This window comes from Syngnathoides biaculeatus, chromosome 7 (genome assembly GCF_019802595.1).
Source record: "Syngnathoides biaculeatus isolate LvHL_M chromosome 7, ASM1980259v1, whole genome shotgun sequence".
Taxonomy (NCBI): Eukaryota; Metazoa; Chordata; class Actinopteri; order Syngnathiformes; family Syngnathidae; genus Syngnathoides; species Syngnathoides biaculeatus.
The window spans coordinates 26,555,540-26,680,300 of NC_084646.1; the positions used below are offsets into that span (position 1 = coordinate 26,555,540).

The 124,761-nt window shown below is 41.2% G+C and overlaps 1 protein-coding gene across 4 annotated transcripts; it reads left to right on the forward strand.

Moving 5' to 3' along the window:
• The first annotated feature begins 2,355 nt into the window (after positions 1–2,355).
• Positions 2,356–107,253, forward strand: LOC133503035 (contactin-associated protein-like 4). 4 transcript variants are annotated; one of them, XM_061824142.1, is made up of 25 exons: positions 2,370–2,485; positions 2,730–2,778; positions 5,351–5,461; positions 16,979–17,172; positions 27,640–27,787; positions 28,517–28,711; positions 44,165–44,340; positions 44,559–44,702; positions 45,901–46,168; positions 49,332–49,475; positions 54,424–54,595; positions 70,902–71,008; positions 75,657–75,776; positions 76,008–76,205; positions 78,852–79,014; positions 79,857–79,981; positions 80,351–80,413; positions 87,656–87,871; positions 89,328–89,567; positions 91,474–91,698; positions 92,521–92,654; positions 92,905–92,992; positions 102,792–103,007; positions 103,778–103,849; positions 106,675–107,253. In XM_061824142.1, exons 1-25 carry the CDS (start codon positions 2,444–2,446, stop codon positions 106,824–106,826), a joined length of 3,762 nt encoding a protein of 1,253 aa, XP_061680126.1. In that variant the 5' UTR covers positions 2,370–2,443; the 3' UTR covers positions 106,827–107,253. The 4 variants fall into 4 exon arrangements, 3 of the variants coding, with proteins under 3 accessions (XP_061680127.1, XP_061680126.1, XP_061680125.1); XM_061824141.1 differs by having other exon boundaries at positions 2,371–2,485; positions 80,243–80,413; XM_061824143.1 differs by lacking the exon at positions 2,730–2,778 and having other exon boundaries at positions 2,356–2,485; positions 80,243–80,413.
• The last annotated feature ends 17,508 nt before the right edge of the window (positions 107,254–124,761 follow it).

The window sequence follows — 124,761 nt, forward strand, 5'->3', positions numbered from 1 at the left end:
AAAGATCGATCCTAAAGCACAGATCTTAATCCTACTGGGGAGAGACCTCATACAAGTTCACAAGGTGAGAGATCAAATCAATGGACCCCACAACGCTCCCTTTGCCCAGCGTTTGGATTTAGGATGGGATAGTAGGGGAGGTTTGCATCGATAGTACATACAAGTCCACTGTATCAGTCCTTAAAACCCATGTCCTACGGAATGGACGCCCATCTTTTCTGATGCCCTGCCAGAATCACATCAGTGTGAGAGAGAGAGTAGGCTACGGCGGGGAGCACAGACAGTCTACCTCCGCACAGCTGACAACATATCCTGCGTCTGGCGTTACTGCAAAAGATAAACCCGGACGAGATGTGTTCGTGAGAATGGAAGATGATAACAAACCTGCCTTGTCCTTCGAAGATGAGAACTTTCTGGAGATCATGCAAGCAGAGTTCAAGAGAGATGAGCAAAACAGTTGGATCGCTCCTCTACCATTCAGAACACACAGACCACGCCTTCCAAACAACCGTGCTCAAGCTCTCTCCCATCTTCATTCATTGCAACGCACATTGAACAAAAATCCTACAAATCAGAATCCAGCCGATTTAGCCACCAGATCTGTACCTGCGTCACGGCTCACAGACACTATGTGGTTTACAGAGCCAGAATTCCTTCACAAACCACACCAACCAGAAACACCCGGATCCTTTGAGCTGGTGGATCCTGAGGAAGACGTGGATGTGAGGCCTCAGCTGACCACTCTTGCTACTTCGCTCAGAGAACGTGAACTTCTCGACCTGGGAGTCCTTGCTGAGAGCAGTTTCCTTCTTGATCCATCAGATTCGCTCACACAGGACAAACTCAACAGTTACATGTAAAGGATGGCATCAGTGTAACCAACCTCGCACTCCAGAAGAGTTAGAAGCGGCAAAGATTGTCATAATCAAAGCTGCACAGAGAGATGCTTATCCAGAAGAGTGTGTCGCACTACTAGAGAACAGGGCCATACCAAAATCCAGCACGATTCGAAATCTCGACCCTTTCGTGTGTGATGGTCTCCTGCGAATAGGAGGACGTCTGAGACATGCTTCAGTCAATCCTGAGGTCAAAAACCCAAGAATTCTCCTGAAACAAAGTCACGTCACAAGATTGCTTGTGAGTCATCACCATGCGAAGGTGAAACACCAAGGACGGCAGTTCACAGAGGGAGCAATCAGGGCTGCTGGTCTGTGGATTGTTGCTGGCAAAAGATTAATAGGCTCAGTTCTTCATCGCTGTGTCACATGCTGCAAGCTCAGAGGAAAACTTGAGACACAAAAGATGGCTGACCTCCCTTCAGAACGTCTGAGCTCATCTCCACCATTCACGTATGTAGGGTTAGATGTTTTTGGACCCTGGAATGTGATCAGTCGACGCACAATAGGCGGAATGGCTCAAAGTAAGCGATGGGCTATACTTTTTACATGTATGAGCACCAGGGCTGTACATGTGGAAGTTATAGAGTCCATGGATACAACCAGTTGTATCAATGCCCTGCGAAGGTTCTTCGCCTTAAGAGGGCCAGCTAAGCAGCTGAGATCGGACAGAGGCACGAACTTTGTGGGAGCCAGCTCTGAGCTGTGTATGGAAAAAGCTGATCCAGGTCAAGCCTCCACTCTTAAGTTCCTCCACGAGAATGGTTGTACCTGGGAATTCAATCCCTTTGCTTTGCTTTGCTTTGCACACTCTTGGCAGAGGTATCTGCTATCATCAACGCAAGGCCTTTGATCCCTGTCTCTTCTGATCCCACTTCTCCAATGATGTTGACCCCTGCTATGCTCTTGACCCAAAAACCGGGGATACCTGCTCCACGTGGAGGCTTCAATGAAAAGGATCTCTTCAAGTGTCAGTGGAAACAAGTGCAAGCATTGACAAACGAATTCTGGTCTCGATCGAGGGATGAATATCTCCACAGCCTTCAGCCAAGACGCAAATGGCACACACCACGTCGTAACCTGCAGGTTGGAGACCTAGTGCTGCTGAAGCAGAGCCAGACACATCGCAACGAGTGGCCGATGAGGCTTGTCGTCTCCACCTTCCCAAGCAGTGATGGACAGGTCCGCAAAATTGAAGTCAGGACGTCGCAAGACAAAATAAAGACTTTCTTGAGGCCTATCTCTGATCTTGTCTTGCTCCTGGCAAAAGAAAATCAAAGTTAAAGTACAGATGCTTTAGTGGCATTCGTGCCAGACGGGGAGTGTTCTGCCCCAAGTGTTTAATATGTTAAGAAGATCGATTTTATTAGAAAAGATCTGTTTGTGTTGTTAATTTTGAGAGTCCATTGCTGAGCTTTTATTTTGAAACTATAGAATACAGGAAGTAGGAAGCGCTGAACAAAACGGTAAAAAAAAGCATGTCAACAGTTGAAAGATGTAGCACGTTGAAATCATCTTATTCCTGTGCATGAATCCGTCAGAAAGCAATGGCTTTTCACTCCATTTTCATTGTCATCCGACTTGACCTGGTAAGAAGTCATTAAAGGAGCAAGCACGCTCACTTCCTGGCTCTTGAAAAGGAGTTTGGCTGGCTGTTTATTCATGTTAACACTTTGGAAGTAAAACACATGAAGAGAACAGTACATGGATCATAAGCCCAATGGTAGCAGTGCGGTAACTGGTTAGAGCTTCTGCTTCACAGTTCTGAAGATTGAAATTCAAATCCAAGCACTGGTTACATAGAGTTTCCCTTTTCTCTCCATGCCTGCGTAGGTTTTCTCCAGCCCCTCTGGTTTCCTCATACATCCCAAAAACATGCATGGTAGGTTAATTGAAAACTCCAAATTTCCTGTGGATGTGAGTGCAAATGGTTGTTTCTATGTGCCCTGCAATTGGCTGGCAACCAGTTCAGGGTTTATCCCGGCTCCTGTTGGAAGATAGCTGGGATAGGCTACAGCACTCCCGCGACCCTCATGAGGATAAGTGGCCCAGAAAATGGATGAACGAATAGAAGCCCAAAAGTCACTTTGATGACCTTGTAAATACAGCCTTCTTTTTCATCCATCTGATCTGTTATTATTTTGGTCTTGTTGAAATGCTAATGATATTTTAGTTTCAGTTTTAACTATTTGTTACATAAAACACATTGATTGGAAAATCAATGTGATGTTGGAATTACCACAGTTGTGGTTCATGTATTCTGTTTTCTACAGCATGTCTACATCTCTAATATTACCATGAGTATCACCTTATTGTCATAATGAGTGCTTTCCTTTTGAGTGTGTAGTTGTGTGTTTCATCATTTGGCTGAAAAAATAAGATGTGGGTTCTTATTATTAAAATAGCTGAAGTTGAAGGGGGCTATTTAAATCAGCAGACAATTTCACTCAATTGCCAGTTCCAAATACGCTGCATGCGGGTTTGATTTAAGCTTGGGTTTCTCATGCAAAAAAACAAATGTGTCCCATCAGAATTTATAACATTTCAAAGTGTTTTACGGCTCCACAGGACCATAAACTTTTGAATAAAATCAATTTGCTGTGAATGTGCTAGATATTTGACAAGTCCCTGCCCCATCCTTTACGCTTTAATGAGATCTGGCATAAGTAATGGATAAATCGCCTTCCCCTACTTGGTGTCATTCTGACAATGTGTTTTGTACAAGTGGAGTAAAAAAAGCTTGTGATTAAGTCAAGGTTATGTAGAAGTACCAGCAGGTGGTGGTGCAAGTCTGTGGCTGCCTGTTGTGAATCTTGATTTATGAATCCATAGCAACTAGTAAAGCAATAACACAACAACAAACCAATAAAAGTGACAATGATCTGCACTGTGCGGTCAACCCATCTGCACTTTGCGACATGTGGGATTTTATATTTGACCGGCGCTCCTCATGCTGGCTGCTCATTGGTCATTCGCCAAAGATTCGGCAGTGAGTGACACAACCCCAAGGCGGTTCTGTTTCTGGTCCCAGCTGATCTGCTCGTCTCACGGCGGTGGCCATGATTAAAGAATTTCATTAACTAATTCAGTTCAGTCCATTCCCTCAAAAGATTTGTTCTTTTGAACAAATTTTCACCAATGATACCACACTCAAGAAAACAACTGTTCGATCAATCCGAGTTTTGTAGCGATTTTGCAAATGTGATTAAATTAATTACAATAGCAAGTGTCATTTAATTACATAAAGTACTTTCTCCCAGGAATATAAAGATTACAATGACTTACAGTTGGTAATTAAATTATGTCATCTGGTTACATTTAATTTGTTACTGTCCAACACTGTTTATAATATATTTCCACCATAAAGTCTGATTCCGTCTGACTTTTCCACTGGAAATGCTAAATGCGTTGCTATTAGAATATTCAGAGTGGTGTCTTTAGTTGAAAAGTTGCATGAATACTTTGTAGTCTTTTGAAAAGGTGGGGCCAGTCTTATCCAGAGAGTTTAATGGATTTCTTCAGGGATAAGATTTTAATCATGGACGATCAGTCATAAATCAGAAAGTGTAAAATTTCATATAATTTTATATTAACCCACTACAGGGATAGCTGGTATATTGACCTCAATCTCTTCATCCAAGAGCCATTTTGGGCTTGTTAAAGGCTTCCCATTTAAAATTGAAAAAGCAAATGGAAACATTAAAAGTCTACTCGGGGGGCACTTTGTATAAGGCGGCACACAATTACTGTGGAATAATGTAGAGGTAACTAATGCATTGTTTGAGTTCATAAAACGCTGTGGCAATACAATGGATGAAATTATTCTTATTACAAACTAGTTTGCCTTGAATAGAATGTTCAAGCTGTAATTTTAATGTCGAATTATTGCAAGTTGTTGTTTTGGGCAAATGTGATTTTGCCTTACAATAGGGATTGTAACCCAAAAATCAAATAAACTGCTACAAAGTGGGTTCTTCAAGTACTTTTATACATTCTGACAAAATTATTTCAGTCCATTGCTTGGATGAGTTGGTGTGACAGGAGTTTGAAACCTTGACCTAAACCCAATCTTTGGGATGCACTTTAGGAGGGTCTGTCACATCATGTCTGTTTTGGTAATTATTTTTTCTTGTTTCTTTTGATACTTTGAATATTTAGTTGTGGTCTTTGTTAATTTTGTATTTTTTTAACCTATCAAATACCTTCTTTTTTTTTGCATTTTTGTAAATAGACTTTTTTTTTGTTTTTTATTTAAAGACTACTTTTGTTGTCCTGTCCGTCATTTGGTTCCATGTTTGCATCCACATCACCACGAAAACCCAAATTTTTTTAACCCCCCCATCCCCCAAATCAATATTTCCTCCCCTCTTGGGTTTGTGACAATCCCAACTTTTGAATGATTGTTGCATTCCCCTCAACCCACCTGCCAATTTTTTTTTTTTATTTGTCAACAGATGTTTGTGACAGCCCACTGGTGTCTAATCTGCCCCATTCATCATTCCAAAGCTCCTCACAGATGTCTGGTAGCCATGGGCCGGTCTACGCAAAGGTCAACAGGAGAGAAGGTGAGACTACCGATCAGCTAATGCAACGATCCACGGAGAACAGTCAGGGTGAACAAACACAATAAATATGAGGTTTCTTTTCGGTATACAGCAAGCAATTTGATGCTTCAACCTATAAAACTGGAAGTGATTACATCGACCCATTATTAATGAATGTATTTAAAACATCCTGGCAGTGCTATTGACTCTGTTAGAAGAATGGTTTGATAATCTTGGTGATTTATTTATTTTTTTCTAAACCTTGATGTCATTACCCAGAATTGCAATTTTCTAAAATCAGCAGTAAAGTGTGCTAACAGGATTCTGAGTGAGAGGAGAGCGGTAAAGGTGATGAAACTAATTAATAGTTGAGTCCAACTTTCCTGAGTAAGAGGCGCTTTGTCACTTTAGTTTGAAAAGAACCTATTTACAATGATCCATTGTTAAATTTGTCATTCCGTGGGAAGAATGTATTTGGCTGACTGCACACAACAATGACATTTCATAAGGGTGAACTGATTTAAGATATTGGTTCCACAGTGATGGAGCTCATTATTGTTTTTCTTTCACCACACTGAGCGAATCATATTTTAAATGATTTAATGTTGTACAATACAAGTCTCAGTGGCAGCAGATGCAGGATACACCCTGAACTGGTCGCCTGCCAATTGCAGGGCACAACCGCTCACACGTACGGGCAATTTTGAGTTTTCAATGAACCAACCATGCATGCATTCGGGATGTGGGAGAAAAACAGAATACTTTGAGAAACCCCATGCAGCCACAGAGAGAGCATTTTCCACCGCTTATCCGAGGTCGGGTCGTGGGGGCAGTAGCTTTAGAAGGGAAGCCCAGACTTCCTTCTCCCCAGCTACTTCATCTAGCTATTCCAGGGGTACCCCAAGGCATTCCCAGGCCAGCCATCTTTTGAACCCGGGGATTATATTCTCAAGGTCACTGCCTTTGGCCACTGCACAGCTTGCACTGCTCCTGACCCCTATGGCTCTTCCCACAGCAGTGAACCCATCAGAAGGGGGACCCACGTTACCCTTTCGGGCTGTGCCTGGCTGACCCCCATGGGTGCATGCCCAGCCAATACGCTCTCGGCATTGAGCCCCACCTTCAGGCCTGGCTCCAGAGGTGGGGCCCGGTGACCCGCATCCGGGCAAGTGAAATTTTGTCAGAGGAGTTTATGGAGCCGTGCTTTGTCTGGTCCCTAACCCAGGACCTTTTTGCCATGGGTGACCCTTCCAGGGTCGTGAAGCCCCAGATAACTTAGCTCCTAGGATCATTCGGACACACAAACCCCTCCACCACGATAAGGTGACTGCTCAAGGAGGGGATAATAGTCCTACAGATGTAGAAATGCAAGTTGACCTCTGTTAACATCTATCCACTGATTTTTCTACTGCTTGAATTGTAAAAACGATGACAACACAGTCTGAAATTCAACACAAAGCAAATGTCCATTGATATTACCTAACTTCTGGTGTACTTAGCTCAATTTTTCTCATGTTCCTCTTTACTTTACACCGATTGTTGATACTTCTTGTGAAAAACAAAATTTGAGAGAGAAAAATTCAAAAGAAAAAAGAGAAGACAACATAAGTAACTATATAATCATATATTTCTAGTTTTGTGACTCTAAAGGTGTTCAGAATTCAAAATGTTCTAAACTCAGGGTCATTCAACATGAATGATTATAACCCAGTACCTGCCTTTCATGGACAATCTAATTGTGATAACCACCATTTTTGTGTTTAAATATACTGTCTTATCCAAGTATAGGAGTAATTTTGCTCAGAGGCATAGTTAGCAAAACACCGCTTCGTGACGACATCTACACGGACAAATGAATGAGGTTACTCTCATATTTCTGTCTCTCCACTTTTTCACACATCTCTGAATAGTTACTCTTCACCCATATTATTTTATTTGTTACAGAAAGCTGGTGCCTGACAAATATTAAATAGTGGTTCATTTGGCACATAGAGACCGACAACCATTTATTCTCACATTCACACCATCACTGATTTGAAACTAAACCTACACTGTTATGAAGTTGCATTGAAAGAATTGTTCACTTAACATTTCCTTTATTTCCAAGAAAAGCACATTTTTTTTCAGTCGAGATAAATTAATCAGAAATACAGTTTCAACATAGTTAATAATGTAAAAAATAACAACAGTGATAATCTAATTTTAAACTGAACTTTTCTAAGAGATCGGCAAACTTTTTCATGTTTGTGTATGTTTCTTTTTTCAATGCATTTCGCTGTGAATTTTCAGTAGAGAAGTTGCTGGAGAAGGGTCGGATGTGGTCACTACTTCCGCCATCCAACTTTGTCTTCCTCTCATGATAATCAAATATTGTCACAGTCACCCAAAGGGTCTGGAGCTGTATTGAACCAATTGCAACAGATGTGCAAAAGGTCTTTGCTGGAGTTCAATTCCGTTCTGTGGTTAACCCTACTCTCGGCTCTGTACAGGGAAACAGCAAATTGTTTTGATCAAGAACATCAATAAGTTTTGCCCCTTGTCATTTTAAGCTTCTTGCACTTGATACAGACTGAAAATTGAGCTGTTGAAAAGGCAATGTCCCCTGCCTGTCTTGTTCTCCCTGACTGTTTTGTTCTGTGATGTGGATTGTGGAAGGGCAAGAATTTCTGTCTCTCCAGGATACAGAGAACAACACTTCAAAGGCAAGTGTGCTGGATTCACACCGTCTGAGGGCGCTTTTTGGTCACGTGGAGTCAGAAAAATTGCATTTGTATGCGTGTAGACAAGATGAATAGATGTACGGAGGGGTGGACAGATGACTGTTGATTTGTTTTGGAGGAAACGCTGCAGTTTTGACATACAGTATACTACTCTGTGAATAACTGGTACAAAAGCATTTCCTCTTCTTTTTTTTAAATACACTTTTGTAGGATTTGAAAATGACACGCCTTTGGAGTGACAGCTGAATAGAAAAGAATTGTGGTGTATCGTGAATAAGCATTTAGGAGAGTGTATGCTGAAGAATGAGTCTAGTTTAGTTTGTCACAAAAGCAAGAACTGACTGCAAGTTTTTATTCAGGTACAATGGCGGTGCTTGAAAAGATTAACACAAGTCTTTCTATTGCAGCAATTCTATCCAAACTGAACATTTTACCTTCAATTGGTGGTGTTGTGGCCACTGCGAGTGACTGGCAAGCTGTGAGAGATTCCACAGGATTCCAATTTCCTCATCCTGGTGCTTTACACTGGTCAGAAGTGACCTCAATCCTGTTCCGCTCTCGTTTACTAACAGCTTCACAGAAGGAACTAGAGGGAGAGTTGCTCTCTGGACCTCCTGGAAGCCAAATGCCATTGTGAAACGACCTGGCTCTTCTTGTATATTTTAATGATAAAATCCATTCGGGTGCCACAGTGGAATAGCTGTAAGAGTGTTGGGCTCAGAGTTCTGATGACCAGGGTCCAAATCCTGGCCCTACCTGTGTGGAGTTTGCGTGTTCTCTCTGTGCTTGTGTGAGTTTTCTCCGGGCACTCCTGTTTCGCTAAATTGCCCCAAAGTGTGATTGTGAGTGCGACTGTTGTCTGTGTACCCTGCGATTGGCTGGCAACCAGTTCTGAGTGTACCCTGCCTCTTGTCTGATGACAGCTGGGATTGGCTCCAGCGTTCCTGCAACCCTCTTGAGGATAAGGTTGGATTTCATCCATCCATCCATTTTCTGAGCCGTTATACTCACGAGGGTCGGAGGCTGTGCTGGAGCCTATCCCAGCTGTCATCAGGCAGGAGGCAGGGTACACCCTGAACTGGTTGCCAGCCCATCACAGGGCACATAAAAAAAACATTTGTAGTCACATTCACAAAATTTAGAGTATTCATTTAACCTACCAGACATATTTTTGGAATGCGGGAGGAAACCAGATTGCCCAGAGAAAACCCACCGAGGTGCAGAGAGAACATGCAAACTCCACACAGGTGGGGCCAGAAGTTGAACCCCGGTCTCCAGAACTGTGGGGCATACCCTCTAATCATTTGTCCCACCGTGCCACCAAATTGTAAAAGGTTTATTATTTCATTATATTTATGTATTTCTCCATGTATAGTAATTTGTATGAACAGTACATTGTTACTAGTCCAGTTTTGTTTTGAAAGTCCGTTATGAATAAAGGTGAGTTGAATTCAGAATCCAATGAAAAACATAATTTACAGTATGTAAACATTTTCATCCGAGGTGTGTCCAAAAATTTCAGGATTTCTGTCAAGAAAAATATATTTCAAGATGAAACATAAATTGGAGTCCCTGTACAGTACAATCTCACCCAAAATGTAAACAGAAATGAGAGCACTCCTTTTTATTCTTACTTTGAAAAAGTATTTTGGATTTTTTTCATGTATTTAAGTAAAGATTACAAGATTTTGAAAATTAAAGTGGAGAAAACTGAAATGCTGTCTCTTGCACGTACAGTATTCCTATATCAACCAAGCTGAGTCAAATCTTTGTCCAGAGACTCAAGCATTTCCCATGTGAGGAGGTCATTTAGCTTATGCTAATTACTATGATAACACAGTCACCCCAGATATAATTGCTGCATTAATGCTCCAGTGGAACAGATCGAAATTACTTTTGACTTCCCTCTGTGACGATCATTTGTAAAGGTCAGGAAATGTTTTTGTGGTACAGGGAACCACTGATGTTGTATTTTTTTTTTTTTAAACAATACCTGATTGAGTGACATATTTTGGGCATTTCATATACTGTCAGTCACTATCTGTGTCGCAGATCATTTCAACAATAAAAAAAAATGCACAGAGAAAAGCTACATGGCGACTGTGGCTTGAGAATTAATGGAATGCTAGTTTTTCAGTCTCATTGTTTTCAGATTTTTAAAATGCAATTTTCAATCTGCCTATCTTATCCCTTTTGATTTTGGGTTTTAGCGGCAAACCTTGAGCTTTTTGCCAGTCAATTGCATGAAAATTAATAGAGAAAATAAAACATTCATGTCAGCCTCACAGTTCTGAGGAGCCAGGTTCAAATCTGGCCTCTCCCATGTGGAGTTTGCATGTTCTCCCTGTGCATGTGTGGGTTTTCTCCAAGTAGAGACAGACAACATTCGCACTCACAATCACACCTAGGGACAATTTAGTGTGTCCAATTAATGTTGAATGTTTTTGGCATGCGGGACACAACCAGAGTGCCCATAGAAAACCCACACAGGCACGGGGAGACCATGCAAACTACACATAGGCGGGGCCGCGGTTTGAACCGCGATCCTCAGAACTGTGAGGACAACAATATAACCAGATGCTCCACTGTGCCACCCGCCTTTTTTTTTTTTTTTTTTTGCTGGTTAGGTCTTTGAGGCTGTAATTAAATAAAACAGTTGCACTCAAACACAGAAATGTGGTGGCCAGCCGATTAGAATTTAGCCAAAAAGAAGCGGTGAGTTAACATTATAGAATTTAACTCATTTGGAGCGATACAGATTATTCGGGATAAAAGGGTTGGCTGTTTTTTCAACAAAGCAAATATTGTCATTTCACTGATTCAGAAATGAATCACAAATTTAGTCGATTTAATTAGAATTTTGTTTGTGTCCAGCCACCATATTTTAATCCATCGATCCATTTTCTTTGCTGCTTATCCTCATGAGGGTCGCAGGGAGTGCTGGAGCCTATCGCAGCTGTACACCCTGAACTGGTTGGCAGCCAATCGCAGTGCACATTGAGACAAACAGCCACACTCACAATCACACCGAGTGGCAATTTAGAGTCTCCAATTAATGTTGCATCTTTTTGGAATGTGGGAGGAATCCGGAGCGCCTGGAGGAAACCCATGCAGGAACGGGGAGAAGATGCATGTCATAACCAGAACTCTAGTGTGGTCCCGAATGCACAACTTGGTAAGCAGGGAGGCAGTTAAAGAAAGGTCTATTCGTTCCAAGGTTGTAAGCCAGGAGGTCAGTCAGAGAGAGCAGCAGTATCAAGGACGTTAATCTGACGGGGTTGGTCGGAGGACAGGCAGAGGTCCATACACCGGGATTCAGAATCAGCAACAAGGAAGTGCTGGAACGAGGCATGGATGGCAATGATCTGGCAAAGCCAGAACATCCCCTGGGTCGTATGTATACTAGGGTTCATTATAGCAGATGAGGCGCAGGTGTGCGCCACCTAATCATCTTAGGTGTTTAGGGGACCTGCACCACCAGGGCTGGGACCGGCCAGACCATGACAGCACTCCCCCCGCCCCCGCCTTTAACAGCCTGCCCAGGAGTCCCAGGGTGGGATGCATGGAAGTCTCGAAGACTGGAATCCACAATAAAACCGTACGAGATCCAGGAACGTTCTTTTGGGCCATAACCCTCCCAGTCCACCAGGCATTGGATCCCTTTCCCTCTACAGCTGGAATATAGAACCCGACGTACCGAGTACACCAGACCTCCATCGACCATGTGGGGGGGTGGGGGGGTGGAGGGGAAACCTATCATTAATAAACTTCTGAAAAACCGCTGGCGCATTAGTCAGGCCAAACGGTATCACCAGGTACTCATAGTGGCCCGTTTGTGTATTAAAGGCCGTCTTCCACATGTCCCCCTCTCTGATGCGTACCAGATAGTATGCATTCCGTTGATCCAGCTTGATGAAGATCCAGGCCCCTTGTAGCAACTCGAATGCTGTGGCGATTAGGGGAACATGGTACCTGTTCTTGATGGTGATGTTAAGTCCCCGATGATCAATACAGGGCTCTAACGAGGTGTCCTTCTTCTTGACAAAGAAAATCACGCTCCAGCAGGTGATGATGATGGTCGGATGAGACCCGCCGTCAGTGACTCCTCCTCGTACTCCTTCATGGCTTAGTGCTCCGGTCCTGTCAATGAAAAGAGGCTCCCTCGAGGGGGTAAGGTACCGGGCAACAACTCGATAGCACAATTGTAGGGGCGATGTGACGGAAGGGACTTGGCCTTTGCCTCCGAAAATACTTCCTTAAGATTCCAATGACAAGACGGCACGAACTTCGACTCCTGTTAGTCTACCGGGGCGATCTGCAATTTCCTCTCTTGTAAAGCCCTGGGACACGTCTTACTGCAATCAGCGCCCCATGCCCTGATTTGACCGGTGATCCAGTCAATGTGCGGGTTATGTTTGTTTCTTAAGGCCAGGCGGATTCCCTGGATCTGCAGAGAGCGGTGGATGGCTGATGAGTCGGCTGAGTCCATGTCGTGGCCGGATCATTCTGCATAACCAGAACTCTCGTGTGGACCCAAATGCACGACTCGGTAAGCAGGGAGGCAGTTAAAGGAAGGTCTTTATTCATTCCAAGGTCGTAAGCCAGGAGGTCAGTCAGAGAGAGCAGCAGTATCAAGGACGTTAAGCTTACGGGGTTGATCGGAGGACAGACAGAGGTTGAAACACCGGGATTCAGGAACAGGAACAAGGAAGTGGTGGAACGAGGCATGGATGGCAACGATCTGGCAAAGCCGAGGCCAACGCTTTACCAGCTGATCCACCATGCCGCCCTATATATTATTCCACAGTAATTGTGTGCAGCCTTACACAAGGTCCCGCCCCCCACCCCACCCACCACCATCCCACCGTCCACCCCCCCCCCAACCTCCACCCCCCCACAGTAGACTACTGTTGATGAAGTGGACAAGCATTCAGTACTTTGTTACTTTCAGGTCATAAAGCTCTCTCATAACAATGCACATGTAACTTTCACTAGTTATCGCTCACTGGAGCATTACAAACGCCTATGTTGACACTGTCCCCCCCCATATTTTAATATAATGTGAATATCTTTTTCTGTCACTTGGGCCAGTAAATTACCTGTTGTGGAACAATGCCTGGCATAGTGGTGAGTGGTTAGGACAGTGGTTTTCCAAACATTTTTGGCCCAAAATCTATTTTTCAAGCAGCCAACCTCCTGCGATCTACCTTTTTTGGAGGGGGTGGGGGTCGTGATCATGTCTTGAGTTTGAGAGCGAAAACAACTATCAGTGAGCTGAAATTCTGGGCTGGTGACACAGCTCAGCACCAATTATGTTTACGTACATGTACACATCACCCCATGAGCCAATCTTGCACAACACAATATAATTGCAATGTTGTACGTTACCTATACAATATACATTTCATCCAACATACTTTTTTTTTGTTTGTAGATCACACCAGCACAATCTTTTTTTTTTTTTTTTAAATCATAGAATTTGGGAAATTTTTGGTACAGCAAAATCTTTTGGTACGTATCTTGGAAGAGCAAGCACTGACTCAGCACCATTTTTTGCTCTGAATCTGCAAATATATCAAACAATGAAAATGGTAGTGAGATACAGTAAAACACATTCAGTTATGTTCATTGCAATATTCTGCCTCGTGCAGTCTTAATTTTGGTGTCTTTGTAAGTTGCTGTCTTTGTCTAATGTTGCTATTGTGCCTCTTTAACTCAGCTGTAACAAGCAAAGGTCAAGAGTGTCTGCTCTCTGTTGTTGTGCTGTCAGTGCGTTTGTCATTTATTAAGCCACTTATTAGCTGTGGCCTTAAGCTGCTCCCCTAATGAGCAGGAAAAGCATGACTGACTTTTCTTCTGATAAAATTCAACAAGAGACAAAATTCCGCCTACTTTCATATGAATCTCAATTTAGTTTGCAACAGAAAGAAAATGCAATGGAATATTTTTAAAGGTTTTAAACCTTGCACGGGCACATGCAGCGCAAATGCAACTACAGAACTATTTGAGTCTGTGACATTATGTAAGAACTGATACAATTTAAAACAAAATTACATCCAACCATCCATTCATTTTCCAAGCCACTTATCCTCACAAGGGTCAGGGGAGTGGTGGAGCCTATCCCAGCTGTCATTGGGCCGGAGGCAGGGTACACTCTAAACTGGTTGCCGGCCAATCGCAGGGCACTTGAAGACGGACAAGGGTCACACTCACAATCACACCTCGGGGCAATTTAGTCTCCAATTAATGCATGTTTTTGGGATGTGGGAGGACCTCGGTGGGTGCCAGGAGAAAACCCACAGAGGCACAGGGAGAACATGCAAACTCCAGACAGCCGGGGCTGGGATTTGAACCCCAGTACTCAGAACTGTGAGGCCGAGGCTTTACAGATGCGCCACCCATAATTATATATATTTATTGCGGCATGGTGGCTCAGCTGGTGAAGCATTGGCCTCACAGTTCCGAGGTCCTGGATTCAATCCTGGACATGTCTGTGTGGAGTTTGCATGTTCTCACCGTTCCTATGTGGGTTTTCTCCGGGAACTCCAGTTTACTCCCACATCCCAAAAACGTGCAACATTAATTGCACATTCTAAATTGCCCCTGGGTGTGATTGTGAATGTGGTTGTTTGTCTCGATGTGCCCTGCGATTGGCTGGCAACCAGTTCAGGGTGTACCTTGCCTCCTGTCCGTTTACACCTGGGATAGGGTCCAGCACTCTCTGTGACCCTCGTGAGGATAAGCGGCAAAGTAAATGGATGGATGTGTGTGTGTGTATATATATATATATATATATTGTTGGACTGCTACAATATTAGCATCACTAACTGAAGATGGGAGAACATAAAGTATATGAGAATAATAAGAATAAGAAAATAACCATGTCTCAGTGAACATTTGAGTCCAAATGAAAAATACATTAAAAATATGTAAACAATCCTTATTATGTACATAATCAAATGTTTCTGAATAAAAAGGTACACAAAATGATGAGACAGAATCAACAAGTTTAAATTTGCAATTGGTTCGTATGCACTAGTGTCCAATTAGATTGAGTTATATTACGGCTGTGTTAAAACAATGCTGCTTAATCCATCAAAAATTTATTCATCCAATGTGTTTGAATAAAATAAATTATATATATAAATAATAAAACCTCAAACACGTAATAGTGTTGTTTCAGGATTAATGCCCTACTTAGTCTGTGTCTGTTAGCTGACTCAATCTTTTTTCAACTGACTAGCGTTCCAACTGAGTCCAGTTTAATAATTTAAGAAAAATTCTGCCGGCCGAAAAAATACATTTGTGAAATAACTAGGATAATGATTCAACAGACATTTGTGAAATTTCACCACACATGGAACATATTGATAGAGTCCCCTGTTGACTATCTTCCAGGGGAACGTACCCGACTGGCGTCACCTAGGGCATATCGAGTTGGACACTTTTTTTCCAGAGGCAAATTTCTTCCAGTTCCCTACTCCCCCGTCATGCTGACAATCAGCCAAGGCGGCACAATTGATGAATTGATGGCCGTTGCACTGTCGGGCTCACTGGCTTTGGTATAAACATCATTGATATTGAGCCAATTGCTGTCTTCCAAAATGTCCTTGTGCATGTTAATTTGTTCCGAATGTGGTCATTTGCTTCAATGTAGACAACGTAGGTCTGTGAAAACAGAGTTTATCTCGATTACTGTATGATGACATATCATCTTTGTAATTTATACAACTCTTTGTGTTAAAAGCACACCAGACAATAAGAAAGAGCACAATAGTTTGCTTGTAGTTTGTTTTCACCTAAAGCCCGAGATATGATAAAATAATACTTTATCAATTTCACAATATCACACTAACAGTAAAAAAAAGTTTAGTAAGAAAAAGCCATTGTATGCATATGGAATTAGTGCAACCAAACCAGTTAATGCTTGCCAGTTTACTTAATGAAATACAGTGGCATACAATCAGGTCAGGGTGACACAGATGATATATAAAACGATACTTACCAACTGGGAGCTGTATTGAATCAATGCTAAATTGTGATAGCAGCTGGTAGGAATAAGTGTGTGGACTTTTCCCTTAGACTTTGTTGATGCAGCACCCTGTTGCCAAAGGACTGTGCTGCATCGGTTGGAATGTGTTGGTGCATCGGGTATGTTATTATGGATTTTCTACTTTAAAAAGCACTCAACATGCTTAACAAGAGATCGCACACTGATAGAAAATCTCGCTTGAGGACCCTTTGGCACAGCCTAACGAGGAACTCGGGATTGAACCGGGGAGTCTGATTACCCACTCTAGTGGTTAAGATGTACTCAACAGACAAGCCATAAGCCACAGTACCAAAAAAAAAAAAAAAAAAAAAAAAATAAAAAAAAAATAAAAGCATGCATTACACAACAGAGAATTCTGCCACAGAGGAATTTTGCATGTGGGATATATCAGCACATTCTTGCTAAAATTTTATGGTTACACTGGAGCAACCCCCACCCACCCTATTTTAGTCTAAAATGCTCCAGTGTACAAGGTACTATTAGTCTGTAAAAAGTGCACATTTCAAGTGTCCTTGCTCTTTGCTCCTAACCTGTATAATTAAAAACTATCGAATGGCAGCCTGACATGAGTGGCAATGCCTTGTCAGTTTCACCTAGTGAACCTCCTGAAGCAGTTTCTTTCTATTGTGTACTGCATTTTTGGTTTAAGATATGCAGTGTACAGAATTAATTCCGAACGGAATTTGACAATGTTGCCAGTTGATCTGTCACAGGGACTTCCTCAGACACTCACTACTGTATGAAATAATATTTTTCTCATTGCAGGAGCTGGTGGTTGGTCTCCTCTCATCTCAGACATTTACCAGTGGCTGGAGGTGGACCTGGGGAGGAGGACACGAATCATGGCTGTTGCCACTCAGGGACGCTACGGCAGTTCTGACTGGTTGACGGCCTACCTTTTGATGTTTAGCGACACAGGTCACAATTGGAGACAACATCGTCAAGAGGAAAGTTTTGGGGTAATCAAATCTCCATCATATACATTTTCAATGTTTAATTTATTTCATCAAGATACAGTCTGGATTGATAACTTCTGATCAGCTTTCATTCGCTATGTTTTGTAAATATTGTGACATCGTGCGAGCAGGACAGCAATTAATTCAACAAAGATGAACAGGACAGTGTAAAGTGTGGTATTATGTCACTATCTGTACACAAGAAGCATGGTTTTAAATCCCATTGTAATCTTCAATAATTTTGTGATGGGCTTTATTTTCTGCTATTCAATTAATTCCAAACAAAATGTAAAACATAAGATGCGCGAACATTTTACCCATCCATCTAAATTAATGATAGCAGCGTATCACCAGTAGCTTCACCCTGTGGAGGTGTACTGAATTGTACCACTGCAGCGAGTTCAAACTACCACATTTATATTAGCATTGTTTCAGATGGTGAAGAATGGAAGAAAATTAATGCATACCGTTCTGAACTGAACAAAACCAGCACTTAAAACCACATTCGCATTGAGCAGTAGAAGAGATCCTTTCTGTGGTGTTTAGGTTGCCAAGGTGAATTAAAAACTCCTTGGTGTCATGGCTTCAACGGTGCATCAAATCTTCCCAGAATTCTAGAATACTCTGGATATTGTCAGGATCTCTTGGTTGGCATATTTCTGCAACATTGTGCGGCCATTGATGACAATGCCTCAGGAGTGGTAGACTGGAGGGGTTTTCCCCCTTTAAGAAAACGGACCAGAGAGTGTGGTCCAACCAATGGTGATGGTGGTGGTTTTGCACAGTATCATCCATTGGGAAGTCAACTTTTGTTTCAAAAAGAGCAATGTGTTTTTTATCCTGGTTGTGTACTCTTTGCCTCAGGGTCCTTGAGGGTGGGCAGGAGTTCCCCCAATCCAGTCTAGATGTGCTTTGTGGACTTGGCCAATGTGATTGTGTCCCTTGTGGATGCAGACTTTACATTCGTCTGTTGTGGTGGAGAGGAAGCTGAACCAAAAGGCAAAGCTCTCAATTTATTGGTCAATCCATGTTCCCACCCTGACTCACAGTCATGACCTATGGGTTGTGACTGAAAGAAGAACTTCACAAACACAAGATTTGCAGGGGAAGAAGCATGGTTAGCCGGTAAGAACTCCGGGTAGAGCCGTTGCACCTCCACACTGAGAGGAGCCAAATGAGGTGGCTCAGGCATCTAGTTAGGATGCCTCCTCAACAATTCCCTGAGGTGGTGTTCACATGTCTCGGGCCGGGATATTTGGAAAACACTTTATATCATGTCTGTCCTGGAAATACGCAGGATTTCCCCTGGAAATGCTGAATGATATAGTCGTGGAGAGGGAAGTCTTAACTGCCCTGCTTTTGCTGCAGAACTGACGACCAGATACTGGACCAGAAGAAGATGGATGGGTCTGCATGGAGCCTTTAAAAACTGAGACAACATGTTGCTATTGGGCAGTCTACAAAAATATCTGTTGACAATTGCACAAGTCTCATTGTGTGCTATTTTTTTTAGTATAAAGGTTGTGCAAGAAAATGTAAGGTCAAAAGAATCATTATTTTTGTCAAGTCAAGTTAATTAGTTTATGTCAAGATAATTATGATGGACAAAAAAAAAAAAAAAAAAACATTGCCTGATTTACCATTCCCAGTGGGGCAAACAGTGAAAGGGTAAATGGCTGAGTATGACTGCATAGAGACATTGTCAATCAGTTTAACCTATCTTGACAAAAGCTATGTGCCTTTATTAGAGTCATTTACTGGTTCATCACTGGGTGTCAGCCTTGATGAGCCGGCCCTAATATCAGACTTCCAAATGTCTCTGTACCAATTAAATGTTATCTTTGCAGACTGACATAAAACAGTATCTTCTCGAGCAATAGGAAGAGTTTCATTATAGTGTAGTGCAGGCAAAAAGGCAGATGGACCCAAGTGCAAGGAAGTATACAAAGCTTAGGGAATGCAGCAGCCCAGGGGTAATGTGTCAAAGGTATTTAAGGGTAGCCCAGTCCAAGATCGAAAAACCATTATGGAAAGTCCAAAACAACTGATTAAAAAAAGTTAACAAATAAACATGAAGGTACATCTCACCTCTAAAGACGACGGGTTACATGACATGACAAAGGTCCACGGACCAAGACAAAAACAAACAGAGGAAGGAGATGAGGTACATTTGGAGAGGATACGAGTGGCTGGAGGGAGCAAATAGGTTGATAAAGGAGAAGCAGAATGGTGAAGACCAGATGGAGACACAGACATACTGACAAATAGCAGATGGGCACAAAGAGGAGACACAGGAGGACAAACAAAACCCGTGCCACATCACAATCCCTGACAAAAGATCAATTAGCTCTTTCAGAGACAAAACTTTAAATTTTGAAAAACCTACAAAAATATAGCACATGATAAATACTGCATTTAAGTATTGTTTTCTCTGTTAGCATTTCATACCGAGCAAAATACAGTGAGAAAGTTTCTTGGCCTCATGGTTAAATAATTTTTTGTCTTCTTCTGGATGAACTGTATGGTTCTTGTGCCTCTTTGTAAAAAAAAAAAAAAAAGTACTGTAAACATTGAATGATTTGCAGCCCATATGTCCTAAAAAGTGTTTTTAAAGGATATGCAATATTTTTGCGATTTGTTGAGGTAAAGTGAGTACATCATGTACATTTGCGGGGTTGCGGGGATGTCTAGAGTTATTTCCTTTTTTGATTTCATGGGTTCATATTAACTTACATTTGAAAATTCTGTTTTATATTATTTCACTTAAAAATATAATATTCAGTTGCCTTAAAGCTACCTCTATAAATGATCATACCCAGATGACAGAGAATCCACACACAAATTACAGAAGATATATAAATTAGAGAGGAAAATGTTTTAATTACACACATATTAAATTGCCTTGTGATTGGCTAGCAACCAGTTCAGGGTATACCCCGCCTCCTGCCAGTTGACAGATTAGATTGGCTCCCGAGATTGTGATTGTTCTAATTTAAATTAGACATCCTAAAAAATTAAGTGTGAAAATGGATGGATGGATTTCAAACAGACACTTTATTATGTCTGTTATTACTATTCATTTTTCACAGTTCGTGGCTATATTTTCTCGATTTGACAGTTTCATTGAGAGGGTAAGCCTTATAGATGCTTAATATACAACCCTCTGGTTGCCGAGCCAACATTGACGTGTCTGCAATTTATCTGAAGTGATCATACAAAGTGGTTTAGTAAAACAAATTTCTAGTCCTGTGAGATTTCTCAGTGAGTGCCCACCAAACAGAAATATTTTCCATTCCAAACCAGATCTCACTTATTCTGCAAGTGGCCCACAACATATCTGTGGTCACTCTGGTTATGACTCTAGTGTTAAACTGTCACATAATTTTCTTAGATTAACGAGAGGTGCCCAAATTGAATGTTTGCAAGGCTACACTGCACAACATGAAACCATTGTAAAGCATGCTGTGAAAGAACATTGTAAGAAACAAGTATATTTTTTGTCTGATTAAAAACAACATTTTTGTAGACATCTTTGGAATACACGTGTCAATTATACCTTTTCATTGTTAAATTTAACAAATCATCACTCAATCCACTTCACATGTTTGTGTCGTAACTCTATAGCTGAGTTTATAATAATTTACTCATTCCCTATTTCAGTGTTTCCCAATTCGGGTGCTGTGTCAAAGCGAGATACAGTATTAAAGCATTGCAGAGGGAAATCACCCAATCTAACTTAATTTCTCTGGAAATTCCATCATCCGTCCATCCATTTTTCAAGTGAATTTCTCATTAATAATAAATACAGCATATATTTGTTCATTTATTCATGCTATCCATCCATTTTCTGAGCCACTTATCCTCATGAGGGACACGGAATACTGGAGCCAACCCCAGCTGTCATCAGGCAGGAGGCAGGGTACACTCTGAAATGGTTGCCAGCCAATCGCAGGACACATCAAATCAAACAGCCACACTCACAATCAAACCAAGAGGTAATTTATACTCTCCAATTAATGCATGTGTTTGGAATGCGGGAGGAAGCCAGAGTGCCAGAAGAAAACCTACACAGGCACGGGGAGAACGGTGGACTAAAGGCTAAGCTATGGGCTTTTAAATACATGTGCAATTCTTTTTGCTTTGTTCATCTGATAGTAAATTTCAACTGAAAGCGGCAATCATCTCGACAGCACTATTTTCGAAGAATATTGACATACTGCTGCTTGTTGTGAAGTGAATGGAGTATCTCAAGTTTGGAAGAAAAAATCAACAGCTTGTATTTAGAAAAAGTCACAAATTGGGTCACTCGTACCTCAAACCATAACTGGACTGCTTTTATCGTGACCGCTGGTTGTTGACTGCTGTTCAAGAGGCAGTTGACAATGTTGCCATTGACCAACACCTGCATTGTGGTATGCATACATTTATAGGACATGTAACCTACACTACAGTCTAACAGCATTACAAAATGGCAACCTCACAATATAAGGCACTTCAAAGTGGATATGAAGTAATTCTGAACAGAGGCTATTACCAGAAGTTAACCTCCCAAATCTTTATAAAAGTAGCATAACAAATCTTTTTACAAGGCATAGCGTCCTGTGAATATATCAGCTTTCATTTAATTAGGCAGACCCAGATTTTACATCGAGTAACTCAAAGTTTGAATAAATTACGATGAAGTCATCAGTAGGTTAGTGTTAATCTATTTTGTGATATTTTTGTTTGATGTCCAATGTGGTTTTTCTAATGATAAACGGGTGAGTTAGATCAATACAAACACTGCCTGACTGCATACGGCTCTCATGTTAGGATTGATTGTCATACTCTTTGTTCTTCTCTTTGTTTTAGTGTTTTATTAGCATTACTTGGTGTCTTAGCCTCTTTCTCTTTCAGCAATTACTGGTGGTGATTTGTAAACTTTTTTTTTTTTTTTTTTTTTTTACACACAGTGTGTGCACAGCCTGCATAAATAAGCATTACCACATGAAACAAAGACTTGGGCAGTTACAGGCAAGGAAGTAATCATTTGGTCTATTCATCAAAGTGTAAATATTCCTCAGAGTGCAGACTCTATACAGACTGATTAACACTCACCTAAAAGGACACAGGTTAGAAAAAGCATCATACTCAGCAGAAAACTTGACAAACTGCAATTTAGTAGTTTGTTCACTGTATAGAAGTTACTTTTAATTCCGTGTGAAATGAGTCAGCCACAAATTCCAGCGGAACAATCATGCTATATTCGGACTGTATAAAAATCCCGACACAGTATCGTGATTTGTGAATAGACAATGAGTGTTTATTGGAGAATCAGTGTTTTTAAGTTTTAAAAATTCTTGTGAGAATTCTATTAACGTTTCACAGCATATTTGGATATCTGGTAGTATGACCTGACTACATCATCTTTTACCCGTTTCTTCCACGTTTGTCTTCCTGCTCCTGCTCACCCTCGACTGTCTCACTGAAGGCTTGTCAGACTGTACTCATCTTTCCCAAAATGCCGAGAAAAACTAAATGAGATGCGACTCAAAGTTATTTGGTGAAGTTAATGCCTCGCTGCCCAGACAGATAAGCCTGTCAGAATGCTGAAGACGGCACTGAGATGACAATTACACACTACTAGATAAGCCAATTTCAGTCACAGAGCAGCACATCAATTGTACTTCAACAGACATCCACACGCACATTATCAAACACTCAGCTTCTCGAGAGAAAAAGACGGCAGAAACAAAGGTCATGCACTTGAATAATTGTATGGCACATAATTCTTACCCCCTTTTTTCATCTTTTTTAATGTCAACCAGAGAGCCTAATTTCACAGTTGCGATGGATCCAGTATTTGTGATTTTACAAGTCATTATCACAGTAACCAAAGGATAGCGTTAAAGTTGAGTTATTAATCTCACAAGAGAGCGACACATCAGTGTCATTGCATCTAGACTGGATTTACACTCTAAGGGCCTGATTTGACATGAGGGACTCGAGATGGACTCGAGTTGCCAATTTGAGGTCTTGTGTCTTGCTTGACTAAATTTTAAGCAAGACTTGACTTTGCCTTGGTATTCATGAGACTCCATTTGACTTTGACAGATGAAAATCTGAATTTTCAATACAGTGTGTCTTTTCAGGCATCACGGTGACTGGCAATGTTCCCTCTAAGCTGCACGCCTGCGCAATTGCGCACTTGTAGTGCACATTCAGCGGACATGAAAACTGATCTAGCACAATGAACCACAGCCCGATTTATTTATTTATTTATTTTTTTTTAAACATGGCAGCACGCAGTCTCTAACAAGCTGCTGCGCAGCCACACCATGCAACACACTCTAATTCCTTGTTTACCTGACACCACCCACCTCATGCTTTTATAGGGGTACACTCGGAATTACAAACACTGCCCACCACCGACGCTTTAGTTAGACATAGAGCAAAGACGACATAGATATGCTGCTTATGTTTACTCTAGATAAGAATGACAAAAGTAAAAAAAAAAAAAAAAACAGAAATGCTGTTGCTTTAATGAATGTTGGAGTATGTGAATAAAAATAATAGTAATAATAATGAATAAAAAGTGGTGAAACTGGATGAGATTTTCTCTTTTTTGGAGCAGGATGAGATGGTGTATGTTAAAATTCCACTTTGGCGCAGCCTGATCGAGGATGAACGCACAGACAATACAGTGCACAAAAAGCTAATTCTGTATTTTAAAAATAGGAGACCTCATAACATTAACCTTAAAACTGTATGATACCATCATTCAGCTTTCAACCTGTATTGCTCAAGATATTCTGCAAGCACTAGTTCAGTTTTACACCAAGAAGAACAGACCTGGATATCATTGTGGGTAAAAAAAAAATGAAACAAAGTTGGATGCGACATTTCAAATTTACAGTTCATAGTTGGCTTGGTCTGGTTAGCAATGTACTTTTTTGTTTGTTGACATTTTCATTGTAAGTTTGCAAAAATGCAAAATTGTTCTTAAAAATGTTCTGATGGCAATGTAAATGCTGTAAATTTTAATCTTTGAGTGAGCCATGTAACTTCAATGGATGACACTCATCTAACCACAGTGCATATGTCTGATGTTGTTCACGGTGGTCAAAGGGGGCGCTCACGGCCTTAGTGTTTGCTCAGACACGTAAAAAATTAGAGGAACGTTGGTGACCAGTTAGGAAAGGGCTTCAATTTCCTCCCAAATCCCCAAAACAAAGACAATAGATTGGTTGAAGACTCTGAATTGTCCATAGGTATCAATGTCAGTGAGAATTGATGGTTGTTTATATGTGCTCTGCGATTGCCTAGCAACCAGTTCAAGGTGTACGACGTATCGTGCCTGCAGTTGACGGTGATGGGCTCCACCAAACTAGCTACCCTTGTGAGGATAAGCGGTGTAGAAAATGGATGGATGGATGTGGCTTTCGTGTTTGAAAGATAGGTTATTTTTCTGTTCCCTGTTGATGCGTAAGTCTGTTTTTTGCCCTCCTGAGCTTGCCCACATTTAATCTGCTCAAATTCTCATGTCCAGATTTCTGAAGCCCCCCCAACATAACCTGAGAATTAGTGTGAAAACACCAAAGACCTAATGAGTCATTAAATTCTGAGAACAGCTGTTAATGCCTGACTTATGAATGTTATTTAAATAAGAAATGGGAAACAGAAATATATACTCTGGCATACTTTACGTATGCAAATACACTGAACAAAACTATACACACAACACGTTATTTTTGCTCCTTTTTTTCCTGAGCTGGACCCAAAGATCTAAAACTTTTTCTATATACACAAAAGTCCAGTTCCCTCATTTATTTATTGACAAATCTGTCTAAATCTGTGATAGTGAGCCTTCCTCCTTTGACGAGATAATCCATTCCACCTCACAGGTGTGGCATATGAAGATTAGACACATTATTATTGTGATTATTGCACACGTGTGCCTTCGGCTAACCACAATATTACACAACAATATTTGTGGGAAATGAACTTTTATTTATGTAGAAAAAGATTTTGATATATGCAACAAGAAAATAATATAATGCAGATATTCTTTGCCAGTAAATATCACGACTGAAACCAGGTAATAGCTGATTTACAGTGACTCTTTGCGTTTTTTGTTTTTTTTTTTTTTGCTCAGTCTCTCCAACTACATTTGATAGCTTTCTGGAAGTGTTTTACAACATGTGGGCAGACAGTGAAAAACTTGACGTACAAAATGATGTATCATCTTTCCAAGTGTTAGGTTTACTACAGCCTCCGCACTGCACAAAATGAAATTCTAATAAATTGATGAGCAGATGAACAGATTTGAACGCGAACACCTGCATTTTAAGGAGAGCCCCCCCCCACCCATCTCGACTGCCCGTTTGGCAAGAAGATGTGTAAATAACAGTCATAAGTGGATGGGGGGAATCCCTGCAGCCTAAAAGCTGCGTAGCTGTGGAGCTTCTTAACCTGTTGGGTATTGGAGAAGATGAATCGAAGAGAGAATATCACAGAGGGAGTGCCGGAGATGATTGCATTCAGATTCATTCGCATCAACACTGCGCTGATCTTCATATCACATCATCACACTGCTTGTGTGAGATGACATAATCACTTCACATATAGAATGTTAATAGGAAATTTAGTATCATAATGTACAGAGTCATATCAATGCTTATCGGAGGGTTCCTGGCCTCTGCCCCCCCCCACAAAAAAGAGAAAAACATCTAATTGGTAGTGAACGTGGTGGAACGGTGACTCAGCTGGTAAAGCGTTGGCCTCACAGTTCTGAGGTCCCGGGTTCAATCCCGGACCCGCCTGTGTGGAGTTTGCATGTTCTCCTCGTTCCTGCGTGGGTTTTCTCTGGTTTCCTCCCACATCCCAAAAACATGCAACATTAATTGGACACTCTAAATTGCCCCTTGGTGTGATTGTGAGTGCGGCTGTTTGTCTCTATGTACCCTGCAATTGGCTGACAACCAGTTCAGGATGTACCCCGCCTACAGCCCGTTCACAGCTTGGATAGGCTCCAGCACTCCACGCGACCCTTGTGATGATAAGCGGCTAAGAAAATGGATGGATGGTAGTGAACGTTTTGGTTAGGTATATTCATTGCATCATCACTCATTGATGTTAAATATTGTCAAGCTCATTTTCGAGCTGAGATGTGTCTTTATCCTTCAGTCACATTAGCATAAGTGGCTCAGAAAATGGATGGATGCCTTTATTATTCACAGTTTAAAAAAGCCCGATTACTGTCTGAGGCTATCTGATGCCATTTATTTTTTGCTTATCTTGCCACATCCCATAACCAAATAGTGCCTATTGAGAGTAAAAAAAAAAAAAACACGAAAAATGTATGGGTGCCCTTGACCCATGTAATGTAAATCCAGCATCCGTGGGACTGTTTGGATTTGGCGTAGGCCCCACACTGAAAAAAATATATTTTTGGTAGTACCTCTTCTGTAATCATTCAACGAGATGATGTTACCTAAAAAGTGTAAAAGGAAGGGACTTTCTAATGTCATATACAATACACACACTCAGTGATGTTAAACACTGTGAAGTGCCTTTGAGGCCCATGTGAAATTGTCTCAAACCTACATTCGGCACAAAATGTAACAAATGATTAAAACAATGACAAATTAAAAAATAGAAATGTTGCGAGGAAAAATATCATGTTTTTAGATGGAAGTGTGAATTATCTTTGCTCCTGAAGTATCCTCAGCCATGTGGGTGAGGGGCGGGGTACTCCCTGAACTGGTCGCCAGCCAGTCGTAGCCATGGTCACGTATCTTGGACCTTTAACATGGAGTAGTTGTGATAAAGAAGCACAACATCGAAGAAGATTTGCTAAACTTATAGCTGCTCACATGACAACCAGAAGGCCGCATTTAATCCAAGTGTGGTCTTGCTTGAGCTGCTGAAGTGTTGCTTTAAATACAGGAGCTCCCAACATAATTAACAAAGGCTACATCATATTTCGTTTTGCGGATTTATAAAGGCAATTCTGATGTGTGTTCGTGTGATTCAATAACCGTCCATCCATCCATCCATCCATGTTCTTTGCCGCCTATCCTCACAAGGGTCGCGGGGGTGCTGGAGCCTATCGTAGCTGTCAACGGGCAGGAGGCAGGGCAGAACCTGAACTGGTTGCCAGCCAATCGCAGGGCACATAGAGACAAACAGCTGCACTCACAATCACACCTAGGAGCAATTTAGAGTGTCCAATTAATGTTGCATGTTTTTGGGAGGAAACGGGACTACCCGAAGAAAACCCATGCAGGTACGGGGAGAACATGCGAACTCCACACAGGGAGGGCCGGTTTTGAACCTGGGTCCCCAGAACTGTGAGGCCAACTCTTTCCAGCTGCACCCACCATGCCGCCCAATTGAGCAACTGATTTATTTGAAATGGTTATCGCTCTCATAACGCAGTCATTAACTGTTGAAGATTTAGTTAACAGAAAGATGCTTTTTTTTCCCCAGGCTCTTCCTGGCAACAGCAATGCTGATACTGTGGTCCATTACAAACTTGAACAGACTGTTGTAGCTCGTTTTCTCCGCCTCATCCCCCTGGCCTGGAACCCCAATGGGAGGATTGGACTTCGACTAGAAATATATGGCTGTCACTATGGTAATTGACCTGTCTGACCAAAATTTGGGTTACGCATGGACTATTTCCATAAAAAGAGAATATGGATAGTTATATTTCATTGATTCACTGTTTTAAACCCGTAATAGGATACGCCAGGTACAGTGTATGGTGTTAGAGATGCCGTTTGAACGGGAGTTCTTAAAAATTTTCTAGAATTGGGAATAAGAAGCATTAGACGAAGTTTTAAATTGTTTAAGATAATAGCAAGCGTTAAACTGAACAGCGTAAACATTAAAAGGCAGTTTAAAGTGAAAGAATTGGCGAGAATGACATTTATCTGGTGTGTAAGTATATCAGTTTTGAATTGTCTCCACTCTTCACTAATACAAAATTTAAAATATTCATTCACTTGCGCAATGTTCTCTCGTGTGATCTGTGAACTCAGAACTCCCGAAAATGTTTCCGTGTCTCTTTAATGGGAACGTCTGAGCTTTTTGGATTATTCATCCATGTGAATTGATACATGATTAAAACAATTTTTTTTAAATTAAGATCTTATGATTCATTTATTTATGATGAAACAGAATATTGTATTTTTGTTGCCCCTTCAATAAAATGCTTCAAGGCCAATGTTTTTTGTAAACATTTTATAAGAGGATCTAAAATATTTTTTTATGATCAACTTGTGTTGTTCCATTATGTTTTCCTGTGCCATAAGGCAAAAATATATTATTTATGTTGTTCTTTGTTTGAACTCTGTTCCTGTAGCTTCTGACGTAGCAAACTTTGATGGCGGCAGCAGCGTGCTGTACCGGCCGAGTGTTGGCTCGAGCCCAATGTCCATTTCTCTGAATCTCAAAACCCCAATGAATTTTGGAATCCTGCTCCATGCTGGGGGAAAAGGAGAACACAGCCTCACTCTGGCTTTGGAAAAAGGGAAACTGCTGCTCTTTCACCAACACGGTACATTCGTCTTTCGATCCACAAGTTAAGGGGATTGTAGTTTTGGCTTTTATTCAAGGGTTACATAAAATTCACAAGAATTACATTTCTAATATAATTAGGTAGTATTTACTGCGTACTATTTCACACATTCTGTAGGGATCAGTATTAAAACATTTTAATCATTAAGTATTGTAGTCTCAGGGTTGTAGAGGATAAATTGATGTGGTCGAAAAATTAGTGTTTGTTCTTCTGTAAAATTTTTTATGCTATTTTTGCTTAATGATTATTCATTTGGTGGTGATTAGTGAACAGGTCTTGAGAACAAACTTCCAATTTGATGAAGCAGAGCACGTAAGTTGAGTAAATGTGGTTATTTTCACAAAATTCAGATATCAGAAATTTCTCATTGTGTAATGATTCGTTTATTTTTTATTCAATATCTTTATTTGTAGGTGTGAAGTTGTCTTTATGTGCATATAAGAAATATCATGTTAGCTTGACTCAGCTTTTTACTCTCGTTCATGTAAGAGAAAATTGTAAGAGAAAAAACTTTTCAGCGCATTCAATATCGGCTTGCTTGTTGTTCTGAGTAGATGCTTGAGGAGTGTTTGGTATTTGCACTGTTTGATAATAAATTGGACAAACACAAGGTAAATGTTGGAGATAAGTATGGCATCCTTGTGAAACGTGAACTCTTTTTGCTTATTCCTTGACTCTTCCTTCAGTGTTTATTGTGACACTTTCTTTTGTGCTTCTGTGTCTGCTTGACATCTCCCCTTACATGCTTTGTCTTTTAATGTTTGATGCATGTTCGAATCCTTTTGAGCATTGTGTAGCATTTTTTGTCCCGAGGTCTCTTTCAGTTTAGAGGAGTATACAAAAGAAACTTTGGAGAGGGTGTTTTATTGATGTGTTTATTCAATTCTCTCTTTGCAACACATAGGGTTAGGTACTATACTGCCTTACTCTATGCTGGTTAGACTTTGTTATGGCCACAGAAATGTGATCTGGTCATGCATGTAAAGTCAATGTTTTTCAACGTTCTTTGAGCCAAGGCACTCTACCATCAGAAAATGTAAAAATGAATGTGTCACCTATATGAACAAATACAGTTGTTCTCACCAAAGCATGGTGAATAAAAATCAAACACACAAGCCAAATACATTTAATAATCACATTTTGCTCATTCAATGTGACACTTGAGCCTGCTTGGATGAACATAGAGCTGATATTCTGGTCGAAGTTGAAATGAAACAAACACAAAGCTCTTCCTCAACAGGGCTCAATGTCTCTCTGTTTTTACTTTTTATAGTAGTCAGGTTTGAAAAGCTCAGTTGACACAGATATTGTGGAAAATGGGAGTAATGTCAAAATAAACTTTGTTTGGCACAATGGGGTACTCCTTGCCAGTAGCCAACCAAAAACTGTCCAAAGGTATATCAGCGAAGCTTAGCTTTTAACTATGATCTTGTCTCAGTTCAGTTAGTTCGTCCTGTTCCTGTAAAGTCATGTCTTTTCCACCAACTAATCATGAACTTCATGGGTCCCTCACCCAGTCAAGGGATTGAATTGAGGCTGAAAAAAAAAAATTCCATCCATCTTCTACTGCTTTTCCAGTTCGGGTCACGGAGCAGAAGCTTTAACAAGGATACTCAGACTTCCCATTCCACAGCTACTTCATCCAGCTCTTCTGGAGGGATCCCTAGTTGTTCCCAGGCCAGCCAAGAGACACAGTCTCTCCATTGTGTCCTGGGTCATCCCTGTTGTCTCTTTCTGGTGTGATGTGCCCGGAACACCTTACCAGGGATCCGGATAAGATGTATCAGCCACCTCATCTGGCTCCTCTCAATGTGGAGGAGCAGCGGCTGGACACTGAGCCCCTCCCGGATGACTGAGCTTCTAACCCCATTTTTATTTTAATTGGCCACTTGTATCCGGGATCTTGTTCTTTCGGTCATAACCCACACCTCATGACCATAGGTGAGGGTAGGAACATGGATCAACTCGTAAATTAAGAGCTTCGCCTTTCAACTAAGCTCCTTCTTTACCACAATGCGTCACTACAAAGTCCGCATCACTACAGACGCTGTACCGATCCTCTTGTCGATCTCCCGCTCCATTCTTCCCTCACTCTTGAAGAAGACACCAAGATACTCGAACTCCTCCACTCTGGTCAGGATCTTTTCCCTGACCCAAAGAGGCCACGCCACCCTTTTCCAACTGAGGACCAGAGTCTCAGATTTGGAGGTGCTGAGTTTCATCCTAGCCGCTTCACACTCTGCTGCGAACCGCTCCAGTGAGAGTTGGAGATCACGGCCAACAGAACCACACCATCTGCAAAGAGCAGAGATGCAATGCTGAGCCCACCAAACTGGACAACCTCTATGCCTTGGCTGTGTCTAGAAATTCTGTCCATGAAAGTTATGATCAAAATTTGTGATAAAGTGCAGCCTTGGCGGAGTCCAACTCTCACTGGAAATGAGTCTGACTTATCGCCAGCTATGCGGACCAAACTCTGATCCTGTTCTTACATGGACCGAACGGCACGTATCATGGGGTTCGGTACCCCATACTCTCGAATAACCCCCACAGGACTACCCAAGTGGACATGGTCGGACGCCTTTTCCAAGTCCACAAAACATGTAGACTGGTTGGACGAACTCCCATGCACCCTTGCCGAGGGTGGAGAGCTGCTCCACTGTTCCAAGGACAAAATGAAAACCACATTGCTCCTCCTGACTCTGAGATTCAACTTCCCAATGGACCCACGTCTCCAGTACTGTTGAATAGACCTTACCTGGGAGGGTGAGGTGTGTGATCCCCCTGTAGTTGGAACATACCCTCCGGACCCTCTTCTTAAAAAGGGAGACCACAATATCCAGAGGCTTTAGGAGCTCCGGGCGTATCTCATCCACCCCTGGGGCCTTGCCACCGAAGAGCTTTTTAATCACCTCAGTGACCTCAACCCCAGAGATAGAAGAACCCGCGTCAGAGAAGTCAGATTCTGCTTCCTTATCAGAAGGCATGTCTGTGGAATTGAGGTCTTTGAAGTATTCTCCTCACTGACTCACAACGTGCCCCACCCTCACAATACAAAGTGTTGACGGAGCACTGCTTCCCCATCCTGAGGCGCCAGACGATGGACCAGAATTTCCTCAAAGCTGTCTTGAAGTCGTTCTCCATGGCCTCACTGAACTCCTCCCATGCTTGGGTTTTTGATCCGGAACATGAGCATAGTTCTTTCGGAGGTGGGAGTTGAAATTCCTTCTGACAGGGAAATATGCCAGCCGTTCACAGCATACCTTTACATCTGTACGTATACACGTGGGTATCCCAAGTCGGATCAGCTGGTGATCATTTGACATCTCTGCCCCCCTCTCTTCATCCGAGTGTCCAAGACATGCGGCCACAAGTCTGATGATACGACCACGACATCGAACTGCAACCCAGGTGCCAAGTTCACATGTTAACATCCTTATGCCTGAGCATGGTGTTCGTTATGGATAATCCGTGGTGAGCACAGAAGTCCAGTAACAGAACACCACAAGGGTTGTGATCAAGGGGGCTGTTCTTCCCAATCACTCCTTTCCAGGTCTCACTTGTCTTTGTCCACGTGGGTATTGAAGTCCACCAGCCGAATGATGGAGTCACCAGAGGGCGCACTTTCCAGCGCTCCCCTTAGGACCCCCCCCAAAATGGTGGGTGTTCTGAACTGTTGCTTGGTGCATAGGCACAAACAACAGTCATGACTTGTCCCTCCACACTCTCATCCACTGGGGTGAACCCAAATATACAGGTGCCGAGCCGGGGGACAATAAGTAAACCCACACCTGCCTGGTGCCTCTCACCGTGAGCAACTCCAGAGTGTAACCCCTCTCAAGAGCCTAAGCGACGAGTCCGACTATATCTAGTCAGAACTTCTCGACCTCACGCACCAGCATGGGTTCCTTCCCTGCCAGAAAGTTGATATTCCATGTCCCAAGAACTAGTTTCTGTAGCTGATTTTGCAAATTTCACATGAACACACCATCATCCAACACAGGAACGAGGTCTGCTGGTAAGGTCTTGGCTACGAGGGCCTCACAGTGTAAAAACCAGTGCATATCGGGTTGTATTTCTTTCACTCTGCTTACAAAGCTTTTGAAGCGTACGACCATGGCTGTCGCTCCATCTGTGTAGACACCGGTGCAGTTTTTCTACTTAAGGCCACTTTGTTCAAGATATTCAGACGGGACCCGAAAAATTCCCTCTCCTGTTGTTTTGTTGCAATGGCTTTAAAAAAAGTATTCTCTTATTGCATATCTATTCACAAACCGCAAATTGGGCCAGGAGTTGGGCATGTCCACTAATATCAGTGGACTCGTCAATTTGCACTGCAAACTTACTACAGATACGAGATATCCTATAACAGATATATATCCTATCCAGTTATATATCCTATAACAGATACAGATATCCTTTTCCAAAACTAAACTTTTGATATCTGCAGACATGTCACGAATACATCTGGCAATGGTGTTAAATGAAAGAGGGACTTTGGTTATTTCTTTAGCAGTTTTAGTTCCAAGCATCTCACTTACAATGGCTTTGCAGGCGTAAAGTATTAATGTCTCTGCCACGGTGTGAGGCTTTTTACATTTGGTTACAAGTTCAGCAACGTAATAGCTTGCTTTAAGGGCTTGCTCATTTATCTTTGTGTTTTTTCTCATCAACATTGCCTGTTCCTCCGTGTGTGCACCAAGGCGAACAAAATCCTTTGCATTCTTATTCTGAAGTGAAGGGTGTTTCTTTTGGAGATGCTGTTTAAGCTTACTTGGACTTACCTGGACTGTTGAATAGCTTTTCACCACATACCATGCACAACAGAGTTATAATTGTTAGATCCCAGGTGAGCGTAAATCCAAATGAGAGCTTTCGCTATATTGCCTCACCCCAAAGACTTTCCGCGACCAAACCGTCTTTGGTTTCTTTTGACCTCCACTCATACTTGGGTGTTCATCTCAGTCAGAATTTTGTCTGGAATCCAATTCTGAGTTTGCATCTTTCCTTTTCAAAAACCTCTCCATAACTGTCACTGTAAAGCCTTGCTACCAACAATGCCACTGTTACAAACCAACGGGGTGTGGGGCTGGACCCAAATACAGGACTCAGAGACGAGGGCATGATGTTAGGCGTAGTTTTATTCTTAGCTAAGGTCATACACGGTGTAAGCAGTCCCAGAAGGCAGAGGCACAACAACGCTAGGCTATAAGCAAAATCCAAAAACATGATGTGAGGTCTGACGACTCGGAGGCAAACTTGGAAACGTGAACTAAGACGGGACTAATCTATGGTGGCAGAGAATTGCCGCAATGAGGATAGCTCACACTACACTTTCTCTGTGTGATGGAGATTCCTGCTGGCAGTGAGCGCAACTCACTAACTCAAGATAACGAATTGGCAAATGGCAGTGACAAAACTCCAACTTAAACACTTGGTCTAATCATGTGCGAAACAGCTGTGACCTTTGACAGGTGTCAGAGATGAGACCGCCCAAAGCGGTGGCCAGGCCACGCCCCTCATTGCCTTGGTCCATTCTTGCTCATAACAGCCACTGTCACCACCACATGACACACCACTAATCAAGTAATTAGCTACCTGTTGCCACCTACTGATATAGAAGCATATTACATAATTACGCTGCCCATCATTGGACAGCATAGACAGTCGGCGACTGCACATTATTTGCGGAATCGTTTTCGTCAATTAGTTGAAATTGGATGATTTCCCACAGCACACCGGACACGACACCACAGCACAGTAGTGTGCAACGGCACAGTGGTTCAAAAACACTGTTATGTAATGAACCAAACAGTAAGAGTATTTATCCAAAAGTTGTCACATCCCCCCTTTCTGTAGCAGGAGCTTATATCCACACCGGTCAAAGATGATGGAAAACTGTAGATTCCCTTGTCGTTCTAAAGTTGGGAACCAGATTTTGCTGGTGCTGGATGACTGCATTTGCCATCCAAGCCTCTCAAGCAGATGCGAAAGTTCCACATCTCCCTGAAACCATGGGCTATTTTAATCCAATCTTCAGGCTTTGGGGCAGGTAGGAACTCCTTCATCAAGTTGTTCAAAATCACCAGGCAGACCTCTGCGATGAATACGGATACTGCCGAGATCCCCATGTGGTAATTTGGGGCAGTGGTAGTGCTGAAGCCTTCAGTTGCCATGAATTTGAAAATAATTTGAAGTATCCTAAGTCTGAAGACACTTCTGTTGTAACTGTGCCTGGTTCTCGGTTTGGTATGCATCTTGCAAAAATATACAACAGAGTTTATATTAAACTTTCACCCGTTAGATCATAATGTGTCTAAGAAATTTAAAATACAGTGGTACCTCGGTTTTCGAACGTCTTGGTTTTCGTCCAAATCGGTTTTTGAACAAAAATTTTGAGATTTCTTTTGCTTTGTTTTTTCAATGAAAATCGGTATTCAAACACCCCGACCAGCTAATCCACAACGATTTGTTGTTGTGCTTTCGAATGCACCCCTGAAAAAAACGGAAAAGACGTAACGCGCACGGCGGAACTAGTTGACTCACACACGTGTGCTGCTCATGGACGTTTCCCAGTACTGTAGTGACTTATTTTCTTCAAATTGAGCAACATTAACCCCCGATCATGGCTTCAAAGAAGGCAAGTGGAACTGCTGGTGCTGAAAATAGGATAGTGGTGTGTAAAACTGTGGACTTCAAGAAGGATTTGCTAGCCAAGCATGAATCTGGTGTGCGTGTTTCTGAGCTATCGAAGAAGTATGGCATGCCGAAATCGAGGATCAGCACCATCCTGAAACACAAGGATGCCCTCAAAGCAAGTGATGTTGCTAGAGGAGCAACCATGTTGACCAAGCAGAGGCCACAGATCTTGGAGGAAGTCGAAAAGTTGCTTCTTATTTTCGTGATCGAGCAGCAGTTAGCTGGGGACAGTGTTCGCGAGGAAGGGAGGAGATGTCATCTGATGAAGCTGAAGGCAGAAAGGATGTCTCAAGTGCAGACAAAGCTATCTGCGCTAAATGGAACGACATGCATAATTTTGTAGAACTTCATCACCTTAATAAAGCTGAATATTGCAGAGCACTGCAAAATTTTAATGATGTTGTTATGAGCCACCTCAGAAAAGTGCTTAAAAGAAGGCAGAAACAAACATTGGATTTTTTCTCTGTGAAAAAGGGGCGAGTCACTCCCACCGAAGACATCTTAAACTGTTGTTTTGCATTGCTTTTTTCTTTTGTTCCACTAACCCTTCCTCTAGCTCCAAGTTATTTTTTTTGTAAGTTGCGTACTTTCTGTGCAAATAAAAAATTTGTCCCCCCCCCCATTATTGCTTGTTTAAAATTATTCTGCACTTTTGTTAATAAAAAAAAGGTTTACAAGGCTGGGGGCCAAGTCACTACAGATACGGCAATGCACTCCCAGCCTAGCATACTCTACTAGGCTAAAGCATACATTTTAAGCAAAAAATAAATATATGTCTTAAATTATTTCATTATATAAAGTATTTAAACTATACATGTATCTCTTCTATGCAGTTTATTGTTAGGAAAAACAAAAAAAAAAATCACTTAAAATATTTTTTAGGCTTGGAACGCATTATTTCATTTTCCATTCATTGTAATGGTAAAATGTGCTTTGGTTTTCAAACGTTTTGGTTTTCAACCAGTCTTCTGGAATGGACTGTGTTTGAGAACCAAGGCACAAATATACATGAATTAAAAAATAGGTGGAACGGGGGACAACTGGTTAGAGCAGGGGTGCCCAGTCTTTTTTACCCCAAGATCTACTCTTCAAGCTGGCAGCCTCTCGCGAGCTACCATTGACAGGGGAGGGGGAATGATGATGATGATGATGATGCTCCCAAACCATTTTAAAGATTATGTTGCCTCCTATATTTAAAATAAACAATTAGGTTTTTTGTGCACTGTATTGTCTGTGCTTTCATCCTGGATAAGGCTGTGCCAAGGTGGAATTTTAAAATTACACACCATTTCTTCCTGCACTTTCTATTTTGGCTTCAGACCAGACCTTTCCTACTCGGAAAAGAGAAAATCTCGTCCAGTTTAACCACTTTTTCTTCCATTATTCACATATTCCGACAGTCATTGCATCTCAAAACAACAGCATTTGTCACGACCCATCGAGACGGAGATAGGACCCAAATGCAGGAGTCGGGAGATGCAGGCGTAATTCAGGAAAAACGTTTATTATTCCAAGGTCGGGGATCGGACAGGCACTCAGGTGCAGTAGCGGTAGTCAGGGCATCGGGCGTGGAGAGCAGGTCCGCGGGCAGGCAGGAGTCGGTACACGGTAGATCGATCAAAGCAGGCAGGAATATCAAAGGAGTCAGGCTTACGGGGTCAGTCAGAGAACAGGTGGAGGTCGGTACACACGGGAAAAGGATCAGAGATACGGGAGTGCTGGAACGGGGTATGAACCGCAACGATCTGGCGTCGGACCAGTCATCCCCATGGTCCTATATACACCGGGGTCAATCAGCCAGCATGAGGCACAGGTGTGCGCCTCCCAATCAGCGCGGCAACCCACACAGCCAGGGCTGGACCGGCAGGACCATGACAGCATTTCTTTTTTAACTTTCTCCATTAATATCGAAAGTAAAGATAAGCAGCATGTATCGCTTGTCTTTGCTCTACGTTGCCCAGTCTCTGTTGCTCACTAAAGGAGTAGTGGTGGGCGCTGTCATTATAAAACGCATTAATAGGCTGCGTTAGTACTGTAACATTTGTAATTATGAGTGTATGTCTTTAAGAGCGAGGGGGGGGGGTGTAAGGTAAACTAGGAAAAAGAGAGTGTGGTGGAGCAGCGGTCGTTGTTAGAGAAAGTTCCGTGTGCTGCCGAAAAGAAAGCAGTGGCTTCTTTTAAATTTTTTACAGTATGTATGTGAATTGTGCCATTTGATGCAACAACCGGTCATCCCTCACTCATTGAATCACATTGCAAAATGCCACAAACTGAATAGCTGTGTTATACTTTCATTTGGCAATGTATTTTATTTATTTTTTTGCACGGAACACAGAATATCTGTGAAGAGACTGCATTAGTGGTGCACAATTGCCCACGCGCCCTGTTTAGAAGGAACATTGGCTTTTTTTTTTTTTTTTTTTTTTTGGCACGCCGTCCTGCGATCGACCAACACTGCCTTATGATCAACTCAACGCATTGAGCACCCCTGGGTTAGAGCATCTGTCTCACAATTTTAAGCACTGGAATTCAAAACATAGCCCCGGCAATGTGGTGGTTGCATGTTCTCCCTGCGCCTGCATGGGTTTTCTCATTCCCATACCAAAAACATGCATGGTAGGTTGATTGAAGACTCTAAATTTCCCATAGGTGTGAATGTGACTGCGAATGGGTGTGGCAGCCAGTTCAGGGTGTACCCTGCCTCCTGCCAGAAGATAGATGGAATTGGCTCTAGCATTCCGGTGATCCTTGTGACAATAAGCAGAAAATGGATGGATTGGTGGAAATACAAAATGTTAAATTTACAAGAATTACAAAATATAAACACACTTCCTATATGCTCACCACCTGTGGGAAGGGCTGGAGGGTTCAGGTGCGCAGAGAGCTGTGCGGCAGCTGAAGAGGTGGGGGGATATTTGGTGGTTTGATCCCTGGCTACAGAAGCTGACCCTTGGAATGTGAACTATTACCTCTCTAGCAGGGTAGTATCCTGAGCTGGTTTGTTAGTTTGAGAACTTCTGACTAGATGGAGTCGGGCTCATCTCAACACACAATTTGGTTCTGGTACGAATCTTAATCTATTGCACTCTTGAGTTGCCCATGGTGAGAGGTGCGGAGCAGGTGTACGCCTCAGTGCCTGTATGCTGGGGTTCACCCTGGTGAATAAGACGGTAGCTTCCCTCCACCTTCAGGTGTGTGTGTGGGGGGCACTTGACACTTCCAACAACTCAGAATACCCACCCTTATTATAATCCTTGGAGGGTTGCTGGAGACCACTCCCACTTGGAACTCCCTCGTTCTCCTGGGGTACTTTAATGCTTATGTGACTATTGATAGTGAGACCTGGCAGGGTGTGATTGGGAAGAGCCGTAATAAACACAATGTGCAGACATAAGGGTGTCCAAATGTGCACTTGGGACAAGGACACACTAGGTTGTAGTTGGATGATCGACTTTGTGGTTGGATCATTGGACTTGATGCTGCATGACTTAGAAACTCGGGGGAAGGAAAGGGGAGAGCTGTCAAACCAATCATCATCTGGTGGTTAGTAGGCTCCTATGATGGGGAAGATGCTGGCCGTCCTGGAGGATGCGTTGCTCATAAAACTTGCCCACTCAAAAACGAAGTGCAACAAGTCAGGCAGTGAATGCACAGGGATTGGAACATGATCACAAAGTGTGAAGGCAAGTGACAGAGTGACATCAGATTTTCTTTATTGTCACCCAGGTCTCCTTTTCCTCCTCCTCTCTCACTCCTCTGTAAATATGTAAAGCCAGGCCTTTCTTTTGCAACAATGACAAATCCATATTGCCGAGGTGTCGTCTGCCTCCCTGTTACTTCCTAATGACTGCTTTGTTGGCACTTCCAAATGTGGGCAGCTTGCCACAGTATACTCTCGTCCTTTCATGTTCCCCCTTGTCGGGGGGTATAAAAAGGATTTAATTATTTTTATGTCTATTTTGACAGTAAACCTCAACTGGGAGTCTCATTAAACAGCTAAAACCTTCATTTTTTTTTTTTTTTTTGGCGGAATTGTTGACAATTTCATAAATTGCTGCTCATTCTAAAGTCTGGTGAGTTGAGTTTACTGCCACCGTACACCGTGTGTATTTCAAGTCTACCCTTATGTGTCCCAAAAGAAAATCTGAACTGTTTGTGAAGTATTAGCATGGTAGTGTAGTACTTAGTACGTCTGCTTGACAGGCAAGTCTATTTTCCCTATGTGTGTACTTTTTTTTTTTTACACTTGCTTCCTTCCACATTCCCAAAACATGTTAACAAAAGACTCAAAACTATCCATAGTTGTGAACGTGATTGCAAATGGATATTTTTGTTTATTTACTTGGCCTCATCAAACTCAAAGCATTAACTCATCAACTTTATTAAAGCATTAACTAATGTTTAGTCATGAAAAAAAAGCATTAATCCGGTATTAGCAAAGATTCATCAAACTATTTATTTTGACTACACACACTCCTTTACCCTGAACTCAGATCCGTATTCAAATTGCAGTGCAGGTTTTCTACAAGGTCAGTGATTACGGTAAAGCTTACGATGGTGCAAAGATGAGTGAAGACACATCTACTGGTGTGCTCGGTGGCAAATTTTGCTTCAAAATTCACATCCATGGGACTCCTTACACTTATTACTGGATTTATTCCATTATTTTTGAACCCTCTATAGTCTAAATACATTTTATAAAGTGTTTGTGAATTTTTGCCAATTCAGTCACTTCCAAAATGAGCCCATCCATGTAGTGCACGTCACACTAAACATCTTACCATTGCTTCTTTTAAGTGACTTTCTGCAAACAGCAAAAATAACCTGACACCAAAATGAAGAGACTATTTCTGAATTCTCTCATTGTGGGAGGAGTTTTAATTCCCTGGTGGCATTGGCATTGGCGACTGTCACTCTCCTGCACTGAAATTTAATCTGTTCTCAGTGTGTGATGCCCGTCACATCTCCCTCCACGACAAAAACTTTTTGTCAGTTCTCCTAACCTGTCTGTAAGGCTGGCAATTTGTTTTTTTTTTTTTTAAATAACGTCACAGAGCTGGAGAATATATTAATGACAATCCATTCATGCATTGCAAAATAAAAGGGAAGGGGGGGGGAGTCACATCATCCAATCTTCATCTTTCTAATCTTTTGATGTTTTCCTAGTTTCCTCACAGCCCTCATTCAATGTTTTTTTTCAGTTTTCTCAACTTTCTTTTCTTGGTTACCAACCTTTCTCCTACATTGCACAGTAGTTCTGTTTCTGTTCCATGTTAGGTAGATTACTGGCCAGTTTTAGGAGCATGTTTTTTGTGTGCAACCCTTCTCTCTTGCATTGCACATCTGTCTTGCTAGTGTCCCATGGGTTTAAAGTGGGCAGATAGGGTAATTTGACTCAATGGCTTCATGCAGCCACGCAGAGAGACTGTCTGCTGTTGGCTCAGTAGTTAAAGGATTTAAAAAAAACAAACTGCAACTGCTCCGGACTAGAACATCCCACGCCGTGGTTGCGTGACGACCAGGGTTTGTTTCGTCACCGAGGCTTTGTCAGGAGGGAGCCGTGGATTGGTCACCAACGAGGCCAGGCCATGAAGCGGCTGGGAGCCATCAGGAGCGAAGAGGATGATGGAGAGAAGGGCCAGAGCCATGACCGCCACCATCACCATCAGAACCATTCCGAAGTCTCTCCAGCTCCGGGGTGGCTCAACAGAACTCCCCAGCTCCTGTCGCCGTCGTGACAGGGGGGTGGGACGGCTGCAGAACGGTCGCTGCTGGTACTCCTGGACAGGAACGTGAGGCGGCTGGGGAACCGTCGCCACCTCCTGGACAGGAACGTGAGAAGGCGGTGGCAGCGCCAGCATCGGCACCTCCTCCTGGACAGCAACGTGAGAAGGCGGCGGCACCATCGCCACCTCCTGGACGGGAACGTGAGAAGGCAGTGGCGCCATCACCACCTCCTGGACGGGAACGTGAGGCGGCGGCGACATCACCACCTCCTCCTGGATGGGAACGTGAGAGGGCAGCGGCGCCATCGCCGCCTCCCGGACGGCAACGTGAGGCGGCGGCGACATCATCCTCACCACCTCCTCCTGGACGGGAACGTGAGAAGACAGCACCAGCGCAACCATCGCCACCTCCTCCTGGACAGCAACATGAGACGTCGGCGGCACCATCGCCACCTCCTGGACGGGAACGTATGGGCGTGCCCGTCGCCGTCGGAGCAGGAACGGGGGGCGACCGCGGACCGGTTGCCGATGAAGCAGGAGCGAGGAGCGGCCGTGGGCCGGTCGCCACCGGTACTCCTGGTCTCACGGACGCCACCGCCTGGACAGCAACGTGAGGCGGCGGCGGATCGGTCTCTACTGCCACTTGAGCTCTGCTCGGAACAGCCAAAACTTCGACGTGGGAATGGCGAGGAGGCAGATCCGTTTCCACAGCTACGTGGGAATGGCGAGGAGACGGATACTTTTCCACGGCGACGTGAACGAAAGTAAGCAGAGAGTCAGTCGAAACTGACACGTGGGCATGTCTCGGGAGCGGGTCAGTTCCAACTGCCGCATGAGCATGAGTCCGTAACGAGTCTGTCGAAACTGTAACGTGGGCGTGGCATGGTGGCAGATCCGTTTCCACGGCAACGTGAACGAGAGTAGGCAGAGAGTCAGTCGAAACTGACATGTGGGCGTGTCTCGGGAGCGGGTCAGTTCCAACTGCCGCGTGAGCACAAGTCCGTTGAAACCGCAACGTGTGCGTGTCGAGGTGGCGGATCAGTTCCCACTGCAGCGTGCGCTTGGTTTGGTAGTGGATCAGTTGCCACTGTTGCAAAAAGTCCGTAACGAGTGTTGAAACTGCAACGTGCTCTTGGCGAAGTGGCGAATCCGTTCCCACCGCAGTGTGAATCTGCATCAGCAGCGAGTCAGTAGTAGTCACGACGTCAGCGTAGCTCGGCTTGTTCTTCAATCCTTGCTGAACCTGGGCCGTGAGAGCCGCCAATTCAGCACTCTGCCGCTCTATTTCCGTCCGCATTTCGCGGCAGAACACCTCGTGATTTGGCGGCTCCTCCTCACTCTGGGCTGGAAGCTTCGCCACCAGCTGCAGGTCTGCTGGTTTCACCGTTGCCGGCGAGGAGTGGGAGGACGGTGTCTTAGTTGCCACGCAGCGGGCGGCACAAGGGAGCGCCCAGCCGGGGCGTCTCCTCTGGCCGCCACGCGGAGGTCCCGGGTAGACGGCCAAGCGGGTTCCCACAAACTGGTTGGTGTACTCGGACCTACCAGGTGCAGTCGCTCGGGTGCTGGAAACACGGGGAGGTGAAACAAACTGGCCGGGATTGAAGATCGGGCGAAGAGATTCGTAATCGTAATAATCGGAGTAGTACTCAGGCAGCCGGTCATACAAATCAAGGTCCTCCTCATAGTCCGAAAAGTCAGAGTCCAGAAGAATATGCGGTGCCGGACGGGTTGTGGTCGGGACGTATTCGTAGCTTGCCGGCGGAGCATATGACACGGAAGCGGAGGACGTCATGGAGCCTACCCGGATCAGACAGTCTTGGTCCTCCGGCAGTCGGTCAACCTTGCGTCGGTGCAGGATTCGTCAGATGCAAGGTAGTTCTGGGAAAAACATTTATTATTAAATGGTCAGGTATCGGGCAGGCAGTCAGGTGCAGCAGCGGTAGTTGGGACGTCGGCCGAAGAGAGAAGGTGAGCGGGCAGGCAGGAGTCGGTACACGGGAGAACGATCAAAGCAGGCAGACGTGTCAAAGGAGTCAGGCTTACGGGGTCGGTCGGAGAACAGGCGGAGGTCGGCACACACGGGTTGACGATCAGGGATACGGAAGTACTCGAACGGGGCATGAAGCTCGATCTGGCCGAGCACCAGTCGTCATCAGGTCCTATATATACACGGGATAATCAGCCTGCATGAGGCGCAGGTGTGTGCCTCCCAATTAGCGTGAGCGCGCGGGCACCCGCACAGCCTGGGCTGGAGCGGCAGGATCATGACAGGTATGAACTTCAAATATTGTTCTTTTCCTTTCTTTTTTTGTTATATACTAAGGCTAATTACTGTATATGCAGTGGAAGGCTGTTTTCTTGAGGCATCCACAGACTGTGTATTTTCATGTATGGATTATTTGTTCACAGCTAGAAGACAGCAGGTGGGAGATTGTAACAATGGTGACAACAGCATTCTTTAGTCATGGTCCACAATGGATGTAATGGATCTAATTTTACATTTTATTTATCACCCTCAAAATACATAACCCCTTGATTCCCCCAGTGTGGTATTTTATTGATCAAAATCACCAAATAAAAAGAATTATAATAATTCAATTAAATCAATGATGATGGAGTTGTATACTTGCCTGACTTCTGTGTTTGGTGCATGACTTCCATTCCCACTCACTCACTGTGAATATGAGTGTGAATATTTGTCTGTCACTACAGTACTTGTCTTGTGAGTGATTGATGACCAGTCAGGTTTAGTCTGTATTTTGCCAGAAGTCTGAAGCTGGGAAAAGCTCCACTTCCCCCTGACCTTGATAAGCAGCATAGAAAATGGATGGATGGATAAGGATCTTTTTTTTTTTCCAAAAATGATCTTGCAATGTCCTCCAATTATTAGGGTTAGGTCAGCTTTTCTGCATTTTAGAGGCATACTTCTAGTTATATTTGTCTGAAAAGTATGTGCACTGCTTAAAATATCTTTGACAAATATTGCCCAATGTCTTCCATACTACAGGTATGACTTCATCGTCTGGTGGTCATGTCCTTTCAACAATGGGTAGTCTACTTGATGATCAACACTGGCACCATGTAAAGCTTGAGCGAATTGACACGCACCTCAACCTCACTGTGGATAAGAATACACAGCACGTTGTTATACCAGCTGACCTCAGTTACTGGGACATTCAGTGGGTGAGGAAAAACGACACAACACAGCATACATTTTGGCATGTTAAACATATGACCCTAAGGACAATACACAGGACAACTTGAATAGATGAATGGATTTTTAAAAAAATCCTGTTTACTTTCAATCACCAAGCAAAGGTCCTAGATGGAACCGAACCAAATTATTTGCTTGAGTGTAGATCGTGCTATTTGAATTTACCCGGGGTGCCTTTTCTTTGTAGTTAAGTCTAGGAGCTGTCCACAGTCCTGAACGTAAGTCAAAACCCCACAAGAAGAATTTCAATGGCTGTGTGGAAAACCTGCATTACAATGATCTCAACTTGATAGACATGGCAAAAAAAAATAACCCTCAGGTCACTGTGGTGGTAAGTTAGCATTTCCTCACTTTTAATGGGCTACAGCTGCTGAACTTTGGTGCCATCAAATAGTTATAAACTCCTTTAGCATGTATAAAGCTTGGTGTTATTTACATAGGTCATTTTTTCCAGCTTTTTCTACCAAGAATGTTTGAGGAAATTTATTAGTCAAAAGTATATTGCTTCAGTGGCAAAAAACACTGGAACAATTTGAGCATAATCATTCTCGTAACTTAAGTTATCAAATCTGAGCATTTTTAGTCTTCATTACATTATGTAAATGTATTTGTTCACATTTCAATTTGCTGCCATTATAAAACTTTCATTAATTGCATGGCGTACCAAACCATCTGGTAAGTACGGTATGAAGTGAAGCTAACATCTGTACCGTATATTTGCGTTTGGATAAAATGTCATTTAAGGAATACATTTATCAAAGCTAGTGTTCACTTTCGGGGTAATTCGATTTACATTTTAGTGTCATAAACTCTCTTTGTCTTAAAAAGGGCACCGTGTCGCTTTTTATACATGTAAAATTTTGGAAAAAGAGATCCAAAACTGATATTTTGAAGGTCGCTATTAAGATATACATATATATAACTGAAAACACACAAAACACATCACAGAGTGGAATTTTATACAATATTTAACAAAATCAAAGAGGGAGCTATAGGGAAACACACAAAGGCATCTGACTACTAAAAGAATATAATACTAAGGGTCAACCGATGAAAGAAAAATAGGTGTATGCAAAAGGGAAATGAGATAACATCCGTTGAAGGGTAAAAATCCGAGTATTTAATGCCTTGAGTCTGAGTGAGAGAGAACAAAGTTGGGATTTAGAGTGACAACCAGGCCGTGGTAACTGCACGACTGTATAATAGAACTAAATATGTTCAAATTAAAACTTTTTTGCGATCCACTGTTTAACATTTTATTCAACCCAACATGTTTTTTTTTTTTAATCAACAAAATGTGGCATTTTTTGGCTGGTGCATCACAGAAGTTCATCTTGATGCAAGTTTGAATTGTATACAATGCTTAACACAATTGACTGTTATACTCTTGTGAGGACCTGTTGCATGACAGCAAAGGTATTTTTCAGAGCGCTCCTAATGAGATGTGTCACCAAAAGGTCAGATTTGTTTTGTGTTGTTTTTTTCCCCCCACATTGTATTCTTTCTGTCTGCCTTTGTCTTGTTCTTAGGGCAATGTGACTTTTTCTTGTGCTGAGTCAATTTCAGTGGCTGTAACGTTCACTGACTCCCAGAGCTTCCTCAAGTTGCCTGGACACACAACGAAGGCATCGGGGCTCGTCGTTATAGCTTTACAATTCCGGACATGGAACGAGAAAGGACTGCTGCTCACCTTTAACTTCCTGCAGCAGCAGAGAACTCTTTGGCTGTACCTGAGTGATGCTAGACTCCAACTACAGATCAATGACACTACCAGGGTGCTGCTTAAGCTTAATAAAGGTTGGTTGTTTCGTATTTGCATAACACAATTTGCCCATTTATCAAATTCTCATTTTTGCGCATAGTTTCCCCCCTTTTGATTATTAAGATTGTAAAACAAATGTAAATATCAAACAAAAATAATTGAAGTTAACAGCATCCAATGTTTAAATGGTGATTTTATTTAAGTGGGGGAAAAAAAAACTTGAAAGCTGCATTGACCAGTGTCAAAAAGTAATGGCCCCCGAAACCTCAAAACATGACATAGGAGCAACTGAAATCAAGCATTTTGAGATTTTCTATAATGGCAGTGAGTCTGTTGATTTTTTTTTTTTTTTTTTTTTTTTTCCCTTGGCCCACTCTTCCTTGCAGATTTTTTTCAACTCAACAAAATTGCAGGGGTATTGAGGATGACCGGCCCCTTAAAGGTCAATTGGATTGGCCTCTCCAGAACCTTATAAATTAATTAATTCATTCATTTATCAAGCCATCCAGATATTTGACTTGCTGGTGTCTTTTGGACCGTTGTCCTGCTGCAGAACCCAAGGGCGCTTTAGCTTGGAATCACAAACTGATGACTGAACATTCTCCATCAGGATTTTCTAGTAAAGAGCCAATTTCATGGTTCCAGCAATCACAGTAAGCCATCCAGTTCCTGAAGGAGCAAAGCAAAAGCAGACCATCAGAATCAGATTCAGCTAGCAAGTATGTAACAACACACAAGGAATTTGTCTCCGACAGTCGGTGCTGCCCTGGTACAACATTCAGAACAAAGAACTAACTGACTACCAAGAATAGAGAACAAGAGACATTCAGTGAATAGGAATTATTCCTTATAAGAGTCACAGATGTGCAAGATGTAGATTCTGGGGGTTGAATTGTCACAAACAGGTTTTTGAGGAGACTGGAGGCAAGGCAAAACATGGCGGACCAAAGTGCAGGGAGGCAAGCCAGAAGTGCAGCAATAATAAAAAAAAAAAGTTTTATTTTCCAAAAACACGCATCAATGAGGTTACACTAACTAAACAAAAGTCCAGACGTAAATAAAACCTAAACACTAGGAACAAAGAAAACAAGACATGACTTAGGATAACTGATGACTTCAACATGTGACATTGACATTTGCAATGAAAATAAACTGACCAGAACAAAGAAACCAGCAAACTACATTCAAATTGATGAGACAATGAGGTACGCTGGATGTGCCTTCCTTGGCTGGGCAGTTCAGGAGACCAGCCCAGACAGCAAACACAAGGGTTTCCAGTGTCATACAGGGGAGCGGCCATGATGCTGGACCCAATGCCAATGCTGGTTCGAGGCAAGAGGGTCGAGTGGCGGCCCCTGGACAAGTGCCGCTGGAGCCTGTCGCACCTGCGAAGGAGCAGGGACAGGGTCGGCAGTCGCTTCCCCTGCCTGCTGCTATTGAGGTTCAGGAACGCAGGAAACAAGAAGAGCAAGGTGCAAATGATCTCGGGAAGTTGAACTCGGAAAAACAGGTGATAGGAGACAAGGTAACAAACTGGTGAGAAATGAAATGACTTGGAAACGGGCTGAAAAATGGGAGGTCAAAATATAACCTTTACTTGGGCAACTCCGATGGCCATCATGTGGCAGTCCCGAATAGATAGCTCGGACTCACGGGGCTTTTAAAACATAACAAAAACTGACTAGGATGGAAAAACTAGAGAAGGAAGAAAAACAATTTTAATCAATAATGGAGTATCAGAAAGGAGGTTAGCCAACTCATAGATATCTCCAAAATCTGAAAAATCAAAATGTAAAAAAAACATTTGGAGGTAAAATGGTCGGGCATGGGTAATAGCGAGGACAAGTTGGGGGCACTTCTGAAGAGGCCATAGTAGGAGGAACATTAGGATTTAGTGGAGGAGCGTGGTTATGGCCAGCAGGGCTGACAGTGCTAGGAGTCTCCCTGGTGGTGTTCAGGGTGACACCACATACTTCCTGCTGGGTCCTTGTTTGGTTGTGTCATGCTCTCACAAATGGAGGTTTTTGAGGCCACTGGAGGCAAGGGGAAAAGTGGAGGCAAAATATGTAGGGCCCAATTGCAAGGAAGCATGAAGGCAAGGGTGGAGTGCAGTATTATCAAAAAAATGTTTGACTTTCCCAAAAAAGGCAAACAAAGATCAATGGGGTTATGCGAAAAATCAACAAAAGTCCAAGCATCTAAAGAAAAAGTCATAAATGGAAGGGACCCCCCCAAAAGAAGCAACCAAGAAATGGGACTAGTGATATAACAAATGACTTTCACATGACAGTGACAATGAAAGAAAACCAGGGAACTAAATATACACAAATTGACGAGACAATGATGAACACCTGGGAAATATATGAATGACTGGAGGGAGCTGATTGGTTAACACAAGATAGAAGGTTATTTATGTAAATGATTTTAAAGCCCCCTTAGCCCTAGTTGGAGGTGAAAGGAGAGAGCAACTGAAACAATTGTATCCCATGGAGCTCCAAAGATGGGGTAATAAGGGGCAGTCAATTATATAAAAAAAAAAAAAAACAATAATGATAACAATAATAAGATGGAAATAATCAATCACCATTTAAGCCAATTTAAAGAGTGGCCAGGTAGTCACAAAATGGCCGATGTCTCAGTCTCTGTTGTCCACATGGCGTTTGTTTCCTGGAAAAATTTCAAAACCTCTGAAACTGTCCTTTATTAAACAAGTCTATGGTTCATTCGCTTTTCTTATGTTTTATAGTTTGTTTTAGGTTTTATATAATGCTCTTTTTCTTCATCAAATACACAATTTTGAGTGGTGTTTTTTTTTTTTGTGTGTGTGTGCACACCGGTAAATTCAGATACTAGCGGTCGCGGAACAAATAGAGCTGGTAAGTCAAGATACTGTATATCTCCAGAAGCAATATGATAATAAGATTGAAGTAGTCTTTCCAACATTAATCCAAGTTTTATATTTTTAGTCTCCGTGGCAAGCCTTGACCTGAATTCGGGTTTATTCTGTCAGACATGACATTAAACTTGGCTGTACCGAAGCCTTCTCATAATGAGTGAACTTTGTATATAATTGTTTTTAATTCTGAAAGGAAGATCAATCTACTATTGATCATATTCCAGAAATGCCATGTTAAATGTTTTATAAACAATGTTTCACATCGGGCAACTTGATTTTAAGAGGACATTTTTGTGTGTCAGGTTCAGGTCTGAATGATGGTCAGTGGCATTCAGTGGAGCTTAGCTGTGGACAAGATCAGCTGAGTATGGCAGTTGACAAAGAGAAAGGTACTACGACTCACTCTGCAGGCATCCCGCAACCTGATGGTCAACTATTCTTTGGTGGTAAGAAAACCTGATAAAAGTAATATCATAGAACATTTAATATACCAGTGCAAAATCTCAGCACTATGATAACCCGCAGTTTAATAATAAAAGCCTAAAATGTGATGTAATCAGGCTGGATAAAAATGATGGTTTCATAGGTATACTATTTTCTTTAACAATATATTTTCATTGGTGTATAAATGTCTGACTCAAAATACAGTTCATAAATGAATGTCAGTATTTTTCTCAACATTAAACTGGTTTGTCAAAGCATGATGATTGACTGGTTAGCACAGTTGCCTCACAGTCCTGAAGACCTGGGTTCAAATCCAGTTTGTCTGTGTTGGATTTCTCTAGGTAATTCGATTTCCTCCCATATTCCAAAAATATGGTTAATTGACGTCTCTGTCTGTTACATTTAAATGTTAGTGCGAATGGTTGTTTGTCTATACTTTTGAGTATATGTGCCCTGTGATTGTTTGACGACCAGTTCATGGTGTACATCGTCTCTAACCCAAAGATAGCTGGGATAGATTTCAACATGCCTGTGACCATAGTGAGGATCAGCGGTATGGAAAATTGATGTATATTAAACCACAATTTCCTATAGCATTGCATTTCTATTTTCCCATTGGATTCCTCTTTTGTCAGCTTTTTTTGTTTTCTTGAAAGTCTCTTCACTTTTCTTATACTACATGACCACAGGCCAAAAGTTCTCTGTGTAGGTCTTTTTCTTTAGTCAGGCAAAGTATGACAGTCTCAAGTGTGTGTTTCGCTGAAAAAAAATAACTGACAACATCTTTGTTATATTTCATGTGGACTTTTTCAGTCAAAACATTATTAGTAAGAAAATTGCATGCATGTTTAATGATTGTTGTCCATCTCATTTGCATGGAATGTAAGAAAAAAAATATGCACCACAGATGCAAAGAAGCCTCTGCTGTCACTCTGTCAGATTGACTTAAATGTAAAGAGATAATAAACAATTAATTTCTCTCACTCTGCTCTTTTCTGCTGGGAGCCGTCAAAGTACACCGAATACTCCGACTATAATTGTAATGCTGAGACTGTAACGTGAACAGCAGGGAATGATGTGTCTCATAACTATCATCAGCCTCAAGAAAAAATATCTGATAGATTACACAGAGGGCGTTTACTGCGGACTGGTAGAGAAAATACTTTTATATTAACACGGTACAGTAACAATGATCTGAAACACTTTCCAATTAAAACAAGCAGAGTAAAGACAAATCCGTGCATGTCAATGGAATAAAAGTAGCCCAGGACAATGTGTCCTTCCAGACATTTCCACTTGTTTCTCATGCATTTTAATGGATAAATTAATGAAAGCACAGTTAGTTTGATCGCTTTACCTATCGGAGCTTATTTATTAACTCATACAAATTCGTTTTTAAAATATCCATACAAACAACTGCAGTATATATTCATGTTACATTGGTGGGGTACCATATTAAATAATTTCATTTGACAGATTTAATTCAGGACAAATTTCCTGATCAGGAGAGTTCTAACTAAAATTATCTCATTTACCAACTTTACCACCAGCCAACTATCTTTGATCATGACTTGTATATGCTTGCCCTTTACTACTAAAGTTATCACTGTAACCCTTTTTGAATTTATAATTATTATTATTATTATAATAATAATAATTATTTAATAATTTAGTTCAAATAAATTAACAACAACAGGAATATCATTTCTTTCTGATCTGCATTTTCCTTTGGTTAGTTTCCACAGGGACTTTGATTGAATTTGGTTGTTATAATTAATTGATTTTCTTTATTTTTGCCAAGTAATGATGAGATAGGCTGGAATGAAGCACGACCTGTATAGACTAACAACCCCTCACGATCACGTTCAAAGCTACGGTCAAACCGCTTCATGCAGAACATTATGTGACCAAAGATGGAAAACAGGTTAGACGATTTCCTGTGTATGTTAAGATAACGAAAGTAAGTCGGGGCTCATGACATTATGGTTTGAACGCAAACTTACGAAAATGTTTTTTTATGGCTGGCATCTTTGGACAAAAGATAAATACAGTACATGTATACCATTTATTTACATTTACAGTATTTTATGTATGGAAACAATGGAAAAAAGCCTAAACAATCATTTTTGAGTATGGGAGCTCTTGAAGACGTGTTGTGTAAAAGAATGACGTTGACGTCCAAATACTTCTTTCTTTGGTGCGGTGCCATCAGGCTTGTCAGTCACCTGAATCATAATGAAGTGTTTCTACCGTTTTACTGAATGTGGAATTTCAAAGAAATCCCATATATGCATGGCAAGAACAAAAACTCCACACAGATGTTCCATGGCAAGAACAAAAAATGCACACAGATGTTACAACAGAGATTCAAGCTACATTCACACTGTAGGTCAGGTCCATTTTTTTTCCAATGTGACATGTCGTAGATTTTTTCATGCCAGTGAGAGCACAATTCAGATTTTTCATATCCGACTCAGGTCTCTTTCATACGTGGATCTAATTTGGAGACGTATTCAATGCGTGAGCGATATTGAAACTCACGGCATACTCATTCAAACTACCGGTATGAAGACAAAAGTCAACAAAGCGTCACAAGTGTTTGACAAAACAGACGCGTTAAAGGTAAACGGTTGACAAAAGAGCAGAAAACACTCAGTGGTGAAAAGAAAATGCTTACCATTACCCACTCTGCTGCTTTTGATCATAATACAGTTTTCCCTCGCAATAATGCGGTTCATTTTACGCGACCTCACTATGACGGACATTTTTTTTTTTTTTTAACGTCTGAATATGCATTGTGTTCTACAGCAGCAATACTCTTCCGTACGTTCTGTATCCTGATTCGCGACAGGAAATTCCGCATTGTTTTCCGCGATCGGCTAAGTCTAGGACTGCAGACCATTGTCAATTACCCTAAGTACCTGACCTCACACGTGGGGGTGGCCAGCAGGAGCTGTGTTCAAGACACGTTGCATCGTGGTACTTGGGGGGGATGATCGTGGCAAAATTAAAAAAAAAAAAAAAGAGTGCGTACAGGTGACCTGTCATTGGAAACAAAACAAAACAAAAAAAAAAAAAGCCTTCTGCAATGTGAAAACACGTGAAAATCAATCATAGTCACTCAGTCAGAGATTGTGCAGACCAGGACCTTTCGTCTGATTATCCGTGTGCATGTGTGTGCAAAACCATACGGGCTTTTGAAATACGGGCACTCACGTTCAGGAAGCTGAGTTTTCTAACGGTGAGCCGGTAGCTGCACAGTCACAGAAAATTTAATGGATGATGATGGAATGATGGAATTAATTCCAAAGCCTCTTCCCACCATGCTGATGTGGAACATTTTGGATTGAAGCCTGATGAATGCAGCCATCCTGATCAAATGAATAAGATGAGAATTCAAATTTGTATGAAGTTGGAACAAAGAGGTGTTGTCTTAGAACTTAAAAGCTCAATGTAACAACATCCATTTTAAACAGTCAACCAATTTCTTCAGTAGGGAACAAAAAACATGGTGGGACATTTTTCATGTCAACTTGCAATGATGGAACCATTTGCCCAACAATGCAAATGTGATATGATGCACATGTGCTCATATTACGTAAAGTATAGTGTTCATTCTATTGTGATAGATGTAGCCATAGAATATGTACACAAAGGATGCAGACTTTTGAAAAGTAGTACAAATCTTGAATCAAAACAGTTTGCTTTGAAGTACTTACTGTAGCTCCCGGGGTAGCACGATCGCCTGCCCTAAGTACCGTGGGCAGCCGGCGGGCCCTGCGGCGTTTCGGCGCACAATGCACACCGCTTTGCAGCTTCAGTTCTCAAACATATTCGAAGGTAGCATGTCTGTTTATATAAATATTCTTACCCAGAAGAAAAAAAGAGGGCCAACAACGACCTATCACGCTAACTGGCAAAGGAACTGTAAAATATGACTGAATTAATATTATTGTGTGTGTCCAACCTCATAGATCATTAAAATTATATTTATTATTTGTCAAAATTAAAACTTCAAAAGAAGAAGAAAATAAAAAAATATTTATGTATTTATTTCTCAAAGAAATGTTTTGCCTCAGACAGGTTTTGATCTTTGGTTTCATTCTAGACCGTGTTTTTATTTTTTTTTTTAAATCTACAAATGTTTCAACTCTGAGAGAGTTTAAGAACATGTCTGAGAAAATGTATAAAGTGTGTGGTTAGGAGTTTAACAGCCTTAAAACGTATAAGAAACGGGGGAAAAATGTACATGAGAAAAACACTCTAAATGAAAATCTGTAAACAAAAAACATACTGTAAATGAAAAAAAGCCTAAACAAAACACGCACTGTAAGTGGAAAAAAAAACATCCTGTAATTTACAAAATATATCCCATAAACAAAAATATATATATAATGAAAAAAAATACCAGAATATAAAAGATGAAAAAACAACTCGTACTACATGGATTTTACTTAACTGGTATTTTTTAGACTGCATGTATAAGCCCCACATTAAGTGAGGGAACAATGTAATTACATATTTGAATGCCTCTCTTCAGTCAAGTGTCCAATCAGACTTGCCATACTAATTTTTTCCCCTAAATTGTAAGTTAAGTTGTAACACTGTCTTAACAACATGCAGAAATACTGTACATAAAGTATTTAAGCACAATAAAAGCTTTGCATTACCATTCATGAAGATGGTTGAATTTTTAAATTTAAGTCTCTGCAACTTTCTCTTGCTTGCATTCAAATTGTTATGCCCCAGGGTATGTGTAACTGAAAACCCAAGTTATTTAATCACCGTAAGTATGTTTCAGTGTTGAGTGATGCCATTTACACTTTCATAATTGATATAATTGCATTTAATTTTGTGGTTAATTACGCACCAGCATCAGAGTAGACACGCAAAAACAATAGTAACAACCACTATATTCCATTAACATTTGTTATGTATGTTGTTCCTCAGGCTGTCCTCCACTGAGTGATAATCACAAATGTAAGAACCCCGTTACAACCTTCCAGGGGTGTATGCGCCTTGTGACTGTGAATAAACATCCAGTGGACTTCATCAAGATTCATCATAGGCTGCTGGGAAATTACAGCCACTTGCACATTGATATGTGTGGCATCACCGACAGGTAAAGCTACAATATGCAATGACCTTGCAAAACACACTGGTCATTCCTCATTAATATATATATATATATATATATATATATATTATATATATATATATATACATTTGTCCATTTTCTGAGTCGCTAATCCTCACAAAGGTCGCGGGAGTGCTAGAGCCAATCCCAGCTATCAACGGCCAGAAAGCTGGGTACACCCTGAATTGGTTGTCAGACAATCGCAGGGCACATAGAGACAAACAACAGTCATAATCCAACCTAGGGGCAATTTAGAGTGTCCAATTATTGTTGCATGTTTTTGGGATGTGGGAGGAAACCGTAGTGCCTGGTTGTCCATAGGACAACAAACAGTCGTACACTGCACAAATCTGGCCTTTATGGAAGTGGCAAGAAGAAAGCCATTTCTAAAAGATATCGATAAAAAGTATTGTTTAAAGTTTGCCACAAGCCACCTGGGAGACACACCAAACATGTGGAAGAAGGTGCTCTGGTCAGATGAAACCAAAATTGAACTTTTTGGCCACAATGCAAAATGATATGTTTAGTGTAAAAGCAACACAGCTCATCACCCTGAACAAACCATCCCCACTGTCAAACATGGTGGTGGCAGCCTCATGGTTTGGAGTCTGTTGGAGTCTGCAAAAGATCTGAGACTGGAACGGAGATTTATCTTCCAAGAGGACAATGATCCAAAACATAAAGCCAAATCTACAATTGAATGGTTCACAAATAGACAAAACCAGGTTTTAGAATGGCCAAGTCAAAGTCCAGATCTGAATCCAATCGAGAATCTGTGGGCAGAGCTTAAAACTGCTGTTCACAAACGCTCTCCATCCAACCTCACTGAGCTCCACAAGCGACTTGCAGCTTTAATTGCAGCAAAAGGTACCACTACAAAGTATTAATGCAAAGGGGCACAATAATATTGCACGCCTCACTTTTCAGGTTTTATTTGTTAAAAAAAAAGAGAGAGAGAGAGAGAGAGAGTTCAGTGAACCCAGTAAAGTTCTTTGGTTTTCAAGTTAATCCAATAAAAAATCTTTAGCCTAATATCTTGATTGCCCAAGTCATTTAACATTTATGTTAAATGAGAAAAAATGCTTCGACACAAGTCCAGTTGCATTAAGGCTATCTCTATAGATGATCATACCCAGATGACAGAGAATCCACACATAAATCACTCGAGATACATAAATTACAGAGAAAAAAAATGTTGAAATTACACAAATATTAAAATGCTCTGCGATTGGCTGGCAACAAGTTCAGGGTGTTTTAAGCTCAAGCACTCTCCGCGACCCTCATGACGATAAGTGGCTCAGAAAATGGATGGATGAATGGACAAATATTGAAATATAGTAGCGTGTGGCATCTAAATTTATTTTTTCTTCCACAACACAACAACAACAGTGTGCTCGTAAGAATAAAAGAAAGCCCATTTCTGTGAGAACGCAATAAAAGTAATTTAAAAAAACAGTGCAGTAAATGTGGATAGCAATTACATATAAAAAGAGGTTAACATAACCATAGGGGAAGGAAGGTACAGGTCAGCACAAAACCGAATCGACCTACATCTGATAAACTGATTAACAATAATAATTAAGATATAAATCACTGAAGTATTCAACCCCAGAAATAAACCATTCTAAAGTGCTTGTGGAAGCACTGAGGCGGAGTCCAGCTGCTAAGTAGTGAGATCAAACAAGAACAATGGCAATAACCTGAGTGCAATACCTCCACCACCTTCCTTCAAGGCAGTTTTGGAAAGGTTATGGTTAGCATGATGGTGGGTTAGGGTTAAAGCTGGCGGGCAATAAGCGCCATTGCCGAACATGACTGAGCTATGGTGCAGTGTACGTATTTTGGCAACTGTTTCCATGAGGGGCCAAATGGTTTTCGCTGTTGTTTTATTTAGTTTTATTGTCCACTTCGCCTTAACGTCCTAGCTTCCATTGAATCAAAATTCACAAAAGCATTTCCTCATGGTGAAAGTAACATTCCGGGATTGCGAGCTGTGCTGCCTCGTATCAACCTTTATAAATAGTATGTAAAGCATCAAATATTGTTTTACATAAATACTAACCAGCTCCCTTTCAAAAAAAAAAACAGCCTCTAAACATTTAAAACAAAGAGGGGAAAAAAACAAGTACGATTTTAAAAGAGCGTACAGTGAAAGAAGTATAATTTAAAAGTAAAAATGCTTTAAAAATCATGAGAAGAAAAGAAGAGTTTTTAACCTGGACTTCAAAACATTAACACTAAAGTCACTTTTGTTGTCAACTTATTCCATTTGTGTGCAGCAGATTAGCTAAATGCTGCTTCGCCATTTTTGCTTTGGACTCTGTGCACATCCAGTTCCAGTGATGCCTCGGTTCTCAACCACAATCTGTTCCAGAGAATGGTTCGAGAAGTGATTTGTTTGAAAACCGATTTGATGTTTCCCCATTACAAAGAATGGAAAGACAAATAATGGGTTCCAAGCCTAAAAAAATTGCTTTTTAAAGATTTTTTTTTCTTTTTAGTTTTTCCTGATAATAACCTCCATAGTAGAAATACATGCATAGTTTAAATACTTTATTTAATACAATAATTTAAGAAATATATTTATTTTTTGCTTAAAATGTATGCTTTAGTAGTTGAGTACACTAGGCTGGGAGTGCATTGCTCTCTCTGTAGCGACTCGGCCCCCAGCTTTGTAAACTTTTTTTTTATTAACAAAAGTGCAGAATAACTTTAAACAAGCAACTTGCCTTCTTTGGAGCCATGATTGGGGGTTAATACTATAGTCCTCGAGAAGAAGCAAAACAAGAGTCACTACCTGGACATGTCTGTGTAGAGAAGCTGCGTTATACAGAATAACAATAGTGCGTTTAATGTCATTTCGTGTTTTTTTTTCGGGGGACGTTCGATTTGACAATAACAAAACGCATCCTGGGTGGGTCAGCTGCTTGCGCCGTGCACATTATGTTATTTCTGGGATTTTTCAGTGGCGTGGGAATTCACAACAAAGCACTTGTGGGTCAGCTGGTTTGCCCGCACACAATATTTTTTTTGCGGGTTTTTTCAGGGGCGTTTGAGTACCGATTTTCAGTTGAAAACAGAAGCAAAAAAATCTCTAAATAGTCATTCAAAAACCGATTTGTTCCTAAACGGGGACATTCGAGAACCGAGGCTTTACTCTATTCATTTAGATGAGGACTTTCACTCTGCACCAAGACAAACTGATCAGAAATACAGTCAGCTTTCAAAGGGAAATCAGGTGTCCTGTAGTTGATGATCAAATGCTGCAATTTGTCTTGAAACTTGTTAATCCAGCTCATTCCCCAGAGCAAGGCGAACATTTATGAAAATAATTTACCTGGCTGTGGCTTCAGGACTGCTATTTTTCCCACAACACAAAAAAGACTACTTGATGCTGAGATAATGACTATAGTTGAAAAGTTAGGAAACAATTTACTATTGAGGCCACAACAGAAGTGAAAGCAAAATTGGATTGTATAACTGCTTTTCTTCAAATGGAACAAATAAAGACAGCGCTGGTTCTTGTCATTAGCATCTGACTGGAAGATTTGCATCTTAGTAGGAACTTTCATCATTTATCATTTCAAAATAAATTATGCACACAATAATTTACTGACATATTTTCCCCTTGTCTCTTTTGAACATTTTTCTCAAACCATAGTCCAACAGTCAGTTTTTCCATTTAGTTTTCAGGTATACTTGGAATTCCAGTCACTGTCATCACCCCACTCTGATTCTGTTAATGTATTTTTGCTTTCACCTCAATCGGCACTGGACCTCATCACCTTTCACAGGTTCTCCCTGCGAATTCCTCATTCACCAAAAGTTATTTTTTCCCCTGTTTGCTGTTACATCTTTATCCTGATATTCTGTATAGTGCTCACATCCTCAAACTTGGTCTGAGATTCATTGAGACTATGCAGTCCTGTTCAAAATGCCAGGACCTATTTCTCATGAGTGACCCTGCCAGCGGCATAAAGCTCCAGACAACTTAGCTCTGGGAATCACTGGGACACACAAACCTCTCCACCATGATAAGATGATGGCTCAGCGAGTTAAGAGAGGTGGAAATGGGTCTTTTATGAGGGATGAGAAAAAGTTTGACTAAAAGAGATAAAATGACAAATAAAATACATTTGATATAGGTGGCCCTTGCTCATATATGGGTCACTGGGGTGCCACTCTGGAGCCAGGCATTGAGGTGGTTCTCGAAAACAAGCGCCTGGTGGCCCAGCCTGGATTCATAGGGCCCTATTGGTCATGACCCTAATGGGTTCTGTGTATCCCTTCTCATGGGCTCACCACCTGTGGAAGGGGCAATAGGAATCAGGTGTAGTGTGAGCTGGGCATTGGCAGGGAAGGCAGGGACCTTGGTGGTCCAATCCCGAGCTGCAGAAGCTGGCTCTAGGGATGTGGAACATCATGTCAGGTAATGAGCCTGAGCTGGTGGTGAGGTTGAAAAGTCGTTGGTCTCGTCTACCCAAACAACTGGGGCTGTGATCACAGTCCTCTCAAGAGGGGTTGGACTCGCTTCCACTCTGGTGGCCCATGGTGAGAGGCATTGAGCAGGGGTGGGTATACTTACTGCTTCCAGCTTTCTTCCTGTACATTGGGGTTCACACCACTGCACGGGGGGTTAGTCTCCTTCCACTTTCAGGTTGACGGATGGGTCCTGACTGTTGTTTGTGCCTTCGCACTGAACAACAGTTTAGCGAACCCACCCTTTTTGGAGTCGTTCCAGGGGGTGCTGTACATTGCTCCTGCAAGGCACTCAATCGTTTTGCTGGGGGACTTCAATAGTCACATGGACAATGACAGTGAGACCTGGAAGGGCATGATTGGGAGGGAGGCACTCTTCCGAGCAGAACTCGAGCGGTGTTATTGGATTTGCTATTGGAGTTCTATTTTCATCACGTATTCTCCATAATGAACACCGTGTTCAAACATAAGTGTGTCCACATGTGCACTTGGACCAGGACAACCTTGTCTGCAGTTAAATAGTCAACTTTGTAGTCTTGTGTTTGGACTTGTGGCAGAAAGTCTTGGACACTCGGGTGAAGACAGGGTTGGAGCTGTCAACTGATCACCACCTAGTGGTGAGTTTACTCCGTTGGTGGGGGAAGATGCCAGTCTGACATGGCAGGCCCAAATGTATTGTGAGTGTCTGCTGGGAAAATTTGGCAGAAGCCCCTGTCAGAGGGAGTTCCAACTTTCACCTCTGACAGAAATTTGCTCATGTTCCGGCGGTCTCTGAGCTGGGCTCTCCTATCTCTGTCGTTGAGTTGGATGAATGAATGAATGAATGAATGAATGAATGAATGAATGAATGAATGAATGAATGAATGCCATGTATTGTCATCATACCCACATATACAATGAAATTGGAGAGCCTCTCCTGGGTCAGTGCATACATAAAAGCAATATAAAAATAAATGCAAATATAAAAAGTATTCCACAATATATCGAAATCACCGTCCCTTTGTATTGATAGCATGGCTAGGGGAAAGATGAGAGGTCAGGTTGTGAATGGGTTTGAGAAAAAATAATTAGTCTGTTGGGCTTTTCTTTTGTGTATATGTACCGCCTTGCAGATGGCAGGAACTCAGTTGACAACTGGGCTGTCTAGTAATGTTCTGAGTTATGCTGAGCCACCGAGAGGAATACATGTCTGCCATGGAGGGGAGAGGGCAGCCAATGATCTTCGTGCTGCTTTTATTGTCCTGTGAAGCCTTGCTCTGTCTGCTTCAGTGTAGCTCCCATACCAAATGGAGACACAGTATGTCAGCAGGCTCTCGACAGATGGGCGACAGAAGGCCAGCCACAACTATGTGTCCAGATTATTTTTCCTTAGGATTCTCTGGAAGTGGAGACACTGCTAAATCTTCTTAATGATCTCTTTGATGTTATCGGTTCATGAGAGGTCCTCAAAAATCAGGACTCCCAGAAACCTAACTGAGCAGACTCTGTCCACACGCTCACTGTTGATAAAGAGCTGGGCCGGTTCAGTTCTGTACCTCCTGAAGTCCACAATGATGTCCTTTTTTTATAGTGTTCTGTGCCAGATTGTTGTCTCTGCACCAGGTTATGAGCTTCTGGACCTCATCTCTGTAGGATGCCTCATCTTCATCAGACAGGCCAATGTTGTGTCGTCAGCAAATTTGACAATAATGTTATTTTTACGGACTGGGCTGCCGTTGAAGGTGTAGAGACTGTACAAACTCAGAATGCAGCCCTGTGCTGAGCCGGTGCTCAGTATATGGGTGGAGGAAAGCTGGGAGCCAATTCTCACAGTCTGGGGTCTGTCGGTCAAGAAATCCTTGATTCAGGTGCACTTCAGAGGAGGGAGGTCCAAGGTGTCCAGTTTAGTCATTAAAATGTCTGAAATAACTGTATTAAAGGTCAATCTGTAATCCACACAGAGCATCCGAGCGTAGCTCTGCGGTTGTTCCAGGTTATTCAACACAGCATGCAAAGCTATGCCGATGGTGCCCTGTTGACCTCTTCGCCTGTTATGAAAACTAATGAGAGTCAAAGTTGGGAAGGAGGCAGTCTTTGATCTCTTTCAGAACTGGAGATTCACCTGGAGTTCCTAAAGCATCTGGATGTTTTGGGACTGTCATGGTTGACACATATCTGCAACATCCTGTGGACATTGGGGAGAGTGTCTCTTGATTGACACACTGAAGTGGTGGACCCATTTCTAAGAAAGGGGACCGAAGAGTGTGCTCCAACTACAGGGGTATCACACTCATCAGCCACCCTGGTAGAGTCTACCCAGGGTGCTGGAGTGGAAGGGACTTTGGGAAGTCAATTTTCAGAATCAAGAGCAGGAGTTTGCTTTTTGTTCTGGCCGTGGGACAGTGGACCAATTCTACTCCCTTGGCAATGTCCTCAAAGGTACATGGGAATTCGCAACCAAACTTCTTGAACACAAAATGTGTTTCATTTGAATTCTGTGAACCACTGTACGGTTCACAGTGTCCCACCCTGATTGGTCAGACTTGTATTGGTTCGGTCACTCATTGTGTGATCGATTCGATACTTTTCAATTTCACTCTGGCTACATACTGTGTAATATTCATTTTCTACTTTCTTTTCCCAGATTAGAATTAGCGAAAAATGTTACCAGCTGGTAGTGCAAAACATTATAACAAATTGTGAGACACTTTTTACATTAAAAAAAACATGCAAAAAAATGCATTTTAGAAAACAAATTAACAAAGCCAAAACTTTTTTACATTTAAAAAAAACGAATTAACAAAACACAAAACAGCAGCATTTATAATAATGCTATTACCCATAAATACTGTCGCACTATGTGCAAGGTGTTTGAATGGACCCTAACTTAAAAATCAGAGTTGCCAACAGACCCCTGCAGATTGACCGATTGGTGTTTCAAAATTTTAATCTCCATTACACGGTGTATTAACGTCACATATTACATTCAGTTAAAATAACAGAAACTTTCCCTCACGGTGAACATAGATTTCTGGGTTTGTCAGCCATGCTGCCACAGTGCCTCTGCTCAAGACATAAATAGTATATAAAGCATCAGATATTGTTTTACATCAGTACTAAACTAATTCCATGATATATAATGTACATGTACGCGAAAAAGCAAAGTTTCTGAACAGAATGGACATCCAAATGAATGGAGCCAGCCAGCTGCCTTACGAATATCCACACTTTATCTTTATTTCTCACCACCATCCCCACTCTTTAGAGTAATTTTGTTACCTCTGTGCCTTTTGATAAAATATTAATACTGAAATACTTAATGTTTCTTATAGGAACAGGGTAATCTGGGATTTGATCTGCAGGAGTCCACCAATGTACTGTTACAGTATTGAGAATATTGTAGATTTTGTCCAGTTAATAGAGAAGTCTATTTGTGAAAGTGTTTTAATGAGACTGAAGACTGCCCGAAGAGAATACTTGGGTTCCTGTAAGTAAAGAAGAATATAATGAGCATATAGATGGATTTTGTGTTCTGTCACTAGTGAGCAGATACCTTTAACAGCATTCTGACGAATAGCGAGAGCAAGAGGTTCGATGAATATTGCAAATAGCATTGGTGACAGTGGACATCCTTCTGTGGTTCCTCTTTGTAATGTAAAACTGTGAAGTAATCCTAATTGTGCTAACTGTCCCTTTCGCAGTTTGAATTGTACAATCTTTCTATTCAATGTAAAAATGAATCTCCGAAACCAAATTTGTGAAGTACTGCAAATAAGAAAGCTCAGTTAATTTCATCAAAATCTTTCTCTGCGTCAAGTGACATAATGATTGCATTTAGGATTTGGTCAAATTAACCACTTCTGTCTATGCGCAAGATAACGATAGTTTAGTTTGATTTTATTCACCGACCGATTAGCAATAGCGAACATCATTAGCTTCTGATGAGCAAACTTTGGCCGACTTGACTGCTAAGTTAAGAAAACACGCTAGTGGGGTGGGCTGCGACACATGCTGTACACATAAAATAAAATTTTGTGAGTCATCATTTTTAGTACACTGCAATCTGCTTTTGCAAGTAGAAGAAAGCAGCTGGTCACAGCGCACAGTGGTTGCCCAGTGACTCACAAGAGACAGCCAAATATTGGCTGGAAGGATCACACCTACCCGCTGAAATCCAGCCCATTGGTCATCATTTAACGAAAGTCGGCCTTTCGATTGGCCCAGCAGTATAGAGAACTGCGTGATGGCTGCCACAACAGGAGCATCAAACATACAACACAACCCCCCTATGTATGAAAATCTCTTATGGTCCAATGAAAGCAATATTGAACTTTTTGGCTGTAATTCAAGAAGGTATGTTTGGCACGACACTGCTACCACATTGAATCATGGTTATGGCATCATCATCTGGAACTGGGGCCTAGACAAGCTGAAAGAAATTATGAACTCGTTGAAAAAGCATTCAGTCTTAGCACAATACATTCAGGGTTCTGCTAAAGCACCCCCCCCCCCCACACACACACACACAAATCAGGAAAGGTTGACATGAGCTTCTAAAATTTATGTGGGGCGAAGAACAGTTGGCATGGTGGAGCGACTGGTTAGAACATCTACCTCACAGTTCTGCGAACCGGGGTTTAAATCCTGGCCCCGCCTGTGTGGCGTTTTCATGTTCTTCCCGTGCCTGTGTGGGTTTTCTCTTGGCACTCTAATGAATGGATGGATTAATGGATGAAGAGATTTTTTAAATAGTGGCGGGTGAGTTCTAATTCTGATTTAAAAAGAGTTAGTTAAGGGTGAGACCGCAACACTTTTCTGAAATCATCAGCAAGAACCACAACAATACTCACACACTTTGCTGTGGCTGACAGGCTCACAACCCCTCTGAATCAGATAGCGCCAGAACTCGTAACAGCCAATAAATGGAATAAGTTTGCCTGTTATTTTAGTGACAAAATACAATCCATCAAGTCAAATGTCAGCACAAATCAGCTTCTTCTTTTCCTTTTGGCTTGTCCCATCAGGGGTTGCCACAGTGCGTCATCTTTTTCTGTGTTAGCCCATCTCATGCATCTTCCTCTCTAACACCTACTGTCCTCATGTCTTCCCTCACAACATCCATCAACCTTCTCTTTGATCTTCCTTTCACTCTTTTGCCTGGCAGCTCCATCCTCATCACCCTTATGGTCACTCTGTCTTCTCTGGACGTGTCCAAACCATTGAAGTCTGCTCTCTCTAACCTTGTCTCCAAAACACCCAACTTTGGCTGTCCCTCTAATGATCTAATTTTTAATCCTATCCAACAAGCTCACTCCAAGAGAGAACCTCAACATCTTCATTTCTGCCATCTCCAGTTCTGCCATCTCCAGTTCTGCTTCCTGTTGTTTTTTTCAGTGCCAGCGTCTCTCATCCTACATCATGGCTGGCCTCACCACTGTTTTATAAACTTTCTCCTTCATCCTGGCAGAGACTCTTCTGTCACATAACACACCAGACACCTTCCACCAGCTGTCTCTTTACTATCTTACCACACTCACCAGTGCTCTGGATTGTTAACTCCAAGTATTGGAAGTCGTCCACCCTCATGATGTCTTCACCCTGGAGCCTCACTCTTCCCCACCCACCCCTTTCATTCACACACAAATATTCTGTTTTCAGAACAAATCAACAAAATGATAAAATAATTCTCTAGCTGAAGCCACCCAGGGAAAACACTATTACCTTGTCAGAATTTGATAGTTGACCAAAAAACAGAAAAAATGCTTCGGCAACTGAAACCATCAATGAGCTGTCTTGACTCGATGCCATCTGATTTTTTCAAAACAATTGTGAAGTCAGTGCTAGCTGATTTGCAGCAAATTATCAATTTCTCACTTCAGTCTGTCAGTCAGTCCATGTTAGCTAATTATAGTCCAATCTCAAATCTCCCTTTCATAGACAAGATTGTTGAAAAAGTTGTTTTTTAATCAACTCAGCAATTTCTTGAATTTCAATGGACTTTTTGACTAATTTCATTCTGGTTTCTGAACTCATCACAGAACAGAATCTGCGCTCGTCACATTGCTAAATGATGTACGTTTATTTCAGCTTGTCTAGTTAGGGGTCGCCACAGCATGTCATCTCAGATGAACGCACATATTTGTTTGGCACAATTTTTACGCCGGATGCCCTTCCTGCCGCAACCCTTCTCAGGGAGTGGAGGCTCCAGTAGGATATGAACCCACAACCCCTGGTTGACCAAACCAATGCTCTAACCACTGAGCTACGGGGACTGCGAAATGATATAACATTGAATACTGACTCAGGAATTGTATCCATTCAGGTCTTACTAGATATCAGTGCGGCTTTTGATATGGTAGATTGTAATATACTGCTAATCAGCTTGAAAACATGGGTAGGACTAAATAGAAACTACCCCTAATGGTTCCGGTCCTACCTGAAGGATTTATTTTGTAACCAATTGAAGTGTTCACTCCAAAATAATAGCAATGACCTATGGGGTTCCTTAAAGTGTGACTGTCATGAAATGGATGATTTTTGGTATATTACTAATGAAAAACCCACAACCGACATGATCCCATGCGTTTTTTCACCACACAACATGATTTTGATGTATACAGCTTTTTGTGACTCCCGCCATGAAAATACTCTCGAGGGATTTATTTTCGAGAAGAAGCAGGAAGTGACGTACAGGAGAGAGGCACCCCCTAGTGGACTCGTTTGTTTCCATTAGTTTTACCTCCGGGAAGGTAACTCGTTGTTCCTTCGTGTTAGCCAAAATGCCGGCTCATTGCATTGCTGGACATTGCTTGAACACTCGTGAGAATGGATTTAGCCTTCATAAGTTTGCAAGAGACCCGGTTCCTTGTGAAAAATGGATTCCATGGGTGCAGAGGATGAGAGCTTCGTGGGTTCCAAATAACAGGTAGGCAGTAATGCTCGACGGTGTTCAACAAATACTGCGGCGGCTTTGAACATAGCCCTAAAAGCAGCATGGCTCGGCTCCATTATATGCCACCACGATGCAGAAAATCAGCCACACCGGCTGAGGCGCCACGTTCAGCGGTCATTGCTTCTGCAAAGGCTGCGCATAGGGCTTTGGGGACAGGGCGGCTCTGAAGAACTCAGTCGCGTCAGCGCATAATACGCCCTCGACTGTGTTGCTCAGTAGTGCGGCGTCTGTGAACACCCCCCCAAAGCAGGCCGGCTTGGCTCCGTCATAAGTCACACCGGCTGACTGCGATGGTCAGCCGCAATGGCTCATCTCCGCCGCGGAAGTGGATCGGACAGGGATGAGGTTTGGCTGTGATCGCATATCATCTGAATATGGCTCGAAACAATAGTGTAATATTGCCCCGAAGGCTTGAAACAATAGTGTAATATTGCCCCGGTAACTTCACTCGGTTGTGTGGTGTTCTCCTTTTCGATAAGACCTTCCGTGTCAGACGGGACGCGTTTGTCTCCCATAGTTAGGGTGCACCACGTGTTTTCATTTGTGGATGTCTGGGTGACGTCACGGACGGAGGACGCAGCCAATATGGAGACCACTTGGATATCGTAGAATGACACTTATGCAATTTTGTGCATGGATTACGTGCTCTCCGCTCACATTATTTTTTTTTTTGTATAGACATTGAAGTGAATAATATTATATGTATTTTTCATTACAATATCTATTTTAGAATGTTTATAGGGATGACACCCAGGCTTTAAGGGTCTGTTCTTAGAGCCTTCTTGTTCATTATGTATCTGCTACCTTTGGTCTAACTTTAATTTTGAATTTTCATAGCTATGCATATGACATAGTTACATCTAGAAATGTCTCCAGATGACTACAATTCAATTGAGATGTTGTGTCACTGTCTAAAACATCCATCCATCTATTTTCTGAGCCGCCTGTCCTCACGAGTGTCGCAAGGTTGCCAGGCAATTGCAGGGCACATAGAGACAGAACACAGTCACACACACAATGACACCTTGGGAAAATTTAGAGTCTCCAATTAATGGATGCTTTTGGGATGTGGGATTGCCTGGAGAAAACCCATGCAGGCACAGAGAGAACTTGCAAAATTCATACAGGCAGGGGCGGGATTTGAACCCCAGCCCTCAGAACTATGAAATCAATGCTCTAATCAGTTGTGCCACCCTGCCACCAGTCTAATAGAAATACAGTAACTTCAATAAAATAATTTTCTTTAATCAAAACACTACTTCTTCTTTTCCTTTCGGCTTGTCCCATTATGGGTTGCCACAGCCTGTCATATTTTTCCATGTGCACCTTTCTTCTGCATTTTCATTTCTTAACACCAGGTGCCGTCATGTCTTCCCCCAAAATATCCATCAACCTTCTCTTTGGTTGTCCTCTCCCTCTTTTGCCTGGCAGCTCCATCCTCAGCGTCCTTCTACCAATATACTCACTCTCTCCCCTCTGGACATTTACAATGTTTGAGAGCGCAGAGAACAACCAGTGAGCTAAAATTCTGGGCTGGCGACACAGATCACCACCAATGTATGTTGATTTACCTCGGGTCACTACATGAGCCAATCTTGCACAACATACCATGATTAACAATGCAAGTGCGTATGAAAAATAACTGCTGTCTGGACAACGGGGATCTAAGTTTCCTCATATTTTTCTTTCTCAACTTGCTTTTTGCCAGTAAGTCAGTTTTTTATTTTCCGTGTACACTCCTAAAATGCCAATCCAGATTCGCATTCTTTGGTAATGCTATGGCAGACTGGCAGATAGGCATACGCATTTCAAAAATGTCATCGTGAAATAATCTTCCTCCTGCCATTCCGTATGAAAGTGGTAACTTTTTGTTTTCTTACTTGATTCAGCCCCCTCTCTGAGAGATAAAAATTATTGGTAAATCACTGACTAGTTTGTTAGTTTTGACCTACTAAGTGCCGTTGTTTGCGCATGTGCCTGACGTAAGTTTCACAAAAATTCAGATGTCATCAATTATTATATGTGTATCAATCAAGCGACGGGATGGATGATTGGTTGAAGTCTTTTTTTAAGTCATTTCATGCCATCTACCAATAATACCTTTGTGATGGACTGGTTGATCGTGATTGCACTGAGCACTCCTCATTTAGGGTCTTCATTTGACCTTCCCTGCATGGCTTTAGGAGGAAACCAGAATACCTGAAGAAAACATGCAAACTTTACACAGGTAAAGCCAGGATTTGAACCGTGGTCTTAAGAACTAGGACCCAGATTTGCAAAACAGTTGCCCAACATGTCGCCTCCAACCTACATGTTCATCCATCCATCCATCCATCCATCCACGAGGGTCGCAGGGAGTGCTGGAGCCTATCCCAGCGTTCAACGGGCAGGAGGGAGGGTACACGCTGAACAGCTTGCCAGTCAATCGCAGGGCACATGGAGACAAACAGCTGCACTCACAATCACATCTAGGGGCAATTTAGAGTGTCCAATCAATGTTGCATATTTTTGGGATCTGGGAGGAAACCAGAGTGCCCAGAGAAAACCCACACAGGCATAGGGAGAACATGCAAACTCCAAACAGGCGGGTCCGGGATTGAACCTGGGACCTCAGAACTGTGAGGCCAATGCTTTACCAGCTGATCCACCGTGCCACCATCTACATGTTCAAATTTCTGTAAATTCAAAGAACTCTTTTTGTCAGTCTGCACGGGTGGAGCAGCAGCTGGTTGTTGAAGCATAATTGCGTCTGAGACCCTGGAGATTCCAGAGAAGACGTCAGGAATGATGGACGAATCCTCCGCATCTGTTTCACCAGGGATGGTGAACGAATCCTCCAGGTCTCTGACACCAGAGCCATTTTGGATTAATCCCCGAATATGTAGTACGTGGCTCCAACCGAACTGAGGTCCTTTGAATTTATTTAATTTGAACTTGTACATCAGTGACACGTGATTAAAATGTGTTAAAAGGACGTCTTTACCACTTTCCCCCCCAAAAAATGTCATTTCGTGTAACCTTTGTACATGTTCATATCAAAGGACTCGTTTCTGCAGTGTGGTTTCCTCATGAGTGTATTAAAATAATAGATTCAGGAATCAAACAGGACTCAAACTTTTTGATATCCTATTTGATATGCTGACATGCTTCTATTAATCAAAAGATTTGTAACAAATACCATACAGCCAAAATTTACACATGAACCTTAATCTTATAGGACTGAGTTTAGGTTACTGGACGAACATATTTGTCTTGAGTTCTAAAACTATATACGTTGTGGGGTAATGAGAGGCACCCACCTGCTCCCAAAACACCAAGAGGACAGTGCCACCCATAAATGCAGCTACTGTGTCCTAAAAGGGGGTGGGGTGTTCTGTCCCGGTTTCTCCACCTGTTTTGGGCACACACAGACAGTGGGCGGCTGTCCTCAGCTTCACATCAACTTTTATGTCTAACCGCCTTTTTTAACTTCAGCGTGTGAGTGCTGTTATGACCTCATAGCACTGACAGCCACACATATGTGGCCTCATTCTCTCAGGACAGCATAGTAAAGAGGATTTTTTTTTTTTTTTTTTTGCACATCATGTTATTGAGCAGCATCTCAACTTCATATTATTTTTTTTCTTCATTACCTTTCTTTCTTTTTTGCTGATTATGCAGAGATTGGGATTGCAGGTGCAGGATTAATTTAAATATGACATGCATTTTTAAATGTGGGCATGCACAGGAAGGAGTCGGCGCTTCCAAAACTGGCACTCATTTACACATTAACAAGGATGTACAAAGGAAATATGGTTGGATTCATGTGTATGCAGATTCATACATCTGGATATTTTTTTGCTTACTACGTTTTCTGGATTTGAGTGTACACCATCTCTCAATCGGAAATCCATGCAAGTCTTTGTACACGAGGGCCCAGGAGAAGGTCAACCATGCTTATATCTCAAGTAGACTTGACGATTGCAATCATTTTCTGACTGGAGTCCCCAAAAAGAGCATTGAACTACTGAAGCTCATTATAAGATTACTGCATTTTAGGTTCTGAGCCGAACATAGAGGTCAGAGCATATTACTCCAATTCTTAAGTTTTTGCACTGGCTCCCAGTCAGGTTTAGAATAGATTAAGTTATTCTACTGGTCAATCAATCATTAAAGCATTTAGGTCCTGAATACATGGAATACAAACCCAGACAGTGGCGCACAAAGTCCAAATCAAACATCGTGAAGCAGCATTTAGTTTTTATGCTGCATGCAAATGAAATAAGTTGCAAACAGAAGCAACATCAGCCCCCAGTGTCAATGTTTTTAAATTCAACTTAAAAACTCTTTTTCTTGCCTCATGCTTTTTATAGCATTTGCACTTTTAAATGGTATTTCTTGCACTGTGTGCAGTTTTAAATGTACTTTTTTTCTCGTTGGTTTAAATCTTTATCAGCTGTCTTTTTCTGTTTTCAAATGCATTTTAGCATGTAACCTTGTATATGAAATGTGCTCTTATAAATAAATTTAGTTTGCTTTGTTCTGTTTTGCTTCGTGTTCTTAAAAAATGAAAATCCATTTGTCTTTATTATCTTGTGCAGGACAGGCTTGTCAGGAGTTTAAGAGTTTAGGATATTAGTGATGCAGTGACAGTTACAACAGACACAAAGCCTACTTTTTGTACAACTTAAAGGAAATGCACCTGCACTGAACCAAAAAAAAAAAAAAAAAGAAAGAACAGACTCAGGTTTTGAAGGTGCTTTTGTTCAGGTTCTTTCTTTGCAATCCTGTAAAAAATTCATAACAGCGTATCTTGCTTTCAAAAGTTCTTGAGAAACTTTTGAACGATTATGTGACAGATTTATATCCATCTCTTAATTTGTTCACGTGTGTGCCTCTCAGGTGCTCCCCAAGTTACTGTGAACATGGAGGAACATGTACACAGTCTTGGCACACTTTCCATTGTAACTGCTCCAACAGTGGCTACAGAGGTGCGACCTGCCACAGCTGTAAGTAAAATACAGCTTCCATTTGCGAATTCCAGGTTTTTATGCCATAGAATTACAGGTTGTTATAACTGAGTGGGTACAGAAATTATTCAGACTCCCTTGAAATTTTCACTCATTGTTATATTTCAACCATTTGCTAAAATCATTTAAATTCATTTCCCCCTCATTGATGTACACACAGCACCCAATATTGACAGAAAAAAACTGAATTGTTGAGATTTCTGCAGATTGATTTCGGAAAAAAAAGGCGAAATATACACAGCCTGAAGTATTCAGACCCTTTCCTGTGACTGTCATATATTTAACGCGGGTGCTGTCCATGTCTTCTGATCATCCAACTATTTGTAATGATACTGATTGGACTTGATGATTAAAGCCACACAGCAGTTTATATAAGATTTTACAGCTCACAGTGGATGGCAGAACAAATGAGAATCATGAGGTCAAAGGAATTGCCTGAACAGCTCAGAGATAGAATTGTGGGAAGGGACAGATCTGCAATGGTTTAAAAAAAAAAATCTTTTGCACTTAAAATTCCTACGAGTACAGTGGCTTTCATAATCCTTAAATGGAAGAGATTTGGGATGAACAGAACCCTTCCTAGAGAGCTGTTCGTCCGGCTGAAGTGAGCAATCGGGGGAGAAGAGCCTTGGTGAGAGAAACAAAGAAGAACCTAATGATCATGGTGGCTGAGCTCCAGAGATGCAGTCGGGAGATGGGTGAAGGTCCATAAAACCCATCCATCACTGCAGCCCTCCACCAGTTATGGCTTTGTTGCAGAATGGCCCGACGGAAGCCTCACACGAAAAGCCTGCATGGAGTTTGCTAAAGAAAAAACAAAAAGACCTGAAGGACACCAAGATGGTGAGAAATGAGATTCTCTGGTCCGATGAAACCAAGATAAAACTTTTTGTCAGTAATTCTAAGCGGTATGTGTGGGGGAAACCAGGCACTGCTCAATAACTGTCCAATAGAGTCCCAGCAGTGAAGCATGTTGGCGCAGCATCATGCTGTGCGGTGCTTTTCAGCTGCAGGGACAGGACGACTGGTTGGCATCAAAAGGAAAGATGAATGCAGTCAAATACAGGGATATCCTGTGCTCAAGACCTCAGACTAAGATGAAGGTTCATTTTCCAACAAGACAATCACTCTAAGCACACAGCTAAAAGAATTGAGGTGTGGCTTGACATCAACTCTTACTATTCTTGAAACACCTAATTGAGCATCTCTGGAGAGACCTGAAAATGGGTGATCTCAAACCTTCCCATACAACCTGGCAGAACGATAGAGAATTTTCAAGGAGGAATAGGAGAGAATCCCCAAATCCAGGTGTGGAAAATGTTCAATCATCATTCCCAAAAAGACAAATTAGTTCAAAGGGTGCTTCTAATAAATGCTGAGGAAAGTGTGAATACTTATGGGTGTGTGATATTTAATTTTTTCTTTTTGAATAAATCTACAAAACTTGAAACAATTCATTTTTTTTCTGTGAATAAGGGGTGTTATGTGTACATTCTTCTTCTTTTGCTTTTGGCTTATCCTGATTTGGGCTCACCACAGCATGTCATCTTTATCCATCTTAGCTTAACTCGTGCATCTTCCTCTCTAACATCCAGAGTCTTCATGTCCTCCCTCACAACATCCATGAACCTTTTCTTTGGTCTTCCTCTCGCTCTTTTACCTGGCAGCTCCATCCTCAGAACCATTCTACCAATATACTAACTCACTCGCCTCTGAACATGTCCAAACCATCAAAGTCTGCTCTCTCTAACTTTGTCTCCAAAACATCCAACTTTGGCTGTCCCTCTCCTGAGCTCATTTCTAATCCTATCCAACCTGCTCACTCCGAGCGAGAACCTCAGCATTTTCATTTCTGCTACCTCAAGTTCTGCTTCCTGTTGTTCCTTCACTGCCACCGTTTCTAATTCGTACATCGTGGCCAGCCTCACCACTGTTTTATTGATTTTGCCCTTCGTCCTTGCGGAGACACCTTCCACCAACTGTTCCACCTCGCTTAGACCTGTTTCTTCACTTCCTTACCACACTCTCCATTGCTCTGTATTGTTGACCTTGCTATCTCTTCTCCCTGGAGCTTCACTCTTCCCCCACCACCCCCCTCATTCATGCACATATACTCTGTTTTACTTCAGCTAATCTTCATTCCTCTCCTTTCCAGTGCCTCCATCTTTCTAATTGTTCCTCCACCTGCTCCCTGCTTTCACTGCAGATCACAATATCATCTGTGAACATCACGGTCCAAGGGGAATTCAGTCTAACCTCATCAGTCAGCCCATCCATTGCTACCACAAACAGGAAGGGGCTCAGAATGGATCCCTGATGCAGTCACACCTCCACCTTAAATTATTGGGAGCCACCTACGGCACATCTCACCGCTATTCTGCTGTCCTTATACATGTCTCGTACTATTCTAACATATTCTCCTCCACACCAGACTTGCGCGTGCAGTACCATAGTTCCTCTTTTGGTACTCTGTCATAGGCTTTCTCTAGGTCTACAAAGACACAATGTAGCCTCTTTTGACCTTCTCTGTACTTTTCCACCAGCATCCTCAAGGCAAATTATGCATCTGTGGTACTCTTTCTAGGCATGAAACCATACTGTTGCTTGCATATACTTACTTCTGTCTTGCCTCCACTACTCTTTCCCATAACTTCATTGTGTGGCTCATCATCTTTATTCCTCTGTGGTTTCCACAGTTCTGAACATCGCCCTTGTTCCTAAAAATGGGAACTAGAACACTTTCCCTCCATTCTTCTGGCATCTTCTCTCCTGCTAGTATTCTATTGATTAAGTGTTGTGTGTACATTAATGAGGAAAAAATAAATTCCTCAGAAAATGGATGGATGCATTTTAGCAAATGGCTTAAATACAACAAAGAATGAAAAATTTAAGAGGGGCTAAATACTTTTCGTACTGATACGATATAAAAACAATACCAACATAAATTTTTAAATCTTTTGACCTAATACAGTGGTACCTCTACTTACGAATGTCTCTCGTAACGAAAATTCAGGTTACGAAACTCCTCTGAAAATTAATGTCTTTAGTTACAAAGGAAATCGAAGATATGGAAAAAAATGGGTGCTGGATTCCCCAAATTCCACCGAATGTAAACATCCTGTATCTTGGTTTGTGTAGCACGATAGAGCTGTTCTTCCATTGGTTATTGCCATAGCATCTTCCTGGCATCCCATTGACTAGTAGGGACGTCAATCTTTATGCATGATGCTTTTTGATTCTCTTGGACACTCGACTGTCACTGAATCACGCTAGCACTGTGACATGTTGTCACAAGCTAATGCATATTGGAAAAGTACAACTTTTTCATTTGTGTTTTTCGCAAGTTTATTCATCTTTCTTCACCATGGGCCACAAGAAACCTCAGTGGAATAAGTGTGCTTGCAACTGATCGTTCTGGGGACTTGGAATGAATTACACTATTTACATGTAGAAAGTGCTTTTACCGACTAAAATTCACGTTACGAAACAACCTCTGTAGTGGATTAATTTTGTAAGTATACTGTGGGTACCACTGTACCTGTCCACCTGCAAGCACAATGCAAATAAATTAAATAGAGTAAGGGGTCATGCAGAATGTTGGAGGACTGCTTACTGTATATTATTCATGTGTATATACATGTGTACAGTGTATCGCTCTATGCACTTTATATGTATTTAATGCACATACATTACCCCTTAATGTGAATCCCCCCTAGAGACACTGACAGATCATTTAAATTTGATAATTTCAGAAAAGATGCATTATTTTTCTTTCTGCTAACTCAGAGGCTGTGACCACTTAAGATTCAGTTCACATGCAGCACCATTAGCATTGTGCAGGGTAATATGTATTGTATATTACATGTAAATACATATTTTACATCTCAACATTAAAACATAATCTAAAAGGTCTTTATGCAAAAATAACATTAGCACAGCAGTGTAAGCAGGGACGGTATAGGACTGCATAAAGCACATCTGGTGTTTATTTTAGCAGACTACGCTCATATTTCCGGATTACTTGAAAATCCTTTTCCTTTATTAACACTCTATAAAACAAATGAACGTCAGTTCATAAAAATCTCACATGATGTGAGTATAACATTTAAGAGGAAACAATGAGGAAGCTTTTAACTATTATTAAATGCTCTATGTATAAATGGGCTTTGATGTATAAAGATGGCACAGTAGAAATGTGATAGCTTATCCAAGTTCTAGTCAACACTTGAGCAGCCGTTAAAATAACTGACATTTACCTCGCTCGGAGGTGACCAAAGAACGTTCTAGTTTTTCAGCAACAGACAGGGAGAGGAATTTCCAAAACATTGCTAATTTTTCCTGATTTAAATAAATAAATAAATAGGCGACCAGTACTTGGGTGTACACCACCACTTTATCGAACATTGCTGAGTTAGGCTCCAGCAAGCCCACCCATGACCCAGGTGAGGATAAGCGGTACAGAAAATTGATGGGTGGATGGATGGATGTATGATGCATGGAAATAAATAAATGTTGTTACTGACAGTTATTCATTTGGGAGCTATTTTAAAGACAACTTAAAAAAGGTTGACTATTTAAATTAGACACTTTGTGGATATTTTGAGAAGGTTTCTATTTTTCTGCACAGCAAGGTATGAACAGTCATGTGAGGCATACAAACACAAAGGAAAACCATCAGGACACTATTATGTGGACGTGGATGGCAGTGGACCAATCAAACCTCACCTCATGTACTGTCACATGACAGGTAACACACACACAGACGCATGCACACGGCATTATTTATTCACACAATTCTAATTTAACACTTACCAAATCTTTTCTTTGCTAATTAAAGGAAATTTCATTTGTCCATATTGATTTTATTTCACTATTAAATTGATTTTTCATCTGCTCTCTCTAAGTTTCTGCTTCTGAAGTGCTCCATTAACTCCCTTGCAATTTGCAAATTATCACGTCTCCTGTGTGACCACTTAAGACAGGGCATGGATGGTGATCAAGCACAATAATAGCGAACTGACCCCACTGCATTCAAGCACTGAAAGAAAGCAACATACAGTCCATTTCCATTATGCTTCAGAAGAGGAGCACTTAGCACTCGTCCTCATCCAATCAGAGCATTGTGAGCAGGAACTATCTTACTTTTGCAGGAATTCCCGTCTCCTCAACAAAGCAGGTGAAAGTTCATAGTTAATGCTCGATGACTTATATTGTTGGGAATATTTGTAATGTGCACATCATTCGGTAAGCCTGCTTAATTTATTAGGGGACATACATACCAATAATCAGGACTAATTTCTGAACCCCCCCCCCTTTTTTTTTCCTGATCAAAGTTATCAAAAGACCCATTATCAAATGTCTCTAGAAGAATATTTTAAGGGATTATCCTGTTGTGTGTGACCCATTAATACTGATTTTGTGCCCCTCCCGCAAAAAAACAATCGTGTGTTGTCAACAATGACAACAGCCGAGACACAGACTTGCTCAAAATGAAAAGCAAATTAGAAAACGATATGAAGCTGTTGCCAGACCCAAAAGAAGAGCAGGATGACAAAAAGTTTACCACTGCTGTGTCATTACAAGATAACAGTTATCCTAGCTTCTTTTATTTCTTAGACATTCTTTTTTGTGTGTATGATGTAAGTTTGGCTTCTCTTTGTTTTAATGGTGCCTCTCACCCATCAACGGAGGTGCGTGGGTTAGTACCATGCTACATTTACTCTGTTACATTTTGAAGTAATGTTTTTGATGGTTATTTTTCAGAGTAGGTTCAATGCACTATAGTTTTCAGTGGTGAGGCCATGATGTACAGATTAGAGACTGTGCCACTGAAGAAACAACAGGAAGCAGAACAGGTTGGATAGGATTAGAAATGACCTCATTAGAGGGACAGCCAAAGTTGATTGTTTTGGAGACAAGGTTAGAGAGAGCAGACTTAGATGGTTTGGACATGTTCAGAGACGAGAGAGTGAGTATATTGGTAGAAGGGCTACTGGGCAAAAGAGTGAGAGGAAGAGCAAAGAAAAGGTTGATGGATGTTATGAGGGAAGACATGAAGGCAGTTGGTGTTGGAGAGGAAGATGTGGGAGATAGGGTTAGATGGAAAATGTTGACACGCTGTGGCGACCCCTAACGGACAAGCTGAAAGGAAAAAAAGAAGAAGAAGACAATGATCAAGATGCCGCTCACTAGTTTGACTCCAATTGACCAATCAGACACCACAGGGAAATCACATGACCGCACACAGAGCCTTCAGGGTGACATGTTAAAAAAAAAACGAACAAAAAAGGAACAAACAAACCCAAAAAAAAAATAACCGTGCCAGTGTTTGCTTTACAGACCCAAAAATAACACCTTTATAATGCAGATTATTATTATTACGATGTAGACTTGCGTCCGCCCAAACATGCATATTTCATGCTTCAAAACTGAGAAGACACCTTGCGTAAGGTGCCGTGACCGAAAAAACAACATCCTGGATACAAGCGGCTGAAATGAATTTCCTCCTCAGGGTGTCCAGACTCTCCCTTAGAGATAGGGTGAGTAGCTTAGTCATCCGGGTGGGGCTCAGTGTCGAGCCGTTGCTCCTCCGCATTGAGAGTAGCCAGATGAGGTGGCTAGGGCATCAAATCCAGATGCCTCCCGGACGCCACCCTGGTAAGATGTTCTGGCCATATTCCACTGGAAAGAAAGTCCGGGGATGAGCCAGGACATGCTGGAGAGACTATATCTCTCGGCTGCCCTGGTAACCCCTCAGGATCCCTGCGGAAGAGCTGGAAGAAGTGACTGGGGAAAGGGAAATCTGGGTATCCCTGCTGAAGCTATTTCCCCCGTGACCCAACCCAGAGAAGCGATGGATGGATGGATGGATGGATGGATGGATGGATGGATGGATGGATGGACAGACCTTGCAGTAAGTTGCAAATGTTTCTATTGTTGTTTTGGCAGTGCATACGGCAACGTTTGGCATATTTTATGGTCATAAGTAACTTTAGAACTTGCATCTTTTGGGGTAGTGCCATGCTGTAATATTTTTCTCTGTTTTTCGTGCAGGCACTCACACATCTCTTTAGCAAACAGCTTTTTCATCATCATCATTCATTTAAGTAAAGGTAGCAATGTTTGTGTAGCAGCCTATGCATGTGTTGTTGTGTTTTTGGGAGTTAAAAATGGAAATGTGTCAGAAATAGTATGTACTCCCCTGTATACTATTAATTTTAATACGTTTCTTTCGGCTTGTCCCTTTCGAGGCCGCCACAGCGTGTCATCTCAGATGAACGCATGTATGTTTGGCACAATTTTTACGCCGGATGCCCTTCCTGACGCAACCCTTCTCAGGGAGTGCTCTAACCACTGAGCTACGGGGCCTTTTTAATAATAATAATTTTAATATACTGTATATATTCACCGTTCATACAGATTTAAAATATGCATCAATAATCTCAAAGATATCTGGTCACTCCTACTTGGAGTTCACCTATTGCATGAATTTTCCAAACCCTAATGCCTGTAATAAACTAAGCTAACTAACTGGATACAAAAACAACATGAAGGAACACAACATTTTACTGCTGTGAAAGAGCAGTAAGGACATGCATGACATTTTTTTCATCCTTATCATGGTCTTTCATATTACAAAAAAATATGATTTTAAAAATCAGTATGTATGCACCCAGCTGAGAGAGCTTCATTAAAAATAAAATCTACATTTGTAAAAATCATAGTCATTGCATTGTGCAGGTTTACCCAATTTTGTGACCATGAGTGCAATTAATGTGTGTCTGTGTAAAGCACAGAGTGGTAAATGTTGTCTATGTTTCAGACAGTACGTCACTAAGCTGGTGGTTTGGAGGTCGGGCTCCTGGACAGATCCAAACACACTGGGGTGGAGCTTTGCCAGGCAGTCAACAGTGTGCTTGCGGCCTACAGAACAACTGTTTGAATTCAAGTGTCCAGTGCAACTGTGATGCTGACAGTGAATTATGGTGTTATAATTTATAATATTCCTATGTACAGTGTCTACCCGTCCACCCATTTTCCATACTGGTACGTTCACTAGGGCTGGGTTGTGCTGGCGCCTATCTCAGCTACCTCTGGCCGAGACACGGGGTCTACCCTGTAGTGGTCGCAGGCCAATTGCAGGACACATATAGATAATTCACACCTTAATAATAATTCACCTACGGGTAATTTAGAGTCCTCAGTTAACCTACCATGAATGTCTATGGAGGGCTGCACGCTGGGCAACAGGTTAGCACATCTGCCTCTCAGTTCAGAGGACTCGGGTTCAAATTGGGCCTCACCTGTATGGGGTTGCATGTTATCACCCTGCCTCCTACCACATCCCGAAAACATGCATTAAAATAATTGGACTCTAAAGTCATTTTTGAGTGTGAATGGTTGTTTATTATAAATGCACTCTGCAATTGGCTAGTGACCAGTACAGGCTGTATCCCACTTCTCACCAGTAGATAGCTGAGTTAGGCTCCAGCACACCCACAACCCTAGCAAGGTTGTCAGGTATGGGAAATGGATGCATGGGTGTTTTTGGAATGTGGGAGGAAATCGGAGTACCTGGAGAAAACACACGCAAGAATGGGGAGACCATGAAAACTCCACACAGGGAAGGCCGGTTTTGAACCCGGGTCCTCGGAACTGTGAGGCAGATGTACTAACGACTGTTCCTGTTTAAAGCATTGACATTCATATTTGCATTTTTTCAGAGATTTGCATGTTTATCAAAATCATGCAATTCTTCTTTTGTCCTTCTCCTTGTTCTTCATTATGTTTCTATCCTTTTGCTTTTCCTCCTGTTGACCTCCCCCAGGACTAATGACTCAGGTCTCCTCACCCATAAGGAGACACTCCCAGTCCAATCTCTGGTACTAGGGGGCATACAGCCAGGCTCAGAAGCTTCATACAAGGTGGGACCTCTACGTTGTCATGGAGACAGTAGGTTCCTTCCATTTATGTTGTTTAAAAAAATGATTTTAAACAGTGACCTTTTTAAGAATTATAACAATTAACCCAAGTAATAAAATCTATTTTGATCCTCCAGTTATATTGTATTTTAATAACTACACTCAGATTCTGCCATAGCAACTTGTCTTAAATTTCCACTCAGTTGTAAGCATGAGTGCAAATATGAAATTGAGCTTTGATAAACATGTTCAAAAGTGGACTTTGCATACAGGTGCGATTTTTGTGTTCCAGAAAGTTTTTGGAATTCTGCACTGTTTGATAAGGAGACATCCTACCTTCACTTCCCTACTTTCCATGGAGAACTAAATGCAGACATTTCCTTTTTATTCAAAACAACAGCCTCCTGTGGGGTCTTCCTGGAAAATCTGGGCATCAAAGATTTTATCCGAATTGAACTCAGATGTAAGTCGGAACTCAGCTCCTTCTCTTCACGACAATATTTTAATGTATTTGGTTTCAATTTTACCTTACAAAGCGTGGCCTTCTGTATTTCTCTGTTTTCCTCTCTCACTCAAAAACACCGTAAAGCATGTCTCCAATTTGGCTGCTGTTGTTAAAGCAACAAGTGGTTAGATAGCTCTATATTAATATTAGTGGGTTTGGCATAATTTAGCCAGGGGTTCCCGTCCATTTTTGTCTGTTTCGGAAATTATTATTATTATTAGTTATTTTGTAACCAGTGGAAGTGTTTAATCTCATTGAATGGCAATGACCTATGGGGTCCTTAAAGGGTCAGTTCTTGGCCCCCTCCTGTTCAGCATACATATGCTACCCTTGGGTCAAATTCTTCAGAACTATAATTTGACTATCATAGCTACAGTGTTTCCAGATAACTACAGTTCAGTTGAGGTGTTGTGTGACTGTCTAAAACAGATAACTCGATGGGCCAAAATTTTCTTCGGTTAAACCACAAACCGAGATCATTGTTTGGGGGAAAAAAAGAAGAGGATTGCTGTTTGTAACTACCTGGAGTCACAATCTTTAAAAACCAAAGACCAAGTCCGAAATCTTAGTTTAGTGATAGAATCCGACCTGACTTTCTACAGTCACATCAAATCAACTACTAAAACTGCCTTCTACCATCTGAAGAACATATCTAGAGTGAAGGCATGCATGTGCCAACTAGATCAGGAGAAGCTCATCCATGCTTATCACAAGTAGACTTGATTATTATAATGGTCTTCTGACTGGACCATTTATTTTTTAAATTTGGTCATGTAATTCTTAGTCATTGTTTTGTTTCTAACTTAAATTAAATTTGAAACCAAGTAATCCTAATAATTTCAATTAAGAAAGAAATCAAAATGATGAACCTGCCTTTGTTTTATAAAACCTTTATAAAATTTACACTGTTATATGAACCACCACGTTAATCCACGACGTGTATTTCAGCCATTTTTTCCATATTTGCCTGTACCCGTCTGTTTTGATTTGGGCAAGTCTGTGCCACAGCCTATTGTCTTCCCAGGTAAACTAGTTGTAGCGCATATAAACTATCTTGTTGCATGAAATATATGTATATATATATATATATATATATATATCTATATATATATATATATAGAGAGAGAGAGAGAGAGAGGAGAGAGAGAGAGAGAGAGAGAGAGGAGAGAGAGAGAGAGAGAGAGAGGGAGAGAGAGGGAGAGAGAATGCAAGATTCATCCCGTGAGGGATAATAGATTTACAGTAGTGTTGAAAATAATAGCCATATTAATCCACATTGTCAGTATATCTTTTTTATTGCTACAAGTCAGTAGTAGTTTGCAAACAAAGTACACTGTTCTTTTGACAATGTGTTGAATGACCCATTTTCCCCAGGCTTTCAAGGAAAAATGCATGTTCAACAAACGTTGGCTTTGTCCTTGAAGGACTACCGACTCGTAAAGCATGATTTTTAGTATGTTTTTCATTTAAAAAAAAAAAAAGGCAGCTGGAATGGACCCATCTGTTTTTCATCACACGTCATGATGTTCTTGAATATGAATTTTTGCATCTCCTGCCATGAAAATCCTCTCGAGGCATTTGTATTGGAGAAGAACAAGGATGTGATGTTTTTTACAGTAGCGGGGTCGACTGTTTATATTGGTTTACACCTATTCTATCGTCGAAACATTTCTTGTTTTTTTTCATCGTGTTAGCCAAAATGCCAGCTCGTCATATTGCTGGATTTTACTTGAACACTCAGGAGGATGGATTCACTCTTTACACTTTTCCAAAACACACGGTTCGTCGTGAAAAATGGATGGCACAGGTGCAAAGGACGAGAGCTTTGTGGGTTCCAAATGATTGGTAGGTGTGTATAGAGCTATTAAAAAAATTGTTGTGGGGGACTAATTTGTCTCACAGTTTATAGCATATGTTACGTGTGAATTTAGAATAAATCCCCTTGGTCAAACTGTGATAAAGAAGTTATTACTATGTTAGTTATCATGATAAAAGTATATCATTACTACTATAGTTGCTGTTAGGATTGTTTTATCATGCGTTTGTTTCTGTTAGTCTTAGTCTGAAATGCTCTCTTTGTGAGCTGCGTGCGTGTCTTGAAGTGTGACCCAGTGACACCTGGGAGGCGATGCCCCCCTGCCGACCTCAAGCTGATGCCCCTGAACACTGGGAAGCGATATCTCCATCCTGGCCTCAGCATGTTTCCTTTCTGATCTTAAGGAGACACTCCTCAACACTGGGAGGAGATAACGCCCTTGTACCGCAGGAGGATACCCCCAAATGCCATAAACATGTCTTTAAACATTGCCATGCTTTTTTTCTTGTGGGTTTATCAGGACTCTCTTGCGGCCTTGAAGAAACATGTACCTTAGTGTTTGTGTGCTGTTGGTGTAGCCATCTGTGCCAGCATTTTCACTGTGTAACCATGGAACCCTTTGACCCGAGAATGCAATAAAAAAGAGCAAACAGGGACTACCACTTTGGCAGTCTGAGGTAGCGCACTCTCACAGTGTGTCCTCCGTCTGTCCCGTGCACGAAAAGACAATCTTGGTTGGTTTGAGTTCACTCTCTACAGTCCTCAGGCTTGTCTTAGCTGTTTTTCTAGGAACATCTCTGACAAACTGGCAACATATTATGACAAAGCACTTGTGTTGCGTTTAAGATCATTTAATCACACACACAATACAATAAAACAGAAACAATAAAATGGAACTACAAAGACAGTTTAGTTGCGTGTAACACGAGTTAACTAGACGTATACTCACCAAACTCAAACAACTTCTCCAAAAGCAGCAATCATAAAAAGCTCCGTCCGTGTCCAATGTCATAATCCTTCATCTCAGAACGCAGCAAAAGATCCGCGTCATAATAACGTCATAAAATACACCGGCGTCGTTGTCGTCCACCGGCCCGGCGACGTCGTCGTCCGCCGGCGGATAGCCCGGCATTGGCCTCAATGCGGAGGTGGATTGGGTGGGGAAGTGGTTTTTGACCGCATTGGGGGAGGAGAAAGGAGCTCTCCCCTACACCGCCCCCCGGTTTCTGGGCACTAGTTACTTCGCGTGGCAAGGGTCCTCCAGAGTACACTACATACACAAGTCATTTTGAATATTTGATCGAGTTCCTCGTCCGTCTGTCGGGGAGTCTGTTGTCAGTTAGAAGTGATCCGCATATCGTCTAATATGGGTCAAAACGATAAGGTAATATAGCCCTGGTCACTTCACTTGCTTCTGAGATGTTTTCTTCTTCAAAAAAGAGCTTCGGTCTCAGAAGGGGCATCAGAAAAATCCAGAAACCTCTCTTGTTCATCTGCCATAGCAAGTGGCTCAGCGTGTTTCTATGGCAACTGTCCCAGTATGACATTTGCAAATGACTTTGCAGGCAATAAGGCTACCACTGGGATGTCAAGTGAGACTTCCGCAACTTTGCGCATAAATGAGATGCTCTTCACTCATTTTTTTTTTTTTGTATGGACATTGAAGTGAATAATATTATATATAGTTTTCATAACAATATCTATTTTGTATGTATATAGGGGTGTGAGTTGAGCTTTAAATAGGGGTCACCTGATTCACACCTGTTTTTCACAAAATTGATGACCTCACGGATTGAATGCCACACTGCTTTTTTTGTTTACCACACCCTTGTTCACAAATTGCCTAATTGCACAGCCTTAAGAGTGTGTATATCATGAATGCTGGGTCTTGTTGCTTTTCTGAGAATCTACTGCACCTACTGGTAAATTGTTTGAAATCAACACATTAAATTTTGAGACACACACTCTGATGATGGGCCATTCTGCTCCTACAATGTCTGTGTGGTTTTCATCTCAGAATATCGTATTTACAGTGACAGTCTTACGTCAAGAAATAGTTTCAGTTGTTAACTTAAAGAAGTGATAAAACTGTAACAATAAAAATATGATTATAGCTGAGACTAGACCTTTGTTAGTAGTCTGCCAGTTAAAATATAAATATATTTCTTTTCATGGAAACCTTTGTGAATTCCAACAATAGTTGTATTGCTACTTTAAACATCTAAAAAGTCAACAAGAGCGTATGTGATTAAAGTAAATACATTAAATAAGCGTTCCATTTTATTCTGTAGGTTTTACAAATGTGAATTTCCTTTTTGTAAAAATGAGTCAAGGCTGAGCAACTTGTTTGATGATGGCTGTATTTACTGTACCTCCCACCTAGGTCTGTACAGCTGCACAGACCAAAGTAATTGACATGACCGATGTCCCAAAAGTATAAGATGGAGACTTCATTTTTTTACTTCAATGGCACAGCAGCGTGCCTGAAACATCGGGCTCTATGAATAATCTTATAGCTGGCCCAGCTGGTCCAACTGCTGTCCAGTTGTGTCAACAAGTGGACAGGAGAAGAAGCTACTTCGCACCCAAAAAACATTGGAAGTTTTGCTTTTCACTTTGGTACACTTTGGTTTATTTTGGAGAATACGCTTCCAGTCCTCAATGTTAGCATGAGTATAAGAATTCAACAGCTGTCGATGGCAGTGAATTAGTTACGTCCATTGAAATAATTGACTATTTCTGTACAGTGAACCCACCAACATTAGTGTAATAGAGTGAAATAGACTTCATCATGCATTCAGGGTGGATCCCTGGTTTCTTTTTTTTTTTGGGGGGGGGGGGTAGTGGGGGTAGCTGTGCTACTTGAATGTAACAATAGTACTAATTATATTCCATTTGCTATCTAAGCAATTATGCTGTCCTGCTCTCTACAGTATGTCATGGTGTGGTGATTATATGCTTTACATTTTCCATTTGTATTGCAATCACTTTAAACCAGCCAACAGTTTTTTCCATCGAGTTGATTTTTTTCCCTTTTTGGGACATTGAATATCGGGCCAACTGATTTTTGTGAATAAAAACCCACTATGATTGCTATTAAGAATGAAGCACTCCACCTCGGCCCAAATTTGCCTGTCCATTTTCCAAGCTGCTCACCCTTGCAAGGCTTACGGGAGTGCCAGGGCCTACTTCAGCTAACATTGGTCAAAAGGCGGATTACACTGGTCGCCAGTCACTCACATTGCACATATCGACACCATCACTGAGCATGAATTGATCCCACCTGCCTGCACCAAAATCAGGCGTGTCTTCTACTACACTATCAATGTCAAATGTTTCTGCTTGACTTTAAATCTTAGTGGTGGATTCAAATTTTGATAATATGCATGTACAGTGGAACTTCGATAGCACAGAGTAACTGGGACATAGCGTCCTCTGACATAGGTGCTATACAGTACAAAATTAGTTATTCTTCATGGCCTAAAATGCCCAGTGGAGTCCAAAATTATTGAGAATATATATATATTTTTTAAAACCTTCCAGATTTAAACCGTCACTTTTTATCCATGCATTCGATTCCAGAACACAATGCATATACAGTTCTCACCATAGGCGAGTTGCTTTCATGAACCATGAGGAGTGTAATTCCTAGTTCTAAAACTCTTGCCAAAGGCAAAATAATGTTACTATTCCAAAAAAATGGCATATTCCAGACTCCAGACACTTGCAGTTTGTATTTCTCAGAGATCACACTGCTGCCATGCCTTTTTCTGTCTGTCTGTCTCTCTCTCTCTCTCACTCTCTCTCTCTCTCTCTCTCTCTTCTCTCTCTCTCTCTCTCTCTCTCTCTCTCTCTCTCTCTCTCTCTCTCTTTCCCCAGTAAGCAAGAGGAGCCAATTAAGGAGCTAACAGACTTTTTCAGTTTAAGTGAAGATTTGTTTTTGTAGTCAATATTCATTATCGGTCGGTATAACGGTCCATTTAATCCAATATCCATTATATTGGATCTTTTTTATTGAGATTCCACTATAAAGTGTCCAGAAAAACTATTGCTCCATTTCTCAAGTTCTTATATTTTGCATAGTTTCACTTTGTTTATGATCATAAAAAAATGTAGATATCAGAAAAATATAACCCCAGGGAATTTAAAATAATATTCAGTTATTCAGTTCAGCCCTGTGTGAAACAGTAATTACACCCCTTTGTTAAATAATTAATTAATTGTGGCTAATCACAATTTTTGGTTAATTTTCACTGATCACTCCCAAGCCTGATTACCTCCAGACCTCTTCAGTCAACGTAAACACTTAAACACAATCCATACCAAAAACATCAAGATGCTTCAACAAAATGATACGATCCAAAGAAGTTCCAGAACAGTTGAGAAATAAAATAATTAACATCTACAGTACCACTCTGGAAAAGGTTACAAAAGCCATCAAAGATATGAATGGCTCCCAATACTTTTGGGAAAATATTATATAGACTGACAAGATTAAAATGTGAGTTTTTGTGAATGTGAGTGTCTCATCAGTACGCACAATGGAATTTAGACAACTCTAGAAGATTTGCAGACTACTTTTGCCCTTTTAAGTAGTGCGTCTGAAAGTAAGGTCCAGACCAAGAACAAACCAACTTTTGGGGCTTGGCTAAACAATTGTAAAAAGGCAACAAATGTGGTTTGTTCGGCAATGCAATTTTGGAGCTTCTGAATGATCTAAAGGCTGACTTTAAAGACAGCCACACTGGATGGAGAAATACTGTACCTGGGCATGCATTTGCCATGGACTCAGGGCGAGTTTAGGCAAAGAAAGCATGAATTTTATGGCGCTGATCTGTTCCCCAAAATTATCAAACCCATCTATCCAGTAATATCTTTAATTTCTTCTTCCACTAGTACTTCAATTTCCATCCTGTCAAACTCCATCTTGCACCTATGAGTTGCTCAGAAAAATTTCATGGCGACAAAACCCACTTTTAGACACATGATATGAGTTGTATGTAAAACAATTACAATGTTGACAATAGCCTGTAATTCCTAAGTAAAGTGGCTTTAAGGATCAAAGCAGCATGGCCATCATAGGAGACTATTTGTGTGAAATGCTATATTTACTTGAACTCACTACAATATAAGATTGGGGGAAACTGAGACTGTTGTGCTGATGTAGTTTAGAGAGAGGATTTCAGAAAGAAAATGCAACAGTTGCCACTCAAAGAGGTGACCCAAGTGATTCCACTGCAAGTTCAGTGATGGGACACAATCTTAAATGTCGGGAATGATTTGTTGATCTGTTCATTGGAATTCAGACTACAGTCTAATAGAATTTGTGTGTTAGTCTTATCGTCATCTTTATCATGCTTCCTCAACTCACTCCATACCTGCAGCCCCCTTTGAGGTGATCTTCTCTTTTGATGTGGGGAACGGACCACTGGAGGTCAGAGTGGAAACAAATTTCTCCATGAATGACAACCGCTGGCATAGCGTCCGAGCCGAGCGAAATGTGAAGGAGGCAACGCTTCATGTTGATGATGTCCAAGCCAAGCAGGAGGCTCCTTCTGATGGCCAAATTCATCTGCAGCTAAACAGTCAACTGTTTATAGGTGAGGAGTATTTCTATTGTTACCTCCGTCTAGGCCCAATAAATGTGGTAGAAGTTAAAGTCACTTTGTAAAATGAAAGATGTCAGAAAAATACGTATCATAGTCAAGTAATGATACGTTAAAATTTGATTAAAGAATGGTGACAAAAATTGTATACTTTGCTGTATTTACGAGGATTTTCAGAAGTTTTAGACATGGGGTGAATTGGTGTTTGTGTTTGTCAGTGTGTTTACTTCAACATGCACAAAAATGTCATTCAGTATCATGGTCATGAAGTGCCACCAAGTCACTTTTCACGGGGCATGGCTACATGGTTCTGATGACTTTGTAGTGAGCAGCAAAGAACCCTTGCTTAATAAAAATGCTGTAGCGCCACCCGCCTTGTCATGGTAACATGAAAAAAATATGTCAAGCAGTGTGTGACATCAATCAATCCATTTTCCATACAATTTATCCTTACCAGGCTTACGGGCGTGCCGGAGCCTATCTCAGCCGACTGTGAGTGTCAGGCAGAGTACACCCTGAACTAGTCGCCAGCCATTCACAAGGGACAAACAAACAGTCATTCACATTTGCATTTATACCTACAGGCAATTTAATGTCTTTATTTAACCTACCATGCATGTTTTGGGGAACATCGATGCAACCACAAGGCGAACATGCAAACTCCATGCAGGTGAGGTTGGGTTTGGAACCCAAGCACCCTGCCACCCCATTGTGGAACAAGTGGATATAATTGGTTATCCTTTGCGTGTTTTGGCAGAAGAATATCAGACATTTTTTATTTAGACGCCCCGGAATGATTTTAAAAAGATGCATTTTTTTTTAAACTAATGGGTAAAGATATGTTGACCAACCTACCAGTAGGTTATTATGCGTTTGTGTTGTGCCAGTGGCCTGTGCCAATGCAAGGGGAAGAAACTGGTACCAATTCAATTTTGTTGAAGGTTCCACTCTAATGAGTCCAATTGGCTTTATTGTTTGTTTGTTTTTTTAAGCACCTATGGATCTTTTTTTCTTTATTTGCATTGTGTATTTATTCTGAAAGGTACCTGCTCATTGTGTGAAACATTTGTTATTCTATCAATCATCTTTTCCAGCGATGGCTGTCTTATCAGCACACTTTTACTGCACTGAATGCGATGCAAAACAAGAATATTTTTGACAGCATAACAATTAGGATTTATTCTCCGTTGTTGCATTGTCATAACAGTAGGGTTTTAAAGATCTTAAAATGTGAAGTTGTACAATCTTTATTGTTGAGGGAAATGGCTCATTTAGCGAAAAGAGTAAATTATCTGTATTGCTGCAAGTTGGCACATCTTTCAGCCTAATTCTTGGCTTTGTACCACAGACAACCCTGAACTTCTGATATATCTTGCCTCAGCAGAAAAATAATTAAAGGAAGAGTTACTTGAGTTTCCTATTTTTTCTTATAATGTATTTCTATTTTCAGGAGGTACAGCTTCCAGACAAAAGGGCTTTCTGGGTTGTATCCGCTTTCTGCAGTTAAACGGTATCACTCTTGATCTGGACAAGAGGGCAAGGATCACCCCTGGGGTTCAACCTGGTTGTCCAGGCCATTGCAACAGCTATAGGTTTCTGTGCCAAAACCAGGGTCTTTGTGTTGAAGGACACAATGGTTTCTATTGTGACTGTAGTCAGTCAGCCTACACTGGAACCTTCTGCCATAAAGGTAAGGATGTTCAAAAAAGACTTCCTGATAACCCATAATGTTTCGTTTGTTAACTGACGGACAAAAATGCTATTTTTCTAACAACCCAAAAACAGATAAATTCCCAATTGATACATGACATCACATTGTATTCGATTAAACTGTCCTTATTTGGACCTTGATTTCCCATGTCCAGACTTGGATCACAAGTTTCCCCTTCTGCACTTAGGGCTGGATGTTGCACTGGGTAATGAGCTCCTAGTAGCTGGGCCTGCATTCTTGGGGCCCAGCCAGGCGCAGCTAAAAGCAGCAACATGGCCCCCCCTTCCCATTGGCTCACTGCCTGTGGGAGTGGCGATTGGGGACGGGTGCTTTGAGAATGTAGGGACCTTTGTGGTCCGCTCCCCAGCTGGTGAAGTTGGCACTCGGGACATTGAATGTCACCTCTCTGACAAGGAAGGAGCCTGAGCTGGTGTGCGAGATTGAGAGGTTCCAACAATATATAGTTGTGCTCACACATCTTGGGCACTGGTACCAGTCCTCTTGAACAGGGTGTGACTCACTTTCACGCTGCAATTGCCACCTGTGAGAGGGGTGTGGGCATCCTTATTGGCCCCTAGCTCTGTGCCTTGATTGAGTTTTCCCTGGTGGATGAGAGGATAGCCTCCTTCTACCTTCAGGTGAGAGGATAGGTCCTGAGTGTTAATTGTGCCATTCACCAAACAACAGCTCAGAGTGCTTCTGCTAGGAACCCTGCAACATTGCTTGGACATTTAAGAAGAGGTACCAAAGGATGTGGTCCAACTACAGGGGGAACACACTCCTCAGCATCCACAGTAAGATCTCGGGGGTCGTAGAGATGAGGATCCATGAAGTCAAATCTCAGATTCAGGATGAACAATGTAGTTTTCATCATGCCCATGGGACAGCTTTACATCCTCTGGAGGAGAGTTCTGGAGGGTGCATGGGATTTCAGTGACCAAAAGGTCACCGATTCAAAGCCTGGCCCCGACTGTCACTATTTTAAAGTCTCCTAGGGCAAGACACTGAATCTTAATTTGCTCACTGTGGAAAGAATAATTTTGCTTTCTGATTACTTCACACCCAGTTATACAAGCAGGCAGTACAAATATAACTCGGGGGAAGATTTTTCATTACACATTGTGACAAACATCAATGTTTATTTGATATAAGGCTGACAAAGGGATTCATGTTAAAGTACCCTAAAACACAATTATCTTATCTTGATCTGATGCAGTCATGAAAGGAAACTTGATTTGTCTGAAGATCAGGAAATAATAGACCCTGAACCTTCGTCCTGTCCACTCTGACACCGTGCTTTTTCCAGAGAGCCTTGGAAAAAAAACATATTGAACATGCTGTCTGAAAGGTTACACAAAAAACTTTACATCAAAGGATGCCTCCATTTCATTATGTCATTTTACACGAGATGCAAGACATCACTGGCCATCAATATACAGTAGGAAAAGTCTAAATTAAGATGAAATGCAGGGCAGTAGAGGTGAACTGAGCCCTATGATTGACAAAGAAGTAATTTCTGTTCATTTACAGAACAATATTAGCAGAAGTATGACGTTTAACTATAAGATGCATGTCAAAATTCATAACTGTATTTTACTCTCATTAACTTATGAGTAGTACTATTATAGTTTCTATCCTGGTAGCCAAACCTGTTAAGTATAACCAAAATTTGAGTTTCTTTCTTTTGAGATGCTTATAGTCCATTGCTTCAGGGAAGGAAAATCCTTCTGTGTAACAGATGAGGTATCATGTTCAGCAAATTTCTTGAAGCAAATGAAAGTAATTCCTCTGGTGGATAATTTAATTCAACATAGTCCTAACTACAAATGCCTAGCAGCATAATTCACGAGAGACCGAGTTTACTGGGAATTCTAATCTGTTTTAGTGATTTCTGCCTACTTCAAGTCGACAACATCCATAAAATATACCCTTAAGGAGCCCTATGAGCTGAACCAAAACCATAGTGCCTTGCCTTCATCCATCTTCTCCAAAATGACACTGAGAGGAGAAAATATCTCCCTGAACTTCAGGACCAGACAGACTCCTGCTCTGCTGCTCTTTGTCAACTCATTCCACAGGGAATACATCGCCCTGCTCATCAACAGACACGGTAAGGGCACTTGTAGCTTGTTAAAGTAGAGTGCGGCAATTCTATCCGTCGGGGATTGGGACCAAACCTGACTGTGAATTTCCACAAATACAGTATTTTACGCACTATATTGCGCACCTCCAATTAATGGCATATTTTAAAACGTTTTCCATATATAAGGCACACAGCATTATGAGGCGCATAGAATAGACATTACAGTAGAGGCTGGGGTTACGTTATGCATACATTAAATGGAGCTGCACTAAAGGCTCAGTATTGATCCATATATAAGGCACAACAGATTATAAGGCGCACCGTCAGCTTTTGAGAAAATTAAAGGCTTTTAGGTGCACCTTATAATGCGGAAATTAAGCCATTTAAAATGCATACAAACATCTTCAAACATTGATTTCCTTACCCTTAACAATGCCGTAAAATGCAGTACTTGTACAAGCATGTCAATGATGATGATGATGAAAAACTTTAGTGTTGGATTGTTGTTCATCATAAAACAATGATCATCTGGCTGCACAGCAAAGCGTAGGTGTTACAATAGATCAATGGTGCCAACGTATCTGGGCGGCGATGGTGGCAAAATCTATTGCGTCTTTGGCTAATGTTGCATCTGATGGCTAGCGTGACGATTTGATATGTTGTATTCTTCTTCTTAGTAGTAGTAGTAGAAGTAGTAGTAGAAGTAGTTAATCTTGCATAAAGGTTTGTACAATATTTTAAGTCTTCAAAAGTATAAAAAACAATGAAAAGACTTCTATCATTTTGAATATTACAAATGTTTGGCTTTTTCATGTGAGTTATGTTTTTTTTCAATATTTTTTTTGTCAGGTGGACTGGAAGTATGGTACAAGTTGCACAACAGCAGAGATGTGGAGGTGTTTAAAAGCAGTACCAGTAATCTGGCAGATGGACGCCTGCATGTGGTGGCCATTACAAGGAGAGGAGACTCCATCTCCATTCAGGTCAAGTTACTTAGATTCCCATAAATTAACTGAACAAATAGCTCGAAACTCTATCTCCTGTTCCTTGCACATCCTTGTTGTTTCTGCTATTGTGCACAATGAAACATTGGAAAATGTCTTTTTTGCCCATTTTTTTTAAACAGTTTAGATTGTAATGGGTTTTTTTTTCAACCAGTCATTTAGGTTTCTTGAGAAAAAAGTTATTTTATCGTTATATGTAATTTTTCTTTAATGAGGCACAATTTCACAGATTGACAAGAGTAATAGCGAGAAGTTCATCTTGACATCTGATGTAGAATTCAACAGCCTCAACTCTATTTTTCTCGGAAGAGCACGTGGTAAGTGAAGCATACTTGCACACTTTTCTTAAACATTTTAGGGAGAGTGGGGGAAGATGAGCAAACAAGTTTACCACCGGTTGTTGCTAGGTAACCGTCCAGCATTTAACTGAATATTTCAAGAGAGAGCGGTCAATTTCATGACATCTGCGGAGCTAAGAGTCACATGGCAAAAGTGGTTTGATGCATACGCCCCCCCCCAAAAAAAAAAAAAAATTCATGCATGAAAGTAATATTACTCTAGGTTCTTGATAATTGTGTAAATGACCAACGTAGGTTTAAAATGTTTTATACATCAGTTCGGAAATCTATTAGCTAATTACTTGGGTGTGAATGATGTCATAAAAGTGCACCATGTTAGCCGCAGAGGTGAAGAAATTTAATATGGCAGCTTGGGGTAGGTTGAGCTGGTAGTAGAAGCTACAACTACCCTGGCCAGCAGTAGAAGGTGGATGGTAACAATCTAGATTCCAAGTTTTAGAGAAAAGGGAAAGTTGGATAGGGTCAGCCAAGCTTTGCTTTCAAAGTAAAAGATGAAGCCTTCTTTTTCAGAATTTCATTGCCAAACTACCTCAACCTCACACAGTTGGGGGCACTGAAAGGCAGTTTGTATTCTCCTGTAACCTGGACACATGGAATGTAGAGTACATATGAGGGCAGGGAGTAAATAGATTGCGACGAGGGGTGAATAGATGAAAGGGATGAGTATAGATGAGAGAGGGAAGAAGAAAAAGGATGGGATAGTGATGAAAGTTTTGCATTTCGGGTTTTAAAACATTATTTGGCCTCCGTTTAAAGAGGTTCAAAGAAGAAAGTTGTATCGGCTTTACTTTCATATTGTAAATTAAATAAATGTATACATACAGTATTTGTTAAATGCCTGATTTTATTTGAAACAGATATGTATTAATATGAAGAGGAAGCGAGAGGTGAAGGGGGAGGGAAGGGGGAAGGTGACCTGGGGTGGGGGTTCTTCAAAGGAGGGGAGAGTAGAAAAGAAGGCTCAAGAAGTAGGGAGAAGAGGATAGATGGCTCAACTTACCCTACACATCGGGTAATTTAAATTATTTATGTTTTTCATTTCAGTTCATTTTTGTGGGACAGGTTATATGACCAAAACTACTATGTTCACATTTAATCTATTTGTAGGAGAGTACCCGATTATGACATATATATATTCATACATTAGTTGGCCCAAAAAGTGGATGAAATTCCACCCCCAGCTCCCTGATGACATAACTTGAATGTTTGGCCAATGGTTTGTTGTATTGCATTTTGGCGTTTCAGTCTAAGAATAAAGGCAACATACAGCAAGTCTGAAGTCATGTACAGGGGTATGACAGCACTGTGATTTGTTTCACAGCCGTTATCGTAGAGTTGAGGGGTGTCTATATCGTTTGTGTCTGGCTACCAGTGATCTTCAATCTACTGTTGCGATAATAACCTCAGAAAAGGTTTTACACATTCTATGGTAATGAGGACTGATTGAAAAGGGCAAATTACTTTCAAGATTGGAGTCAGCACCTTGTTTTTCAACATAACAACCTTTAAGACTTTGCTGATTTTGGGTGAACCAGGGGGTCACATAGTATAGTTCATTATCCGTCTGCAAGACATAACATTGCACTGCAAAGATATATTGCCTTTTACCTACATAAGAGTTCAATTATATGGACAAATCTGATTTCTTTGTTTCGTTCCCATTCTTGCTTGAGGTACAGCTTTAGCTGTTCAACATCCGGATCTCCATTTTCGTATTTTACGCTTCATAATGCAGCGCACATTTTCTAAGGGAGACAGGTCTGGACTCCAGGCCGGCCAGTCTTGTACCTGGACTCTTTTCTACGAAGCACACAGTTGCAACACGTGCAGAATGTGGTTTGTTTGGCATTGTCTTGGTGAAATAAGCACGAGTGTCCATGAAAAAGCTTGGATGGCAGAGCATATGTTTCTCCAAAACCTGTATGTACCTTTCAGCATTAATGATGTCTTAACAGATTTAGTTACCCAAAGTTACCCATGTTGTTGGTACTAACACGGGCGCATAACATCACAGATGCTGCGTTTTGAACTTTGCATCAATAGCAGTCTGATTGGTTCTTTTCCTCTTTGGCCCGGAGGACACAACATCCACAATTTCTAAAAAAAATTTGAAATGTGGACTCATTGGACTGCAGAACACTTTTCCACTTTGCATCAGTTCATCGTAGATGAGCCCAGGCCCAGAGAAGCTGGCGGCATTTTTCGGTATTGTTGCTAAATGGCTTTTGCTTCGCGTTGTAGAGTTTTAAGTATCACCTACGGATGTAGCGTAGAACTATATTTACAGATATTAGTTTTCTGACATGTTCCTGAGCCCATGCGGTGATATCCTTTATACACTGATGTTGGTTTTTGATGCTGTGTCGTCTCAGGGCACAAAGATCACGGGAATTCAATGTTGATTTTCGCCGTTGCTGCATACATGTAGTGATTTAACCAGATTCTCTGAAGCTTTTCATATTATAAACCGTAGATGATGAACTCCCTAAATTCCTTGCAAATGTACCTGTCATGATCCTGCCGCTTCAGCACGAGCTGTGCGGGTGTCCACGCAGGTACGCTGATTGGAAGGTGCACACCTGCTCCTCATGCAGCCTGATTATGCTGTGGATTTATATGACCGCGATGACAACTGGCCGTCGCCAGTTCGTATGATCTTCATGTCCCATTCGTGTGCTCCGGTATCCCTGATTGAACCTGTGTGTACCGACCTTCGTCCGTTCTCCGACCAACCTTGTAAGCCTGACTCCTTCGTTACTTCTGCCTGCTTTGATTGTTCTCCTGTGTACCGACTCCTGCCTGTCCGCTCACCTGCTCTCTTCGGCCGACGTCCCAACTACCGCTGTTGCACCGGACTGCCTGCTCGATCCCCTACCTCTGCATATAATAAACGTGTCTCTTCTTGAACTACCTTGCGTCTTCCGAGTTCCTGCATTTGTGTCCTACTCTCGTTCCGATGGGACGTGACAGTACCCTGAGGAATAGTCCCTAAACCAGCAGTCGGCAACCCGCGGCTCCGGAGCCTCATGCGGCTCTTTCATCCTTATAATGCGGCTCTGATTGGCTTGGGAAAATAAATTACTTTTTTACTATTTTACTATTTTTGTATTTAATTGAAGTGTGTTTTATTTGTGTTAGTTTTTATATTATTTTAGTTCTAAATTTGAAGATTGTGATCTTGAAATATTAAAATATTAATTAAATTATTTGATATTATTTTTTCGTCGCTCAAAATAGACGTCACACTGCGGAAGCGGGTATACCCGCTGAAACGCCGTCTATTTTGAGCGACTTTCAAGCCCGGCAAAGTCAATGGAGAAATGTAAGAAAAGAAAAATATCTCAAGAAAATAGAACATTCAATGATGCCTGGGCAGATTCATTTGCATTTACCTCGGGGGAGAGTGGCCTACCAGTATGCCTAATTTGTGGAGGAAAAACTGGCTAACAATAAACGGTCAAATGTCGCAAGACATTTTAACAATACACACAGAGCCTTTGCTGAAAAATATCCAGAGGGAGAAGAGAGGAAAAAAGCTGTTTCGGAACTGATGCAGAAGGCTGACCGGACGAAAAATCAATTCAAGAAGTGGGTGAAGTCTGCAAATTCAACTACATATGCAAGCTTTGTGGCCGCTCAGGAAATAGGCAGGCATGGGAAACCGTTCACAGATGGAGAATATATGAAAGAATCATTCCTTAAGATTTCAGAACACTTATTTGCGGACTTTAAAAACAAAGACGAAATTGTGCAGAAAATCAGAGAGATGCCTCTCTCTGCGAAGACTGTCAAAGACAGAACCATAAAAATGGCAGAAAATATCACAAAACAGCATTTTTCCCTTTTGTTTGCTGCATGCACAATTTAAATTCAGCTTTTCAATTTATTCGAAAGAGACATTCAGACATTATTTTTTCAAGAATTCAAAATGTGTTCATTACATCGGTCAAATTAAATTTTCTCCGTAGCACTTCATAAGACATAACCACACTATAGTTGTTTATACAAAGTGTAAAGGTAAGAAAAAGCAATATATACAGTGTTATCTTCATTTTAGATAAGATAAATGGATATAGGGATGACGCCTCATGGCATTTTTCTGCTTTCGTTTGCGACATGGACAATTTAAATTCAGCTTTTTAATTTATTTGAAAGAGACATTCATTGTTATTATTTTTCAAGAATTCAAAATGTTCAAAATGTGTTCATTAAATGAATAAAATGTAATTTTCTCTGTAGCACGTGGATTTCATAAGAAACGTGCTGCGGTAAAGTAGTAGAAGTTTTTTTTTTTCATTTTAGATGGGCGGCTCCCAGTGTTTTCTTTTCCGTGGAATGGCTCTTTTCGGTGTCAAAGGTTGCCGACCGCTGCCCTAAACTGTTTGGCTATTTTCTCACGGACTTGTTCACAAAGAAGTGATCATCGCCCCATCTTTGCCTGTGAATAAGTGAGCATACCCAATCATGGCACCCACCTTTTCCCAATTAGCCTGTTCATCTGTGGGATGTTCCAAAAATGAAGATTTGATGATCACTCCTCAACTTTCTCAGTCTTTTTGCCACACATGCCATCTTATTTGCAACGTGTTTCAGCCATAAAATTCTAAGGTAATGATTATTTGCTAATAACAAAGTTTATCAGTTTTGCTAATAACAAGGTTTATCAGTTTGAACATTAAATATCTTGTCTTTGTAGCATATTCAATTAAATATAGGTTTAAAATTATTTTCCAGTCATTGTAATCTGCTTTTGTTTAACACAATGTCTAAACTTCAATGGAATTGGGTTTGTAAAAGAAAAACCATTGCATGAAAATAGCACTTGCGTAGCACCATTACATGCGGCTACTCCATACAACAGTATATACTAATACTCCATACTATTTTTATGGTTGCTATTTGATATTTATTTGTGCAAGTATTGTATAACATTAAGAAGAGAATATTTGTATTTGAACAAAAATATGCAAAGGGTATGTAAAAATATCCATCCATCCATTTTCTTCACCGCTTATCCTCACGAGAGTCACGGGGAGTGCTGGATCCTATCCCAGCTGTCAATGGGCAGGAGGCAGGGGACACCCTGAACTGGTTGCCAGCCAATCGCAGACCACATCGAGACAAACAGCCGCACTCACAATCACCCCTAGGGGCAATTTAGAGTGTCCAATTAATGTTGCATGTTTTCGGGATGTGGGAGGAAACCCGAGTGCCCAGAGGAAGCCCAGGCATGCATGGGGAGAACATGCAAACTCCACACAGGCGGGTACGGGATTGAACCCGGGTCCTCAGAACTGTGAGGCCAACGCTTAACCAGCGGACCCACCGTGCCGCCCTGTAAATAATATGAAACATGAATTGAAGTGTACCAAGTCAGAGAATGATGTCCAATTGCAATTGTTTGAGTAATGTCGTGTTGTGACTTTTAAATATATATATTTACTGTTCGGTGTTAATATATAGTGACTTACAATATACATTAATGGATTCAAACTCAAAAGACATGGTTATTTGTGCGTGTTAATAAGTAGTTGACAGGAATGACCTACTATATTGCGCAGTCCTGCACTTCAGCACATTCACCTTCTTTTAAGAAGGTAATAAGTCATAAATCAAGCGGATCCACCGCATCCAAAGCATGTCCGAGGTTGCTCAGTTTCTTCAGCATCCTAAAGGGGAATTCCGGTGGTTTGCATTAACAATGTATCCAATAGGTCATGTAGTATGTACTCTATCTTGACAATTTGATGTGAAATCCTTTCTCATTTAATAGTGTTTTGAGAAGATTTTTATCGACAATTACGAATTTTCAGGGTCGCTGCCATTTTCTTAAGTGACATGACCTACATTTCCAGATGTAACGTGGTACGTGCCATTCCAAATGCTCGATTACATGGGACACCATTATGCTTAGCGCTGATTTCTTGGATTTATCCTCATCTGATGAAGAAATAGCAGTATCGGTTGATCGGGAAGACGGAGGAATACTTCCATACAGATTTGAACCTCCGGCTGTAAATAATGCCGCGGAGCTGTGAGCTGAGCTCCGCCGAGCGGCAGAGCCTTGAGCTCGGTTCCCGGCAAGCCCCAGAGCTCGCTCGGCTGGGGAGCGAGCTCCACTGCTCAGCTGTAAATAATGTTGAATATTCGGATGATTCGTTGGGCGGAATAATGCGGAGTCTGACATGCTAGCTCCACCACTCGGCATTGCGAGCTCGCTCTCGGGCTGAGTGAGCTCCTGGGCTCACTTAGGAGTGCTCGTCAGACTCCGCGTCATTCCGCCTGAAGAACCATCCGAATATTCAACATTATTTACAGCCACAGGTTGAAATCTATATGGTAGTATTCCTCCATCTCCCTGATCAACCGATACTGCTATTTCTTCACCAGATGAGGATAAATCCGAGAAATCAGCGCTGGGCATAATGGTGTACCATGTAATCGAGCGTTTGGAACAGGACGTAACACGTCACATCCTCCCACGTAGTTCATGTGACTCTCGAAAATGGCAGCGCCCCTGAAAATTCGGAATTTATAAAAATCTTCTCAAAACACTTAAATGAGAGAGGATTTCACATCACATTGTCAAGATAGAGTTCATATTACATGATCTATTGGATACATTGTTAAGGCAAACCACCAGAATTCCCCTTTAACCAACCCACCTTTCTCAACTAAAATTTTGTTATCAGTTTTCACAACATGCTCCCTTGGAACAAAATGTTATACATAAAACGTGAAAGACAATTAAAATGATAATCCAATCATAGAAAAATACATTAAACAATATTTTCTAATGAAAATATACAAGAGCTCCCTTTACATTGTTATTTAGTAAAAAGGAAGTGAAGCTATGAGTAGATGAGAGCGAAGAGCAGTGTTAAACTTTCCCTTGACCATTGTAAGGGCGCCAGGATTATACGTAGACGTCATGATCACAGGATGCGTGATGTTAATCATGTTTGCTACAAACTGAGTTTCAAAGTAAAAGAAGCAACTGCAGATTTCTCACTGTCGGTTGTTTGTTCGTTGCTGCGTAACAAACATTCAAAAAGATTGAGTCATTCCTCCTGTCCCATTTAGTCATCTCACTCATTTCACTTCAGTCATTTTACTGCTGGGTCTCATCCTGCTGGAGATCACCTCCCACATTGAGGTTATAAAACAAAAACTGTAGAGTTTGTGAACAGGAAGCACGAGTTCTGATGTCAACGACATTATCCACCACGTCTCACCGGCTGGTGCAAGCCAATGTGGATGTAGGGATGTTGGAATAGGTGCGGAAGCTGAGCTCACTGCACTGATGTTTAAGTGTTACCATCAAAGCCGAATGTTCAAGTTTTTTCTGAGACAGAGATAGGCAAGTGATCACTTATATCTTAACTTTTTTTATTTTATAATCTCCCCGACCTTCACAGATTACAGTATGTGACAACAACGCAATGTCCTTCCGTCTTCCCTTTCTGCTACATCAGTAGATACAGTACTTGTTAGCCTGTTTTAGCTTTTGTCCCCGACCCTTATTTCCTGCCAGAGGAGAGACCTAGGTGACATTGACCAAATCTGAGGCTGTTGCTGGGACAATATCTGAGGTGGACTACTTCCACCGGGTCATCATGGAGGATTCTGCTCTGAACGACTGAGGAAGAACCACTAAAGGCTTCTGTCTCCCCTGCAGCACCTTACCTCTTTAAATGGACTCTCGTGCCATCTTAATGAACATTGTACAGCATCTTGCAATTTCATTGAACATTGTATAGCACCAGACTGTGTGACAAATGTTTCCCACTTCACATCCATTGGAGCTTCTGCTGTATAGTTAAACTTGACTTGACTTGAGGTATTTTCACCGACATACATAGTTAACCATTGTGTTACATTTGTAACATTCTGTTGAACTTTCAGCCATGACAAGCTTTCAATTGGAACATACATAACACTAAAAAAATAGTTCTAAAAGCCAGAGTTGAAGGATGGTGGAGGATTTTTAATTTCAGGATGGTCTATTGAACTGGCTATGTTGCAACAGCGCATTAGCTTCTGTCTCACCAGCTTGGGGAGCGTTCGGAAATGCACTCCGAATGTATACCTGGGGGCGGACATTTTGAGTGTTGTTAGATTGTCAAACTGAATTTCTGAATGCATCCTTCCTTGGTGAGAATAAATGCAAGAGAAGCAGTGCAGTGGATGTCTCAACAATGGTCTTTTCACCCTGCATTTGCTCAGTGTGAAAGCCCACCGCATCAAACACAACAATATTGGCAAAGGGGTGAGGCAATCCCATATTTGGAAGTGGTGATGCAACAGCCTTGAAGGAAGTTGGGAGACTTTCTCCACTGAGTAAACCCTAACTGGGCAATATGTAGTTGCCGTTGTTGAAAAAGAATGCTCTAACATTGCTGATGTTAAGGAGGTGGCAATGACAGAGCAGCAAAATAATAGAGAGAATGGAATGGTCCTCAGAGGTGGATATACTAAATGTAAAATGATGCATTGTTCTATCTATCTATCTATCTATCTATCTATCTATCTATCTATCTATCTATCTATCTATCTATCTATCTATCTATCTATCTATCTATCTATCTATCTATCTATCTATCTATCTCTATCTATCTATCTATCTATCTATCTATCTATCTATCTATCTGTATTGAAATGCAGGCATTGATATAATCATTTTTTAATTACTATCCATCTGTTTTCAGAGGCGCTTATCCTCACAAGGGAGTGCTGGTGCTTATCCCAGCTATCTTTGAGGAGGAGGCAGGGTATACTCTGAACTGGTTGCCAGCCAATCTCAGGGCACATAGTGATAAACAACCATTCGCACTCAAAATCACAGTTTTGAAACTTATACTGTAGTTCCCACCTGAAGCAAAGCATGTACAGTGTTGTCATCGCCTCCTACACCATGAAACGCACACAACCCTTTACAAATTGCCCAATAATTAACATGACATGTCAATTGGCTATACTTGAAGACGCATTCATTTTTGAGATTGTGACAAAAAATGACAGGAATTAATCATTATATTTAATTCCCATTTTATATTTCTCATACAGTAATGTCCGAGGTGCTTTTTCTTCTATTTTTATTTACATCTCCTTTTAGTCATATGAACTATGACTAAAAAGGGACTTCTTAAGACGTTTAGTTTTAAACTCGGCAGTTTTCAAATTGTCAGCAGGATTTTATTGTAGCCTGACTTCACTCTCCACCCCTGTGGTTCCTCTGACCAAAGCCACACTCTTCACTAACATTAACATGCCCGAGACGTACATTATACGAACATTTTCCTCTGGTTCGGCAGTCAGGCTCCAATTACTGGCGGATCAATTTCAGATTTTTGCCTTAAGCATTTGTGGCAAGCTTCAGCAGCCGATACAAATGTCCAATACCTTGAAATAAAGTCGGTATTTGAAATATAATGCTATAAACCCAAACATGTTCAAAGTTTGCATCGTTGATGGGGTTTGCAAATGTACAAGGGCCACATATGGCAACAGTAGAGTTAACTTATGTACTCTTGCTCCAGTCCAATTTAGTGCTCATAGCAATTCTATTAAATTCTCATGAGAACTTGTCAATATCATTAACTTTGTGGATGTGTCATGTAAACAATCAAAATTTGAACACAGAAAAGGTAATAGACCATTGTAATTAAAAGTGAATCATCAGCATGAAAACACTGGCAAAAAACAAATCACTGGGTGGCCCAATCGTGTATCTCCTTGCCTGTGCTTGTTTTTCCAGAGGCTGATATGATTGACATGGACCTGGCCAGGTTGGCCATTCTTGGTTTCACCGGCTGTTTATCCGCAGTTGACTTTAACTCCATCACTCCTCTCAAAGAAGCTCTTCTCCACCCTGACAGCCATGTGGCCATCACAGGCCCTCTGACAGAGTCAAACTGTGGTTCTCTGTTCTCTACTAATCCCCAATCCCCAGAAGCAACCCAATCTTTACCAGGTACTTCAAATATATGTATCTTGTATGATTTTGTGAAAAGGTGTGTTAACCCGCCTCAACCATATTGGTAATGTACACTATCTTGTGTTTTGGTACTGTATATTCTTCAGAGAGGTTCATACCTGGACTTTTTATGTCCACATTTTCCATTGATCAGTAAATGAGAGTGTACAACAACGAAAACAGACAGTGCTGGGATTGATTGCCTTGCAGTGGGCCACAGTGCACCCCCAAACCCTATCACAGACCATCCAGTTTTGTACAAAGATACATTAAAGGACAGAAAGCTGGATGTAAAAAAAAACACTGTCTGGTCATTTAACATTGAGAGTGCATTTCCCCTATATCGATCTTCATATATCTTTAACTCATCTTTTCCTCATTCTTAGTTGTGATTATTAAATCTAGTCCTCACCTTCTTTAATCAAAGGTTTCCGCGTATCTTACCAAGCATCCATTCTGAAAGACCAAAGTCAAGGACTAAAGGACAGGTTTTTGACAGCCAAAATGTACTGTATTGGGTTTATTTTAATTCTCATTTTCTGCCTTTTTTAATTCTCATTTTCTGCTATTCATTAAAATGAATTATGGATGTTGGCTTCCATACACATAGGTTCAAATGTTCAAGGTTGCAAAATTTGTGACGTACTGTATGTACTGTGTTTATGTATGTATTGTGCATGTGTGTAGTTTAGGCTTGCATAGGTCATGAGTCAGATTATTTATGAAGTTAGTTTCTGGTTTAATCATTTTTTTCACGTTATTTCTAGACCCACGTCCTTCATTGGATCCAAGTCAACCTTTAGTCAATTACATCAAGAGTGACACAGCTCTTATTGGAGGTAATAATTCAGATGATAATGTTTGTAAAGCTCTTATTTCAGGAGGAGGGATTCCTTATCACGGAGAAAATAAAAAACAAAGTTGGGTTCGGTATTTGGATGACGGGATTATTGAATACACTAAGCAAAGCAAATGTATTTGCATAGCGCATTTTGTACACAGGGTAACTCAATGTGCTTTACATGATTCAAAGCATTAGAATACAAAGAAATAAAACATAAAACGGGGGAAAAAAATAAATGAAAAAATATGAAAAATGAAACTAAAAGTACAATTAGAACAGTGTACAGTGCAAGAAATATTGAAAAGTTGAGGGGGAATTGTATGAAAAAATAAGTTTTCAAGATTAATTTTTAAATAAAAATCTACAAAGACAATTTAGTTAGTATTCAAACTAATAAACCTTTTTTGTTTTTAGCAAGTAACAATGAACTTGGAATTTTATGGCTGCAACATGTTCCAAAAAAGTTGGGACAGGGTCATGTTTACCCCTGTATTAAAGCACCCTTTCTTTTAACAACATTCAATAAACGTTCGGGAACTGAGGACAATAATTGTTGAAGCTCTGTAGGTGTGATTCTTTCCCATTCTTGCTTGATGTACATCTTCAGCTCTTCAATAGCTTGGGGTCTTCGTTGTCGTATTTTACACTTCATATTGCACCACACATTTTCAAAGGGAGACAGGTGTCAACTGCAGTCTAGTTCCCACACTCTTTTATTACAAAGCCACACTGTTGTAACACATGCAAAATTCGTTTGGTATTGTCTTGCTGAAATAAGCAGGGCCGCCTATGAAAAAGACTTGGATGGCGGCATATGTTTTTCCAAAACCTGTCTGTACCTTTCAGCATTAATGGTGCCTTCACAGATTGGTAAGTTTCCCATGCCATTAGCACTAATACAGCTTTATACCATCACAGATGCTGGCTTTTAAACTTCATGTCCATAAAAGTCCTGATGCTTCTTTTCCTCTTTGGCCTGGAGGACATGATGTCCACAATTTCTAAAAACAATTCGAAATGTGGACTCCAATTTTAAATGTGGATCACAGTAGGTTTTTCAACTTTGCATTAGCCCATCTTATATGAGCTCGGCCCCAAAGAAGCCAGCGCCGTTTCTGGGTGTTGCTGAATGGCTTTTGCTTTGTATACTAGAGTTTTAAGTTGCACTTCTGAATGTAGCAATGTATTTACTAACATTTTTCTGAAGTGTTCCTGAACCCATGTGGTGATATCCTTTACACATTGATGTTGGTTTTTCATGCAGTGCCATCTGAGGGATCAAAGGTTACGGGTTTTCAACACTAATTTTTGGCTTTGCCGTTTACATGGTGTGATTTTCCTAGATACTCTGAACCATAGATGATGAAATCTCTAAATTCCTTGCAATTGTATGTTGAGCAATGTTAACCTTAAATTGTTTGACGATTTTCTCACGCTCCTGTTCACAAAGAGGTGAACCTTGCACCCATCTTTGTTTGTGAATGACTGAGCAATTCAGGAAAGCTCCTTTTATATCCAATCATGGCATCCACCTGTTCCCAATTAGCCTGTTCACCTATGGGATGTTCCAAACAGATGTTTGATGAGCACTCTGCAACTTTTTCAATCTTTTTTTTGCCACCTGTCACAGTTTTTTTGGAATGTGTTGCAGTCATAAAATTAAAAGTTAATGATTATTTGCTAAAAACAATAGCTCATCAGTTTGAACATTAAATATCTTGACTTTGCGGTGGATTCAATCAAATACAGGTTCAACATGATTTCCAAATCATTGTATTTCTTTTCATTTAACACAACATGCTTACATGCACACACACACTCACACATATATATATATATATATATATATATATAACACACATGGACAGCACAGTGACGCAACTGTAGATCATTGGGGGGTTCAAATCCAGGCCCTTCCTGTGTGGAGATTGCATGCTGTCCCCCGTGCCTGCGTGGGTTTTCTAAGGGGTCCGGTTTCCTCCCACATCCCAAAAACATTTAATTAAAGACTCTAAATTGTCCCTCGGTGTGATTGTGAGTGAGTCTGTTGTCTGTTTCCGTGTGCCCTGTGATTGGCTGGTAACCAATTCAGGGTACACCCCGCCTCCTTCCCAGCAACTGCTGGGATTGGCTCCAGCGCTCCCATGAGCCTCGGATAAGCGGCTCAGAAAATGGGTGTCCGGGCTCTCCCTTCGAAGGTTTGAAGCTCTGTCATCCAGGAAGATCTCAGAGAAAAGTCAGTATTCCTCCACCTTGAGAGGAGCCAAATGAGATGGCTGTGGCATTTGATTTGGATGCCTCCCAGATTCCAGCCATGTCTCACCAGAAGGACTCCCAGGGAACAATCCAGGACACACTGGAGAGTCTACGTATCATTGAGAAACCCCACACAGGCAAGGGGATAAGTTGCAAACTCAACTCATGCGGGGCTGGGATTTTAACCCTGGTCCTCAGAACTGTCAGACCAACACTTTACAGCTGCGCCACCGTGTCGCCTGTTATATTTGAATGAATCAGACCAATCATGTGCAACTTCAGAAATTATTTTTTGGTAAAAACTGTCAGAAATTCCCATGAACACTCTCCTAAACCTTGTTTAAAGTCTCGTAAGAGTTTAAGAGTTTTAATTACACAAGGGTAAACCAATGTTACTAATGTTTTTTTGCATCATTAAGAACACATGTAGACTTCATTGTCTATGCACATAAAAAAAAAAATTCCTGAACATGCTTAGGTCCTGTAATATGTTGTTGATGTATCTGGCTGTTATTTGCTAGGATCCTGCTTCTTTTCAGGATCACCTCATGCTACTGTTTTTAGGTGTTATCGCGGTGGTTATCGTGATCATTTTGTCTGCACTGGCCATCATCACCAGAATCACCTGCAGCAGAAATGAGACTTACCGGAACACGGACGTGAAAGCATCACAGCCTGACGTTGTCAACGATGTCCACTTGAGTGATGAGCCCTAACCCTAACTACCAAAGTGCTCACAGGCACAACCAAAACGAGTTTTTCATATAAAAAAAATGTTTCAATGACAGGACAGAATGGCCCTAATTTTTTTAAGACACTGTATCTGGGAGCCATGGGTCATTGATCTGTACTTTTTCCATCTTTGATTTGTAACTATTGAATGTGTTTCAAAAACTTGTAAGGTATCAATAATATGTGGATTCTAAACTGTCAGTATTCTAATTTTAACAGTATGGATCTTTTAAAAACTATAAAGTCAGTGTGCAGTATTTAAAACAAACTTGTCATAATGTCTCATTGACAACACTTTAATATAAGACACCAACTAATTAAATTTGCATACTAAGGTTATTCCTAAGGAACTGGTATTGTTAAACATAAGAGGAACTATTCAAGTGGTTTCTTAATAAACATTTGTCTTTATGTTGCTTTTTTTTTCCTGGAAGCTGAATTTTTGAAGGCATCTGGCCAACACATGTGCTACTTCTGCAGCTTTAACCATATAAACTCCACTCAAAAAGGCAACCCACAAGGCAGCTGTGCTAACCAAACAATGCTGTACTGCTTCAGAAAATAAGCACTGCAGCCGTCATAGCAGAATGGGTGCCTCAGTCTGCTGTCTTTATTATTTTCATACCTACTGTATTATTCATGATTGTCTAGTGTGATATCCGGTTTTACCATTTGTTATGACATCCTATCTGGTGGGTTTAAAAAAAATAAATTAAGCGGGGGTGGTATTTATACCTTAATTACTTTTTGAGGTGTCTGTGGGGTTCATTATTCGAAATAAATGTGCATATATATTTAGATTGAAAATGAATTGAGAACACCAACTATTTAGTTAGTTTGATTCATTAGTCATTGAATTGCAAGACCCCATCCCAACAATATAAGCAAGAATGAGTCATCAGTTTCAGTACGGTGTAAGATAAAGTAAGATTTGTAACAAAAGTATCGTAATGTTACTGTTTGTCCAAAATGAGCACACATTTCTGTTATAACAAGTATTGAGAAAATATTGTCGTTATATGACTCGTGTCTTTATTCCCTTAATCATGACACCAAAGTTAAGCCTTCTGCATTTATTAGATGTCATTTGCAATAATGCCCCACAGGCACCATATACGAATACAGCTGCAAGTAAAAGTACAAACGTGAAACCTTTGAAATTACCTGGACTTCTGCATGAACTTGTCATAAAATGTGATTTTTAAGTCACAACTATGGACAAACACTGTATTTGAACTGGTACCACAAAAATGCATTTTTAAATGTTTTTATTTGACATTCCATTAAAAAGTGTATGCAAATCCATTGGCAAATGAAAGTTAAGTTAAGAGAGAGCCAACATCAAGTTCAGTCAAAGTGATGAGATCGAAGGTGTTGATTAAAGCTGCCCTACATTACACAAAACACAAATGTATTTACTTTTCTATTCTTACGAAACATTGCCTGATGTAAACCATTTCTCAAAGAACAGAAGTCCGAGACAGACAGATAAACACATTATCTGTGAAATTGAAACTGTTTTAAGAAGTAATCAGTCGATTGCATCAATACTAGGAAATAACGCTGGATTTAAGCACTGTAGGCTTTACGTGGCAGTATATATATCCTCTATTTCCATGAAAAATGCTTGTAATTTCTTTTACTCCACTTAATCTTTCAATTACCCCGCGGCAGCTAGCATTGTAAGACTACTTTATTTTTTATTTTTTGCCCCTCTGTGTACTTTTTTAGGCGCCTTATCGTTTCACTTCTTTCTGAAGTGCTGCTGGTATTTGGATGAAAGACCAAAATGTGTGTGTGTGTGCATGGTTTGTTGTTTTATTTCTGGTGAATAGTAAATGAGAAGGAAGCCAGCAAGAAATTATATGAGGCATCAGAATCAGAATCACATGTATTTGCCAAGTATGTAAGAAACATTCTGTCATGTGCATGCGACATGGGGCTGGACCCAAATGCAGGACTCTTTGAGGCAGGGATATGACATTTAGGGTGGTTTTATTCCAGCCAGAGCTACAAAAACACGTGGTAACAGGGAAGATCCAAAACCTTGGAAACAAGGTCGGATTACTACCAGGCAAAAAACTTAGCTGTGGTGGCACAGAAACACTGGTCGTGACAACGAGGCGAAAACACAACTAGAGGCTGGTATACTCACGAACTGGCAAACTCAAGGCTTCTATGCCTGGCCTAATTAGTGTCTATACGGTGCAGATGTGGGGGTGCTGCCCGAGGCAGCTCCGGCCAGGGCAGTGGCTTGGCCATGCCCCTGACACATACAAGGCATTTGTCTCCGTTAGTGGGAGCGCTCGAGTACGACATACATGACGAGAACACACAGACCGTCAACTGAGATATAAAGACATTGTGGTAACAGTCATGGCGAAATAAAGGCTGCTAGTAATCTGCCATTGATGGAATTTTCTTTGGTCAACTTGAAACTTAAAATTTGTCTCAGAGGAAACATATGAGGAACAGTAACATCTTAGTTATTATTTTTATGTTGTCCTACTGTGTCCATGGACCTGAAATCTTTTCCAACCCTTCTTTGACATCTTTGTTAAATTTTCCTTTATTTGGTGTTCTATTCGACTCATGATTTCTCCTCAAGGCCAGAAAACTATATGATTCCGTTTTCCTCTTCCGGATGATAAAACTGGCAGATTTGAAAAAATTGCAAACATTTATTCTAATTTCAGGGTGAGGGCCAATGTGTAACACATGAACGAAATCAAACCCCAACCCTAACCAACTGCAGAATTGTCAGCAAATAAAAAGAAAATAAATGAGAAAATTTAACATGAAGTAAAAATTGATTTTACTTAGTATGCTACACAGGCAAACTACCTAGACTCAGATTCTTGGCTAAAAGTTAGGATCACTCTGAGAGAACGTCATGGATATGAGCCTTTATGTTTGTCATTGTATGCCTTGTACTTACTGGCCTAGGTCACTGCTCCTCTGGTGTGAATAAATCTTGTCCACGAGTGTCCACCATTGGACACGCTGAGAAGGACACAGACACACAGTAGATCACCAGGCATCGCTGTGCCACTGATTACAAATTTGGAATATTTATGCAGAGGTAGTTCCATAGATAAAGGCCTCATGTTTTATTAATATTCACCATGCACACAGTTGGAATTCATCCATCAGACAGATCATCTCAGCTCACCTAAAACTGAGTGTCAGGAATGACAACATCAAATTTGTCTAAACAGTTCATGAGATAAGAATTTTGGATGGATTATATCTTATACTATTATAAGAGTTAAATACATCAGATGTTTTTGTTGTTAGTAGTGTCAGTGAAGGAGAGCAACTATGTACTCTAAAATGATACAAGTCAAGGTGAATTTGTTCTACTTATTTTGTCACGGAAACACAGTAGTCTCTTTCTCTCTCTCACACACACACACACACACACACACACACACCGCATACACTATATCTGTAGTTGAGTGTTGGAATCAGCTTTTAATGTGTGGGGTTTGCATTTTCTCCCCCTGCCCAGTTCTGTCCAATTTCATTACAGAATATTCCGGGCACTTATGAGTTCCAGATAATGGCTGTTCAGAGCAGATCACAAGTGCGAAGATACAGAGAAAGCACACATCCTTTATCTTGTCAGAAGGGCGGACCATAAGCAGTATCAAACCTGTGGCGTGACATCGGCGCTTTCCACTTAGACAAAGGGTTTCTGTTTCAACCGGTTCTAGCTGGCAATGGATCATTACAAAGTGTCCAGTATGCAGTTCATCAAGGTTAGCCTACGTGGAGGGATGTGTTCAAGGACACATCTGGGTACAGAACAGAGCTCCATTGAGGACATGAGGAAAATATGTAGTTATGACTAAATATGGGCATAAGACATACTTCAACAGCTGCTAAAAAGATCTGATATTTTTTTGGGGGGGGTGATATAATCGTCTCAGAATGTAACAAAAGAGCTGCGCACCTCAGTCAGGGGTGTTAAACGTGTCGATGTACCCGTCGGTGCCGAACACGGCGTCGGATGAGCCGCCGCTGAAACCATGCCTCGTCCGCCGAAATCACAGCTTAGGCCGCGTTGGCTCATCTCCACTGCGGGGGTCGATTCGACGGGGAAGCGGTTTTGCCGCAGCATTGTCGTAGCACGCGGGCGGTGTTGTTTATATAAATACCGCCGTGTGGAGGTGGATCGGACAGGGAGGCGGTTTTGCCGCAGCGTCGTAGTCGCTCCCAGGTGGCTTTGTTTTTATCACTGGCATGGGGAGGTGGTTTGGCCGCGGCATCGTCGTAGCTCGCGGGCAGCGTTGTTTTTATCACCACCCAGGCCGGGGTGGCTCATCTCCGCCGCGGAGGTGGATCGGACGGGGAGGTGGTTAGATCGTGGCGTTGTCATCACTCGCGGGGGGTGTTGTTTTTATCACCATCGCGCGGAGCTGGATCAGACAGGGAGGCAGTTTGGCCAGGGTGTCGTCCTCACTCGTGGGCGGCATTGTTTTTATCACCGCCGCGTGCAGGTGGATTGGGCGGGGAGGCAGTTTGGCCACATGCGGTTTGGCCGTGATCCACATATCATCTAAATATGGCTCGAAACGATAGGGTAATATTGCCCCGTTCACTTCACTCGGTTATCAGATGTTCTCTTCTTCAAAAAGAGCTTCCGTGTCAGAAGGAACGTGTTCGTCTCCCATAGTAGGCGGCACAGCGTGTTTTCAATGGTGAATGTCCAAGTGAGATGTCATGGACAGAAGATGCAGCCAATATGGCGACCACTTGGATGTCGAATGAGACTTCCGCAAATTTGCGCATGGATAACGCGCTCTCCCCTCATATTTATTTTTTCGTATAGACATTGAAGTGAATAATGTTATATGTATTTTTCATTAAAATATCTATTTTAGAATGTTTACAGGGATGACACTTGACCTTAAAGGGTGCGCAATTGGGTAATTTGTTGAAAGGGGTGTATTAAAAAAAATTGTAGTGTGGCATTCATTTACACATTTTGTGAAAAACAAATGTGAATCAGGTAGGCCCTATTTAAGGATGAAGCCAGGACCTGTTGAACATGCATTTCTCCTTAAAAGCCCGGGGAAAATGGGTCCTTCAACACATTGTTCAGAAGAACAGAGTACTTTGATCAAAAGTTTGATTGGAAAGGGTAAATGTCCTAAAGAGGTGCAAAAAAAATTATAGGCTGTTCAGCTGAAATGATCTCTAATGCCTTAAAAAGGAGAGCAAAACCAGAATGACAAAGGCTCAGCCAATGATCAGCTTCAGGATGATCAAAGAGAGTCTGGAGTTACCTGCAATTACTGTGACAGTGAAAAGATGTCTCTGTGAAACCAATTTATTTACAAGAATCCCCCGCAAAGTCTCTCTGTTAAAAAAATAAAATAAAATAATAATAATAATAATAATAATAATAATGAAGGCATGTGCAAAAGTGGCTACAATTTGTCAAAGAACACATGAACTGGCCTAAAGTGAAATGGAGGAGCATTTTGTGAACTGATGAGAGTAAAATTATTCTTGTTGGGTCCAAATAAAGTTTGTGAGATAATCCCCAAACTCAGAATTCAAGCCACAGTCCACAGCGAAGACAGTGAAGCATGATGGTGCAAGCATCATGAAATGGGCATGTTTCTCCTACTATGGCGGTGGGCCTATTTATTGCATACCAGGGATAATGGATCACTTTGCATATGTCAAAATACTTGACGAGGTCGTGTTGTCTTATGTTGTCCTACAACAGAATCAGATTTAATGGCCAAGCATGCCATTGAAATTGGTGTTTCAACAAGAAAATGACCTCAAACACACTAGTCAAAACGCAAAGTCATGGTTCCAAACCAACAAAGATAATGTCATGGAGTGGGCAGTCCAATCCCCGGAATTTATTCCAATCAAGAATTTGTGGTGTGACATCACAATTGCTGTTTCTGAAGCAAAATCAAGAAATGTAAGTGAATTGTGGAATATCATTAGGGAATCTTGGAGTGGAATAATAGCTGAAAGGTGCCACAAGTTAGTTGACTTGATGGCACACAGATGTGAAACAGTTTTTTTTTTTTTTTTAAAGTGTGGTCATACAACTAAATATTAGTTTCATGATTCATAGGATTGGTAAATCCTGAAAATAAAAAGTTTGTACAAAAGTTTTGAGTCAATGGCAGACTGCTTTTTTTTTTTTTAACACACCCCTTTCAACAAATTGCCCAATTGCACAGCCTTCCGAGTGTATATATCATGAATGCTGGGTTCTGTTGGTTTTCTGAGAATTTACTGCACCTACTGGTAACTTGTTTGACGTATCACAATTAAAAATTTACAGAAAATGCGGATAAATCTAGATCGTCTCACTGGACTGCTATTATTTTGAACACTACTGTATTTGTTGATTGAAAAAAATTATTACGTATTCAGGCTTATATTATGATTAAGTGTATATTTATATTATGGTGATACAGTTACCGTTGTCTCTTTGAGAGCAACTATAATGTTGTGGCCATTGTTGAAATAAATTTGACAAGCTGTATGAAGTCCCTTTTTTTTTTACATCATTGTCTTCTTTGTGTGAAACTAAAAAATAAAAAAAATAAAAAAGTAGGAGCCCAGCTGACTTCAAAAGCCAAACTCCAACCTAGTTTGACAGCCATTCAATCATAGGGCACATACAGAAAGAAAACTATGCATCCTCACTTTGATACCATCACTAACAAAACTCAACTGTGCTGCTTCCATGCAAGTTAAGTGAGTGAACCATACACAACACTAACAGTGACTTATGTTAAACAATTCCTTAAAAGTTACCTCCAACATTAACCTGTATTTGTCGTCATGTCATTTGTGTTTGGAAAACAGTCGAACAGTGCATTTTGTAATACGTGTTCCTGTATTTAAAAAAAAAAAAAGTATCATCACGATACAACATTGGTCAAATTTGCCATTGAACACGTTGTCCTGCCTCTGAACTCCTATGAGTGGCACTAAAATGTCCCCCATCTGGTGTACACCGAACTCTAATGTGATTTTTATTCTGCTCTTTAAGCAGCACGCTTATCAAAGGCCAACTGCCAGACCTGAAGCCAGTCAGAAGTTTCCCACTGGGGCATAATAACCTCGTGTAAATGTTAAACTGTGAAAGTCATATTAAAATCTAAATGATGAAGCAAATACTAATGATCACATGAATTTGAAATAATTAGGCCAGAATATTCAAGCCTGTTACAAAGCAATAAATATTCATCTAAAATTCAAAAGAAAAAAAGAAGGATTGTGTTGAATGTTTTAGGATCAACGTAATGATAAAATGTCTTTGTTGGTCTTCTCATGGCTCAATACATTATGTTTCATATTTTTCATAATATTGCATTTGTAGTCAGATTTTTCTTAACATGTCCATTAGTGAACTATCAAGTTGTATAAAAACCTTACAGAAATTCAAATAACTTTTGTTCAACAAAATGATGAAGGTATTCATTTAATGAGGAATGCATTGCTGAGGCAAGGGGAAAGGGACCAGAACTGGCAATTTGGATGACAAATTCCATAATCTTAAATTGTTTCATGACACCTCACCCTTGGGTCAACCTTAGGTGGGGTGATGATAGAAAGACGCGATTTCACTTCTGAGATCCGGATTTTCTGTGATGGAAAAAAACACTCATATGAATAGCTTTCAGAAATAGGTTGGTGTTAACAAAAATGTTACCAAATAAACATTGATGGAGGGTTGGACTGAAATAGCAGGCAAGGACATTTAATCACATTAACACCAGTGTGGGTAATATTACTCTATACTCATACGAGTAACAAATATAAACGGGAAACAATGTACTCTTGCTCGATGACTCCTGGAAGGATTTTGTGTCAGATGTGTGGGAGTTTATTGAATAATAACCTCCACAACAGCAGGTGGTCTTGTATTTTGTAGACAGGGTCCTATTTCCCAGTAGACTGTAATCTAAGCATGTGGTTGCCAGGGTGGACAAGGTGAATGACAGTCCAAGTTACTAATTTCATCCCTACGGAAGAGTTACACTTCTCAGGAAATACATCTTGACAGCTAATGGCCTGGTGAGAGGTGCGGACAATACTCAGCTGCTTGACATTGGGGGCCAGGGTGGAGTGGTGACTGATAACTCTGGAGGACCTCTGGGACATCTAAAGTAATTATCAATAATGTCTGTGTCTACTGTATCAGAAACTGGAGATGCATGAAATAATATTAATTACCTGGTTTGGACTTCAGTTGTCTTTGTTTCCGGTTGACAAATAAAGAACACTCTGCTTGTGAAGTTTAAATTTTAAAAAAATGTATATCTCAGAGTCTAGCGTTATGATTTCTGGTTTGATCTAGGAGTTTGATGACAATCCAAAACTCGTAAAAGTTCACAGCTGCAGATAACGGTCCATTAAACAAGCTAATTGCAACATGCTCATGGCTAAGTTGTGCATACTGTACTTTATTGGCACTGCATTCTGTAGTTTGTCATGTACAGTAGTTATCTTGAACTTCTTCCTCTTGTAACACTCATGGCCAAGAAATAAATATAAGAAATATATTATATATATATTATAGAATTATAATAATTCTTTCTTTGAAGATACTTGTGAACCATGACACAATTTATGTTGAGCTACCAACAACACGGACAATCTGCTGTAGTGTGGAACAACATTTTCTCTGGCCTGAGAACACATTAAATATCATGTGATTTATCTAACTATTGTAACGTCCCATCGGAAACGAGAGTAGGACCCAAATGCAGGAACTCGGAAGACGCAAGGTAGTTCAAGAAGAGACACGTTTATTGTATGAAGGGGTCGGGGAACTACTTCATCTAGTTCCTTCCAGAATTTCTCTTTCAACTCTCGGTCACATCCTACCTGTGGGGCATAGCCGCTAACCGCATTATACATAACACCCTCAATTTCAAATTTTAGTCTCATCACTCGATCTGATACTCTTTTCACCCCAAGACATTTTTAGCTAGCTCTTCCTTTAAAATAACCCCTACTCTATTTCTCTTCCCATCTACTCCATGGTAGAATAATTTAAACCCCGCTCCTAAACCTCTAGCCTTACTACCTTTCCACCTGCTCTCTTGGATGCACAGAATATCAACCTTTCTCCTAATCATCATGTCAACCAACTCCTGAGCTTTTCTTGTCATAGTCCCAACATTCAAAGTCCCTACACTCGGTTGTAGGCACCGACGCCAAGCAGGTTAGCAGTGCTGGGGGCAGGCGTTGTTAACATGGGCCACGACCGATCTGGTATGGGATTCTTTAGATGAACGCTCATATTTGTTTGGCACAGTTTTTACGCCAGATGCCTTTCCTGACGCAACCCTCTGCATTTATCTGGGCTTGGGACCGGCCTACAGATTGCACTGGTTTGTGCCCCCATAGGGCTGCATTTTAGATTTATAAAGATGTCAAAGATAATTTGCAAAATAGAATTTTATTTTTTTTTCAATGCAATTCTTCTTCTTCAAAGTCATTTTTTTACATCTATCCATCTAAACAACCCATTGCCCTCACATTCACACATGGGGAATTTAGTCTTCAATTTACCTACCGTGCATATTTTTGGGATGTGGGAGAAAACTGGAATCCCTTGAGAAAACCCAAAAACCCATGCAGGCACGTGGAGAACATCAAAACTCCACACAGGCAGGGCTGGGATTTGTCATTGAATTTTCCCACTTAATTCTCTGCTCGTTTCTATGAACTTGATTTGAATTTTTAATATTGGTGGAAATTTTTTTGCATTGGCGGCATGGTGGCGGAGCTGGTTACACTGTTGGTCTCACAGTTCTGAGATAAGTGGATCAGAAAATGGATGGATGGATATATTGCATTTCCTTTGGTTTAAAAAAAAATCTGGAATATTTTATACCAAAATATATAATGGGCAATGAATGTGAGTGTGAGTGGTTGTTTATGTGTCCCTTGCAATTGACTGGGAACTAATAGAGGGTGTACCACGTCCCCTCCATGAAGATAGCTGGGATAAGCTCCAGCACTCCTGTGACCCTTGTGAGGATAAGCAGCTCAGATAATGGATGAATGTTTTGAACCCTCATTTTTCATTTTAATGCTGATTAGAAACCTGAAATCCCAGAAATCTGAAAAACCGCAAAGTAGGACTCCCGCACACATAATTTTCATGTATGTGTATCTGGGTACCAAATGATTAAAATATGTAGACAATATTTATATGTTATATATTTACATATTTGAGACCAAGATTACAACAGTGCATGTATTTACTTAAATCTTTATTTATTTTATACATGTGTTTTTTTAACAGGGTGTTTGTTGTCAGATTCCGCTTATCTGCAGGACTAATTCGGAGAAATGTCCTGACCGACTCTCCAGTTAAAGGGTTAAGATACCCCTTTACCCCAGCCGACTCTAACGCCGTGCGTGCAGGAGGACGGGAGCTTCTTAAGTTGGTGTCGAGATGAATTCGCCTAGGTGTACTAATTGCCTTTAGTTTTGCAGAGCCAATCCGGTCTGCCCTGCACTTGTCATTGACCTAGTAAATTTAACAATCCTTGTTAGGATCGTACGGATTTGTTTTATCTTAAACCGGAGATTATCAATGAGTGACTGATTAAAATAGAATTTTACGACTAAATGATGTTAATGTTGTTGACGCTCGATCTTTAATGAGGTAGAATGGTAATAATGAGACAACTCAATATAAGAATGACAAAGATAGATGAAGATGGAAGTTTTAAGTATTTAATAAAATGATAAAAAATGTTCGGATAAAATTGATTACTCGACAGTCATTCCCGCCAGACGCGGGGTACGGTTGCGATGTTAAGGCAAAATTCGATGTTACTTGAACATAAATCAATAAAAGGAAAAATTATTAAAATGATAATACTGATGGTAAGTAGGATGAGATAAATGATAAAAATAGTAAAAAGTAATATAAATGAAGTAAGATTCAAAGCATTCAAAAGCATCAGAAATTCGGGAAAATAGACATTTTTGAGTGAGCCTGTTAGGGGTGATCATGTCCTACATAGCTCAAAGCCTAATTTAGTAATAAGGATTTTCGGGATTAAGGATAAATTGTCAAGCCAACTTGTCCTTCATAGGTAACCACGTAATATTGGTATTATCCTGCCATTGCCTTATTATAGTAGTTGTTTTACTTGCGCCCAATCTTAAATGGAGTAGTCAAAAATAAGCATCCCAAGTTGCTCGAAGACTTCTCCCCGCCAGCTTGCCACACGACTACTACACTTATAGAAAGACCTCTTTGTCAGCGAGAAATGAACAAAAAGCGTCCGCAAACTCAACTGTCATTTTCCCTTTAATCAATAACTGCATCTTTAAAAATATAACCACAAACTTGCGTTCAGTTTCACCATAGTTTTTGAGCAATAGCATAAATGTATCAACATTCTTGTGAATACAATTCTCTCATGCATTTTCAGGCTTGTTTTAGTTGGTTGCTCATCATGTATTGCCTTGTCTGAGAGAGACAGTCATACACAGGTTATATTCTTTTCACAAATCCGCTTCAAAGCATCATATTTTCTGCTAAAGGTTTAATGAAAAAATTGTTAAAATCAATCGCTTGCGGACATCCTGTGTGGTGATTTGAGTGTGACGGACTTCCTGTTCAGCAACCCAGTGACGCTGCAAACATCTTACTGGCCCGTGTGCTTCGCCGTTGAAAAACTGTTGGAAACCACAGGGTGTGAGCGGCAGCTGCATCCTGTTGATGTCTTCATGTCAAAAACAAGATGTGAATACAAAGATATGACAATAATTGGGTTCTTAACGTTGCTAATCCTGATATATGTATGTAATGCAAAGATATGAACAATAATCAGGTTTATATAAGGTTACTTACTTTGGTATATGTATGTAATGCAGTGGGATGCTAAGAGGGAAGGCTACGTTTATCAGCGAGATCTTTGCCAAGCTGGTGACCCAATCAAGTATAATTTTGTTTGGCGACATCTGGTGTTCAATTTGAGAGTTGTTTCTAGGGCTCAGCTCAACACATGAACCCAAGCCATACAAGCCAATTGCTATCAATTCGCTCCATTGCTATTTGTGGCATGGCAACTTACTTGACAGTGTCCAAAAAAATCTATACACAGTTTAAATAATGATATTTGTAAATTCTTTTACATGTTACAATTATTAGAATTATAATAAACATCAAGTTCACAATTATTAAAAGTGTGTATACGACCCTTGCGGACACTCGAAACAAAATATTTAGGGCAGCATGGTGGCACAGCTGTAAAGCGTTGGCCTCAAAGTTCTGAGGACCCGGGTTCAATCCCGATCCCGCCTGTGTGGCACTCCATGTTCTCACCGTGCCTGCACGGGTTTTCTCTGCACACTACGGTTTCCTTCCACATCTCAAAAACATGCAACATTAATTGGACACGCTAAATTGCCTATAGGTGTGACTGTTGTCTGTTTCCATGTGCCCTGCGATTGGCTGGCAAACAGTTCAGGGTGTAGTCTGCAGCTGGGATAGGTATCCACAACATGCCATGGATGATGTATTTTAGTTCATATTTTCTGCAACAGTTGCCCATCCCCACACGCATGTATTACATCAGGAAGTGTTGTGTAAATCAGTGCTAAAAATCAACTACTGTATGTTATGGATGTTAAAGCTAGAATAAGTAAGTTTCTTAGAATATCTTTCGTTAATTTCATCACAGCAAGAGCATGACATCACAGACATTTTCCTGCCCCTTTGGAGGAGAATGAAACGGAAAATGGGGACTTGAGCTATCACTGTGCCGTCAGGTGGCTCAGCCGAAGCAAAGTACTGGAAAGTGTCTAGGACCTGAGGGACCAGATTTAGGATTTCTGTGTGAAGAAAGGACATGACATCCCATAGCTTTCAGATGAAGACTGAGTGGGAGGGACACCATGGATTTCTTGTGGATGTGAGTGGACTGTTGAACAAATTAAATGTCACCCTCCAATGCAAGGGTCTTTTTGTACATGAAATGTACAGTCGAGTGAATTCTTTCATGAGAAAGTTGCATCTTATCTTTAGTCAAGTGGAGAATAACATTCTCACCCTTTGCCAACACGAGAGGAAGCTGGTCACTTCTACAAGTATTCATCCATGTTAGCACTGCATGGAGAGTTTTCACGACAATTTCAAAACAGCTAAGAATGAAATCTTCATGGTTTCTTCTCCTTTCAACTGCACTGTGGAAAATGCCCCCGCCGCCCATACACCCCCCCCCTGCCCCCCATATATTCAAATATTCTATTTTTAAGCACAGGCGGCACGATGGAGAACCTGTAGAGCATTGGCCTCACAGTTCTGAGGACCGGGATTTGCATATTCTCCTCATGCTTGGGTTTCCTCCCACGTCACAAAAATCTGCATTAATCTGAGACTCTAAATTGCCCCTAGGTGTGATTGTGAGTGCGATTGTTGTCTGTCTCCATGTGCCCTGCAATTGGCTGGCAACCAGTTCAGTGTATACCCTGCCTCTTGCCGTTGAGAGCTGAGATAGGCTCCAGCACTCCTGCGATCCTTGTGAGGATAAGCAGCTAAAAAAATGGAAGGATGGATATAATACTGTATCTCTCAGCAGCAGCTGCAACAATACTGAACAAAAGAGACCAATGCCACCAGCAACAAATGTCTGTAATACTCAAAGGTCACATTACAGTAAACAATCCTGTAATACCAATACACATTTTGAGGGGATCTAGGAGTATGTTGTGTGTTATGTTGTACCAAATGTAATTCATAGCTTGTAAGAGAAATGTGAAACGATAAAAATTAACAAATTGGCGAATCCGACGGTGCTGAACCATGAATATGTGGGAGTTCACCGTACTCATTAAACATTTTCAGAACCGCTGGTTATATTAATGGGTTATAGATAGCTCAAACACCAAATTTACACAGAACATTCACATTAGACACTCGGCCCCTGAAAGTTGAGGTTCACCCTCGTAGATAAGAGGGTAGCATACCTCTATACTCGGGTGGGGAGAAGGGTCCTGACTGTCGTTTGTGCCTATGCACTAAACAGCAATTCAGAGTGCCCACCCTATTTGAGTCCTCAGAGAGGGTCCTGGAGACTGCTCCCGCTGAAGGTTTGTGTTTGTGATACTATGAGACAACATTCATGTGAATTTTGTCCCAATTCAATGAAATGAGAAGTTGTAATGGTGAAGTTTTAGATCAATGTTTAGGTTTTTGTCTTTGTCATCGTTGCTAGTAAGACTAAAATGAATGCTAAAAAAACATCAGTGCAAAAGTGCAATCAACTGTTTACCTTGTTGGCTGTCTTAATGTTGGCATTGACAAATTGTATTGTTTTACTTACCCTATTGACTGACCGTTGACTTCCCTGAAGCTCTGCATGGTGTAGGTGAACCATTTCAGATGGAACCCATCATGAAAGTCTCCTTTGCACAATATAATAGTATTCCAAGTTTTGTACTGAAGCGACTGGTCATTAATTTTAACAGAGTTAAGACACACCTTTCTTTGCCACCACATTCGTTGTGTATAGATGGGTCTTTGTGCATGATATTTGTTGGTTTTTGACACCACCGGACTAGACACGGAAGCTGAGATCCAAAATGCTTAAATTAGAACAATTACACACATGTTACGTAATTGCAGTTTGGCAGGTTTGTCGTTGTTGTTTTGACTGTGATACGCCAATATTAGTCACATTTTATTATCATAAGGAACTGGCTGGTCTTCCTATCTCTGCTTGTCCTACTGTAATTACCCCGATCTTTAGATTCCTCACCCATCCATAACCTGACCACCGTTGGCAGGAACATGAATAATGGAAATCCAAAAGTAATGTCAATTAGGTTTTCATATTGGTGAAATAAATGATTCACATCCTAATATATTCAAGCCTTCAGGTGGCCTCTGACACAAATTTGATAATACCATAGTTGCAAATTGCAAAATGACTTCTGAGCACACTTTCAGCAATGGAAGCAGCATAACTCAATGCCAGAGAATGAGCTGTTAGAAAATAGTCAAATTAAAATGAATTATTAATTTTAACTGTTTCCAACAGCACGGTGTGTTGCGTTTGCATGTTCTCCCTGTGCTTGCGTGGGTTTTCCCCAGGCACTTCGGTTCTCTCCCCCATCTCAAAATCATACATTAATTGGACACTCTAAACTGCCCTTTGGTGTGATTGCGAGTGTGAATGGTTATTTGTTTCTATGTATCCTGAGATTGGCTGGCAACCAGTTCATGGTGTACCCCACGTCCTGCCGCAAGATAGCTGGGATAGGCTCTGGGAGTCCCACAGCACTTCTGAGGATAAGCAGCTCAGAAAATTATTGGATGGCTGGCTGGCTGGCTGGATGGATGGATATTGCTGACACAAGTCACCAGGGCCCCACTCTGGAGCCAGGCCTCGATTGTGCCTGGCTGGGCATTTACCCATGGAGTTCTGCCAGTCACTGCGAGAAGAGACAATGTGGGTCCCGATTTTCATGGGTTCACTCCCTGTAGACGGTGGCAAGGGGCAATGTGAGCTGAGTTGGGCCAAAGACATGACCTTGGTGGTCAGATCCCCGGCTACAGAAGCTGGGTCTAGAACGTGAAACATCACTTCTCTGGGTGAAGAGCCTGAGCTGTTGTGACAGGTCAAGAGGTTCCACCTAAAGATAGCTGACTCACCTTAACACACAGCTTGAGTTGCAGTACGTGTCCTCTTCAAAGGGGTGGACTGACTTTTGTTTGTGGCTATACACCAAGCAGCAGCTGAGTACCTGCCCTTTTTGTTCTATTTGGAGTTTTTTTTTTTGTTGTTCTTCTTGTTTATTGAGGATAGTCCTTAGAAACGCGAAACCTACTGATGGGAGGCTAATAAATTCACAAAGGACAAACCATGTTGCCGATATGGTATGGTGGAGAGCACTATCGCTGGGGAGTCCTTGGATCTGCTACGGCAAACAATACAAAAGTGGAAAATGTTTGCCTTGCTGTGTGCACATGTACTGATGTTGTTGTTTTCCTTTCGGCTTGTCCCTTTCGGGGTCACCACAGCGCATCATCTCAGATAAACGTATGTATGTTTGGCACAATTTTTACGCCGGATGCCCTTCCTGACGCAACCCTTCTCAGGGAGTGGAGGCCACAGTGGGATACGAACCCACAACCCCTGGTTTACTAAAACAGTGCTATAACCACTGAGCTATGGGCCCTCGAACTCCACACAGGGAGGGCTGGGATTGAACCCGGGTCCTCAGAACTGTGAGGCCACCACTTTCCAGCTGCCCCACTGTGTCGCCACAAATTTAAAATAATTTTTTAAAAAAGGAAGAAAAAAAGACCCTTATATATTTTCCAAAGCATCTGGGCTTTGTCACTGTTTTGAAATCAGAGGCCTAAATAGTCTGGCGTTAGTGGTCTTTGTCAGGAAGGTGCTAAATCCAGAACAAAACAGCCCAATTATCTTCACCTGTGTGCTAAACCTTAGTATGTAGTTGGATCGCAGTTAGTGCAGAGGACTGAAATGATTTATGACCTTGTCACAGGCTTAGAGCACAAATTTGCAATTTCTTTTATTCAATCACTATAGAAAAACACAGTGCAGCTAATTTTCCCAAAAATTATGGAATGTAGTGCTCTAACCAGACGGAATCTTCAATCCTACAAATAACAATTAAAAAAAAAATACATTTTGAAAACATGTCTAGCTAGGTAGGTTTAAGGTAAGCTTTTTATTGACTTAATAAACGGGATCAGTAGGATAACAGTAAAATAGAATAAGAAACTGGGACAGCCAACAGCAATGGATGTTATACTGTAGTCTCTTGAGAGTTGTCCTTTGTTGATTAGCCAAGGTCCGGCATTTCAAAAAACAGTTTATATTGAGGTCATGTAGGGATAGCATATATCTTCTTTGTCTCTTTTCTCACAGAAATAAAACAAAGAGCGTTGTCAGCACACACAGCCCTTGTATCCTTGGCAAAATTAAAATGTAACTCATTCAAGAAGACGAGCTGGCACAAAATATAAATAATGAAAAGGCATCTTTGAAATCTTAAATGATATTTTATATCCCTGGACAATATATTGGCATCTCGTTTTTCTGTGTTATTATGTTTTCATTGTTACTACCAATTGGGAAAAACCTTAATTGGTATGAGCAAATATTTTTCTACAGCGTCTGCTCTCTTATTTCTTTAATTACGTGTATTTTTGTTCCAATCTGGCTATCATTATTGAGGGAGATGATATTCTGTTTTATGTGATTTTTGGTGATGGCTTTATAATCAGAACACTTGGCACTTGGTTATCACTTCTGCCTCACACTTCTGAGCTCAGCTTTTTGCCTCACGCCAAGTCACGCCAAGCAAAATCCGTCCCTGAGTTAACTCATTCCATACTACCCATGTTTCCCAGTTCACCTTCCCGAGTCCCTGTGCACTCTGCCCCTCTCGTACTGCAGACCTTGTGTCTGACCCCCAGCCGACTCTCGCTTATGCCTCGGTGGTGCCTGACCCCTTGGCAGTGCCCAAGCAGCAGCTGCCACCTCTCGCGTATGGCTCGGTGGTGTTCGACCAGCAGCAGCTGCTGTTTCTCACCCATGCTCGTGTGATAGTGCTTGACCTGCAGGCCACCTGTTCTCATTCCCATTTCGTCGGTGCTTGACCAGCGGCCTCCTCTCACTCCTGCTCCACTGGCAGTGCTTGATCAGCAGCCACCTATTGCTCCTGCTCCAGTGGCAGTGTTTGACCAGCGCTACCCATCGCTGCCACCTTTCACTCATTCCTCGGTGGTGCTCGAGCAGCAGCAGTCGTTGCCTCTCGCCCACGCTTCAGCGGTTCTCAGCTAGCAGCAACCGCCACCTCTCACTCCTGCCTTGGTGGTGCTTCATCCGCAGCTGTCACCTGTTCCTGTTTGGCTCGTGCTAT

Excerpts from the sequence above, each read along its gene's own strand:
- LOC133503035 (XM_061824141.1), top strand. The coding sequence starts at position 2,444 with ATGGCTTTTCACTCCATTTTCATTGTCATCCGACTTGACCTG. Across the intron at positions 54,596-70,901 it reads ATGTGTGGCATCACCGACAG|GTGCTCCCCAAGTTACTGTG; the intron begins GTAAAGCTACAA and ends TGTGCCTCTCAG. Across the intron at positions 103,008-103,777 it reads AGCAACCCAATCTTTACCAG|ACCCACGTCCTTCATTGGAT; the intron begins GTACTTCAAATA and ends CGTTATTTCTAG.